The sequence below is a fragment of the Clytia hemisphaerica genome, unplaced genomic scaffold (genome assembly GCF_902728285.1).
Source record: "Clytia hemisphaerica strain Z4C2 unplaced genomic scaffold, Clytia hemisphaerica genome assembly, whole genome shotgun sequence".
Classification (NCBI taxonomy): Eukaryota; Metazoa; Cnidaria; class Hydrozoa; order Leptothecata; family Clytiidae; genus Clytia; species Clytia hemisphaerica.
The window spans coordinates 2,064,331-2,183,311 of record NW_027104338.1 but is presented as its reverse complement, the minus strand read 5'-3'; the positions used below and the strand labels follow the sequence as shown (position 1 = coordinate 2,183,311).

The 118,981-nt window shown below is 35.0% G+C and overlaps 5 protein-coding genes and 1 long non-coding RNA gene across 6 annotated transcripts; 2 read left to right on the top strand and 4 right to left on the bottom strand.

The window, feature by feature from the left end:
• Nucleotides 1–10,901: 10,901 nt before the first annotated feature.
• Nucleotides 10,902–12,399, bottom strand: LOC136817827 (uncharacterized). Its single transcript, XR_010848161.1, has 3 exons — nucleotides 12,179–12,399; nucleotides 11,723–11,807; nucleotides 10,902–11,007 (listed from the first exon to the last, which is right to left on the bottom strand). It is a non-coding gene; the product is annotated as an uncharacterized lncRNA (long non-coding RNA).
• Nucleotides 12,400–20,122: 7,723 nt separating this feature from the next.
• Nucleotides 20,123–39,349, top strand: LOC136817835 (uncharacterized). Its single transcript, XM_067074169.1, has 4 exons — nucleotides 20,123–20,226; nucleotides 35,064–35,232; nucleotides 35,912–36,040; nucleotides 38,716–39,349. Exons 1-4 carry the CDS (start codon nucleotides 20,207–20,209, stop codon nucleotides 38,827–38,829), a joined length of 432 nt encoding a protein of 143 aa, XP_066930270.1. The 5' UTR covers nucleotides 20,123–20,206; the 3' UTR covers nucleotides 38,830–39,349.
• Nucleotides 39,350–48,383: 9,034 nt separating this feature from the next.
• Nucleotides 48,384–71,450, bottom strand: LOC136817839 (RNA polymerase II elongation factor ELL-like). The gene is made up of 12 exons (XM_067074173.1): nucleotides 71,150–71,450; nucleotides 65,945–65,992; nucleotides 59,910–60,142; nucleotides 59,345–59,379; nucleotides 58,637–58,995; nucleotides 58,259–58,318; nucleotides 53,942–53,991; nucleotides 53,312–53,435; nucleotides 52,471–52,721; nucleotides 52,070–52,241; nucleotides 51,358–51,399; nucleotides 48,384–50,836 (listed from the first exon to the last, which is right to left on the bottom strand). Exons 1-12 carry the CDS (start codon nucleotides 71,279–71,281, stop codon nucleotides 50,723–50,725), a joined length of 1,620 nt encoding a protein of 539 aa, XP_066930274.1. The 5' UTR covers nucleotides 71,282–71,450; the 3' UTR covers nucleotides 48,384–50,722.
• Nucleotides 71,451–71,569: 119 nt separating this feature from the next.
• Nucleotides 71,570–77,570, top strand: LOC136817840 (small ribosomal subunit protein uS11-like). The gene is made up of 7 exons (XM_067074174.1): nucleotides 71,570–71,669; nucleotides 74,478–74,630; nucleotides 74,864–75,006; nucleotides 75,317–75,342; nucleotides 75,516–75,590; nucleotides 76,284–76,349; nucleotides 77,157–77,570. Exons 2-7 carry the CDS (start codon nucleotides 74,500–74,502, stop codon nucleotides 77,262–77,264), a joined length of 549 nt encoding a protein of 182 aa, XP_066930275.1. The 5' UTR covers nucleotides 71,570–71,669; nucleotides 74,478–74,499; the 3' UTR covers nucleotides 77,265–77,570.
• A 405-nt stretch (nucleotides 77,571–77,975) lies between these two features.
• On the bottom strand, nucleotides 77,976–82,649 carry LOC136817909 (uncharacterized). The gene is made up of 3 exons (XM_067074248.1): nucleotides 82,634–82,649; nucleotides 81,507–81,837; nucleotides 77,976–78,346 (listed from the first exon to the last, which is right to left on the bottom strand). Exons 2-3 carry the CDS (start codon nucleotides 81,819–81,821, stop codon nucleotides 78,083–78,085), a joined length of 579 nt encoding a protein of 192 aa, XP_066930349.1. The 5' UTR covers nucleotides 81,822–81,837; nucleotides 82,634–82,649; the 3' UTR covers nucleotides 77,976–78,082.
• Nucleotides 82,650–83,881: 1,232 nt separating this feature from the next.
• LOC136817933 (treslin-like) lies at nucleotides 83,882–114,419 on the bottom strand. The gene is made up of 19 exons (XM_067074276.1): nucleotides 113,778–114,419; nucleotides 113,133–113,352; nucleotides 112,295–112,465; nucleotides 112,126–112,184; nucleotides 111,311–111,452; nucleotides 110,268–110,448; nucleotides 109,814–110,055; nucleotides 109,390–109,533; nucleotides 108,963–109,027; nucleotides 107,853–107,936; nucleotides 104,264–104,361; nucleotides 90,774–90,870; nucleotides 89,811–89,893; nucleotides 88,984–89,196; nucleotides 87,686–87,843; nucleotides 86,962–87,033; nucleotides 86,249–86,327; nucleotides 85,615–85,679; nucleotides 83,882–84,745 (listed from the first exon to the last, which is right to left on the bottom strand). The coding sequence occupies exons 1-19, from the start codon at nucleotides 114,399–114,401 to the stop codon at nucleotides 83,937–83,939; spliced, it is 3,606 nt and encodes a 1,201-aa protein (XP_066930377.1). The 5' UTR covers nucleotides 114,402–114,419; the 3' UTR covers nucleotides 83,882–83,936.
• Between the last annotated feature and the right edge of the window lie 4,562 nt (nucleotides 114,420–118,981).

Here is a 118,981-nt window from a genome sequence, read left to right as displayed (position 1 = left end):
TTATTACTATGCTTCCGAAAATTGTTTCACTATTTTCCCTAGAAATGCAAAGATTCATATGATAAATATATGGAGCTTTTCTCAAAACTTATTTAACGAGAGAGCTGGATTGGAATAAATTGTTCTGGTAGTAAAAAAGAAAAGGGGCATACTAAGTGGGCAGAGAAGCCCTGCGATAGCGTAATTAATATAAGGGTTAGGATAAATATCCCTTGACGCGTTCAGTTACAGAAGAATTTATTAAGGGGAACTATTTTTAATTTCAGAGAGTGCGAAGATTTGAGACTTTACGAGTTAATTTTTACCTCTGGTATAAATATCTCATCATAAGTTTCACAACATCAGTTATTTTGTCTGGTATGCTTATACATAGGAATGTGGTCAAAATATTTCCAGTTATTACGAGTCATCTATCCGTATCTCAAGTGTTTGACAGTGACTGATACTATGCTAACACTGTACCAATCACGAAAGTTCAAAGTCTAACAAAAATCTAAGTTGATATTTTCCCTTATTGACTCAAAAGCTTTGAGATATGTACACTTGTATGTTTAAGAGTATAAGTGTGAATCAGGAGCTAACATTTATCGGGTTGATAAGAATTATTAAGTCAATATCATTATGTTAACCCCTAATGAGAGGCTTGAACTTTGCCCCCAACTCGTGACTAAATTCACCCGCTGGCGTTTCAAATTTCATTGGGTTAGTAAAAATAAGTGACTAATTCGGTGCATAAGTTCGGGTGGGAGGGGGCACTAGATCTCAAAATACCGTATGTGCGGGCCAAAGATTAGGCCTTTAAAGTTTGTGCTGTGCGAAGAAAGCTTAGACAAATATGAGTAGATTAGGGCGAAAAATCGAACCTTACGGTGGATTTTGACATTTTGACAACATTTGATCTATTTTAAGGCAAAACCCCTCCTCCCGACTTTCGATTTATAATCATATTGGATTTCCGTAACTAGATTTACCTAAAGAATTCTCCATAAAAAATCCTCGGGCTTTGACGATGTAAAGAGACTTGATAGAAGGAAAGAAAGGATTTTACCGCGTTCAAATATTGTTTAAGAGATGTCATCTTCCTTTGTAACTAAGTTCTAAAGTTTGTCATGTTTTTATGGCGAAGTTTGTGAAAGTGTCCCGTTTATTTTTCTCTAACGGTCCTCTTTTCCTGTTATTCAGTTTTCGGCTTAGTTTATTGTCCTTTGTATTCGTTAATCGTAATTTCTTCTATGCTTTATAACACCCCTTTCTCACAGCCCCACTGGGAACTCTTTTTATTGGAAAAATTGGCCAAGATATCGTCCCTAGTGGAAAAAAATACTCTTATATTTGTTCCCGCTGAAAATAATCAGGTAAGCAAATCCTCACTGCAAATTATTGTGCTATTTTTTCCATCCCCACTGTATTTTCTTGCTCAAAAATAATGGAATTCGAATACTCAGTCATGAGTAAAATGGGAATATCAATCTCCAATTGAGGCCCGCTATTTTTACCCCTACTGGCTGAAAAAATCTCACCGGGTCTGTGAGAAGGGGGTGCTTTATAAGAATTTTCCATTTCATCATGGATATTCTTAAACTTTTTTAGAAAAATCTTAAAATATGCTTACGGTATTATTAGGTTAGGATCCAAACCCAGTCAAAATCTCGCATGCAATAGATCCCTAATGTAAAAAGTTGGCATTTCTATGAAACTCCACTAACAGATGTGTCTTCCTTATACTACCTGGGGTTTTGTAGAAGTCTGCGCTTCAGAATACATTGCTGGGGAAACAATTGCCAATTTACAGGTAGAATGCTCTAAAGATGACATTCTTTGATGGCTTCAGGGGCTTCAGTTGCCAAATTCCATGATGGTTCTATTATTTTTAGCATATTCTAATTTTTTTGGCCCAATTCATCATGAATATTCTTATAAAGTATATTCTTATAAGTGAAAAAGCGTGTATTCATTCAAAAATCTCGTGACCCTCATAACCTTAGAATAAAGAATGGATAAAAAAGTCCTCAAAGAATCTTACCTAATCAACATTTTTCCACGTACGAAAAAGACAATATCCGTTTGATTGGTTCCCAGAAAGACAATGCTGACTATATTAGTCATGGTTTTGTCCTTTGGATTCTTAGAAAATCTTTTCATTGGTTATCAACTCACCATTAGAAGTATCATTACTTTCCATGGCAACAAATTTGTTTTATTTTCATAATAGGACCTCCTACACCTTCTAAAAGATACACCCGTGTCTCACAGCCCCGGTGGAACTTTTTTTCTCAGTCAGGATAAAAATTTCTATTGAAATCCCAATGGGGATAGAAATTCCTTTGTCCGGAGGTCAAAAAATACGGTGGCAATGGTTTGAAAGTGCAATTTTTAAACATTGAATTTCAAATGGGGATGAAATCTAAGGTATTTTCCCACCGGGGACGAAATTTTTGTCAATCTTTCCAGTATGGGGCTGGGCTCCCAGCGGGTCTATGACACAGGGGTATGAAAATACACATGAAAATCAAAAAACCTTTTGTCAAACTTTTTGAAAAGGGGGGGACAAAATTTTGGGAAAAATTGTCGAAAGTTGTTCATCTTTTTTCTGAACACCTTAAAATTACCTAGTACATACAACATAGTTTTTAAGGTTCGTGACTTAAGAAAGAACTTAGTCTGTAAAAAAAAACGGAACCCATCATGAGTCTCCAGAGTTTTATTTTTTCTGGTGCCTTTAATCTTTAGATAAGTTCTGATTCTGTGACCAATCCTTGTTCTTGACCATGAACTTGACTCTGTTTAATACACGTAGAAATTTCACAATTTTTTAGATTGCAAGTCAAAAAAACTTTTAAACTTTAATGTGTTTCATGTTCCCATGGTACTGGAGCATAAAGGTCATAGTGTGAAATAATATTCCTGAAGTTTTTTTAGTGCTTTCCTAAATAATCGAACAACCGCTCCCAAAAAGAAGTTTTTTCGTACCATTGAAGTACTTCGTAAACAGATTGATTTTCAGGCCAAAAAAGAGCTTGAAGCTCTAAGATTTCTCATGCTTTTCTTACAATGAATAGCAACATTGGTACGCCTATGTGTCACAGACCCCAGCCCCTCTGAAGAATTAGCAAAAAAAATTTCTCCCGGCGGAGAAATACCCTACAATTTCAATTTGACTTTGAATTCATCTCCACTTAGAATTCATTCGAAAAAATTGCACTCCAAAACGATCCCAGGAACAATATAATCTATCCCCATTGGGATTTCGACAAAAATTTTCATCTCTGCTGAGAGAAAAACTTCCAGCTAGGACAGGGGTGTATTGATCTATCTATCTATTGATGATGTATTGTGTGTCACGACTTTGGAAGAATAAGGGAAACTAACAATCAGTTTCAGGATTCAGTGAAATAATTTTAATGAGTGGGTATGCTTGCTTATATTAATTTGAATTAATTTTAGAGTCAGCCTTTGAAATCCAATAGGGATGAAATTCGAGGTACTTTTTCCCTTGGACGACTTTTTGGTTCGATGTAATTAGTTAGGAGGTGACACCATAAGATTCTTGGATTCATTCTCTGCAACCACTAACTGACAATCGTCTGGTATTTAATCGATAACATATATCAAAATCAATGTCAAATATTAATCTTAGGGCAGAAATGATACCCTTATCTTTGAAAAGGTTAAATCAATTCTAAATACACATTGCAAGTTTAGTGATGTAACCTATTGCATAGAAACCACACATTAAAAAATGGAAAGGATCGAGTACGAATTACTTGAAAAATAGTTTTGAAATTCGATATTGGAGATGGGTATGTTGCCAAAAGTACTTACAACAAAAACTGATACTTTGAGTACCAAGTTTAGTATATTCTTTGTAAGAACCAGAAAAGTTTTCTTCTCTTTTTGGTGCGTTAAGCCTTAAATTGTTCTTATCGTGTTCTTATTTTTAGTGGAAATCGTAAAATTTCTACATGGAAACTTGACTTTCTTTCGTATCCCGTACTCAGACTCAGTATTTTCCTTAAAATTGTTCTTTTTATTTTATGATGTTGAGCCTCATCATTCTTCTTATAAAACTAATTGTTCTAATACAAGAAAAGAGTGTACTGCAGATTTCAAGAAAATATGTTTACATTATTTTAGATTCGATATTTTCATTGGCAGATCTCTCATATTAATCATCAATGATCAATCGGTTCATACCCTAAAATGACGTGCAGTGAAAAAAACTAAAACCCAACCTCCCAACGAATAGTATTTTTTATCTTCAACATTCTAGTCTCATTAATTGAATTCTGAATTTGAGGACTTTTTATGAAGCTTTTACCCGGGGGGGGGGCACTCAAGGTAAATGACCTACCAGACGTTCGGCCCTTAAGGGTAGGTTTTTCATAGTTCAGCTAGTGCACTGTAAGGGTATGAAATTACAAGACTGCACTGAACTGCACTGTAAGGGTAGGAAATTTTGGTAAAAGGCCAATTTTTTGGTAAAATTATCACAAAATTGGTCAATTTTGGAGGAAAAATTCCACATTTTCTGTGCACTGTAAGGGTATGATTTTTCATGGAAATTCACTGCACTGTAAGGGTCCGATTTTAGAAGCCAAATTTTGGGCCGAACGTATGGTCGATTTCAGATCGAGTGCCCCCCCCGGGAGCTTTTATTGAAAAGATGGCAAAAGGGTAGTTCTTCCACATTTGTCGATTAAGTGGTTCTATTTAACAGACCCGGTGACAAACCCTAAAGATTTGTAGAAAATTCTTCCCCCAGTGAGAAGATTTTCTGAATCTCATCCCCATTGGAAAAAAACTTTATCAAACTCCTATTCCAACTGGAAAAGGTGCTATAATTATGAATATCTTGGATGGATTTTCGAGCTGTGTAAACAGATTTTCATCCAATTGAACTCTCGTATTGTCTTTTTCAATAGTGGTCGAAAATTCTGATAATCTTAAAACACCCCTGTGTCATGTATATGGTTTATTCAGTTTGGTGGATACTCCAAAGTTTTAAAGGTCTCAAATAATTGACATAATCCTTTTTTATTTTAAATTGCTTTATAATTTCTTTTGAACATTATTTTGACTTTTTGACAGCAAAAAAATATTTTATACAAAACACAAATAAATGTCCTATAATTTAAAGAAGGGGCTAATAACTTTGAAACTATTTATATAAAAATAAATGGTATTTAAAATAAAAATAATACTGTAACTAAACTAAAAGTTTTCGGTTTTGTAAAAAAATGAAAGTAACGAAAAAATTTTAACATAAAATACATTTAGGTTTTAATATTTTTTTAAAAGAAGAAAATAAAAACAATAAATAACAAAAACAATTATTTGTACACAAAAAGTTTTTTGTACAAATTGTATGTATATAAGAAATAAGCTGACTCTGCAAAATATTGACAATAATGTTGTGACGGAAGATTAAGAATTTTCACAAGCGGAAATAAACTTAGTAGTGCGCTAAAATTAGAAGGAAAGTATGTTTTAATTTTTTAGGTAAGTTCAAAGTCTAAGTTTGAATTTCCCATTGTTTGGGAAATATATTCTAGAGTGAGTGACAAAGAAAGAAAATTTGAAATCTTTTTTATAACTGTGTTTCACAGTATATCATATCTCAAATCTGATTTGTCATATTTTTGTCGTTAAATTCCTATCTGTTATTTTCATCAATGCGCTGTTACTGTTTGCCAAAAGACATGTCTGAATGTTTGTATAAGAATTTAAAAAGCATTAAAATATAATATTATGACCTATACTATAATTACAAAAAAAGCTATCTATATTAGAGGAAAAATGTCTTTTTTATGATTTTTATTTCAATCTGTTTAAGTTACTTATACTCATGGTTTTGAAACTTAAATTTCCAGCCCATACTCCGCCAAGTGAAATTCCTTTACGTTTTCGTTTTTTCTTGTCCGTGGTTTCAGACAATGGATCATCGTTCAATAAAAGCAAGTCTGACATTGATTGATGTCGTTTGTGTGTTTTAAAGGTTGAAGATTTCATCTTGTGATTTCGTTTTAATGGTGCGCTATTACTTCCTAAATTTGAATCCACTGAAAGGTCAGTCCTGATATTTACATCCAGTGAACTGGAAGACATCTTTTTGGATGCGTGTAATTCGGCGAATGTCTTTCGAATAGGGACAACACTCCGAGTCGGGTTTAACGGGTCTGTCATGACCGATAAGTTCGTTAGTTCTAAACAACTGATCGAAAAAGGTCGTAACTGCTCAAGCGAATCGATTTGATTTCTTCGATTAAACTCAACTTCTCCTAACGAATGCGTTTTACCAGATTTGCGTCGTAAGTTATGTCGGAGTCCTTTGTCGGTGTATTTTCCAGCTAACGCCGTCAAAATTGCCGTCAACCATTCGTTACGTTCGTCAGCCATGAAACAAAACAGATTCAAAGAACGTCGTAATTCAGTCGACGTCATACGTAAATAAAATCGTTTACGTAATCCACGTTTTTCCTCGTCTATTGTTACGGCAAGCCCGCTTAACGGGATAACGTCATTTGGTATCGAATCTAGATCGCCGCGCCTTTTGTAGCAATATAAATGTTCATTGGTGAGTATAAAATATTTAGCTTTCATCGCCCACGGCTTCCATACCGATGAACTTTGCACAAACATATATCCTTCTCGTATATTCGTTTGATTTTCATCCGTATCCATATTTTTATTCCGATTTTTCATATTTTGTAATTTTTATGTGTATGGTGTAACCCTGTAGATAGGTTTCGTATTCAGATCGTATATACAGAACTCTATTTCACGGTTTCTGCTATTTATATTTGTGTCATCCCTGTTATCAATTCAATGCTATGAGAAAACAATAAAAACAATAAGATGTGTAATCAGACCAATTGTATTACGTCACAGTCATAACATTAAAACAATAGGGGAGCACAAATCAGAGAAAAAATCAAAACGAAATTTTTTGTTTTCTTTCAAAACTTATCTTATTTAATAAAACCCCCACTTACTTAAAATCTCTCATTTTAGAAAAAGCACGTGGTTCAATCAATCCCTGAGAAATTATTGTTTTTGTGAAATTCTTACTTTTCTCTCGAGATGTTGACAAATAGATTGTTGATTTTGTTAAGTATCTAATATAAATTTCCCATAGAGTTTTTCTATGGATAACAATGAAGGGGGGTTGTCATAACTAGCTCGCGCGCTCTGTTGGTAACGGACGCGTACTGTCACATGTGCTCGCGGTCTTTTTATATAACAATACCTCATTTTTCTGGCCCTTTGAATAACACTCAGCGGAATTCTTTACAATGTGACACCCATATATTAATTTCGAAATCGGACTTTGACTCCCAGGACTGCACGTGTTTTTAACGGCTGGGGTTTTTATGTTGTACAGTAATCAATTTTTTCGTTCATTTTTTTCTTCACAATGATTTTCTCAGCGCCACATTCCTTCCTTTTTCGTTTTGAACTTTGAATATTTTTGTTACCAGCTGTGATGACGTAATCACAGAAAAAATCAAGAAAATTGACGGTGACATTATGGTTGAATTCACGAGGAAGTAACAATCTTTTAGACGATAAAAAGTCTTGAAAACTTGTAAATTTTCATCTCATATCCAAAGTATAACGTTATTTTATCATGAATTTTTCCTGTGAGGATCCCAAACCCGGAGAAAGCTCTTTCCATTGTAAAAGAATAGCTACGCAAAGAGGACTATTTTGAACTTCGGTTACCTCTCTCTAATTCGATATTAAATGGATTAAGACTTTTCTTCGAATAAGAGAAAACATTTTACACAAATTTCCAGCTGAGGGGACCAATGTTTTAGTTCGAATTATAGAAAGATTCGAATAAGAGAGAGTTGACTATATGACGTAATCTTTTTTATCGGAAATACCAAGAAAACAAAAAATACTACTACTTCTGGGTGTCATGGGTTTGACGATTAGTTGGAGTTACTAAGGTCCGATCATTTTTTGAATACTTCAGCTAAAAACATTGCATCATAATTGTTACCACGGAAGCACTTTGAAGAGTAATTTTTTGTTGAATCAGCAATAAAAGTACATTCCAGAAACACCCAAAATCTTCTGTTTTCATTAACGTTTCTATAGCAATAGACAATTTGTTACTTGCACCACAATTTTATTTTACCGATGGATGTGAGCGGACTTTATTTTCAAAAGAATGCCTGTTTGAGGAAACTGATATTTTCCCGCAATAGGTCAAAGCAAAATGCTGAACATATCGTTAGGTCATTATATAAACTGTGTACTTGTACACGAAAGTTTGTCAATCGAATTTTTATCATTATCTCATTGAAAAATGTTTCGTTGGGCTAACAGCTTAATGACAAACAAAATAACCAGAAGCATTTGTTTTTTATTAAAAACTATATATTCGACCTCACTCACAAGAGGTATTATCATTATCTCATTATTTCGAAGCTATTGAAATTCATGCTTAACATTGTTGACCCTTTCCTTGTATCAGGTGATTGTGTACTTTGCCCGTACTTTGATCACAAATTTTTTGAAAGTTTCATATTTATTCTTTCTTTCGAGAATATTTGCAGCTTTCGATTCATTCCGAAATCCAAATAGCAGACAAAAATATGATAGTCTTTCGTAATGAGAAAAAATCCGCTCTTTAGCTTTGTAAAGTATATCGTATTTTGTCGAAAGAGGTTCTCATTGCAACTAAGTCCGTAATCCGTAAGTAAGTAAGTAAGTCTGCGACCGCAATTGTAGTCGATCTGGAGGCTGCTCTTTCGATGGCTATCTTACCCGTCGAACGTAGCCCTCCCCTGCTCTTTCTCCCTGACCTTACCTTACCCCCTTACGATGATTCTGATGGACACGTTGACGTGAGATGTAAACCCTAAAGGTGTACGGAGTACGTGAAAGTTTTCCAATCGAACCAACCTTCCGAAATCCAAATAGCAGATAAAAAGGTGACGCACTTTAAATAGTATGAACAATTAGTAAAAATTGAGTTTAAGTTACCAACTGAGAAAAATTTGCCGATGTTAGCTATAATAATGTTACTTTTTGCTCATAACATTTACCGACTTTCGTGACAACCGTATTCCCAACTTGAACAAAAAACGCTACTTCAACGTTCTTCATCTGGCATCATTCTGATGTTTCGAACACATGAGATGGACGCTTAGAAGGGATTGGTTTCCATGCGGTCTCGTGAAATTGTGAAAGCTCGGCATGACATATTACTATACTCAAGTATTTTCTTGTCTATGACCTGGATTAGTAATACCTCTTTTGGTTGCTGTCGGCTTATCTTCTTATCTTCTAATCGCTTTACCACGGTTGTCGGTTTCAAAGATAAAGTAATGCTTTCTATCTTAACAAATTTTATTTTTGATGATGTCATATATTTTTATAGTATTAAAAATCCTTTTTAACGTACGTACAGTTATGCGGAAGAATACAAATGAGTTTATCACACTAGTTTCGTTTTATGACCACAGCGTGAAAAGGTCGAATATCCGTGTACTTTAAAGCTTCGGATACGCAAGGATATTGGGAAATATCCTTGCGTATCCTTGAGTAACGCATACTAATATCCTATGCCGAGGATACTGGATTTTGGGAAAAATACAGATTAGGATACTACAGAATACGAATACATACGTATACAGACAGATGCATACCCGTATGCACGTTTTGTATTCGTATGCATACGATATCAATATCCGTGTAGTAAATCCCGAGGATTCCTATATGAAGGGTCGGATTCTTACGAATATTGAGAAAAATATCCGTCAATATTCACAACTACACACCAATTTAACGAGTATTTGACAGTACATATTGGAGGATATTTAGGGGAAATTCTGAAAGGAAAAATAGAAAATATCCGAACTTGTCTACTCGAGAATCCAAAATATCTTTTAATTTGACACTAGTTGTTTTTTCTCATAATTGTGGAAAGACTGGTCGAAAGAAATGCTTCTAAAATTTCTTAGGCTTTTTGTCGTTTGAAAGTAAAAAGAGAACAAAATGCATATTCATAGTTATGTTATTTTTAAGAATAAATGTGTACTACAAAATTTCAACTTATGCTTGGGAAAAAATAAAAACAAAAATTTAGAAAAATAACATTGGAAAAAAATTGAAACAATAAATATGATAAAAATCCGATGTTTTTATGACAAAAATATTTCCAAAAATAAAAGTGGACAAAACTCTTTACAAAAAAATACTCTTTATAATTCTTTACAGACTTTCAAGATAAAAATTAGAAAAGTTATTTAAAGGTTTAAAATTCTGCTCAAACATTTAAAACAATATAAATCGCTTGATTCTCAGTTGGAATCTGGTAATACTTGTACGGCAAATAAAATCCAAACTCATCTCTATCTTGATCAAAAGCGGTAGTCCTTGTGACTTCATTACAGACTTTAAGATATTCCATGAAAAAAGTTCCTTTCCTCTAACTGGTATACTTTTTGTCTGATGCCGTTGACATAACTAGTTTTGTTGATCATATAAATCTGATTGTATGTTCGGGCAAACGTTTCATTTCATTGACCAGATTCTCTTGGCACTTATGTTCCATCCTTCTGTTGGTCATTACAATGCTAAAAATTACAGAAAATCAATTTGACTTGCAATCTTGGAACTAGTTCCTTTTAAATCTTTAAGAGTGACATAATGGAAAAACTTGGAACTGCTGGAGAAGTAGGCCAAGCATAAATTATTCATATGAAAAGGCCATTGGAAAAGTAGGGAAGTATCCTCTGGAAGGAAAAGAAGGACACACCAGATTCTTGACAACCTCTATGCCCGAAAACTGAATGTTTGAAAGATAACATAGTCTGACAGGTTCACCAGGATCAATGCAACAATGTTTAAATGAAAACATAAGAATAAAACAAATATAACATACAAACCCATGTCATGTTGCATGTATGGAATTTCATTTGATGGGTGAAGTTTTTCTAGACGATTCGGTTAACTTTGTTTGTGATGTCTACTCTGTCCTCGGTCCTGCTGCACCTGAAAATGTGCGAAGTTTGTTATAATTTTCTGATTATGTACCATCAGAACTGGTAACTTACAGTGGAGGGAAACTCTGAAGTGCCTGGCCTGACTAAAGCAGCAAAATTTCAAAACCAAATGTAAGAAAAATATGTTTGACGTGCCAGGACGTGCGATCGTTTTTGGCAAGTTACTTGTCAACCGGTGAATTGCCGATAAGTGTCATTGGATAGTAAAAACTCTTGCAAAATCATGATATTTCAAGAAAACCAAATGTAAGGATACTTTTCACATGCGATCATTTTTGGCAAGTTACTTGTCAAACGGTGAATCGCCAGTAAATAAATAGTGTCATTGGATAGTAAAAAATCTTGCAAAATCATGATATTTCAAGAAAACCAAATGTAAGATTTAAGAATACTTTCACATGCGATCATTTTTGGCAAGTTACTTGTCAAACGGTGAATCGCCAGTAAATAAATAGTGTCATTGGATAGTAAAAAATCTTGCAAAATCATGATTTCAAGAAAACCAAAGGTAAGAATATGTTTCACATGCGATCATTTTTTGGAAGTTACTTGTCAAACGGTGAATCGCCGGTAAATACATGGTGTCATTGGATAGTAAAAAATCATGCAAAATCATAATTTCAAGATGGTGGAAGTTTAGATCTTTGTCAAACTTAGACTTTTTAAAAGCTGTAATCAAAACTTTATTGGAAAATTCAACGTACCATGTGTGTCCAGGTGGGTGTCTTGGTGTCTTTGGCTTTATTGCTTCTTCTCCAATCTTGAAATCAATTACATACTTGTGATCTCCTAAAAAGAAGGTAGATTTAAGATTGAAAGGCACCCAATCTCTTAAATAAAAAATACATCCAATGGCAATATTATAATTTTACAGTCACACTGAAACCAAGTCAGAAGATGAAAATGAGAATTGTATCTATCGCCGATCACAGCCTGCTTCACAAAATAAAAATGTACAATCCACTTCACACTATGTCAGGAGACACTAATGTCAATTTTGCAGACAGAGTATTATAAATCTGAAAATACAAAGATTTCTACAAAATAAGCCTAAAAAATATCTCAACTTTGAGATTGCCATCAACTGATCGAGTGGATTTCGTCTAAAAGTATATAAAAGCTAACGAGCATACGTCTGTAGCCCTTCAAGTTCAACTCACCTATTTAGTTTGAGTGAAAGTGTAACACAAATTCCACACCAACATCCGAAAATATCTTTGTGATCAACACAGTAAATTTCTTGAAATCACTTCTAATGATAATTGAAGTCATTAGGATTCATCTCAAATAATTATTCACCACTAATTGTGCGAAAATTATATGAATTTCTTCGAAAGTCGAGCACTGATGTTGTAAAGTTTCAGCCGACAGTGTTTTGAAGTCTGACATATTGATTTCAACTTTTTACCTCGATAACCCCAATCATACAAAGAAATTGCCTCCAAACGCCAAACAACTTCGTTTGAATTATCAAGACGCCAACCGGTTGCGGTCCTTGACGCTCAGTGGCCTTTGACGCCAGAAAGACTAGGGCCCCCACCGCCGCGAAGAATTATAAAAAAGCAAAGTAAGGGGCTGTGTGCGAGTTTGAACTTTCTTCCTCTGAAGCAATCTTTTTCGTACAATTACAAAATGGAAAATGCTATATTTTTTGAAAACTAGGCCTCTGATACTCAGGATGAAAGTCACTGGGATCTTGGATGATATACGGGGTTAAGTCTCAAAAACCGAAGGGGTTTAATACATTAAAAACCTAAAAGGCTGTACTGGAAGCTTATTTAATGGGTTTACTTGCATTAGTCCTATACCTCGTAGATCACTCCAAGGTCCTCCAATGCAAAAGGCTCGACTGGTTTAAGTCGGTTGAAGAGGGGCAGGAACATTGAGTTTCAAGCCCGAAGGGCTAGAGGTCAATCTCTAACCTTTCTCAGGCAAGAAAAATTGAAGCCTTAAGGTGGTAGTCTACTGAGAAATGGAAAATCATCGAAAAAATTGTCGAATTTTGGTTTTTGGGTGTTTTGAGATCCTTAGGTCTTTCTGAACATCTCCTGGAAATTTCAGAGAGATATCTTTATTTTTCAGGTCGCAGTGAGCATTTTTGTCCTGCTGGGTGCTTGAAAAATCCCCCTAGCAACAGAAAAATCCCGTTGCTAAGGACTATTTCTTCAATCTCGGCCGAAACATAGCAATGTGATACGCCAAAAGAAAGCTCTTTTTACGCCCTCTTCGAGCGTCAAAATATTATTTTCCGTGGCATTACGTCATCCTTAAAATTAAAGATGGTAGCTTCAGTAGTGTAACAGATTTCGCTATATGCACAGACCGCGCAAAGCAATTTTTTTCCCCGATAATTTTTCCTATCCATCATTCCGTGATTCAGGGGGTATTGGGTCAGGGTCAGGGTTGCTAGTAACGGCTTGTCACTGTGCCGGGTGCATACTCGGCGCCTTGGGCCCCGCAGGGTTGCTAGTAACGGCTCGAATTTCAGTCAGGTTTAAAAAAGGGGTACTTTTACCCATATTATAATAACATTACCCCCGTCTTTTGCCAGTTCGGTATAATGTGTTATGAATTGCATGGTTTTGCTGTGCGGCGATGGCTCAATGGATAGAGCGCTGGTTTCCGAATCTGAAGGTCCTTCTTTGGTGGTGGTTTACTCTGTACCAGAGTGTATCTCACGATTATCGTAGCGTAGTTCACTCTGTGCGCATTGTCTGTTTCATAAAAGTTTTCCCGTACGGAGACCTCTGCGATGAAGTATAATTTTGAAATAAAATGGCCGCCAAAGTACGACAATTGTAAACAAAGGGATGGGGTCCATTGAGGGTCACTTTCTAAGCATGTTTTGGCTGCTTTTTTATGTTTTTGAGCCAAACTAAAAGCTGAAAAGTAACGAAGACATATTCAAAATTATCTAACAGAAAGTTTTTTCCAATTACCCTATTTATCCATGTAGTCCGCCAAAGAAAAATACAAACATTTTAATTACAAAAGTTATGCCAACAAAACAAACTATAGCCACTCTACATAGATCGAATGCTGTAAAAGTAATACTGAATTTGAACATAAAAACATGCAGAGATACTCTGAGTATATTCTTTTGCAAAGAACTGAAGTTAAAACCACTTTAAAAACAAGATTGTAATCAAACAACTTCTCTCTCATGTTCGTGAACTCAAAGATCCAAAATGTAAACAAAAAACATTCGATTTGTGCAAAAAGAGTTATTTTGCAATAGAATGTCTTCATTTAGAGCTCTCTTTTATTCCAATTATTAAAAAATAAAGAAGTCAGTTTTGTTATCAAGTGTTATGAAAACACTTCTTTTCGACAAACTTCTATACTTTCTGACAACTCTGACGGCCATTTTGTCTTATCGCCTCCGATTTCTCGCCAAACTCCAACAGCACTCCATCGTAGCGGTTGGTTTGAAAAATCTCAAACCAGAAAAGACAATGACAACAGACCCTCTACGGCAATGAATTTTGAAATTAGCCGTAGATATTGGGTTTGTGTACAGACAAGTGGTGGTTCGAATCCCACTCGGTGCGAAAATTAGATTGGTCGAAATTGATGGAAAAATGATTGACAGGTATGAAAACTCAGTCAGAAATGAGAAACTAAGTCTCAGAAAGTAGAATAAACAGGTAAGGTGAAAGATAGGAAAGGGAAAATGGGCCGGCGCGCTCTGAGCATTTAGCGAAATGTAGTGTAACACATCAAAACAAGCTGAAAAGCAAGCTGTAAGCATGATTCTGCAGATTTCTTGGCAAGTTTTAGATCAAAACTTAATTTCTTTGATGGAAATGATTTGTTTAAATGAAGAATAGACTCTAAAGAAGCCATAAAGTTGCTGTACATTGGTTATGTTGCTGGATTTCTACGAAAAACATTTAAGTTGCCGCCATTTTGTCTTGAGCAGGCAGTGTGCTTTTGGTAACCTGAGATCAGATTGTAGTTGTTTTCTGCCCACCACGCTGAAGCTCTAAAGGGATGGGTGAAAACAAACAATCTGACGAATATGCAATCTCGAAATCGTAAGGACCGCGTTCGTCTAAAAGGACTGGGAATGACAACAAAGTTGCGCGATTATGTTTATGAATAGAGCGCCGTATTAGTTTTTATTTTTCCGGCGCACAACAAGATTCTTGTTGTAGAATTTTCCGCGGGAGGACTATTTTCCTCAGATGTATAATTTTCAAGTGCCTTTAGAGGTTTACCGTGCGCGTAAGAAAATTATGAACATCTGTTATCAGGTTAGCTTTTGGTGGCTCACATAATGTTTTGTAGTGGATTTAAATGTAACTGAGATATTTCCAAGCACAACATGATGTAACAGAGATAGAAATGTGCATTATAATGAACTGGACCTAACTTCTGGAGACGCACATTCTCATCTGACACCCGCCACTCATAACAGCCTTCTTTCGACGGTCAAGCCAGCTCATTGCTCATTGTCATCTAGTCTATGTGAATAAAAATATGCACACAAAAAGTTTACATGCCTACAGAGAGTCATGCTGGACTTTCAATGAACATTTTGACACACTTACATGGCTTTTTTCACCCAAATTTGATGTTATCGCAAGATTACCGCAAACTTTGCTATGTATGTATATGACTTTAGCGCAACATGTTTTTGTTGATTTTTGGATATCTTATCAATTTTTGTGAAATGTTTTACTTTAACTTTTGAAACCTGACTGGTTGGATGAGTATTCAGTGAAGAAATTTTTTGAAAAGAGCTTTCCAGCTTAAAATAATACCCATTTTTGCAGACTTTTGTCTTTTTCTTTGATTTTCTCAAAACGTGTTTCCGGGGGTTCGCTAACGCCTATGCAGGTTTTTCTCGGGATTGAAAAGTTTTTTTTTCATATTTTGCATGGTTAATAGTTTTACTACCATTGTGGAAAGTTTCATTGAGATATCTTAAATATTTCAAAAGTTATTACAAAAAAAGTAAAAAAATGACTTTTTCCATTTCTCAGTAGACTACCACCTTAAAATATGCGCCGTATTTTTGATGACGGATTGAATCTAGCAATTCCTTTGTTTTCGAGTGACATATTTTTCGAAATTAAGCGGTAAATTTTAGTTTCAATCTGTCATTTGTGTAAAAACCAGGCGGGTCGCTCAAGGCCGCGCAACTTTGGTAGGATTTGTTGGCTTCAAATCCTACCAAAGAGATTGACCTCTAGCCCTTCGGGCTTGAAACTCAATGGGCAGGAAGCGAGAAATTTTCAAGGTTTTTAGCTGACAATGCTTTTTCATATGATATTGATATACATCACTCAAATGCAACCACTATATAGTTGTTGAGTGTTGGGTCTTTGCAAAATTATATGCAGTGATCATGCATACAATGAAAATTTAAGCCGAATTAGGCGTTTTTAGAATAGCTAAAGCGTGAATCTACGTTGCTGGCCAAAACTAGCGTTTAAATTTTCGCCGTGAATTTTGAATTTCCCCCGTACCATTTACTAATTTGATCTTGAAAAGTACGGGCGTATTTTGAAAATCACTGGCAACATTATATTGCAGCGTTTCACGGTGTAGAATAGCAAGAAAGTTGAGAATAGGTGATCTCACCCGGTAACGTCACTGCAACATTTTTCAAATTAATTTTTAACCTGGTAAGAACTATCCCATTATTTCAAATAACTAAAAGCTCCGAAACAGCAGACCAGACCTTATTATTCGTTTTCTCCGTAAGTACGTCATAAAATTTTCCATGAAAACTATCAGTGCTTTTCCCCTTTTATGAAATGATCCGTGAAAACAATCCGTGAATTTCCACGCTCTACAAAAAAGGGTGTAAAATGCCATTTTTCCATTTCATCACCGCGAATTCACCAAAAAGTCTTTTCCTTTCCATCGGAGGATGTGCGCGAACATGGTTTTGCACCGACGAGAGAAAAAATTTCGATTTTGACTTTTTAACAATGGCTAAAAACGCTTGTTTTGTTCTACATAGATTCTGTATGTGCGCTATTTTTAGCAAGGAAATTTCGATCCACGAAATTCTTTTTAAAAAGTAAGGACTTGCCTCATAATATTAGACACTGTTGACACTGTCGATCATGCTGTCAATTAGTGATGATTATTATAAACAACGTCGATATAAGACTCAATTTGAGATTAACAAAAATCAGGCAGATGGGGCTAAAAAATATCGGGTTTTGGGTGAGTATGAAAAATCGGGCAAATATTTTAAGACAGAGGATTAAAAAGTCGGATGAAATTTCTACGGGGCGTTGAAAGTCGGCTGACAATTTTTCGGAAAGTTTTAGTCACTAGACCAAATTATTTGCTACTTACACCCTTTTTCCTATGATGCATTTTCAACAAAATAAGATGTGCTGCAATACGGGAAAGTTTGTCGAATCTTCAAACATTCCAAGCGGTTTTTAAAGTTCCGTTTGATATTATTATCGGAATTAATATATGCGATAAATTATAGAATTTTTTCTCTAGTAAACATCCTTTAGAAGCAACTTTATCCAGAAACAACAGTCTGGATTTTAGAAACAAAATACTCCCGAGTCAACGTCCCTCGCGATGCACATTCTCCCAAGGCAAAATTCTTTATCCAGAAGCAGTATTCTCAATACACGTTTTTTGTTTTATAAGGAACCGTAAACTTTGCTCTGAGCCTGGAGTTCCTAATTTTCCAGAGAATTTCAGCCTCAAAGTTCCTTATCGAGTTCCTTATTACATAGGAAATTTTGAACTTTTTGCCCCTTGAAAGATCAAAATTTGGTCAAATTAGTCCCAATAAGGTACATTATTTCAAATCCACTTATTCTCAGCCTGAGCAGTTCCTTAACAATTCCTTATTTTTGAACCATTCTCAGCCTCGAGTTCCTTATAAACGTGTTCCTTATAAAAAAAAAAACGTGTAAACAACAACATTCTTTCGAGCCAACCTCAAGGCTCTTTCCGAAAAAACTTTTTACATGGGGTATTGACGAACTTTTTTCACTAACCCCCTGGAAATTATGAATAACAAATTATCCCTGGAAATCAGGGGCAGACCCCTCTGGAAAGTGAAGTTCTTGAAAAGGGGGCTAGTAAATAATATTGATGTCAGCTAATGAAGCTAATCTGAAAAGAAATGAAATTCCCTTGGAAAATCAAGGTTTAAAAATGGAATAGCGCAATTTTCTCTCAAGACAAAAATATCCTCCAGAACCAAGACCTCCAATGCAACTTTCTCCATTAACAATAACATTCTCCACCGAAGTATTTTTCCAAAAGCAATATTCTCCAGAAAAATGTCTCCTCGAGGCAACTTTCTCCAGAGCAACATTCTCCCGAAGCAAAGGTTCTCCCGAGCCAGTTTCTCCGAAGCAACATTCTCCCGAAGCAAGGTTCTCCCGAAGCAAGGTTCTCCGAGGCAACTTTCTCCAGAAGCAACATTCTCCCGAAGCAAGGTTCTCCCGAGGCAACTTTCTCCAGAAGCAACATTCTCCCGAAGCAAGGTTTTATCGCGAATATGCATGTAAATGTGAATTGGATATTCTTCTTAAACTGTATCCAAGGTATTCTGACGGATATTCATAAAGTATACATAAGTATCCTCGATGTAAAACAATATACATTCTAAAGATTCTAATACATACTAGTATCCGTGCGTATACTCAGGTAAATATATTAATTGGTTAAGTATCCGTACGCATCTACTGTAACGGATACTTATTAATGGATATTTTTACGGATATTCATGCATACGCAAAAATATCCATATTTAAATACTACAGGATATTCGACCTTTTCACGCTGTGGACTGTGTACATCTCTCGTCTATCTTTGACGCACTTTATCTCTCTGTACTCTGCATTACTAATCTTTTATTTTATAACTGACTGGCTGAGTAAGGCTTTAAAAACAAAATGTAATCTCATTAATAAATAACTCACTTTCGGGAGGGCGACTTATACCGTAGGTGCGACCCTTCACTCTTTCCCGACTGTGGGACTAGTAGGACCACTGAGCGAGTGGCCCATAATAGTAACCATCCGTAGCGTGGTGGCCAGCGGGGCCAGCGGCAGATCTTTTTTTTGGGAGGCGCCGGGAGAAAAGGGAAGCAAAAAGCCGTCTCCTCTCATTACTAATTTCAGCGCCCCTTTGCTTTTTTACACCTTACTTAGAATAAGCAATTTTAAGCAAAAAAAATAGATTTTCGTGCTCGCTTCACTTTTTACAACAAACATACTTCACTTATAATAGGGGGCGCCAAAAGCCCAACTTGCAAATATCAGTTTAGCCCAATTAATTTTGGTCGAGTCAACACGCTACGTCTTACCCTGAGTATCAGAGGTCAAGTTTTTACTCACGGTAACTACGTCTACTACTGGTGACCATTCGTTTGAACAAAGATATCTTCAGAGAGAACTAAGCCTTCTCAAGAGCTCGTTCACCGTTACAATTAACAGGAAATTTTGAGCAACATAGGTCTATCCCGTGCGTCCCTTTTTTTTTTCTATACTACCCGGGGGGGGTACTAGGGTTGCGAGCTGACGGGGGGGGGGTAACGCCCGACTTTCGAACGTTGGACCCTTACTTACCGGGACTAAAAAGAAGAAAACAAAGGAAAACAAAGGAATTTTACGACCCTTAGCGGGACTAATTTGACCAATTTTGACCAAATTTCGATCTTTCAGGGGGTAAAAAGTTGAAATTTTCCTATTTTTCCGACCCTTAGTGGGACTGAAATTTGATTTTCTGATTTTTCCGAACCTTAGCGGGACTTTGGAAGTTCAAAAAAGGTACCCTTACCTTAAGGGCGGCACATACCGTACCCTCCATTTGCCTAAGTACCTCCCCCCCCCCTCCGGGCTATACTACAAAGATTTTGCCATGTGAGAACATTTTGGCGGGCGTCGCTCAAGCTCTATAAAACCGCCCAACCGTTTACCGCCATTTATTTATCAATTTGTCTCGTTTAATCAAGGTCAATAACATTTTCTTCCTGAAGAAATAGCCTTGTAAGCGAGTCAATAATAAACTTTTCAAAATGGTAGCTTCGATTTCGCCAACACAGATTTTTTACAGACAGACGAGACAGACACAGACAGACAGACTGACAGAGAATGGAGAAGAGCACAAATCAAACTGATTGAACCAAAGATCAAACATTAATTTTACATTTAAGGACGCAAAACCACTTACTAGGCCATAAATCAATCATGGTCAGCAACAAAGTAAAGTAAGTTACTCTGAATTGACATTATATCAAATTTTTCACTCAAACTTTTTAATCGTTGCGATGAATACTTTTTCGGTTGAATTGTTTGATTGATCAGGCAGTTAGTCACACTAGGAAATCAAGCTTTCAGAAAAATAACGTCAGTCATCTACAGGATGTATTTGAAATAACAAGGATGAGAGTTACCTTCAGGAATAAAGTTCAAGTTCCCAAGCCAAGACAATTAATTACGTAAAATTTGAAAACTTAAAATGAGACAAAAAATGAGCGATTGCAAATAAGGTGCCTGCAAATAATGGGCCATCCCAGAAAATTTTTCTTACCCCCGTTGGACGACGTGCATTTTTTAATTTTTTATAGTCTCAGAAATAATTTTTCTTTTCCAGTGCTAGCGACTCCAGAAGTCACGCAACTTTCGTTGACGTCAAACCAAATGTTTCATTTTTCTGTGAACTTTGAACCCTTCGAACTTCTTTTCTATGTATGCTAAAGCGTTCCGGTTTTTACTAAATGAAAGCCCGTGATCTTAGCTTTCCAGCGGTATATAACACTGTGGACACGGGCTAGACGGCAAAGTAAAATGCCGAACGTTTTGCAACATTTTGAAAATTGTTTGCCGACGGGAGAAAAACATTTTGCAACTTTCGATGAATAAATGTGTCTGGAAACGGAGGAAAATGTGTTTGAAGGCTGAAACTTTGTATGTTTATCAGAAAAAGGGTGAGGAATTCAAAAATCACAATCGCTAATTCTAATTCTTTCATTTTCATGTAGTTTTTTTCACTTTTTTGCTTCTTTTGCATGGGAATGTCCCAAAAAAAAGTTTTTATTTCTGCCGAAATGGATTTTCTTTTCATTTGGGGTTTCTCCTTTCAGAAAAACTTATTCTTTATTCATAAGTTTTTGTTCCTCCATTTCCAGAAGCCCCTTGAAAATGGGTCCTACCACCTTTTTTGACTCATTTCAACCTTTTCCAAGCTAATTTTCTTCAAAAACAAAAATAAAAATGCAATGTCTTCTTTTTTCAAAAAAGATATATCTTTCATTATTTTGATAAATATACTAAATATTTTACAAATATTTTTATATAATAATATTCTAACACCATCAAAGAATTCTCCCTCCAAATTTCAGGTCTCTAGCTACACTAGAAAAAGAGATATGCAAAATTGAAGAAGCATGACTGGAAAATTTCTTCTTTTTTTTTTTTGACACATTTTTCGAATTTTTCCAAGCTATTTTCCTAACCTTTTTTTGACATTTTTAGTCAAATTTTTGACATTAAAATTTGAATATCTTTACAACCACTTATCCTCTAGAGGCCTATGACCCCTCATTTTCTTTCTTTTTCAAAGCTCTACAAGATAGGATAGGTTTTGAGAAAAAAAATTTGAAAAATCTTCTGGAGTTGCTGCCAGTGCAGTGGTAGGGTGCGCACTCGTTGGGATTGTTTGCGCGGACCGAGGATAAAATTACAAAAATGAACTTCAATGTATTAATTAGTACTTACCTTTAAATCATCCAAATCTATTCATTCTTTTTTTTAAATCAATCAGGAATTATCAGGGAAACAAGTAAAAAAAAACTGCATCCAGCTATCTATTTTCTTTCCAAAGATATTCATGTTTTTCAACCTCAAGGTGAAAACGCGATTTAGCGGTGACCACGGCACCGGAAAATTCTCGACCCACATTGAAACAAATGGCTGTCGCTATTGAGCTGGTTCATCTTTTCAATCGCGATTTTTTTAGTAAACCCAGGGTAAGATTAGGCTACAATCTATCACAAAGTGCTTTATTTGAAAATCTACAGGCCGTACCTGGAATTTCGAAAAATAAGAAGAAATTACGATATTTTAACAAGATTGCGGATTTTTTCATTTATGCACCATACACCATCTGAAAGCTGAGGGTTTCAGCTTTCTAGTGGTGAAATTTGTTTTTAGCTATCATTTCCAGCTCATTAGCAATAAGCTAAAGTTTAACAGTCATCGGGCCGGTTTTCAGAACGCACCAGAAAAACTCCCCACACCCCGCCACACGGAAGACTAGATTTCATCCGCCATTTTTGGTGCGATTTTGGTGCTTCCGAAAATTATTTCTTGCTGGCGTGGTGTAAGGAGGCGATTCTTTGAAAAGGTGATTTTTTTGTGTTTTGAAAATGGAATAACTTTGGGAATACTTAACCCAAGGCTGCAAATAAGCGTTGGTCATCGGTCAATGTCCAACTGAAAAAGCCATTTGACCGACTGAAAATCTTTTGTGTCGGTCATGATGTCCGAATGAAAAAAGGAATAAACCATTAACTTGAGAGTTGAAAATAGATCTCTTACACCCCTGTCTCTTACTTAGCCTATTCTTTTAATACTAGCTTCTTTTGTGGCTTTCAGGGTGTTTCTAAGTTTTTTACTTTTATCGACTTGCTTTCTTCCAGTTTCTTCATTACTTTCTTTGTTTCTAAGATCACTTTTATCAACCCGCCGCCGCTTTCTTTGTAACTTTTGAGGGTGTTTCTAAAACTACTTTTGTCAACTTGCTTTCTTCATAACCTTCTTTGTTTCTAAGATCACTTTTATCAATTTGCTTTCTTTGTAACTTTCAAGGGTGTTTCAATGTTAACTTTTATCGACTCGCTTTCTTTATAACTTTCAAGAGTGTTTCTAAGATCACTTTTATCAATTCGCTTTCTTCGTAACTTTCAAGGGTGTTTCTAAGATCACTCTTATCAATTCGCTTTCTTTGTAACTTTCAAGGGTGTTTCAAAGTTAACTTTCATCGACTCGCTTTCTTCATAACTTTCAAGAGTGTTTCTAAGATCACTTTTATCAATTCGCTTTCTTCGTAACTTTCAAGGGTGTTTCTAAGATCACTTTTATCAATTCAATTTCTCTGTTACTGTATATACAGTAACAAACTGTTCCAAGGTAACTTTTATTTTACCTACTCGCTTTCTCCGTAACTTTCAAGACTGCATAATTAAACAAATATATAAACTGAATGACCGGCAGGATTTTGAGTTTGACCGACAGGATTTCATTTCTGTCGGACATGATGTCCGATTGACTAAAAATATTTATTTGCAGCCCTGTTAACCAATTCTAATAAATGACCTCTCTTTTTTCTGACAAAGGTAAGGACTTTCAAATAAAATTAGTTTGGTTTCTAAAAATTGAGGGGAAAATTTTGGCCTGTCCACCCTACCAGTGGTGGTCGGAAATTCCGATGAAAATCCATGTACTTTTGGCAAAATGCATCAGAAATTCCACCCTTTTTTGCCTTTTTTAATTCAATTGCCTTGGAAATTAATACATTTTTTTCTCTCACCTTGGAAATTTTGGATTTTTGTGAAAACTTTTGCCCACGGAAATCCTGTGTCGTCCGCCCCCTCCCCTGTTACAGACAAATTCTGGAATGGCCTGATGTGCAGTAGCCAGAATATCAACCAACCAAATTTTATCATTCAATTCCCGAGGCAGTCTTTCAATTTTTAAGGCCTTGTTTATACACTAAAGTAAAAATAATTCCGCGCATGTAAATGGGTCAGTGTTTGAAGTCCGGCAAAGTTTCCAGGAAGTAGCCTATCTGGCGTGCGCGGATCTAGGTGGGTTCTGTCTCCCCCGTAGATCTTTTTCTTGGAAAGTTGATCTTCAAATTAATTTTCAAGGTTGGCTTGGCTTGGCTCAAATTTTTTCATTTATGGCTCAAATTTTAGGCAATTTCTCATAGTTTTTGAAAATGTTAATTTCATTAAAAAGTACCGGGTTATTTTTTGATAAATCCCTTTAGAAGTTTTGCGGCGTATTTTTTGCTTGCGAGTCAAGTAAACAATATAGCGCTTTCGTAGCATTAATCTTTGATACACATTTTGGTGGGACGCTAGTGTAACTAACTGTCAGGTCTGGACGGTATAAGCTAACCGTATCTTTGTGTAATGTTGTTTACATACCTTGTCTAGTTCCATCATAGAAACTACCGTGAGATCGGGCAACTTGAATCAGTGGAGGCTAACACACATAGGCCTCAAATGAATGACCTGGCTGATCATTAAAATACAAAGTTCAATCAAAACAAAAATGGTAGAGAAGAGAGCTGCGAGCAGAGTAGTTCATTTGTTTTTAAATTTTGCTGCTTTTATTGGTCAGTACTTCGATTTGTGAAGCGCCTTTATGACACCTTAGCCAAATTTGTGTGTTTTGTTTTGATATAAATAATAAGCTCTCATGTTCTTTATTTTAACGCCGAAAACCAGAATATGATTATTCAATGGAAATCAAAACTATAAAGTGCACTTACAAACATCAATATGTTTGTAAGTGCACAACACTGTAATCATTGACAATAAAAGAAAGGATTTATTGTCAAGAGCCTTGTAAACATTCCAACAACTTCCATCGAAATGAGCTATCGCAGCTAAGTCTACCATTTTTAGCACAGTTCGAGATTGAAATCATTTTCTCAAGCAAAGAGTATGCGAAGCGATTCTAGCTTTACGATAGTGCCGCGGATCATCAGTAGATAGTATTCAATTATCATTATACCTTTATTTTCATTCCTAATGTGGCGTTTTTTTTGCAAACTTCGAAAAACTGATTTTTTTTCCGCTTTTGCGGGACTTTAGCTTAAGTGCTTTTGTGCAGCATAGGGCACAAAGTCCAAATATGCGTTTCCCTGTAAATTTTGTATGAAGAGTTAGGTCTATACTGATTAGGCTAGGCTAGACTTACCTCTTATTTCTTTCCTATTTCAACAATAGAATGCTTACATAGTTGACACTTAATACACCAAACAGAAGTATTCCCCATGAAATGTTTATATTAAAATCTGCATTTAAATGGAAGTGGTCTCTTCTTCTATCTCAGTCATCAGCTTCCATTTCAAGAAATAATGTGCGAGTCCTCAACAAAAGAAACCAATAAAAAATCAAATTGGAAAAATGATTGTTTGCCAATCTTTAATCCTATGGTATATATCATCAGTGTAGTTGGAACTTCGATATTCCTTGGTTAGAAAAACCTATACCTGTTTTCTTTTCTCTTTGCAGAATCAACAAGCCATCCAAACTCAACAATTTCCACATATTATTTCCTCATAAAGAACATTTTAAATTATCTGCCATTATGACTTTCTTGAAGCCGTTCTGAAATTAACCAATGAGGGTTGTGTATCAGAATTTCTATGGGAGTTATTTTCCAAGATTTGTAGAATACTTTTCCCAGGGGTTTGAGGAAAAAACAGAACTGTCATCGTTTGCTTTTTATTTACCCATATTTAGATTTGCACTAAAAAATACTTAAACTGTTAAATAAATGAATTCATAATGTTCAATATATGTACTAGGTATATATTTTGTATCTCTAAGAAAATAAACAATTACAAAATAAGTAGCGCCATCAGTGCAAGATTGCTGCCTCATCTTTATTTGCCCACACAAGAATGGGCGCTACCTTATCGGAACTAATTTTCGTGAAAACTAATATTTGCAATTGAACAAAATTTGGAAAAATTGCATTTTGCGTGTTTAACTTTTGCAGTTCTGTCTTATTTGGACAATTTCTTTTCATTTTCCTAGGGATTTTTCTAAATTTTTCGATAAGATTGGAAAAAATTGTATTTTACAGGCTCAAATTTTGGGGGTTTTGCCAAAAAACCGCAAAAAAGCGCTAAAATTAATTCCCGTGAAAATTAGTTCAAATAAGGTAATAGTTTTTTTCTTGTGTGCTCAAGGGAAAAACTGGGGAAAACCAAAGTGATCGATATTCTTTGAAAGAAGAACATCAGAAAAACACCCATTGACCAAAAGATGTATTTTGTGGTTGAGAATCGATCCTTTGAAGATGAAAAATTCTGCGATACGTTTTTTTCGGAACTTAGAAAAACTCTAATTTGATCTTTCTTAAGGTAAAGAGGTTGCAAGTTTTGGGTTAGTTCACTAAAAAGCTGGTAAAATTGCAATCCTGGAATATCGAAGTTCCACCTACATGTAATGAAGACTAAAACTTGTGAAAGCACCAAATATTTTGTTATTGCGATATCAATTGTTTAATTTTGTCCAATCATAAAATTGCTGTGTGATTGTTTAAAAAGAAGTAATCAAATAAAATGAAGGTAAAGCTCTTTCATCCAATGAGAAAGGATTCTTTGAAAAAATACTTCTCAGCACATCATATTCCTGCTTTCGTTTGAGGATTAAAAAATCAACCCTTAGAATCAACGATTGAAAAAAATAAAGTCATGTGACTGCTCGTCATCCAAGGCACTGAAAAGCCATTAGCGATAGTTTTAAGCCATAACTTTATTTTGAAGTTTGCTTTTCAACACAAAGACCTTGATGTGTGCAAGATTCTTTCATTTCTTTCTTAAAAATTATGGATATATGGAGTAAAATATTTGTACTAAAAATCATTTGGCAGTGTTATTACTGCCTATAGCTGAATTAGAATCTATTATTTGAACTCAGAACTCCTTGCACCTGAGTCTGAAGGGGATTTTGAGTTGACTACTGCCTTTAACTTAGTTTGAAAGTTTAAGAACTTATTGGTAGAAATTTTGCACTCGAAAAATATTTATCAGCAATGAATATTTTTTGGAAAACATTTTTGTCGCTTTTTTCTGACAACTAGTTTTTATCAACGAAATATTTAACAAACTTTAGTCAACTTTTTAAAGGCATTATTAAGGCTGGAAAATCAATATTTAAAGATTTATCTAGGAAAAGACTTTTGCTGTCAAAAAATAATCCAAAAAGGTTATGTTCTGCCTTCCTTTGTCAAAAATATTTCTCGGTAGATAATTAATAGTCACCAAGCAATATTTGTCACTATTTTCTGACAGATTTTTCACCGATAAGGTAAGTACTTTTATTTATTTGGATTCATGAAAGGTTCAAGGTTTTTGGTTTTTGTTTCAATGATTACTAAAGAGTGTATTAAAGTAGACGAGATTAAAGAATGAAACTAGAGTGGAATGAAACAGAAAATCTTAAGGCAGGGTTCAGACAGACCCTGGAAAACCTGGAAAACCTGGAAATATGATAAATTTTCAGAAAAATCAGGGAAACTCAGGGAAACCCAGGGAAAAAATTTTTTTTTCCCAGTCTGCTCAGGGAAACTCAGGGAATTTTATTTTTTGAAGAATGAATGGAAAAAACAGATTTAAAAGTTTTTTTAGTTTTAAAGTGTTTATTCATATGCAGTATTTGTAGCTTTAATTTTTACCTTAGGTTTACCATTTGATTTGTGTGCCTTTTGTTTAAAGATACATCTCTTTTGACTCTGCTTAGTTTTTATGGTTTGCTTGATACTCAGGGAAAAAATAGGGGAAAAATAGCTAAAATGAGGAATTTCTCAGGGAAAAAACCTTTGAAAATTGATTAAAATTCAGGGAAACTCAGGGAATTTTATTTTCGAAGGTCTGTCTGAACCCTGTAAGGTGTAGTGGAAACGAGCTTGAAATTTCCTAGAGTCTAGAAACCTAAAAAGAAAATTGCATAAGAAAATGGCATAGTAAAGTACCAGCTTAGTTATTCAGCTAAGGCTTGGTCCAAGTAAAAACTTTTAGCTTATTTAGAAAAAAATTTGTACTCTTCAATAGTTTTCTGTTTTTCTGGAAGGTCTTCAAATAATTTTGCCTGTGCTTGAAAGGTTTTTGCTACACCAGGAGCAACAAATGGTTCTTGTTTCTCAGATCGAACACTTTTTGGAGAGTGAAATTTAATTTTGAGATAGTCAGGGTGCTTTGGATCAAATTTAGACTGAACCAGTTTAGCGGTATTCCATTGAAAAAGCTCTTTCACTGGGAGCCATTCTAGTTCAACGACTCCTTTGGTAGTTGCGTAACGTGACAATACTTACGCTGCAGTAATATTTTGCACCTTTTGGAGACGTTGAACCATGTATTTAGGAATTTGAGCAAAAACTGCACTACCATGATTTAATTTTGACAGAGTAAGAGCCTCTGCAAGTGACTTTCTAACATGGTATGGCATGAACCTACCAAAGTCCACGTAACATACCGTGAGATGATTTTATCAATCTGTTTATTTGATTGTTGCAAGATAGATATTTTTCACCTTTCAAAGTCTAAGGGTCGCAAAAATCAGAAAAATTTAAATTTGGTCCCTCTAGGGGTCAGAAAATTCACGATTTTTAGAGTAAGAAAATTGTAAGAAAATCATAAGAAATTGTAAAGAATTTTTCCAAAAAGTCTCTCACCTTTTCACCTTTTCAGCAAAAATCAGTCTCTCTAACAATCTAAGGGTCGGTTTTTCAAGGTCCCATCCGCACATACCCCTCATCCGTCAATCCTATACCGTATACCCTCCAGATACCAAGCAATTTCACATTTCGTTTCTGAATCGATTGATTTTCCAGAACTTTTTATGAGGTAGCTGCGATCTTAGCCAAGCTTCTTGGATAGTCGACTAGAAACAAAGATAATGAATTGAAGCTTATCACTATTAGATAGTTGTTAAATGTTCTCAGCATAGACTTGGTCCTTGAATTTTGATTTTTATTCTCCTGGATTTGGTAATTTTTAGACTAGATATCCAAACTGTAATATTGTTTGTAATTATTATTTTAATGTTTCTGCTATTTACAGCTTGTTCTACGTAGATGTTTGTAAATCCAGGGGTAGCAATCTTTAGCTTTGCCCCATATTTTAATTGACAAGGTATGCGGGTGCTGCCTTCTGATATTGGAATGCAAAATTCCTTTCAGAAGATCAGCCGGTAAACTAGAAACATTATAAAAAATATCTCGATATCCAGGCTATGAAATTTTGGGGTTCTTTGTAATACACATTATTTTTAGTCCAGGGATATAGCAGATGGTATAATTGTGTTTTTCTATTTTTTTGTATTTTTTAACATATAGTAAAAGTGTATTTTAAATTATTCTAAAAGTCTGTAGATTTCAAATTAGTCAAGATTAGCTCATTTTAAAACTGAAATCAAATTCTTAAAATTATCAGAAATGTAATATGACTTGATTCACGAATGACAGGTTATTCCCAAGTGCAATATAATATGTAACAAATCTTATTTCAGCTTCTTTGTTTTTATCTAAACAGTTACAACTACAATTTTCCTTTTAATTGACATGCTAAATTTTTCAATAATATTATGACCTGCAAGGATTGCTGCATCCTAGTCAAAGGTTTCACAAAAATCTCTTGTCAAGTGACTTGAATACAGATAGTATCATATTATATGGGACTTGATAGGAAATTGATACTTCTAAGACCAATGATATGCAATATTTGTATTTTATATTTACCTACTGTAGTCTGTTAGAAATAAAGACACAGATAAGTTTCGGTCCACTGTTATGTAATCCAGGACTTTTAGTATTGTCACGATTTCATTCACTGAAATTAAAACTAAAATATCTTGTCTAAAGTATGCCGATTGTTTTCTTTTTTCTCGTCGGCCTGGAAAATTTTTTTTTCAATTCATAACTAGGTCAAATATAAAATAGATATCCCCTCTCTTTTAGATTTTAGAAGATTCTAACATTTTTCAAACATTGGATGAAAATTAAGAGCCATTTTTTTTAAGAGTCTTCAGGGTGTGATACCTCATCCTCTTGGATTTTGATGAAATTTTAACCAAATGATCCATCACACAAGAAAATAAGACCCTGAAAATTTCACCTTGATATCTCAAGTAGTTTTGAAGATACAGCGTCTCAAAGATAGGCTACTAAGCGAAATTTACCCCTAAAAATCATGAACTCTGGTGGGGAGCAGATTTTGAAAGCCAATGAATTTTTATTCAAGTACATTAGAAAGCTGATTTACAGTGGATTTCAAGAACTTTTTGTAGGGAATCAGAAAAAATCAAATTGAGTCTCCAAAATTTTCCCCAAAAATCTCTAGCACCTCCTGTAGAGGGCTTCAAACTTTGTGTAATCTGGGTTTGGAAGCACTTTTAGCTGTCTGCTGATGGTCCTTGAGACTTTTTTGAAGCAAACTTTTGACCTGGAGTGGTTTACTGGTGGGTTTTGGCCACAAAAATAACATTTTCAGGATTTCTATTTTTGCGTAACCGTCAAAAATGGCCGAAAAAATTGCTATTTTGGCTGATCTGGAGCAAAATTCAAGATGGCGTATCTTTTTGAACCCCCTACAAATTTTTTTGAAACTTTCAGTAATGCTTCCTTAGTAGGTCTAGTTTATAACCTCAAAAAATCTCAGTGGGGCCTTGAAGTCTCTTAAAGATATGATCGATTGAAAATTTGCTTAACTTCGTTGTTTTTTCCCTCCTAAAATGCTAAATCAGGCCCACCTAAGGGCTCTAAAGGTAAATTCTTGTCAAAATATTGGTTGATCTTCTCTAGCCAACTAATCATTGGCATTAAGGGAACAACTGTAAAAAAATTCAGGTCATTTCCATTAACAGATGACATTTTATGACTGTTTCTTTATTTTTAAATATAGAATATGTAAAAAAATGGGACTGACATCTGGCCTTTCCTACCATTCCAGGGCCTATATTTTCAGGAAAAGCCTCAACCTTTCACAGTTTGGTAAATATTATTCCTAAATATAAGCAGGTTACTTCAACTAAATGGGTTTAACAGTACTTAATTCCTATTCAAAAACTTTTTAGACTCATTCAGAAATCCTACTTTGACAATAATTTGCGCTTTACTGCAAAATTTCTAAGTCTAAGTGTCGTGATTAACTTTAGAATGTCCAATATTTGTTGTCCAGAAGATTTAAACATCATTGTTTGCAGTATCTCATAAAATATCACCCTAGTAATGTTGCTTAGTTATTTAAGAATCAACAAGTAAGGCTGTCAGTGTACACAAATATAGAGATATTGGACATTCTAAAGTTAATCACGACACTTTTGGAATTTTGCGGTAAAGCGCAAATTATTGTCAAAGTAGGATTTCTGAATGAGTCTAAAAAGTTTTTGAATAGGAATTAAGTACTGTTAAACCCATTTAGTTGAAGTAACCTGCTTATATTTAAGAATAATATTCACCAAACTGTGAAAGGTTGAGGCTTTTCCTGAAAATATAGGCCCTGGAATGGTAGGAAAGGCCAGATGTCAGTCTCATTTTTTTACATATTCTATACTTAAAAATAAAGAAACAGTCATAAAATGTCATCTGTTAATGGAAATGACCTGAATTTTTTTACAGTTGTTCCCTTAATGCCAATGATTAGTTGGCTAGAGAAGATCAACCAATATTTTGACAAGAATTTACCTTTAGAGCCCTTAAGTGGGCCTGATTTAGCATTTTAGGAGGGAAAAAACACGAAGTTAAGCAAATTTTCAATCGATCATATCTTTAAGAGACTTCAAGGCCCCACTGAGATTTTTTGAGGTTATAAACTAGACCTACTAAGGAAGCATTACTGAAAGTTTCAAAAAAATTTGTAGGGGGTTCAAAAAGATACGCCATCTTGAATTTTGCTCCAGATCAGCCAAAATAGCAATTTTTTCGGCCATTTTTGACGGTTACGCAAAAATAGAAATCCTGAAAATGTTATTTTTGTGGCCAAAACCCACCAGTAAACCACTCCAGGTCAAAAGTTTGCTTCAAAAATGTCTCAAGGACCATCAGCAGACAGCTAAAAGTGCTTCCAAACCCAGATTACACAAAGTTTGAAGCCCTCTACAGGAGGTGATAGAGATTTTTGGGGAAAATTTTGGAGACTCAATTTGATTTTTTCTGATTCCCTACAAAAAGTTCTTGAAATCCACTGTAAATCAGCTTTCTAATGTACTTGAATAAAAATTCATTGGCTTTCAAAATCTGCTCCCCACCAGAGTTCATGATTTTTAGGGGTCAATTTTCGCTTAGTAGCCTATCTTTGAGACGCTGTATCTTCAAAACTACTTGAGATATCAAGGTGAAATTTTCATGGTCTTATTTTCTTGTGTGATGGATCATTTGGTCAAAATTTCATCAAAATCTAAGAGGGTGAGGTATCACACTTTCTTTATTCTGAAGATTTTTAAAAAAAATGGCTCTTAAAATTTGAGATATGTGATTGCTCATTTAAGTAATCAGCTGTATAGCAGATCGAATATAGGGCTAATACCTTTCTGGTTAAGTCGTACTTGTTTATTTTGATCTGTCTGATTTTGAAAAAGTTTATTTTCATTTTTTTTAAGTAAAGTTTTTTTTGACGTTTTGATGTCAATTTTGTAACCAACTCTAATTCCACTATGTATAATAAAAATGGTCATAGCTTATCAAATATGGTGTGTTTATTGATGAAATTTTGAGTAAAGGTTCATATTAGGTTGGAAAACATTTAGTAGAAAATCCGTTTTTATATATTTAAGCGATTTGAAGATATAAACCAAAAAATATATGTTGCGTTTTTTTTTGGTCCACCCGGTATACAGCCCAATCCCGAAAATCTTTTACTTTGCATCGTATAAGTAAATTATTATCGAATCTTAAGAAAGTAGGCCACCTTTTTAATTCATGCACTAATCCAAGGAAAGAAGCCCATTTACTGATTCACACAAAATACTTGTACAGGGTATAAATAGTGAAGGTGTTGCTGATTTATTTTTTCAACAGCAATAGTACCAATATTATCTTGAACCACTCGATCCCCTGTCTTTTTATGCTTCTTTCTCTATAGCCTCTGAGTTTGGGGAAAATACTGGAAAAAAGATAACCTAAATTCAGATTTGGAATTTGTTTAGACCCTTGATCAAGCTCGAAGAAGGACGCAAATTTATATTATCTGCTCCTAACAGCAACAATTAGCGATTCCATTTTATATCCATACAGTGAAAGGTTATTTTAAAAATTTTACAAGGTAAAAGACTGATTTTAGTTCGTCCACCCTCATTTTTAAGGTATAAGAAATTTTTTACAAGGGTTCTTTTTCAAACTTGCCATTTTCCAGGGGGGGGGGGAGCCCAATAACATATTCTTTTTGAAAAAGAAATCTTAAAGTTACATTTAAACGAGATGGTATTTCATGTTGCATAAAATATTCATTTTTTGATTAAGTGGAGACTATTTAAAGTTTTGTATTTACCAACACTTTAGAAGGTGTAAAACATTGTAAACAGTGCTGGGAAAATCTCAAAAAGTGTTGTAAAGTTATACCCTTACACGCCCTCGCATAACACTTTATCTTGTCTGTAATGCGATAACAAACTGGTAAGAAATAAAGATTTTATTTCTAGATTGGCTACTTATGCAGATGATTATACCAAGGTCAGATACAAACAGCAATGCAGGTTCTGCAGAAAAAAACGTCAATATTTTGTTAATTTCACATAAAAAGGAGCATTGCAACCTTCGAATCATTTAAATATGCTGAGAAGACCTTATCATTTATTTTCCTGGTGCGTTTAAATGATTTTAGAGGCTTTTTCATATTTTGCTAAGCTATGTAATTTCCACCATTATGGAGGCAAACATTCGAATCTGTAAAGGTGACCTCTTATACGAATCGGATATTTGCTTCCATAATGGCACAACACTTGGGACTAGCGAACGTAAACCCATATAGTGATAACTGTATGGTCTTCCTACCCAAAAATACACCCTCATGTATATTATAAGATATTTTTGAGAGGGAGGACGCGGATTAGGCCCGGAAAACTTTTTTATGGGCAAAAATTGGAAATAACCCCTCCAAAAATCATATCTTATAATAATATACTGTTCTTTTGGATGGACTGAAATGTGAAAAAGATGTCACGGAACTCCAGACTCCCCTACTTTGTAAAAAGATTCCTTTTCATCAATTTTCGACGATTACGTCATTGTTATTGATACATTTTGTCTGAGAATTTTTCAACATTTGACCTCTTTTTTGATGACAATGCATTCGTTTGGATCTTTCTCATATAATTCTTTGGCGTTTGATACGTTTGTACGAGTGACATCATTGACACTTCATAATTTGACCTTAACGTGGTTTTAGTCTCGTCCTTTCTACACTTTCTAGAATCATCTGGTATCATTTTTTATTATTCCGGGAAGTAAAATCCTAATCCAAATCCTGAAGTTCAATTCAAGGAAAAGGTCAAAATATTTTTCGATGATTTATTCCTAAGGAAGACAACTTTAAGGCCAGTTTCCAATGAAAATCCACTTTTCTAAGACTTTAAATTTGTATACAGTATATGAATAAAGATAAGTTTTTCACAAAAAAGGCTCCACACTTATTCATGTAGCGAGAATGGGCCTTCGGGTCTGATGCTACTTAAATAGAAGTCGTTTACAAAATTCTCTTAGCTTGCAATCAGATGCGCAATAATTTTAAAATTTCACTGAAGATTGCCATCCTGGATGGCATGAAACTTTGAGTATGAAATTAAACTAAATCGTTTTCTTTACTCAAACTAGTCAAACTAAAATTTTACGTGCTCTCCATCTTCTATTCTTTGAATAGGAATGTGAATAGTAATTCCTTAGTGTCCGTCTCCACAGGTCAAAATTTTACATTACTTTCCACTGGACCTAGTTAGAACCCTACCCGTAAATTAACATTTAAAAAACATTTTCAGTTGTCAAAAACTCTAAAGAGCCTGATTGATATTTATCATGTTGGAGGTTACTGAGAAGCCCACCCGTTTCAGTGCTGAAAGTTCTTCCTTCTCAGACGGATTTCCGTCTCAACAAAGTATATAATGTGCCTTTTCCATATCAAAATTTTGCATAATTCACCGAGGTTTCAGAAATATCTGCTAATTTGCTCTGTAAAATCCATTTTCCGTCTCAAACAAAATCCTTGGTTTGACGACTGCCGTTTATAAAGAAAGAGTGAAGTGAGTAAGTGTTTTTTAACTTTGCATCTTTCATTTAAACGTATCTTACAAAATTGTGTTTCTCTTTTCTTCAGGTTTTCAGTTGTACTGGTCGTCATCTTCTTGTTATTGTTATTCTCCAAAGGATTTTCATATTCCATCCCACAAAATGTGGTATCCTTGGTCAACCATCCTAAAAACAATTCCACATGCAAAATGATTGTTTCGGCCAAGGAATGCCGACCATGCACTAGTCATGAACAGGTACTTCTTGATTGCTTTTCTTTTTGAAACACTTTTTTGACTAAGTAACTGACGAAGTCTACAACCGCTGCCGGGGCAACCAGAAGGCTTCTCTTTCGATAGCTTTCCACCCGAAGGTAAGGGAGGGCGCCACTCTTTCTCCCTGGATTTCTCCACTTACCCTTATTCCTTCTCTTTCATTGCTCAGAGTCAAGCAGAGAGGCATCAAGTACTATTTCTGTACTGTTCTCAATACTATATTATGGCGCTGTTAAAGATCTCCACTCGTATAAAACAAGATGCTCAGAATCCAATTTTAATAAAACGAATTTATGATTATACAAGTGTTAAAAAGGATAATCAGATGGCTTGAGATCTTTTGCCTGTAGATTTCTTTAAAAAATGGTTCTGAGCGAAACGTCATAAACTTTTTGCTTAATTTTTTTTTAAAGTACAGAAATGACGATTTGAAATTATTAAAAAAGGGTTCTTACATAGTCCTTACGTCAAATTCCATTGTTTTCTTGCTAAAAGTCAACAACTTACCACTTGGTTATTTTTACTTTGGAAAAAAGTTGAAGCAAAATGATGTGGAGGTTTTGCTTAGAACCATTGAAGGATGCAAAATATCATGCAAAATATCTCGAACCATTTGATTACCGATCTGTGACTCACAACCCCTATTTTCTTGATTTTTTAGAAATTTTTAAAAATTTGCAAAGAAACAGGCAACGTTGAGGAGATTATTTGTGGAAACCCTAAATCCAAAATGACGGAGAGTTGCCCTTTCGCTTTCAAAGCTGAAATGAACAAGTTCATCATCTTCGAGGTACGATAATATTAAGATTTTGTCATTAAAAGACGCCACCAGCGGTAACTCTGATCATGATACCACGCCAATTTTTGTCTTCAATCACGGCAATCACGGAAAAATATTTCAAAATCACGTAATCACGCTACATAACAAGAAAGTCCCTATCACGTCATCGCTCAAACCGCTTGGGGGCCTCTTAAATTAAAAAGATAAAAATATTATTTTGATTGTTAACTTTTTGTGTGTATGGATACAGTAGTAAAAAAGAAAAACATTCTCAGAGTAGAATTTTACAAAATATGATTTCCAGATCTCTCGCTTATTAGACCCCTTTTTTAATGCGGTCTTGTATTTGTACGGTCAGTATTTATTTATGCGTTTTTAGCCAATCAAATTATTCATACTTTTCAAAGGACAAAAATGTTTGGATTTAATCCAATTCAAATAAACCAGCCGAGGCTGGAAGGTCAGCCAATAGAGCTTAGCTAGATAGCTTTAATAAGTGGGTTAACAGATGTACTGAAACAGAGTAGACTAAAAATGTTGAATAATGTACAAAATGTGAAACATTTGATAACTTGATTTAAAATTATTTAAAACAAGCCTGAGAGCTCCTTCAACCCCCCCCCCCCCACGAGAAGATCACAGTATACTTCTCTTTAGCATTGTAGTACTGTTTCTATGACATCAAACAATTAAGCTGTAGTTCATTACTATAAAATGAAAGAGAAACATAGTGTAATTAAACTTTTTGTTAATTTCATTCCAGTCAGTTATGATATATACATTTTTTCTGTTGGATGTAGACAATATCCATATCTTATCTAGAAATAATAAATAAGAAAATTGTCAAAACGTCAGAACCAAAATAATGACTCGAATTTTTTGTTTTACTTGATAAAACTCCAATAACAAGCTACAAACTTTAAGTCACAAAGCGCAAACTCCAGAAAAACACAATTTGCATCAAAAACTTTTCAAAACGTAGTTCATATTTATAACATTTCAACAGGAACTGTATTTTGGTAGAGTTGGTCAAATTACAAAAACCATTTGTCAGTTGTCTGCAAGGCCAATGAGGTACGTAAAAACTGACTGCTATTCAGTCAAAGCCAAAATTTGGCAAGGCCAGAAAAACATAATTTGAATCCAGTCTGCGTATAAATTTTGTAGTTTTGTACCGTCAAGTTACACAACATGCACACAACCATCTTGAAGACTTTGCTGGTGGCAAATGATAATCGAAAGCAAAACTTAAAATTCATAACTATGCAGGGAAGCTCATTTTTCCCCAATTTTGCTTTAAACTCCCTTTTGATTGGTCTATGAATTTGGGCGATCGCTTTACCGCCTTGGTGAAATAAACACACAACCATAATAAATAAATTCAACAGGGCAGCGGAGTAGCAATTAATTATCGCGGTTCATTCCATTCCATTTTTCAGTCAAAACGTGCGCCAAGGTTAGAAAAGGTTAGAAAAACACAATCTGCGTCCGGAACTGCGTGAAAAATAGTTTGATCAATTTCAACAAGAACTGTGTATATTAATATTAATATAATTGATCAAATTCCAAAGACCATTTGTCATAATTTTGCAAGTCCAATAATAGGAGATGTGATGTCATCATTTGGTTCCCGTCATCTGACCGACCCTGATTTACGGTCAGCAGGTAGAGTTGGAGAGTCGGAAAGCTTTTCCGCTTCTTTGCTAGATTTCCACTGTCAACCTCTGCACGCTCTGTGTTAACAAGTTTTCAAATCGAAGTAGCGAGCCGCATGCTAATGGAGAGTAAACCGAAAACCAGTTTATCCACGGTTTCTCAATTTCTTAATTCGGATCAGTCCACACGGATTCCCTTTCAACAAGATGTAGCTGCTTCTTAAAAGAAAAATATTTTCGACCGACCGACCGAATGACCCCCACTTTTTAAAGTAGAAATGACGGGAACCAAACAATTTTTTGCGATTCGCCTTATCCTTATCACGTCCCAAACCAACAAGTCCAAAAAAGCACGATTGCATCCAGTCTTTATTAAATTTAGACAGTAGCTGTACTTTTGTAAACTTTATCAAATTCCAATAACATTATAACACCATCAATCCCACCTAGAGACAAACAAGAAAAATATGTTTTTATTGCAAAAACTAATAAAAAGCAGCAATAAAAAGTATCAGAAAATTTAACATAAACAAAAACTTGAGCAAACGGCTTTAAACCTTCAAAAGATGTAGCAAAAGAATCCCCTTGATGAAAATCATGTCTTTGATTTGCCGAGTTAAAAAAATAAATGACAGAAATTGAAGCTTGCAACAGATTTACACTGGAAATACTTTGGTACAACACTGATTTATCGCATCTGACTTATCGCTTGAGCCGCCATCTTGAAACACCACTGATCTGTAAAAACAACGCACGCTAAAAGTACGCAAAAAGTTCACCCGATCGGAAGAAAGTTTAGAAATCATCATAGTAAGATCGGAAAATCGGATTTTTTTTTGTCGTCTTATGGAACTGGAAAATTTTACCTATTTGAATGCTCAGCTTCGGCTGACCAAAAAGTATTTGTTTCTCTAAGCCATTTCTCGTGTGAAAATTTTCATTTTTAAGATTCCATGATCATTACAATTAACACATTTATAACCAATAACATTATTTTTATCTTTCCCATCCCACTCTTCTCCAAATCAGGTATGTTGTGGTGTCTTGGCCATCGTTTCAAACGCTGTTGTATGGTGGCGGAGAAAAGCTCTGGATCAAGTCAAATATCAACGGCTGAAACGACAAATCTCTGATGTCTTTTGATAGAATCGGTGGAAAATATTTGTCGTTTGGTGGCGTGGAAAATCTCTGGGTTCACTCTAATATCAACGGTCAAAACGACAAAGCTCTGATGTCTTTTGATAAAAAATGGCGCTCAACGAGAGGGAAAATTTTAGACATTTGTTTCTTCAAACTGGTGCCTTTCATTCATCTGCACTGCAATTTTGGAAATGATTTTGTCTGATGGGTTTGAAATGAGGAAGAAAAATGACGAAGAAGAAGAAGCTGTTTTAAGAATAAAATGTTGTCACGCAATTTTTTATATACACTAATTAGTGGTGTCTAAAACAATGTCAAAATTGCAGCAGAGCAATGTAAATTCGTTGGAGTTTTTGGTGACGATTGTTATGTTTCAATTCATTCAGTCGGAAACAAGTCAAATGACGAATTATGCTGTTTTTCAAATGACATTCAGTACATCATGAATATATACTTGAATAATTGTGTAAGACTATTCATTTCTTATAGTTCTAAAAGACATGATTAGATCTTCTAAAAGGGATTCTAAATGTATGACACTTTGATTAGATCCCCGTATTTGCATCAGTGTAAGTAATTACATTCAGTATTGAGCCTTGTCAAAGAAACTAACAAACGAAAAATCTTTGCTTTCTATGGACTTTAGAATCCACAGTAGTAGTAGATGAAAATATGGACATTTTCCTTATTTGTTAAAATTGCCTATATTTTTTTATAAATATTTCACACTCTGACATGCTGGGATAATCGGAAATGTTCTTGGATCTTTGCTGTCTTTTATACTATCTAAGAATTTCGGAAATTTTTAAAATCTGCTACCCTTTTCTCAAGTTGTCACGTCCATTCATCGTTCAGCTAACGTCCATGTAACATTAGATGAACGTTGAAATAACTTTCCGTGTCATCTTTGCTAATACATTTGTGGGAATAAACTTAAGTCTACGCTCTCCTCAATCCATACAGTCACATTACTTAACTTCGTAATTCCTCGAGAAAAAAAAACATGATCAGCAGGCATTAGAGGACTGTAAGTAAACTCAAAGTTGTCTCGTAAAAAAAGTGTAAACGTGTTTGCAGTTCTGGGATTTTCTAGGCCTAGCCACTTATCGATTAACTCTTACCTGTAATGTTACACAGCCTCCACTGATGCAATAGACGATATCGGCTTAACCGAATTCTCCCCAAACGATTACCCATGATGCATTGCGCAAAAAAATTCACGGACGATATTGACTTTCCGCGCAATGCATCATTGGGAATCATTCGGGGAGAATTCGGAAAGCCGATATCGTCTATTGCATCAGTGGAGGCTGCGTAACATGCATTCATTACAAAATTGTCCATTTTTATTCAAATGGTAGGTATGCCTGCAGCATGATATCATGATGAGAAAATAATTTAAAAATAACCTTATGACTTATATGGTGCACTCTTAAGAACAATTCACTGCAAAAAATCATGAGAACTCCACTTAAGTGGCGAGGAAATCATCAACAGCGTGTGTCGTTATATAAACAACGATTTCTTCACCTGCTCAAAATTATTCAAGCCTTAGTCCTGTCCTGTAATTTCTGTCTGGTTTACCAGGTTTGACTTTAACAGGGTTTTGTAACTGTCCAATTTCGTAACAAAGTCAAGGAGAGGATTGTATTGAAAAATAAATCAATCGAACTTTTGAAATTTCCGACTTTTTGTCATTCTTGAGTGCTTTACTTCTAGATTCTCATGACTAAAAGTGCATTGTTTCTGAAAAAAAGACTCAACAGTGGAGCGTTTAAGACAATAAATAGAAGGCATTGTTAGGATGGTTAGACGCTCCTCCAAGGTGTAGAGCAGGAATGCGTTCCCATGGATGTGTTAAGTGCGTGACGTCACTTGTGGTTTTCGGTGTTTCCAAACAACCAACCATCATCAATAAAATACACGCTTTTTCTACAAGAACCTTCAAGATTTTTGAAGCCTTGTTGTTCCTAACTTTTTGAGTTTTAAGCCTAATAATGTTCTTAACATGTTCTTATTTTCACCATTTTTTGAGTATTCTTGTCCGTTTTCCTAAGAGATTGGGTGTTCTCGATTCTGCAAAGCCTTAAAATGTTCTTAACTTGTTCTTAATATTTTGGCCATTGAAACCTTATGTTCTTATATAGTTTATTCTTATAAAAAACATGTTGTCGTTTTGCAATCCCGTTATGTTTGTTTTGAGTCTGAAGGGAAAAGGAACAAATAATGCTTGTATGTTTTCAAACCAATTTGAAAGCTAAAAGCCCCTTGTTTAATCTGTTACTACCCTTTAAATTCGATTCGGCTGTCATTTTTATTGACTTTCCCAAGCGACAACTGCTGCAGAGAAAATTTTTACGCCTTCAACTGTTCTACACTTCTATGGGAGCGCAGAACAAAGTGCTTAGACAGACGACAATTGAGGGGTGAATGAAACCAAAAATCACTTACACCCTTTTGATAAGAAAATAATAAAAAAAAATTAATTTGACGCTCTTTAATTCGATTTTCAAGGGGAATTCGATTTTCATCGAATAGGAGAGCGTATCGAATAGTAGAGCGTCGCTTTTGAGAGAGTTTTTTGTTGACAGTGACTTAAAATTTTGATTGTGGTATAAAATTTTGGGTAAATGTTTTGGTCGGGGATAAAAAAATCGGGTACAAGTTTTGGTCGGGTATTAAAATGTCGGGGAAATATTTCGTCATCCCCTCAAAATTTTCGTCATTTTCCCCCGACACTTTTTCCCCCGTTTTAAGGTAATACAGTAGATTGTACATAAGATTGTAAAACGTCGAATTAGAGAGTGTCTCAACTGTACATACAATTTCACCGAAGAAATAAAGGAAACCTGTGAGCAAGTGATTTACTTAACCTTAACCACAATATTTTGTTTTTCCTGGATAAAACCTTATAAATGCATTGCAAAATATCGAGTTGCTTTACTAAGCACTTGTTAAAATTTCTTGATGATCTTTCCTATTATCCCACATACTCCTCATAAAATGACGTCATTGTAATGTAATAAGGGAAGAAATGTTGTCGATTTTAGAATCCACCCTTGCACAATGATTTTACAGCGTTTTTGTTGGATGATTTTTTTATTTTTATATCTTATGCATTGTCATCTAAACGTTAATTTGATGAACAACGTTTGAAAGTACAATATTCAAGTACAAGTTCTTTGAGTTTCATTTAATGGACTCTTAAATCACTCTTTCTCGGCCCTTCGCATAACCATCGGAAAAAACTATACTCTTAGCTTCCAAATAAACGGGGGGGGGGGGGGTTGGAAATTTTACTTCTGAAAACTCAAAAATAAGGTAAATCATGGGTAAATATAGGCTAAAATTGGGCTATTTAGAGCAAAATAAGGTGCCTTGTCTTTGACAGCTGAATATACTCTTAAAAATTAATAAATAGGAGGGGGGGGTCCTAATAAGGTCGGGGGGGGGGTTGGAAAATTTTTTGGAACCTAAGATTATTTCAGATGTTTTATTTTTTCATAATCGCTAATTATTGAATGAGCTAATTTATTGAATGAGTTAATTAGCAAAATTAGATAAATTGAAGTAATCATTCAAATAATAACTTTACTTAAATTTGTGTTTCACACTTTTTTTTTATAAGAACAATTTAAGAATAATCCTAACTATTGGCTGGCTGTTGAGGTTATGAATCGTAAAATTATTAACGAGAATCTTACCGATCTAAACTTTAGTGGATTGAACTTTACATGGACCTTTTTTTGCAATTGAGAAACTAAATGTCTTGTGTATCAAAGCGGTTAAGCCTCTTTTTCACCTCATTTCTATAGACCTTTTCCTAAGTTACGCCACGACATGAACGCTCGTTTTCAAAATATTGCTATGGTAATTGATTCCTAGAGGATTCATAAGAAGTTTGCTCTATTTATAAAAATAACGCTTGATGACTCAAGGACTATGCACAGGAAAAAATCTTTAAATCCCAGGCCTGGGAAATGGCCATTTTCGGGGTGACTTTTTTTTAGCCCTGAGATTTTTTAACGATTACATATTTCGATTAAATTTCGAAAATAGCCATTTCCTAGGCCTGGGATTTTATGGTTTTCTCCTGTGATGATCGCCTTGGTGCTGTTTTTCACTAATTTATGAAAATACCTATAAACTGAAAGTAATTCAAGCGTCATCATTTCATATCGAATTGACCAACAACGAATTCGAAATTTCTCATCAAATTGAAATACCTTTTGGTAGTTCGTAAAATTTCTAAGACGCCCATTGACATCTAGCCCTCTTCATTTCTTCTCCATGAGTCAAAAATTTCTCGATAAATCAATGAGATAGGGATGCAAGTAAATAGTCCAGGAAAAAATGGCCAAAATCCCACCTTGAATGGGACTTTGTGAGCCATGGTTTTTTAGCTTCCTATATACCTCTAGTTTATATTTTTTGATGGTTTTCAGGCTGAATATGTGATAAAAGGTTCGTACCAGGCTTTTAACGGGGGGGTCTCTATCAATTTTGTACAAAAGATTTGCTAGTGGGGTAGGACTAGGACACTTTAAGGGCTGATATCAGCAGAAATACTTGCATTATGATTATGAAACTTTACACACATCAAGCAAATATGTTCAAAAAAATTATTTGAAAGTTTCAATAAAAACTAACCATCGATGTGTATTTTATAGACCAGAATGTCGAAAAATTGCCCAAAAATCAAACTCAAAAGTTTCTCTAAAAGTACTCTAATACCTTGTTTTAAAGCTATTTTACATCATTACAAGTTAGATAGGATCTAATGAAAGACATTAGAAAGATTACATACTCAACAAAATTTTCTTCAATGAAAAATATCAAAAATATTAAAAACGTCAATTTTACAGACCAAGGGGAATTTCAGATTCTGGGTGGAGTAAGACTGAGCTGGTGATAAACAGATTCCAAAAATTAAGATATGTTTGCCTTTAAATGAAATTGCAAGGAAAAACTTCTTAAAACTCTTCGGAAAAGCTGGACATAAAAGTGGAGTATAGTTTCAAATGAACCGCGCCACAAAACACGAAAAAGTTTGATTAACAACTCATGATATTCGTGGCGTACTGTTTTATGCGCAAACAGTAGTGGTAATAAATTTTAAACAGTTTTTCTCTGGCTCAAATTGGGCGATTCAAGCAAAAATCGGGGTGTTTCCGTAGAATATCATGAAAATAAGAATTGCATATGTGAGAACGAGTAAGGAGTACAAATTTGTTAAAACCTATAAACCTTTCGTCATACCCATCAGATAATCATACCCATTGAGTTTAAAGTCCGAAGCGCTAGAGTAGAATCTCTTACCAAGGACAAGTGAAGCCACTCATTTGAGTGAATGTGCCGCAATCATGACGACGAATTGTGTCTAGCGGTTCCTTTGTTTTTGAGGACTGCATTTTTTGAAATCTAGCAATAGACTTTTAATCTGGCGTTTGTGTTAAAACCACGCGCAAGTGTTCTGGATTGGAAATAAGTGGCTTCATTTCGGGAGTTTCTAAACATCGACCAGAAATGGCGACCACGACCAGCGACCACGACCAACGACCACGACCAGATAAATTTGGGTTATCGAGTTTTTCCTCTTTCTCCACCGTAGAGTCTCTTATGATCATTTATTGCTCCCGAAGGGAGCCTATGTTGCTTCACGAGGCCGTGCTGGGGATCGAGCTGGCGAAAAATTGTTCAAGAAAACGGGACGATGTAGCCTAGTGACCGCATCTAAAAGATTGCCGTGTGGTGAGCTTTTAAGCTAGCTCGACCGCGCGAACAGATATTTTGCGTTTTTGGCGCTCCAAAGTCATAGCTTGGAATACAACAAAAAGCAACGAAGCAACTTGGGACCAGTTGGTTTCAGAAAGTAGAAGCTGTAGACTGTTCTGCAACTTTGATAGTAAGTATAAATACTATTTTATCAAAAGTAATGTTTCAGATAAGATGTATGATTGAAAATTATTTCAAAGAATTTCTTTTTGCTTTGTATCCTTTGTTACTTTTGGGTAATTATTATCAGAAATTGGAAAAAACTTTGCATACCACCATTAACGAACCCTCTGTTTATCTCCAGGCGATGTCAATTGAATTCAATTGATCCAAATTTTCGTAATTGAACTTTCAAATTTTATCAAACACAATCAAACTATAGGTGTTTGGTTACTGAACCTGATCGAAAAGACGACCCTGTCGAACGAAAGAAATATTTCTATCCCTAGACAAACAAATTGCGCTGCCAGATAAGTGAACCACGCGGCTGGATAAGTGAACGTGTTGTCACGAGTTAACGCATGGTCAACTAAGTTCGCATGAAAGCGGGCAGAATAGGTTATGGTGAAATTAACGCCCATGTGTGATCACCCAATTGTTTAAGTACGTCTCGCAGACCACGCGTTCAGTCCGGGGTAAGTTTCAAATAAAAAGTAATGTTAAAATCCTCGGACACGCTACAAGAAAATCGCTGGAGTCCGGGGAATCGGCAGGGTCATTCGAACATAATTCAACTTTACCAGAATCTTTTAGTTTCGTGACTGTTCGATTTGGTTGCGGTAATCTGACACCTATCGTTTGATAATGTTAAATTAGATTGGTACCCGTGAAAAAGGGTTATTTGCTTCATTTGAGGGAAACTTTACATTGCCTCCAAACTGCAGACCTTTCTTGGTGTGCACTTTGTCTATGCTAAAATGTAAATTAAATGTTTTTGACTTTTGAATTTTTACAATTTTATTACCAGAAAGCTCTACTATTTGGAGGCGATACCAGTTTCCCTCCAGTGATTACCCTTTATCACGGTAATCAAACAGTCTGATTGACATCACCTGGATATTTATTACAAATTATCTATTGACAGTTTCTTCTTCTCTATTCCTATTTCAGCTTTATGGTTTTGCCTTCCAGCCTTCGTTCATTCACCATGACAAATACCATATTAACCATTAAAGTAGTTTTACACGTTGGATGTGTACCGCTTCAAATACGCTGAGTTTGCACAAAGATAGCAGTTGCTAAACCAATCATCAAACTTCATTTTAACATAACATTTTAATGACAAGAGAGTTTTGACTTCAAAATGTTGAACAAGAATTGGAATGAATTGTCTGCGTTTCTAATGGAGCTGTGCAATGTTTGTGCAATGGGACACCAAAACAGCAACCATTTTAACCGAACCTCCACAGAATCATCTTTTTTGTACTGCCCAAGAAACATGGATCTGTTTGTTGTTGAAGAGGATGTGACGATAGAGAGAAAAAGCTGACCAGAAAGCAGTATGTCCCATGTTATCTCAAGTAATCCCATTTTAGAGCAGTTGACGGTACACAAACTTGACATTAACACTCCTTTTGTTGGAGAAATTCCTGAAGGATATTTCATGTTATGTTCCTGTTGTTTGGTTCTCGGGGTACCTAAGGCACTCCCCAATGGTCGCACGAGGTTCCGCCCCTTAACGTAAATGTTTTTTAGGTTTTTTCGAAGCATTTTGATATAGAAAATGGGATGGGGCATGGTCAGATGGTCCCACTTGCTGAAAAATTGAAAATTTTTGAGAAAAACGTAATTTTTTAGCCAATTTTCATGATTTTGATGACGTCACAGAAATAAGAATTTGAATAACTTCTAGTAGGAGAAAGCTTTTGACTTCAAATTTTTACCAAATGTGTAAATCAATAAAAGGAAGCGATTGAAGAAAAAAAAATTAAGATATTTTGCTGACGTCAGCATATTTCAGCAAAAACGGTTTTTTTGCAAATTTTGCTGACGTCAGGAAAAATTGAAAATTTTTTTTTCGTAGATCGCTCCCTTTTATCGATTTACATCACTTGTGAAAATTTGAAATCAAAAGATTTTTCCAACTTAAAGTTATTCAAGATTTTCTTTTTATGACGTCATCAAAATGGGGCAAAAATGAGGTTTTCTCGAAATTTTTCAATTATGGAGCAAGTGGGACCATCTGACCATGCCCCATCTCATTTTCTATATCAAAATACTTCGAAAAAAACTAAAAAACATTTACGTTAAGGGGCGGAACCTCATGCGACCATTGGGGAGTGCCTTAGGTACCCCGAGTTGTATTTTGAATCATTTTGGTTTTGGAATGCTTCTGTATCCACTGTATTCTTTACAAAACAATATTACATTACGATATAGACAACAACTTTGCTGAAAATTATATCATTGTCAAAATATAGTCTTGGAAATTATAAATTCATGTTTTGATATGTTTGTTATTTTTATTTTTGTTATTGTTGTTTCAAAGAAAATGCTTTTGAGAAGAAAGTCATTCTAATTATTTCCTGAAGATTATTCAAAGACCCTGCCATAAAACATGAAAAACCTTATAATTCAAGCTTTATAAGGTATCTATTAAAGGGGGCATGTTTAGTGCAAGCTATGGCTGAGAAAAATTGAATACTTTGCAATATCACTATTTCTGACAAAAATAAAAACGGCATTTCGCTTTTTGAATTTCAATCAATCACTGTAAAATGTCTGTCATCGGGAGCATCATAGCGAAAGCTACTTGCTAGTTTATCGAATTGAAGAGTAAAGCTCACCCCTGTCTCACCTACAGTGATTATAAAGCCACGTGCAAAACGTGTAGAGTACTCTCGGGTAGGGTACCTAATAGCCGGGGGGGGGGGGGGGTTGGAATAAGGGGGGGGGGGGGTTGGAAAAAATCTCAAAACTTAATAAGCGGGGGGCGGGTTGGAATAAAAATGTCCTGGGTGGAAAATTGTTGAAAAGGAGGCTAATACAGCTGAATTAGGACAAAAGAGGGAACTTTCAAGAACACTTTCCCAAAAATTAATAAGCAGGGGGGGGGGTTGGAATAAGAATGTCCTGGGTGGAAAATTTTCGAAAAATTAATTTGCGGGGGGGGGGCGGCTATTAGGTACACGAGAGTAGCCATTTCAACGCTCTTGGAACTTGAATAGAGTGTCAATTTCCATCCTTTTGTATTTTCGGCATCAAATTAATTAGTGGCAAAATTTGTGCTGGAATTTATTTAGAAAGCTTTATATTTCATCATCAGATCATTATTTTGTCACAATAAGTCATTTTGACAATGTAAGGACAATAGAATAATTGATGAGATCTCTAAAACTAGCCTTCCCAGCTTTTTCCTACTGACAATTTCTATCTATTCATACTAAAGGCATCTCATTCGGTACAATTAAAATATTTGGTGTAATAAAGTTTACAGGCATCATACTTAATTGCCCTGTCAATATTTTTGTCAAAAAGTGTCACTTTGTCTAGAAAATGACTGGTAACGTCAAAAGTCACTTTTATTATTCTCTAGCTAGAGTAATTCTCAGCCACGTGCTCAGTGGTTCATTTGAAAGCCACATAAAGACTCGATTTGGATGTTCTCTACGGTGGAGAGAGCAGGTAAACTCAATAACCCAAATTTATCTGGTCGCCGGTCGTGCTCGTCATTTCTAGTCGATGTTTAGAAACTCCCCTTCATTTCCCATCCAGGAGTCTCGAGTTTAGCCCTTCGGGCTTGGAAGTCAATGGTTAAATACCTAACATCAATACAATACAGATTTTCATTTCAAATATTTTATTTCTGTTTTTTCATAATTTTTTACATTTTCTGATTTTTTCTTTTACATTTTTATATATAAGCGGTAGTAATAATGGGTTCTTCAAAAAATCAAATATAAAGAAGAAACTATCTACAACTTATAGGAACCTAAATGGACAAAGAATGTTAATATTTTTGGAGGCTCATCCCGTCAATACATCAATAGACGATATCGGCTTTTAAGCCGAAAATATTTCACCGCGAACTTTTTTCCGCGCAAAGGATTATGGGGAATTCTCGGGGATCAAATCTGAGTTTTCATGTTAAGCCGATATCGTCTATTGAAGCTTCAGCCTACCTATACATTAAAGTGAACACTTCGTGAAAACCTTACCTATTCTTCTATAAGCGATGAAATAGGGCAATTTACGTCAAAGCTCTTAAGTGAATTATTGAAACCTGGACTTGTCAAAAATTTTTAAACCCGTTAAAGCTTTTCTCCTTATTTAATGTCAGCATTACAAACATAACTAAGTTGCATATCAAGAATGTTACGTTAGATGAACGTTGTAGCAACGTTCAGTACCTAGTAAGATGCTATCCATTTTACTAAAACAACAAAGAAACAAACAACTACAAATAACTCATTACTTCTAAAAAATTGTATTATCAAGCAAATTATGGTCCAGGATTTTTGAAAATTTCACTTTAGCATAGCAAAAAAGTATTAGCGATCACAAGTTGCTTGATAATTCCTATATTTTTAAAGTTCTAAACAACCAACATGACAAAATAAAATTCAAAAAAAATAGTCACTATTATTGTTTTGAACGTTCTTTTTTCCGACAAAAAACCTCAAGAGGAAAAGCCTTGTTTTTGGGTTTAACAGTATCCCCCGAATAAAGCGGTCAGTGACTCATTATTATAGAGATTTTACAGTTGTAGGCGGGCCTCTAAACCGGTATCTTTATAATATTTCATTTTCAGTAACGTGTTTGTTACAGATCTTCTTTAACCTTTCAATGCCGCTAACTTTTTTGAAAAATGCCAAAAAATTCATCATTTTTTTCTGGAAATTTATTCTTTCAAAGGCAATTTCTCGACCAGGACAAACGATTCAGGTATCAACTTTGGTATCGTTGGAAAGCCCTCTCAGCTACAAAAAATAGCAGATTTTTTTTCTCTGAATCTCAAGTGGTCAGGAGTTATGACCAAAAGACTGTGTATCGGTAAAATGGCCTTTTCAAAACGTATATATACGTTTTCTGGCTTCTAAGGGTTAAGATCTTCATAACTGAAGCCTGTACTAGCCCGAGCACCTCGTTCATTTTCTGACTATTCGCAATATCTTGCCGACTCATGTGTAATGTTTAAGTTTTAATAATTGAGCATTCTGATAGCTTTATTCAGGGCATAAAATCAACTCTCGCTAATTCGAACTCAAACAGTAAATCTAATTTGTTCGAATTAGAGAGATTCAGCAGGAATTTTTGTCCGATTCCTCAAGACGTCTGGAAAGTCTTTCCCTTTGTAAAATCAACTCAAACCGCTTATTTAATCCAAAATGATAAAAATACATGTTCCTTCACAATAAATGAAGGAATCAAAAAAATAAAATAAAGAAGGACGCCAAAAAAAATCAAGGCCCCTAAATTTTACCCCTAAAATCTTATCATTAATAATATATAAAAATGAGAGCGCATTACAATAACAATATAGAAATTCTTAGGCTAAAAAAATTCTCTCTCACTTCATACTGTATAATGACTGACTGAATTCATTTCTGACGAAATAAAAATAGGTTTGATTTTCAAAGACAATGTCAACGGAACCGAGAACTCAGAAAGTGTGAATAATATTCAGTAACTTGCATGTGGCATCTGTATTACTTCGAATCAACGCCCCGGGCTTTTATTAATTTTTTTTCGAGGGGGCGACTAAAAGAAGGAGGCTTTCATTCGAAGTAATACTTGGAAGTAGTTCTTGGATTTCGTTAGTGTTCCCACCTCCAAGTCAGAGGCAGAACTAGAGGGCGAACCTAGTTTCAAATCATTTTTAGGTAAAATTTATAGAACCGAAAAGATTATCACACCCTGAGTGAGTCCCACGTAACAGCTAGCTAACAATGAACTCCTTGCTTGTAAAAAATATAGCTTTTTTTCTCAACCCATGACATTACATCATAGACCCAATAGCTGATTGGTTGTAAGTGACGTAAAATTAGTTAATACGTCACTTTCAACCAAGCAGCTGTTGGGTCCGTGATGTAATGTTGGCATCAATCAGTACACAATCACCGTACTCTTAAAAACTTTCTCCAGAAAAATATTTTATACATCCATTCATTTGATTATTCAATCATTCATTCATCATAGACTGGTCATATTCAACGACTAGTTTTTTTATGTACCGTAATTTCTGTTCTAGTTCTTCGTATTTGCGCCTCTGCTCGTGATAATTATCATCGTCTCTCTGAACAAAGAGAACAGAAGAATTAAAAGCAGGAATTTCACACAACGTTAGACTGAATAGACTTTTTCATAAATTACGTCACGAACATCGCTTGCCTCGTATTCAAACAATTTTAAATATGTCCCTTGAGACATTAAATGATTTTTTTTATGAATAAAAAGTTGTTTTGATAAAATCCGCTGGGAGTTAATCACCATGCCAATAATTTCAAAGCGATGCAAGTGATGTTCGTGACGTAATTTATGAAAATATCTATTGACTCTTTCTTAAAAACCTAAATGTCCTGGCTGTAAAGTAATTTTTATTTGGATGTTTCTGGTTTATCGACTGGCCTTCTTAAATCGATTTCCAAAATCAAGCAATTCAATGATTGCGCAACGCTATGAATTTGCTGATCCTGGATTTCCAAACATCAAGCTAGATCCATGTGGTAATACAACAGAAATATAAAAAAAGAAAAGAAAAGGTTTACACTTTCCTAATAATAGTCGGAGGTCTGGTATAAGCAAGCTAAAATTTACCTCAAGTTTTTCATAAGCTTCGATGATTTTCTTTTCGCAATACTAAAATTGAAATGAAATAATGAAAATGAGTAATCTAGCAAATTCTTGGTTTTGCTGTGAGTCTCTTCTCCTCTAGCATTTGAATAATATGTGCAGCTCAGAAGGAGAAAAGACTCTACTACGTACATATTTTTGGGACGAGCTGGAGTTTTTACATGATACTTCACTAATTGGTCATTTGAAGTGATAGAGATGACGCGTTCTTTAGAAAAAGTAACAAAATTGTTTTATTACTGGTTAACGACCAACCAAATCAAATAAGAGCTTGTAAAAACTCCAGCTTGTCCCATATTTTTACCATGTCTTGTGCGAGACAATCTTCAGGCAAAAAAAGCCTGATAATAGATGTGTGGTAGAGATTGATAGTTTCGTTAAGCTAACCCAGCTGGCACAGAACGTTGTTTCGACGTTTATCTAACGTTATATGGACGTTGTGAATGTTAGAAAAACGTTGAAACAACGTTGTGTGCCGGCTGGGAAATGAGTATACCGTACTTACCCATAACAATCCAAACACACAACCCTTAACAACCAAAAGCGCCAAAATTGCAAAAATGTGGCTATACCAAAGCAAAAGTTTTTGCGATTTTGGCGCTTTGGATTGTTAGGTAGACGTTTGGATTGTTATAGGTAAGTACGGTATGCAGCCAGCCACTAATGGTTTATGTACCTGGTGTTCAGGAGTGCCCGGATTGTATCCGTTATATTCCTCTTGTAACTCTTTGAACTTGATTTTGACGGCGTCGACTTTTTCTTTCAGTCTCAAGTACACTGGATATTCTGTTTCAAAGTCCGTTTTGTATTGGCGTCGCTGTTCTTTCCATCGAATCGGTTTGTATTGTCTAAAAGAAGATTAGAATATTTCATAGTTTAAAATTGGAGCAAAACCTAAAAAACAGTCAGCAGAGGGGGTGATACCCGGGGTCATCAAAATTCTCAGAATTGATAATCTCGATGAAATCTTATTAGTAACAGAATATAATTAGTCGAATCAACGATATTTCAGTGTGAAAATTCTGCCCTTCAAAAAAAACTCTAAATGTCCAAATGAAAGATGAGATTTTATCTTACTTGAGATATTCGGGCGTTTTAGAGGTTGACGCCACAGTGGGCGGTGATTCTTCACCCGTACTCGTTGCCGTGCTTTCAGCATTTGATTTTGTGGGCGAAGGGGCGTGTTTTTTAGGTGAGGGCGCACTATCTTCGGAAGTTGTTTTGTTGTTAGATGAAGAGACGGTTGATGTTGGCTCTTCATAGTTCGTTTTTTGCCGTTTGTTGTTGTGAGCCGATTGATCTTTGTCCGTATGTGATCGCTTGTGAGCCTAGAAGATAAAATAAGAAAGAATCAAGTCTATATATTATGAAAGCGGATAAACACGGCTAGGTAGATTGATGCGTTGCACTTCAACTGTTTTTATCAAATTCCTTGCAAGGCTTCAGTGACGTGAAATCCCACAACAGTTTTGGGTACAAGCCTGCCAGAGAAACCAGTCAATTCGAATGTAACCATATGATCAATTTAGGTAATAAAAACACTACGCTGCACGATGTCAAGGAGATGGCTAAGAAATAGGCTGGAGATCCATGGTATGATTTCTTCTTTTACATATTGGTGGCGAAATGAATAGCATGGTTGGGTTGAGAGTTTGAATTTCCCAGATCCAAATAACGGTTGAAAACACAGCTAATAAAATTTTGTTATTCTTTCACTGGTCACACTTTATTAGAGAAAACGCAAGTTCCGAGATTTGGTTTTAATTTTAGTAAGTGAGGACAACGCTAAATTCAAATATCCCACTGTAAATTTTTTGATGTAGAAATCTGCCTCAGAGCCAGAGAAAGAACCCATCCTGTATACATCAGATTATAAAAATACAGGACGAGTCTCTTATCTAGCTGAGAAAAACCTTACCTTTTCAGGTTTTTCATCGCTACTTGGTTTCACTGTTTGTTTTTCTTCAGCCGGTGATTTGGAAGTAGACGAGACTTGTTGAGGAGAAGACGTTTGTTGTTGTTTTCTGTGCGTCGCTATATTTCTGAAAAGAGAAAAAATTTGGTTTTAAATATGTGTATTATGGTTAAGGCACCTTTTCGAGCTTTTCAGAACTCCGTAAATGTATGAAAAGAAGCGATTTTATCGAGAATCCTGCCTCTAATGCTGCTAAAGAAGGTGAGAGTCAGCGAAATGTGTGTGTGAATGTATCAAAAATCACTAAACTCCTATGATTCAATCCCGAGAAAAGTTGGTAACAGACTAACGGGCGAACGGACGAACACAGGTTCATTTTTAGGACCTACAGGTAGGTCCAAAAAGGAAAAACCTGTTTTAAAGTCTGAAATAGCACACATTTGGGGGAATAAATAGACCAACTTAAATTTGGAAGATGACGGAAAAAATTAAATTTGACCAAATCCGCCAAATTTTCTTCCCGCCAAAATTTCTTCCTTTAATGTAATAGCGCCAGATATTCTTTGGCGTCCATCAGTTAATGTTAATAAAGCCTGGGATACACGGGGACGGGATTGGTTAAAAGCAACTTACTTTTTGACGATGGTTCTTTCGTTTTCATTATAAAATGGCCACGTGTCAACCTAAAAGATGGGAAAATGAAAAGGTATATTGAAGAACAACCATTGGCTCATTGAAAGAAAAGTAAGAAGTATGAAATATTTTAGTTGTCATTCAATTATGGCTATAACTAATATTCGCGCAAACAATTATATAATAAGGCACAAATACTATTTAAGATATGCGTTTTTAACACCCTCAAAAGCTGGATAGTTTGATTCCTGTCACCAAGAATCTTGATGTCAGCGATAATATCAGAAGTCTTTCCATATTTTGTTTATCCGGATTTTACAGTAATGTTTCATATTTTTATACTTCAAAAGATCAATGGTGTGTCTTAATTTACCACAAGTAGGGTTGAGTTAAAGTCACAGATATCTTATGTAACAAATCCTTCATGTTGAGGCACCCAGAAAATACCAGGTTTTCAGTGGCAAATGAAACGTCATGAATAACGCATTAAAGGGACATAACAGTACTTGCAAAATTTGTAAACAAACTGTATGCAGCGGATACAAAATCAAAACTAGATGCTGAATGGACCTACCTGATGATGAAAGTTGGATAGCAATGCGAGGAGAAAAAAATCAGTCAAAAAATATAGCGTTTAGCGAAAATGCATAACGCAATTAATTCATCATTGATTGTTGATGGGGGGAGAGGGAAGGGTTGTAGGGGAAAAATAAATAGAAAGTTCTGGTCGCAAAAATCAGTTTTATTGACAATTGAATCATGCTTGATGGTTATCAATAATGTTTTTGTGTGAAAAACATAAAATACAAGGAACAAATCTAATGAAAATCTTCAAAAACTGCGATTCCCAGCATTTTCAACCGAAAAAAAAATTTCTAAAAAATCGAACTCAGCCATGTTTTGAGCATTGCGAATACGCATCTTTCTGCAAAAAATCAGAAAAAACTTTTGATGAAAATTCGAGAAAATGTAAAAAAGCCTGTTTTTCAGGCATATTTCCGGCATATTCGGCCGGAAAAAAATGTTTTTCTAAAATTGGGCTCCGTCACATTTTAGGTATTGTCATATTGCATCAGTGTGCAAAATTTCATAAAAAATATAAAGTACAGCTCGAGAAATTCAAGAAATACTGTTTTTCCGGCAAAAATAGGCTGTTCCGGCGATTTTTAAATAGCTCTGGCTTCAAAAATCAATTTTATTGAAAATTGAAACATGCTTGATGGTGGGCATTGCTATTAATAATGTTTTGTAAGGAAAAAGTCCAATGAAAATCCAGAAAAACGGCGATTTACGGCATATTTACGGCATTTTCGGCCGGAAAAAAAATTTCCTCAAAAATCAAACTCGGCCATGTTTTGAACAATATTAATACGCATCTTTGAGCAAAAAATCAGAAAAAACTAATGATAAAATCTCGAGAAAATGTCAAAAAACCAGTTTTTCCGGCACATTTCCGGCATTTTCGGCCGGAGAAAAATGTTTTTCGAAAATAGGGCTCCGTCACTTTTTAGGTATTGTCATTTTACATCAGTGTGCAAAATTTCATAAAAAAATATAAAGTACAGCTCGAGAAATTCAAGAAATACTGTTTTTCCGGCGAAAATCGGCTGTTCCGGCGATTTTAAGAAAGTTCCGGCTTCAAAAATCAGTTTTATTGACAATTGAACCATGCTTGATCGTGGACATTGCTATTAACAATGTTTTTGTGTGAAAAAACAACCAATTATAAGGAAAAAGTCCGATGAAATCTGCCAAAAAACGGCGATTCCGGCATATTTCCGGCATTTTCAGCCGGAAAAGAATTTTTCTCAAAAATCGGACTCTGCCATGTTTTGGGCATTGCTAATACGGATCTTTGTGCAAAAAGTCTGAAAAAACTAATGATGAAATCTCGAGAAAATGCCAAAAAACCGGTTTTTCCGGCATATTTCCGGCATTTTCGGCCGGAAATAATTTTTTTTCGAAAATCGGCCTCCGTCACATTTTGGGCATTACCATTTTGCATCATTGTGCCAAAAATCAGAAAAAACTAATGAGCCAATCTCGAGAAAAGCTGGTAACAGACGGACGAACGGACGAACGAACAGACGAACGGACGGACACCGGTTAATTTATAGGACCTCCAAGGTAGGTCCAATAAATGTCACATGTCAATATAAACAAGCAACATGCTGAATGGACCTACCTGATGATGAAAGCTAGATAATAGGGCAATAAGGAGAAAAATTAAAAGAATCAGTCAAACGATATAGCGTTTTGCGAAAATGAATAAAACATTAAATCATTGATTGTTGATGGGGGAAGAGGGAAGGGGAGTAAAATCAATTTTATTGAAAATTGAAACATGCTTGATGGTGGGCGTTGCTATTTGTAATGTTTTTGAATGAAAAAACAACCAATTGTAAGGAAAAAGTCCAATGAAAATCTAGAAAAACGGCGATTTCCAGCATATTTCAGGCATTTTTCGCCGGAAAAAATTTTTTCTCAAAAATCGGACTCGGCCATGTTTTGAGCATTGTTAATACGCATCTTAGAGCAAAAAATCAGAAAAAACTAATGATGAAATCTTGAGAAAATGCCAAAAAAACAGTGTTTCCGGCATATTTCCGGCATTTTCGGCCGGAAATGAATTTTTTTCAAAAATCGGGTTCCGTCACAATTTAGGTATTGACATTTTGCATCAGTGTGCAAAATTTCATGAAAAAAATATAAAGTACAGCTCAAGAAATTCAAGAAATACTGTTTTTCCGGCGCGAAAATCGGCTGTTCCGGCGATTTTTAGAAAGTTCCGGCTTCAAAAATCAATTTTATTGAAAATTGAAACATGCTTGATGGTGGGCATTGCTATTAATAATGTTTTTGAATGAAAAAACAACAAATTATATGGAAAAAGTCCAATGAAAATCCAGAAAAACGGCGATTTCCAGCATAAAAAATTTTTTCTCAAAAAACGGACTAGGCCATTATTTGGGCATTGTTAATACGCATCTTTGAGCAAAAAATCAGAAAAAACTAATGATGAAATCTCGAGAAAATGCCGAAAAACCAGTTTTTCCGGTATATTTCCGCCATTTTCGGCCGGAAAAATTTTTTTTTCGAAAATCGGGCTCCGTCACATTTTGGGCATTGCCATTTTGCATCATTGTGCAAAAAATTAGAAAAAACTAATGAGCCGATCCCGAGAAAAGCTGGCAACAGACGATCGGACGGACGGACGGACAAGGGTTAATTTAAAGGACTACCTTAGGGTAGGTCCAAAAATCAAACCAAATATGGTTAATTTTGATTGTTCAATTGTTTTACAAGTTTGTTTTGGACACATGATTTTAATTGTTCTCTTTAATGACACGTGGTTCGCGCAATGTTTACATTTTACTACTTTAATGGCCCTTTAAAACATAACAAATTTTAACGCAGAGGAACAATATATATATCCCATGATGGCAAAAATACATGACAGAAAACAATTTATTACATCATTAGACTGTCATCAAAAAGTCATTACCAGGAACAATGAAACGCCTCCACAGAGAAACAATTATAAGAGAATCAATATGCTGAAGAGATGGTATCACGTTTAATGACTTGTAATGAGGAACGAGATTGATAGAAATAATTCCACCCGATTTAGTTATTAAAGACTTCCGTCTGATAAGGAAATAACTACTGTATATCTTACGACCGAGTGTATCACGAATCAAGTTTCTTCTTTAAAATAAACGAAAAGGTGGCCCCTCCTTTTTTGACACCCTATCTGAAAACTGTCGCTCCTGAGGGGACAAATCCATGGCCTAAGGTCCCGTTCAAACACACTAAAAATATTTAACACCAACTCTTCGCCTCTTTAACCTATAGATTCTTTAGTTAGTATAAAAAGTCCCGGGGGGTACTAGGGTTGCGAGCTGACGGGGTGGTGCCGCCCGACTTTCGAACTTTGGACCCTTTTACCGGGACTAAAAAGGAGAAAACAGAGGGAAACTTTGGGAGTTTTACGACCTTTAGCGGGACAAATTTGACCAATTCTGACCAAATTTCGATCTTTCAGGGGGTAAAATTTTGCAATTTTTCCGACCCTTAGTGGGACGGAAATTTGATTTTCTGATTTTTCCGACCCTTTTTCCAAAAATATTTAAAAGGTACCCTTAAGGGCAGCACATACCGTACCCTTCATCTGCCTAAGTACCCCCCCCCCGGGAAAAAGTGTAGTGTGTTAGATTTCTTTTAAAAAGTTTCGGAAATTCAAAGGAAGATTTAAAACAGGAGAAGAAACTAAAGATCAAAGGTTGTATGGAAATTGAAGAGGATTGCGAAACTTACATTGATATCGTTATATAGGTGGGCGTGTAATTTATGCTGGTTATCTTGTATCGATGAAACCTGAAAAATGAAAAACACAAAATTGCTGAAAAGCCTTTATAATAATGAAATAATTTGTATTAATCAAAAGATTTTCTTTTCTGGAAAACTGCAAGAGTCAATCCAGAGATTTAGGGGCTAAACAAATAAAAATGCCATCGTATAATTTTAGTAAATCAAGAAAACCTTATCAAATTTCCATACGTTACGATCGGCATTTAAGTACTCTTAGGTTCCAAATAAACGGGCCCCCCCGCTTGTTAATTTTTCGAAAATTTTCCATGGGATAACCTTTTGCAGATGGGGGTGGGGGTGGGAGAGGTGTTGCCCAGTATGTACCTGTTGTATGACCATGGCAAGATTATTTCGATCCTTCTGACTCATTGCTTCCCTGGTCAAACGTTGTATTAGCTCCGGTTTCTTGTGCGGCCGCAACGCCAAAATATGGACGACGCGTTCGCGACACGTGAAGCTTTTACCCGCTGCTTGAGCGGTCGCCAGTGCAGCATTGTTCCGATTAGGCATGGCAGGCGAGCTGCGTGACGTTGAAGATACTGACTGTGACGGCGAAGAATGATTAGGCGTTGGAGCAGGTAATTTCTTCTTGAATGAAGAACTGCTCGAACTGTTTGACGATGAGTTATGAATGTGTTTATGTGAGTCGGGGGTGATTATTTTCGTTTTTGTCTGTTGCTTCCCTTTGAAATAAAAGGAAATTACCGATTTTTGAGCAAGCTGGGTTAACTCAAAAGGTTTTAAGGATTTAAAGAACTTTGCGTCAACTTAAAGGTCATTAGCGATATCTTTTTTGCTAGCTAGCTACCCAAAGGTACGGAAGGATTTCACTCTTTCTCCTTGGATTTCTATTCACTAAGCAGAGGGGAGACAGTATTTGGCAACAGGAGCCAGCTCTATCTAAAGACTCAGCCTCTTTAAATAAGGCAGACTCGGTTTTCCCTTCAATTTAAATTTAATCTCTCAACTTCGACACTTCAATTAGGATTCGCTAGATTTCTGAAATGTATTATCGATGCACACCGTACTTACTTTTCTTCATGTTTCCAAAGTCTATTTCTTTCGTCCTGAAAAGAGATGGAAATAAAAATACATTTCTACATAAATAGGCCAAGAAAACGATCCAAATAGGTCTATAAAATGTTGGAGGAAACTAAACAAAAAGCTTAAATTCTCAAATATTACGTCATCAATTACGTCACTTATCTGATATGTCGCTTCTCCAGTCAGACTTTTTTGGCGTTTCCCACAAACACTTTAATAATTACAATCGATCCCAGAATCCTCCAAAATGAGGAATATCGTTTATAAATCTATTGCGAGGCCAGACGAAATTCTGCAATCAAAACCTTCCCAAATGTTAACATTTTCCCCGACCTTTAAAGCTTTAGGTGTCGGAAGGAAATCTCTATATATCGGGTGCCAGAAAAGGCGTTATACAGAGTGTTTTCATGTTTTGTCGAATTACGTAGCTCTCACCATTATGGAAGCTAACGTTAAATTCGCGCATAAGGGATCGTCTCTACATATTCGAACGTCTGCTTCCAGAATGGCGGAAATTACGTAACTTTTCAATAAAACATGAAAAATCTCTTACCTGACGTCTTTACGCTCCTGGTCCACTTGGGCCATCCGTTTGGCCGTATTCTCGTAAACATCTTCCGTGGCATTAATGGAGATTTTGGAGACTAAGGATCCATATGAAATGAGTTGATTGGATTTACGGTCAGGGTGTTTAATACATTCGATTGCACCTTGACCACTGGTTAATGCCGAAACACCGAAATGAAATTTTTTCTCTGACGATGACTTGCCAGGTATGGAAATGGTCTAGAGAAAAAAAAAGGCGAGAAGTTAATTAGTATCGAACTTATCAATAATGTTTACATTATTTAGAATTTAGAAAAGGAAACTAATGTTGCTCACACTGGACCCACTGAAAAAAAAATTGTGCAAAAAATCTTTTTCTATCGAAGAATTACAGCCAACTTAGTCAGGCAGCTGGGGTCACAAAAAAGTCCTTTAGTTACAGAGTTTGTGAACAAACTTCTGTTGGTTGTTTTGAATAAATATGACCATTGTGATCTCAAAATCATCAACCGGACACTTTGATATTATTTACCGGGGTGTCCGGGAACATTCATACTCTCTGTAATTCGAATCTTTCTCTAATTTGGCTAAAAATTTTGGCTCCTTGAAGATCGAATTAGAGAGAGAGTCAACTGCAGTCGCAAAGGAAGAGTACGTTAAAACTCTCATTTCGCAGTTGCGAAAAAAATAAAAATGTAGAGGCTATGGTCATTATGATATGCCCATACAATTTTTAATAACGAAATTTATAAAGAAAACAATTTGAAACTTTGAAATTTATAGCTGTGAGTAGTTAGATGCACACTAGTTTTTTTAGCTCTTTCACTCTTACGTAAATGACGTATGATTTCACCGTCGATTCATCGAGATAGGGGTGTATGAGAAAGTTTTTGAATATGATTATATGTAGGCTGAACTTCTCTTGTTGTAGGTGTCTTGTAGGTAAAAACTTATTTTTTGCACCGGTTATAAGAAGTACACCTCATTTTTGCGTTTTTGCCAATGATTATCATTAAAGTCTGGAGAAATCGTGTGACATCGCTGATTCGCGAAATTTTTCAAATTTGATTCGCGTAATTAAATCCGTGATTTTGACCCGATTTAAGCATCCATTCTGTGAAATTTATGAGCAAGTCAGAGGAAATCCCACTTTCTCTTTATAATGAATAAACAAAAACCAGCCTTTTGGTTTACACTTTCAAAGAATTTTCGGAGAGAAAATACCATAAAGAAATCCAAAATATGCGTAGACCATGGAGACTCTAGATCTGACATGGAAACACAAGGTTTTGTATTTCCTAAAAACGAAAAAGAAAAAGAAATACTAGGGTGATTTTCTTTCTACGGTATTTCTTAGAAATTGTCATCGTCCATACTTCTATCTTTTGATGTGTCCACTTATTTCAAAGATTGTTCTTAAATTGTTTTAATATACTTTATTCACTGATAAGCCTGGAAAGAGGATAAACTCAGTATTTTCTAAGTTATTTCTGAAACCTAAAGCTTGAACTGTAGTTAATTTGTTCTTAGGGTCTTGATCACAATAGAGCTTCGTATTTTCAAATAAAGGCGCATGTTTAAATTAACGACAAAACTGCAGCTCTTAGTTAACTCTACATATCAAGAAAGACATCTAGAAACGTTGGACGACAGAGACAATCTTCCTATTGTGTCCCTTTCTTCATTGAGCCCCCCCCCCCTCCCAGCGGTAACTCTGATCACGATATCACGCAACTTTTTATCTTCAATCACGATCACGAAAATCAGCAGAAGACTTGGATAATGACTCATCCCTTTGAAACAGTCCAAATCACGTATCACGGCTCAAAAATCTTTCAAATCACGATCACGTTTTGACTTCTCATCACGCATCACGAAGAGAAAAATTTCCTAATCACGTAATCACGCTGCAAAAAAGTCCCAATCACGTCATCACGAAAACCGCTTTGGGAGCCTCTTAATTAAAACTCCCAAAAACATTGTTAAGGACCTCGACAGGGAGATGAACTTAAAATTCCCGCATTTCCAACAAATAGACAAAAAGAACGACAAATTCCACTATTTACCGCCCAAATCCGGATGGTTTGTCGGCCCCGATGTTCTGAATACTCATCGTTTAGTGCGGAGATTAACCACATATGTATGGTTAAAGAACACCAAGTCATGGATGAATGTTATTAATGCTGGATTTTTTACAGGAACAAAATGTCGGTGAGGGAGGTACACTTTTTTGTATAAGATCAATTTTATAAGAACAATGAGGCTCAAAATCGCCAAATAGATAAAAACAATTTAAGAAAAATACTGAGCCTGAAATTACTCGAATTCAAGCAATTTAGGGGTTAAAGTAGTAAAAGTTTGGTATAACTCCTAAAATACCTCAATTACATCCTATAAATTAGAACAGGATAAGAACAATTTGAGGCTCAATCAAGGTGCCAAAAAATGAGAAGAATTTTGGGAAGCAGCATTAAAAGGAGATTAACATAGTTATTATAATTACGTAATACAGCGTCATTATAATATCCGACTAATTTACGACAGCATCACTGTGCTGTGAATCAAACAAAGAAAAAATTGAAAGAGATGAGAAAGAGATGAAAATCGTACCACTTCTATACTCTCGGTATTTTACTAGAATTCATAATAAAAACGTCAAGGCTAGAAATTGATATTGTTGTAATTTGAAACAAAACGAAAGTATGATAAAGGCTTTTTATAAGAACAATTTGTATAAACACATAAGGCTTCGAAGGCCAAATATTCTAAGAACAAATTAAGAACATTTTAAGGCTTCACAGACTCTAAAAGACATGATTTCTTAGGAGAATGGACAAAATTACTCACCAGATGGTGAAAACATAATACTAAGAATCGGTCAGCGCCAAATGAAAAGTTAAAGATAATTTTTCTCAGCAATAATGAAATTTATAGTTCTCATAAAAAAGTGTGCGCTTGATTATATTGTATACAACAAATACTGCAGCTGATAATTGGCTGATGAATTCACTCAATGTATTTTTATAAGAATTCAGAATTTTCCATATTTTATCATATGCATAATCAATCGGGTTCTATATGTATTTCAATACGGACTTTTTCAATGCAAAAGTAGGAGGAACATGGCATATCAAGGGTTCAGCCTATTTGCCAGATGTCGATATATTCCGACATGAGCGACCACAGAGTTTACCATTACATTTTAGCTTTATTTTTTGAAAAATATCAGAAATATAAGTGATATGTGTTCACTTTGAAATATATTTTAACTATTCAACTGTGCAATTTAACGAAATCTAATTCAAAATCAAACACCTTCAATAAACTTAAAAAAAAAACCTCTCGAGATCTCTCTTGTTGGCAAATGCTAATACCGACAAAGAAATCGATATGCCGGCCGACAGCGGCACGGAAAGGGTTACAACCATTATTTTGAGTAACATTATAAAGCAATGATGGAAACTGACACAATAACTGTGTCTTTCTTATATGAAAAATAAAAAGGTTTTAATTACTTCCATTTTCGATCAGGTTAAAAAATTCCTGTTTGTATTCGAGCGAGAAAATAGATGATTAAAAATAGTGTGACCGTGAACAGAACGTAGAATCAATCATGAGAATGCACATTTTTTTATAAGAACAAAAGAGTTCGATGGCCAAAATGTGACGAACAAGTTAAGAGCATTTTAAGGCTTTGCAGACTCTTAAATGGCCAATTTCTTAAGAAAATAGACAAAAATACTCATAAAATGGTGAAAATAAGAACATGTTGAGGACATTTTTAGGCTTAAAACTCAAAAAGTTAAGAACATCCAAAAATTTTAAAGCCTTACAATGTTCTTAACTTTTTTTCAGTCAAGTTGTTTCATACTGTTAAAACAATATTTTACACGTTTTTTCTTACCTAAGAACAAAGTATATAAAAAGCACGAGGCTAAAAATTTAAGAACATTCTAAGAACATTTCAGGGCTTTGCATAGAATGTAAAACATGTAACTTCTAAGGAAAACTTAGAGCAAAATACTGACGAAACGCCGAAAACAACTAAAAAACATTTTTTGACTTAAAACCCAAAAGTTAAGGAGTATCTGAAGCCTTTTGACGTTCTTATCAAAACAATACTTTAAATCTAGTGATCAATTTTACGAAAACATTCATCATGAAGCAATTTACAGGTCTAATGCAAATTAGACAAGTAAAGCAGACCAAAGAGTAGTGTCAAAGGACTCCTCCCTCGGGGTATATTTTTGGTGTTACTGTATTTTTGTTGTTTGTTAAGACATCCATAATGCATTGTAAAGGTCGAAAATAGAGATTCCATCTGTAAAGATGGAACTGAATTCATTCTTCTCCTCCCATCCTCTTTATTGATCAAAATGTGTGTCCCTTGATATACTTTTTGGTTTTACCGAAATAATGAATGAACCGGGGATCGAACAGTCGACACATTAGATCTTATTACATTGGTAATTCCTTTCCACTATCGTTTAAAACAACACAAAAAAAAGCGTATTTAGATGTGGAAAATGGGAAAATTAAACTGAATCAAGACTTTCCCTTTCATCCATTTAAAAACATTGAAAAATATAGTGGAAAATGTGGTGGAAGAGATCGTGGGAATTATAAAGTGAGTAGAGATTGCATTTTCTAGTGGGTTCTTGGAAAAGGTTTAAAATACCTTTATAAGAAGATGAGTTTCTTATAAAAAAATTGATTTGACAACACAAAGAAAACTCATTAAATTTGTCTCTCTTTTTTTACAATGAAATCAAAGACAAAAGACGTAGCATCAATTCATTATAAAAAGACAACAGTAACGAACTGTATATTTATTTTTGTTTCGACATTTTCTGTTGTTGTCAATGTTGAAAAAAAATCTTAATTGGCTGGTGAAAGTGTCAGGGAATCACCGTACATTTTTATAATGATAAGAATGTTTTCATCATCTGAGTTGACAGACAAGCAAATAAACGTCAATAAGAATCAAAGACATTTTTAAAGGTTTCTTTTCTCTCCCTGTGTGTTTAGATATAGGTTTTTTTAAAGCGGAAAAAAAACTGTTTTGATAACCAAAAATATTTTTTTTTAATGTTTTGATTTTATACTATATCCCTACTTGGAAAATACATTCAAAAAGAAAACTATATCCCTAAATCAAGATTCATTGTATTCAAAAGAGAACCCCTACGCGGGACCTCTTGCAAGGGTCTTCCAGAAATTGGTACTTTAAATAAAAAAAACTCGCAGCATGAGTTAAGTCTATAGCCTCTACATTTTTAATTCTATAAACTTTTTTATACTTAAAAATTAAAGGATCAATACAACCCCAGGAATAACGGGTACAGTAGACCTTGATTAAAGAATTGTTCGAAAGCATGCAAGTAGCTTCCTCAACGACCGCACGTTTTCATAACAAAAAGCTTCTTATTCATGATTTGTAAATGAGATGCTCATTTCTTAAAGCTTTATCAGACTAATCAAAAAGTACTTTGTCGGTAATCGCTATTCAAATTGGTTTATCGGATTCTCATGTTTTAAATCCACATGCAACAAGAAAGTAGAGATAAAATCGCAAATCATTAATTTATCAAAGGACTTTTTCAGTAATTCTACACCATTTTGATGGTAAAGACATAATAAGTTAAAATCATTCACGATCATTCGCATTAGCCAGTCACTTAATTTCTTATTCAAATAAAGTAGCTTATACCTACCGTTCAGAAATCGATAATGTTAAGAGCCTATAACTGTTTCAACTGAGAAGATTAAGCCTATTCATAAGTGACTGCTAAAACAAGTCTAATACCGTATATTTGATTTTAATCATAGTAGCAAAAGGTGTTTGACTGCTCACTTTAAAGGCTTATTTTCTTATTTTGAGTATGTTATGATTTTAAAGCCATAATTATTTAGCTATGATACTAAACAGGATAATGTCGAGATTTTGTCGCATAACCATCTCAGTTTAAGATATTTAAACACTTTAAAATGTATTAAAATTAGGGGGTTCAGAGAAAGGATGATTTAAATTTGATTATTTACCCCATTTTGACCATCGAATTTGATTCTTGGCTGACTGCGTGATGTATTCTGAAAAAAGAAATAGATAAGACGTGCGATTACTCACATTACTCACATAAGCATGAACCATACAAACAAAACAAAGAAAAAAACAACAAAATAGAAAAACAAAAATGGGAACAATAACATCAAAAGCAAAATATAAATCTTCCCTGAAAATAAAAAGATTTTTTCACACTTTTATCCAAGATATTATAGGTTTGACTATAGATAAGAAATTCTTTATTAAATATTAAGTCCATATGTATCAATAAAAAAAGAAGAATAAAGAAAAAAGGGGAAGAACTTAAAACACGAAATAATGATCTTAGGAAACAAGTGTCTCCTACAACATCTTTATCAAAACGAAATCTCTTAACTTTGCGAATCCCATATAAAAATGTGTAAAAATAGTTGAAGGACTTTAGATAATAGTATAGTATCCAAATACTAAAACTGATGTTTATATATTTTTAAGGTCTTTTGAGATTCTAAGCATGAGTCAAAATTTTAAAAGTATTTTCAATAACTCATTAATTTCAAGATGCTTTAACAAAGATAAAAAGTTGTAAATTATTTGGCCTTTAATTCACACTTTGAAACAGATATTGTCCTAATAAAGTAATTCATGGTTTTTCAATGCCAATATAGCTTTTAATTAAAATCAGATACACAATATTTCCTATGTGGTTAAAGTAATTTTCCGATCATGCCCAATTAGGCTCATTAATTAAAAAGTGAGTTTTTTTCAAGAACAATTTGGCTCTTCTCAAACACAAATCTTTTTACAAGAACTTTTTTATAAGAAAAATGAGTCTCAAAATCTACAAAAAAGTGAGAACATTATCAGAACAAAGCTGAGCTTGGAATCCTGAATGTCAAGCATTAAAGAAATCATAGAAGTAACAAAGTCTAAAAAACTTTTGAACTAAATGTAAGAACCAGAATATGTTTTGATGCTCAAAATGCCAAAATAATAAAAACAGGCGAGTCTCAGCTCAAAATAATTTTTTTTTTTTTTAAAGTGGTATTTTATTAGAGTATTCCATTATTCTCTGATTAATAAAAAACAAAAATAGCATCCAGGAAAAATTCTAGAAAGTCAAGGCAGTATCCACAAGAGACGAGCTAGTTCAACAGGACTTGTTCTGCTGTTTTTTTCATGAAAAAGGCTGTTTAAGAAATCAATTTTCATAAGACAGACAACGTCAGGTGACAAGATGCTAAAGAAACCTGTCAATGTTCTAGCCTATTAGTGATCAATATAATTTATCTTTGAAAATGATCTAGTTTGATAGGTTTAATGATGTTATCAGGGATTTTACTAACACAAGAAAATAAGTTATTTTTAAGATTCAATTTAATAGGCAGCCAGTCTATGATTGTTTATTTATCTTTTGAGAATCATTGCATGTTTCCAAATTTACTATCAAGTAGAATTGACCTAAAATGCAAAGTGCAAATCGACATCACAGTACTATGCTCATGTTACTGGTTTTTAAAGGATTACCTTTTTGTTTTGAAATATAAGCTCATCATTTCAACACTTTTGATTTTGAAGAGGTTTCTTTTCTCTATAACTTTTATTTTGTTTATTGGAACATATTTCATTTATTAACATATCCTGTTTTTAAAGTGTAGGGAAGCTCATTTTTACTAATTTTGTCAAGATTTATTGGCTTATTCCTTCTCTTTTTTAAAAAGAATGTGTAGGCTGGTTTAAAGATTTTTAAAGATAGACCTAAATTTATTTTTCAAATACTAAAATTAGGCCAGCTGAAAAGCTTTTTTGAAATTTCTTCGTATAAAAAGTTATCCAAAAATAAACTTTTTACGTATTTTAAAAATAAATAAAGTTACAGGGAACTGAAGATTTTGCATGCTTATTTTCTTTTGTGAGTTTGCTTTAGAATTAGAATAAATAATAGCTTAATAAATAGCTCATCCAAATAAAGATTCAAACCACACACACAGATAGCATAATACAGTATAATTATAATCATTTTACAAAATTCAGATTTTAAAAACCAAATGCAACTTCATAGATTTGCAGGATTCTTCTTTTATAATAAAACAGGTTTGTACACTTTTTTATTAGAACAATTTCATAAGAACAATGAGGCTCAAAATTGCCAGAAAATTGAGTCAATTAAAGGGGCAAAGTAGTAAAAATTGGGTATAAAGCCTAAATTATCGAAGTGCCAAAAAAAAGGAAGAGGTGACCCTCATAAAAAATTTGAAAAAGAAAATTCCCAAAGGTATCCATCACATCATGATTCTATATGAAGAGCAAAGGATAAATTCAAATTCAAAAACTTCCCATGATGCTCCTGGCCTTGTCTTTTTAACAATATCGATTAGGCGAGGCCAATTTAATTTGTTGTTTCACGGGCCAAGCTACCCAAAAAAGAGGGTCAGTCAGTCAAAAAATAAAAGTAGAATTTTACAAAAATCTCCTAAAAAGGCAGCAAAAACTACTTTCTCTTGACAAAAGTGCAAAATAGAAAATAAAAAGACACAAACAGCTCGAATTCATGGATAAATTGAAAAATTGAACATAAAATTCTTGAAACCTTGAAAAACTGCAAAAAATTTGAAAATTTGTCAATCTGTAAAGCAATGAAAATAAAAATGTACTGCCAAAATGAATTTTTATTTCGATTTTTGGAATTTCAGGGTCAGTCGGGCCCGTAAAACAACTAATCGAATTGGTCTGGCCTTATTGCAAAAAAAAAGCAGCACCAAAACAAATGAATTTGTTGGAACAACTTGTATCAAAGTTTTAGGGAGATTAAATAATTTCATCATAATCCTGATTATATAGTTAAATTAAACTCTAACAAAATCTACAGGAAACGCATATTTGGACTTCATACACAATGCTGCACGCAACCACTTAAGCTAAAAGCGGGTAGAAAAATCAGTTTCTTGAAGTTTGCAGAAAAAGCCATATAGGACATCTTTCAAATTCAGTACAGTATGTGAATAGAGCAGTAAAAATACAACTATTATATTTTTCATTTCTTTGCAAATGTTCAAAAAATGAAAATAAAGGGATTATGCTAATTTAATATTACTTTAAAAAATGGGATAAATCTTTGTGGGGGACTAAATTTTCCGGTTGAGCTCATCTGCAAAATTTTAAGATTTCGAGTGGACTTAATTTCGTAGAATGCACTATCGGGAGATAAAATTTTCACGATTTCCTGCCTTTTACTGCCAAATCATACATGTTTGTTGCTGAAATATGCATTATTGCTGCTTCCAGTAACCATTTAAAAAGTAGTTTAGTTGACATTTTTTTAAAGTTTTGTTTAAAAAGATTTTGTGAATAAAGCCATTATTGTAATTCCCAAAGAAGAATCATATTCTGGCTTTCATGGTATTAGATGATCTTTCAGAGCATTATTAAAGCTATGCTGTCAGGTTTCATGCCACTTGTTAATTTTGAAAAATCATTATGTAATTTTTTTCCGGCCATTTTCATACCCTTTTAACATTCAGGTACCCGGCACTATATCTCCTTAAAATCACTAAAATTTGGGTAAAAACATAAAAAAGTGTTTTGGTGTTTTGCTGTCTTTATTTTCTAGGATATGCACAGCCAGGTTTGTACCGCTAATTTTTGGAGTCAAAATGGTAAATAGTAGTTTGCAAGCGTACGGCGGACAACTGCCTATTGCACTTCATGATTTGATAGCTTTCTCTGTTAACCCGGGGCTGTCTGTTCTGCAAATTACAAAAGTTTTTTGTTTTCTTTACTTTTAAAATCGTGGACGCCTGCTATTTATCTTTCCGGGATAAGTTTGTCATTGTTTTTGCTATGTTAAATTATGAAAATTCATTTCAACTTTCAAGAAAAGTTTCAAGCAGAAGTTGGATAGGTTTCGAGGAAAACAGACATTGTCCAGAATTAGGGAAGGAATATCCAGAATAACAGTCAGGGAAATCCCTCAATTGCGGTAGTAATTTTTTACTGCAATTGCGGTATAAACGTCACTTTTACATTTTTTATATAAATTCAAGAAACAGAATTCAAGATTCAAGGAGAAAACAGGCAATTTTTGTACATAATTGATCATATCTTTTTAACGCCCAGACAAAATAATTTTTCCGTAGATAAAATTCTTTTAATAAAGAAAAGCTTTCTTCTCGTACAATTTTTTACAGTCGATGTTTGTTTATCTTTGTCGACCAGCACTGTATGTAGCCGTTATAAGCCTTTGTAGCCTAACCACGAATGAAAACTACTGCAATTGCAGTATACTGCAATTGAGGGATTTCCCTGACTGAATAAGAAATGCTTGGGGGCATATTCTAGTTTTTTTTTATTTCTCTTGCAAATGGAATATTCAAAATTTTTGTTTGAAAAGGTAGGGGAAAGGTTGAATTTTGTACTGTTTTGAACACTTGTGTTTGTAATTTGATTGAAAACCGTCCAGGATTAGGCAAGCGTACGCTACAAATACAGGTACTCACTCAGGCAAAACAGGGGAAAAACTGCTCCAGATTTTTGAAGGTCACTTTTTCCTTGTCAGGCTTGTAAAATGACTGACAGGGTTGCAAAATCAATAATTTTGAAAAGGTTTGGCTGAAAGAATATTCAGATTTTTAAATTTCCTAATCTGACAGGATCAGAAGCATTTTGTTTTGTTAATATTTCATCATTAGGCTGGACTGCAGTTAGCCAACTCTGGATTTCAGTTCACATTTGGATACTGTAATTCTGAAATGAAAATGGAAGCTACGAAGGGAATTCACAATTCTTAAGCTGAAGATGGAGAGACAGAAAAGTAGAGGTTCTGATTTGAAGAAATAAGAAAGGGTTGGTTGGGTGACGTCAAACGAATTTTTTTTAAGTCCAGACTTAATGCCAACGTCTATTTATTCTTCTTAGGCTAAATTAAATTGATACTGACAGACAGCCGCAGCCCTCACAAGCGAAACTGTCCCAGCCACCTGCATGGTTAGTAACCCATGAAGATCTTTTAAATCCATGTGGTATTAGTTTTGAAATTGAGGGGTGACAGGATACTGTAGCACCTTACAAATGGTCATACATTATACTCTAAATTTACTTTTGTCTGTTCAATTATTAAAACAGTTTAAAGGATTAGATCAATTGAAAATTATAAAAACATGAAGACTGATTGACTCAAAAATCTTTTTAGAAAGTGAAAAACTAACCTTATGAATAATATATTGTTCGATAGCTTTTAGACAAGAATCTGTGAGTTTAACTGAGTAAAAACATTTTCCATCAACATTTTCATCTCCAGTTAAGTGGTAAGCACGGTCTTCTACTAATGTCTGAGCCATAGCCCAAGCATTGGCAGAAATCTTCTAGTTCATTTTCAATGGAGAAAATAAACGAGAAGATCAATGAATAATCAATGAAAAAGAAGGATTTCTTCGAGTTTGTGTCTGGTGTCTACGATTCACTTCTCTTCTTTCTGGGGTTTCCTTCGTCTCAGTCTCACACGATATCACCGCCGAGGAATCTCCTTGAATGAAGATTCCCTGAAAGGGCGTTTTACGCCTGAACCGCAATTTTGTCACCGCCACCGAATTTCCGCGCCAAAATCTTCCCCGGAAACGGTTTTAGATTCCCCGAACGGAATAATTTCGGATGCTGATTGTTCTACGTTTACGGACCTATCGGAGCCACCTTGATGTCTTCTGCCTGCTCACTCCCAGTAGGTACTTGGTAAGATTTTTCGTATTTTTTAAATCTAAAATGCTACTGTTGCAAAGGGTCTTTACGGGGTGTAACATTCCATTTGATTATTTTTTCCCTTACTACCATAAGCACAACTTTGGTAGGCAGTTTTCAACGATGAAATGTTTGCTGAATCAGCAAAATGTGTTGTCCTTTTAAGGGCAAAGATATCAGACGTGTTTGAAAATAGTAAAATTACATCGAGAAGAAGGCTTTTCGGATTTTTTAAAGTGATTTTTTCATTGGGCGGCTAGCTATCTAAAATATGTTCCGTTCGCGTCGCCCGACCGACTCACCTTCAAAACATAAATCCCGAGTCGGACAAGTCGGAAAAATGTCAGAAAAAGGTTTTGATAGCTAAGCACTTCTTTGAATCATCATTTGCTACGAGTTTTTATTTACTTAACCCACATTGAGTCCCGTTTGAGTTTTTTCATGTACCCTTATTGAAATTTTCAAGTCGAAATTCGGCGACGCGGTAGGGCCAATACCCCCGAGAGCCGAAAATAAGGTCCGCTTTTAAGGTTCACACATGCGCGCGCACATTTAATTTGGCAAATCAAAGATGGCGGCAAGAGATTTCGTTGATTGCCGACTTGATTCTTCGGGATTTCCTAGATTTAAAAAACCCGACAAAATTTACTACCGACCGACCGACCGACTGGATTTGAAGATGTTTTATGACGCGAACAGAACATATTTTAGATTGTCGCCTTGTTCCATAACATGAAAAGTTCTAAAATAATATGTTAAAAGATCCTGCATCGATGCCGAAACACAGCCAGAAAGAGATAACAAAACCCCCATTGTAAATTTGTTTACATATGACTCGATTTTGCTATCTGCATTTCCAACAAAAACGTATATACAAAAACCAGTTGAAAACAAAACTAGGGCCCTGCCGACGCACCGGACTTAACAAACACCGGACACGCGAATGTAAAATGAGAATTTTTTTACCACCGGTCAATCCCTACACCGGACTTAAGGAAGTCGGATGTCCGGTGTTGGAGAAGGATATTTTTTTCCACCGGACATGACCAGTCCGTTGCGTCCAGTGTTTCTTAATTTTTTGTTTCGTAAATGTCCGGCGTTCAAAATTCCCTGTATGTAACACCGCACTTATTGCGTCCGGTGTAGCGAAAGGATACTTTTTGCCACCGGACAAATACACCAGACAGTCTGGTGCGTCGGCAGGGTCCTACAAAACTAAACAAGGCACAGTGGGCCTACTTATCTCGAGGGTGTCAAATATTGCATGTCCAATAATAAAATTAACTTTTATTTCTAAAAACGGCAATTTTCATTTATTTACTTTTTTATTTTTCTGCTGATTCAGCATTTCATCGTTGAAAAAAGTGCCGTTTTTGGCAATAATTGTCGAAAAGAGCAATAATTGCAGTTTATATCTTAAACACCCAACTGGTAGGGGCAATTTCAATGACAAAAAAACAACATTCCTTTCTTTTTAATAACGTTTATGGCTTTTTCGTAAAAGCGAAAGACACAAATATAATTTTTGGGTCCAGTATACAGAAATAGTGTCAAGGCCTGCAGGCAACCTAGTAGGGTTGGATATGGGTGTAGTTTAAGTGTGGTTATGATATGTATCAGATTGGCCCAGACATAATTAATCAAACAGTTCGATTACAGAACTAATTGAACTTTGTCGAACTTAATCGAAGGACAAAAGTTCGATTAAATTCTTTAATCCAACTTTTCAAAAGTCGCTAAAATTGTGAGTATTCGATTAAGTTCGACAAAACATATTAAGTTCGACAAAGTTTGACAACGAGAAATGTCGACAAATTCGACAAAAAACTCCTGGGGGTCCCGGCAGAAGTCCCGGGGTTGGATTGGTGCCCACTGGTCAGGAGGGTGTAAGGGTACACATCTGCACCGTTTGGGGTCCTTCAAAGTTCCTCAAAGTGTTGTCAAAAGCCAGGAAAAATTGCAAAAAATGACCAGCTCTGGTGGGACCAATCGAGGCCTCTACAGCCCCCCACAGCCTACCACAACCCTTCGGACCCCTTCGGATACCCTCTGCCTTGCTTTCCCTCAAAGCCAGTACCCTCCATCAGTCATCCGAAGCCTTTAAAAGGCTTGAAAAGGCGGAAAGGCTTGAAAATTGGTCAAAGTTGGAAAAGAATTACCTCCTTTGGGTACCACCGTGGACGGCCCCTGGAGGTCCCGGCCGGGGTTCCGGGGAGTTCGATCGGTGCCCACTGGTCAGGGGGGATGTGAGGGTACACGCCTGCACCGTTGGGGGTCCTTCAAAGTTCCTAAAAGTGCCGTCAAAAGCCGGCAAAAATTGCCAAAAATGACCTCAATTGAGGCTGCTGCTACACCCCTTTGTCACCAGTAAAAATTGGTGAGACCAACTGAGGCCACTACAGCCCTCAACAGCCCCCCCCCCATAGCCCTTCGGGGTCCCTAAATGTCCACTGTTCAAATTGTGCTTCGCTGAAATCTTCACTCTGCCTTAGTGAAAAGTAGAAATCGTCAAATTCAACCAACCCAAGAAACTAACTGTTTTAAATTCAAGGAATGAACTGATTTTGAAATGTTGGCATGTGAATAGGTTCACCCTCAAACTCCACGACACCAAAGACTGAAATGACGTCAATTATGACGAAGACTTAACAGTGCACAGTATATTTTTGTAAACTTGAAACGAATTTTTAGTATAGAATTTTTGACTGAAGATCGTAACGAAAGCTGGCTCTTATGTAAAAAGAGTATGTACTGTATTTTAAGTTTAACTTTATAAATTTACACAGTCCCATTCACTTTTAGAAAGTAAAGTTCAACAAACAGAATGACAACACTTTTTCGGAATTTCTGGAGGATAGTTCAATCACCATTATATCAAAGACAAAACAATCTTCTTTTACCAAAGAACTGTCTCTTTACCACGCCATCTTCCCTTGGAGTCAGATTACCACCAAAGTAAGGATAAAGTTTTTATTTGTACTCCTATGGGGAACTTGGTTTAAAAACAATTAAATTATGGTCATTTTGATGGGTCATAAGTTCTTGCTTCTTCTTGCTGAATTTTATCCTGCTTTTTGATAAATTTTTATAAAAGATTTTACTATTTCATTCTCTTGTAGTGTAAGTAAGTCTGTTGAAGATCGAATTAAAGAGAGAAAGGTATCTATTATTTCATTCTGTTGTTTCAGAGATGCTGACAAAAAGAAGAAGAAGAATCCGTTGGTTGTTGCCGAATTAAAGAATGATACAAATACAGAATTTCATGAACTACCCATAGTCCTCATCAAGGCTACTTTTAACAATACCTTAGTCTACTTGACTGACCATAAAGGTAAGTAAAAAATGTGCTTCACCTTAATTTTGTTATTTTTAAGTTTTTGTAAGGGAAGCTAAAGCTACCAAAGAATTGTAAATTTTGTCAGAAAAAAATTAAATTCCTGCCAAATTTAATTCATTCATTTTAGAAGAAAGTCTTACCATTAACAGGTGGACTGCATTTTGAAAATTAGTTTTTTTGTGTAAGATTCGACCTATCTTCTAATTCGTCTTTTGACACTTTAGTTTCACCTTTCCTCTACTTTTATCCTAAATATTCGGTCGCTAGTTATTCATGATATTTATTCTCATATGGTTTATCTTAGGAACTATGGCAACGTGGACATCAGCTGTAAGTAGCCATCTCCTGAATCAAATACTTAAATGAAATGACTGTGATATTTGATGTTAGTTCTGCCCGGTTTCCGTACGCTTTAAAGGATTGCTAGATGTTTTATCCATTCCATTTGGTGACCCTTATCTATGTGAGAGAAATTAATGGAAGTTATATTTTCTTGTATTCAGGGTATAGAAGGATTTAAGAACGCCAAACGTGGAACCAATTATGCTGGTAAAGTTGCTGGTGAAAGCATGGCCAAGGTAAAACTTGCTTTCTCAATTCAAACTTTATTGTTTCAGCATGACTCAAAAAAAATGTCCGATCAAGCTGTTTTTTTGGAATGAAAATTTTGATTTTTGGGACTGATAAGTAGCAATTATTTGTTTCGAGCCTTTCTTTAGTCTTCATTACTAATCTTCATTTTAAACAAAAGATAATTATCGGGTAACAATTATCGTGCTATCATATACACCCATATTTCTGTATTACATGAATTATGAACGACCCTAGTCTACACAATAGACAGCTCCAGGCTTTTAGGCCTTACTCTTGGTCTATAAGCACTGCTATAGGCGGCCACTAGTAGCCCCCACCGGGAATTGCTTATTAATATGTTTAACCATAATAGACAAATTTCACAAAAGATGTTTATCAATAGAGATTTCAAATAAAAGAATGTTTAAAACACAGCTGATTGGCTTAGGTTTCGAAACTCTCTATTGTATCATTAAAACCTCAGTGCGAAGGGGATTTATCCGGAAAATTTCAATATTCAAAACGAGAGCAGTGCTCATATCCCGTAGGAGTTTTACGTAGGAGTTTTACGCTCGAAACGAAGTAAGATATGACGTAGCCTAGAACGACCCCAGCCAGTCTACCTGAGTTATTGCCTGGTTTGAATTCTTCGAAATAAGCTTTTATATCAATAATTAAATCTTATCTCTGTTTTTTAGAGAGCGACAAATTTAGGTGTGAATCGAATCCGTTTGAAGTTGAAAGGCATGGGACCAGGTCGACAGGTAAGAGACAATTTTAAGCTTTTTACTGTGTGTGTGTCCGGTCGAGTGGAACAAAATCTGAAATGGGAATTCTTTGCTCACTCAATAAATCTAGCAAGCACTAGTTGACCCCTTGGACCACCAAAACAGCAAAATTACCCCCCCCAAATAGAGCAGGGTTACCCCCGGATAAGGCAAATTTTGTCGATTTTTCACTACACCCCTGACACTATAGCCTCCAAACCCCCCCCCATGTACGAACATTTCCTGGAAGAGCCCCAAGAGACAATTCAACAGGTGTTTAAAAACATCAAGCAATTGCTCATAGAGTTGCAAGCCTTTTTCTTTCTGTAAATTCTGCTCCGCTACTTCACAGACGCACGCTTTTTCTATATTCAGTTTCACTACAGACCTTTTTTATAAGAACCAGTAAATTATTTCTGGGGCTCAACTGGCCTTTTCTTTTGAGTTTCTTGAACCTCGTATTTTCTTATTCTGTTCTTATTTTTAAGTTCAAAATAGCGGTTTTCAGGCTTTTCATTTTCAAAATTGTTGTTATTTTTTATAAGCACAACTTATTTTTTATAAGCACAACTTATTTTTAGCCTCGTTATTTATATGAAATTGTTCTTGTAAAAAAAAAGAGTGCATATACTTTAGATCATCGTTTTTATCATCCTATGTCTAAAACAGAAATCTGAACTCTTGACCTTTATCCTCTTTACATGCCACAAGCAAGCATATTTAACGATTAAAGTAAATCATAAATCAAGTCAAAAATTCTCATGAACACATCTTTTATTGTGCTTTATTATCCTTCCCCAATAGGATGCAGTCAAAGGCCTGATAGCGTCTGGTATGGACATCGTTTCGATCACTGACGTTACACCGACCCCTCATAACGGCCCTAAACCTAAGAAACAAAGACGACTGTGATGCCGACAGACCATACCGAAGAGAAAAGTTCTACAATGCAGACTATTCGATGGATTAAGTTGCTACTATTGTAAACAATAATCGAGAGCATTTTGACCTGATCCTATTGACTTAATATGCTTGATATGTGACTTTTGAGAAAAATATTCCATTTAATCGTTAGCAGTTGACAGAACATATGATGTACGCTTTGACGATGCTTGTAAAATTTAGATTTATGGTCGGTTTAACATAATATCAAAACAATAGAAATTTCATTTTAGTTTTCAGATGTTGAAAAAACTCTTAGGATAGTTTTCCACTTCATTCAGTATATCAATATTTTCGTTTGGTGTTAAAGGACATTTTCTTTGAGCGGCCCAACCAAATTATAGATCGAAAGCTTGATGTTTGCCCATTCTAACGATCACTAAATGGAAAGAAAAAGAACTTTCTTATCAGTTGTCATATTTTTATATAGATATTATATATTGTGTACATATTATTACCCTAGGAATTACAAAATTCATTTTTTACAAGAAAATGGCTAAGGAACAAAACTAATGATTCATATTCAATCAATTGATAATTTGACTTCCAACTTTTTCAAACCTCTTATCTGAGGCACTTGCTATTAATTGCTATTGCCTTTGAAGTGATGAAATAAGTACATTTTCTTTTCTGACGATTGTTTTCTATCTCAAATAGTATACCATTCTAAAAGTTTTAGAAAAATTTCAACAGCAGTTTATCCGGTCATTCTGTGACGGTGGCATTTTGTTTAGAGTGTATAAAGTTTAATGTTTCAGTTAACCCTTTTCTAATTAGATGGCGCACTATCAAGGCATTGATTTCGATCTTGGATGGAACATAAACGGGCTCGTATCTTCTTCATTATAACGATGGCGGTGATGCGAACTATGATGTAATCGTACGCCCTTTGTACGCCCTTTCACTTTGTAAATCAGTTCTTTACTAAACGCCCATTTGTGATTTGGATTGGAGAGAAGGTATTTTCTTTCAAGGTAACGCCCATACAGTACTGACGCCCACAATGACAACAAACCAAGAACGATGACACCTAATAGAAGCCAACCGCCCAGCTAAAAATGAAAAGCAGATATCTGATTATAAAGTTTTATAAGATACCAGAATGTATCTCGCGTACAAGGTAGAGTAGAACAATATAGGCTTCTGCTCATCCTCTAGCGAAAAAAAGTTATATCTATGGAGGTCTGCGATTCAGACCAAACAGACTAAGAATAACAGTACGTTGTACTACGGAAATAAATTGACGCAGATATGTTCATTCAGCCCAACTGAAAAGACAATAAAGCCTTATGTTTTACATGCTGGTTGACTCTATAAAGTAGTAAAAACGACAAAAAACAGCCTTTTGTCAATCAACCAATAACAAACTTTGTTTGATGTCTTTTGATTGAATGAATATTTTTGAATTTTTTTTTCACAGTAATTATGATCTAAGATTGAAGAATCACTCCTGTGAAAGTGGTAGTTATACCACATTTCTACAAGGGGGGGGGGGGCGTACGGGTTTGTCGGTGTGTCGGTATTGACCCTTTTTTGCGTCGGTGTTTCGGTGTTTTAAGGGAAAAGTGTCGGTATTTCGGTGTTGGACATGCCTTGCGGTGACGGTAAAATGAATTTTTTGGGTCGATATTTCGGTAATTCGATAAATACTGTCGGTGAATCTGCATATTTCAAAGGATCTCAAAAAATGTTTTTGAATCTGCATTTCTGCATTTCAGCTATTGAATATCTTATCTCTACAAGAATTGAAGTATTATAGCTATTTTTAGTAGCTACCCTGTCTCATCCTCTTTTTCTTAAAATTGTGTGAATAATGGTGTTTTTTTAACCTCTTGTTTACCGGAAATGTGCACTTTTTGAAAAAAAATCATAATACTCTACCCAGTGGGTAACAGATAAAGAAAGCATTTGCAGCGTGTGGCAAGCTTTCTCGAGATCTCAAATGCAGCACTCATCAAAATCAACAATCATTAATTCTTTCATTTTAACGGAATAATCCATTAACTCATAATTTAGATGCGTTTCTCAGCATTTTGGGCACTTTAAATTACAAAATTTTGCCTCCTCGGGCCAAACCTGTTCAATATAAAATACTTCCTGTGGTCCTCCCCTTGCAGTGCTCCCTTTGCAGACTGTCAATACCAAGTTAGTTTCAGCCTAAATCAAACGAGCTATTTATCTGAATGGCATAAAATGACTAGCTTTAACCAATTTGTGAAAAAGAGAACTTTTTAGCCAAATGAGATTTCCAGAAATGTAGAATTTTTCCTGTCGGCGCAAACCATGCTTGTGCCTTCTTTTACCCGGGTGGTTTTGTTGCAATCGTTTTGCGACCCTTTTCGAGAATGTTTCAATTTGATTGGGGTTTGTATAATTTAGTCTGGTTAAAGCGTTTAAAAGACATTTTAATGAGAAATATGCTAAGGCTTCAGGGGTTTCGGCCCGTGAATGATTAGAAAATCTATTGCTTGGGATTGGGAGGGGTTCTCCGAATCTGTATCCGTAAGTTATCATGCCATGTCGTGAATAAAACACCTTACAGTACTCTTCTGCGGTCAGGTAAGCATGCAAAACTTGCTACACATTTTCTTTATAAGCAACTCCAATTTTCGGCTCAGGCCTTGGGCTGCTTAGAATTCTGGCTCAATTTCTGAAAAATTTACTTTGACCGCCCCTGATATTATACCATATTTATTTATGTTTATTGGATCAAGGGATATCGTTTGCCATAGCTAGATTATCTAAAAAGCTTTCACTTTACGAGATAGCGAAAAAAACCTGCTAATATGAGACCTTGAGATTTAGCAACATGATTGCTTATAAAAAATATGTACTAAAATGTATTTTACACAGTTTCACGGCCCGTCCTAGTAGAAAAATCTCGAGGGCGTCTTTGCCTAATCTGAAAACTGGAGAAAGGGTTAAAAACGTGTAGTTTCATCTATTCTGAAATCAAGAGTCTTCGTATCCAAAATTTTCCGATCATTGTTGTGCCCCTTAGTCACTCATAACTGTAGAATCTTCCAAATTCCAGTGAATTTCACTTAAAATAACTCTGCAATCCTGAGTTTGAAGTTAGAAATCCTTTTAATTTTTTAACGAATTTTATTTACCGTAGATTCATAATATTTTGTACGACGTGTCAGGCATTAAAGCTTCCTTCCATCATCCTAACAAGAGATCTTTTGTGACGAACTTTTCTGACGGTGCTTTTGGCTGAGGTAGATTTAGGCCTAATGACGTTCAAAAAGAGCTCTTTTAGCCAAACGAGAAGACAAAATTGGGAAAATTTTCTCCGTCGGCGCAAACCATGCTTGCGCCTCCTCCTCCTTCGTTACTTTATACATTAGCCTATTTCATAGGATTCGTGTATCTGCTACATGCTCTTTTCTATTCAATTTACAGGGGAAAAATGCACAAATCTGTGCAGATTTCCCTTCAATAAAAATGTTGAGAAAAACTAAATTTTGTAATCATCCTAAATGACTTGGGAATTTAAGAACTGTTTTCTATTGTCGATGTTTTTGTTAAATTCATATTACAATTCACAAAAGAGTGATTTACAATAAAAATTTGATTACTGTAGTGACGTAGAAAAAAATCATGTACTGAAAACACGAATCCTATGAAATAGGCTAATTCAGATATCCCTTTTCCCTCGTTTTTTGCACAACAAATAAACACTCAAGTAAAAAGTAGCATTCAAAGTGTTCCCTATATACTTTTTTGTCCACTAGCCGTTGAAAAACTGAGCTTTAAAGATTTAAAACCCTTGAATTGGCGATAGTTTACTCCAAGAAAAACTGAACTAGTGCACCACTACGCTCATGAGATTGAGCATTCGTACTAAGAATAGAAAAATCTTAAGCTTGCTCTAAAAGACGTCGGTGTCGGTGTTTTCGGGAAATTGTGTCGGTATTGCGGTGATTTAAGAAAAATCTGTCGGTATTTCGGTGTTGGCAACCCTCGTACGCCCCCCACTACAAGAAGCTGATTTTTTTCTTCTTCATTTTTCATTTTCATTTTTTTCAATTTCTTTTTTGCTTGATAATATTCCACAACTGGCACAATTATCTTTTCAACGAGCACAAAATCGCAACTTGATTCAAATTCTATCAAAAGTTACAGCCATTTTTGTCTCAGCTGCAAATTATTTTGAGATAGACTTTAGTTTGTTCTTAAACAACGTGTATCAGGAAAAACCACACTCACCACTTTATAAAAGTAGATCATCCTTCGAATGTAAAGATTACAACTTGCTCTTCCATTACCACACAATGGGCTCGTCTCGTTATGTCCTTGTTGTATGACATCACCAGGTTTGTAAAACATCATTTCATTGGCTGATGAGTTTGCACGTGACCAAAATCGAGAATTCTGATTGGATGTCGAGTTGACATGTGATTGAGATGAAGGATTTTGATTGGTTGTAGAGTTTTTCGTGTGTAAACGAAAATGAGGTACTTCTTCGCTGAAACGATAACTGGCCATTAAGGTGAATAGGAAAATCCAACCATTGAAACTCATTTTCGTTGTGATATAACTAGAAAATAAATATCAAACAATTCGTTGTGTAATCGAAAAATTCGCTGTTGCTCATCCAAAGATTATATATTTCTCAAAATTGAAATACCTGCCCAATTCGCTATGCAATGATACTGAATTTAACGTGTGAATTGGTGTAAAATTGATTCATATAGATACTCCACTGATCATTATAAACTCTGGACACAGTTTCCTGGTCAAGCAAAATCTTTGATCGGAGTTTTTGAAAGTTGTACTCTAATGATAGCACTACTATCCCCTATACCCTATGTGGGCCAGAACTTTTTCAAACAGAATTTTCATTGAATCAGTACTCTTAGGTTCCAAATAAACGCCCCCCCCCTCGCTTGTTAATTTTTCGAAAATTTTCCAACTCCCTCGGACCTTATTAGGACCCCCCCCCCGTTTATTAATGTCTAAGAATATTTTCAGCTGTCAAAGAGAAGGCCCCTTATTTTGCTCTAAATAGCCTGATTTTAGCCTATTTTTACCTTATTTTTGGGTTTCAGAAGTACAATTTCCAACCCCCCCGGCAATTAGGTCCCCCTCGTTTATTAAAATCTAGAAAATCTTCCAACACCACCCCCCCCCCCCCCTTTTATTCGAGCGCCCCGTTTATTTGGAACCTAAGAGTACTACCATTAGACAGACCCGGTAGGATTTTTTTCAGTCAGTTGGGATAAAAATAACGGACTGGTGTCATTAGGGTACAAGTTTTCTAAAAGCACCGATCAAAGATGGCCTTCATACTTTAGTCCAGGGTTTATAAAAGTCAGTGAGATACACCTACATACCTATCCAAACATGTTTGAGACCTGAAGCCCTAAAAAGATACTAGAATATTTACAAAAAAGAACATATTGATACACAACAAAAAATCTTGCTGTGTCGGGTTTTAATCATAATTAGAAAAATGCACCACAAACTAAATTATGAAATTCTTTGGGATGTCCAGTTTATTGTAATGATATGTAAAAATATTCTTTCAAGCTGGGTTTTTTTGAATACAAAGGATTCTGAGTATAAAGATTTCAAGAGAGAATTTTTAAATAAAATTTCATTGAAGAACCCTCAAAGATATATTGAAGTAAAACAAGTCTTATATGGTACTCTTAGCGAAACAAAAAGAAAACCTCTCAGACGAATTAAAAAATACAGTTGACGTTCTCTAATTCGACGTTTTACTATCCACGCGCTTCATTATTCAATAATATTGAAAGTCACTGTCCACAAGAAACTCTCATAAACGACGCTTGACAATTCGATACGCGCCTATATTCGATGAAAATCCAATTCCTCATGAACTCTAGCTACAGAGAACGTTAGCTGTAAACAAGTCCTAAACTTTTTTAACGAAGAAATACCTGGACATTATAACCTATTTTCCAGCAAATTTTAAGACCCCGATTCATCAACGAAATCAAAGTAATTAAAACTTTTGCTAAAATATGATCAAGAATATTTCCAAGCGAGACAAGTTTTTAAAATTCAACTATTAACAAAATTTATATTGCTCAAAAATTAAAATTATCATTACAGGCGATTTAAAGGGCCACAATATTTTGTGGTGGTCAAAGACTGTCAAAATTAAAACCTACTTTTACCCCGAATTTGCGAATTTTTTTCGAGGAAACGTGTTTCGCGTGTATTAAATTTCGCGATTCACTAAATTGGGCATTTTCAAAAAGTGGGAATAAAGCAAGAAAATGACTGATTTCGCTTGAAACACAACGTATTTGGTGTAAACATACCGAAAATAGTGGCAAAAATAGAAACTAGTGTGACAAATAAGTATTTTAAATTTCGGCCTATTTTTAACATTTTTCACGTATATTTAATTTCGCCATTTTGTATTTTTGAAAAATTTAAACGGTATTAAATTTCGCGAAATTTTGTAATTCGCGAAAATTAATACCAATAAGGTAGGCTAATTTTTAATCGATTATCTATCTTATTTTGGGGTATTCAAGCTTATAATTTCGAGCCCCTCGCAACAACAACCCATTTTTCTAGCCCTCCCTTTTAGGCACCACCACCATTACAACATTAGTAAAAAAATTATTCGTTCAGAAATTTAAATCATCAAAATTGCACACATCAATCCATTGTTAAAGTCCTTCGATTTTTGGATTTCTTTCTTTTTGAAACAGGCGATAAAATAGGAGCACTTTCAAGCATTTCAATACTGGATACTGAAAGTAGCGGCGAGACGGTGATTTTCTCATTGCCCGCGCGGACGATTGTTGGCGACTGTTTGACCGTTTCGTTCATAGCACCGAATGGCTTTTTGAGAAAGCTCGGAGAAGTATTAGAGTCAGGTGTTTGTTTGTTTAGTTCTTCGAAAGCTTCCCGGAAACTCAAATTCAGAGATGGTGTTGTTACATCTTCCGTATTATTTTGATTGTTCCCGTTTTGCTCAATTTCGGACAGCCAGTCCATGGTATTATCGGACAAGGGTAGCTTTGTTTGGCTACTCGTTGTGTTATCATCGCTGATGGAGAGTCGAAGTCTTTTACATGCTCTCTCCCGCGGAGGTGAGAAACAAGTCACGTCTGTTGATTCGAAAGACAGCGTATCTGCGCCGCTAGCTTCAGAAAGACTACGTGAACTAAAAATATTACGGCGAGTTTTTTGTGAGCGTTTTAACTCATGTTTAGTAGTGTCGTTGTCAGTTTTTTCTTCAGGTGGAAAAACTGATTTCGAAGTTGGCGATTGAAAATTCGAGAATAGAATACTCTTTATGTTTTGTCTTGGTTTTTCGGGGCACTCCTCCTTAGAGTCTCTTTCACTTTCTTTCGTTTGCGAAGAGGTTAATCTACGAACGGCGTAAAATTTCCGTGGAGAAGAGCGAGTCGCCATACTGAACGAATTGGAACGTAGAAGTGATGTTGGGATCTTGACAGGAGCTGAAATAAGGAAAAACATAACAAATCAAATCCGAGAAAACACGAGATTCCCAGAGTAAATAAAGAGCATTTATAGCTATATCATAGTAAGTAAGTATATTCATCTGGTGGCTGTCGGAGCCGGGAGTGAGGGAGTCTATCCCCTTTTCTATTTGCGCTAGACCTGGGAGATCGAATGTTGAGGTGGAGCGCCACACCTACTCTCAGCTCCCAGTAAATACCGCCTAGATCAGATTACCCAATCTAAGCTACTCATCCGCTGAGTTGGCGGTGACCGGGGATCGAACCCACAACCCTTAGATTGTAAGGTGAATGCTCTACCGACTGAGCTACCCGGTCAGCTATATCATGAAGGTTGAAAATATGGAGGATTAACGCTGGTGATTGCGCAACCTCCACCACTGTGTCTTATCAGCTTTTCTATGTTTTTCTATATCTATTCATGAGTCTGTTTTTGAAGCAGCGATTCAGACCTCGGAAAAAAAATGTCAATCTGACTTTAATGGTAGCGCCAGATAATACCTTCTGGCGTCCACCAGTAACGTAAATTAAGCCTGGAATTTACGGATACGAGGCTGATGATGACGAACCCCGAATGAGTTCGGCGTTGACCGGCTAAGTGCGTACGTAAACTTGAGATGTGTTTTCCTTTAATTTAAAATCCTAATTTTAAGGTTTCATTCATCTTTATGAACCAAGTTTGCAATGCACAGTTAAAAAGGGTGTGAAAAGATAGTCATGTGCGAAGAACCTATTTGAAGGTCTCAATTTGACTTCAGTTGAAAATGATCGAACCCTAAGACGCGTAATCGTGGGAGCACATGGGATTGCGAAAGTTAGTACACGGTCTGATATAATCTATAACTCACAAGTCAAATCCTTCAAGGGCGATTCTTCAATTGGTTTCATCCGTATGTCAACTTTAGATACTCGCCTGTGAAAAAAGATAACAAATACAGTGGAATCTCTATAACTCGAACACGCGCGTTGGGCCACAAATTTGTTATGGAAATTTCGAGTTATGGAGTAGGCTTTATGAGGCACTGTTAACTGAAGGGACGAGAAAACTTGTTTGAGTTGAGATGACATTTACTTATAGAGGTTTGATTTAAAAAGATCTTATTATGAGTGATATTGAGAAAATCAACAAAATGAAGCCCCTTGGCTATCAATCTATTCACCATTAAACTGCAAGCTCAGTACCTCTTTTTACCCCTTTTTTAACAAAAGTTTTTATGGTACATGGTAAATGGTAGCCCATGTTTTTTTGTTAACCTTAAGTTTATGCGAGACGAGACACTAACGGTGTAAAAATGAGAACACGAAAGCTTTTGAGCAAAATGTTGGTAAATCCTGGTAAATCCTACCGTATTTGTCATCACATAGACAAAATGAGATTCAAAGAATGGGTGGAAACTACAAGGGTCCAATTTTGCGACCCTGATTTTCACGGACTATAAATGCATGGCTATTGATGCCAAACAATGATGATTACGAGCAAACCTGTTTAGTTCTTGTTTCTTCCATATCAAATCATTTCGTTGTCTTCCCTCCGGTGTTTCAGGAACTCGTTGGCGGTGAACTGAAAGTGAGGTCAAAAATACAGTTTAGCCTCAGTTTTTTTTACCCGTTTGAAACTAAGATTTTTGTACACTTAAAATACCAGTGGCTTCGCGTCTGACGGACATGACGTTTGTTTTGTGACCCGAGTTGCAGAGTTGAACACCAAGAAGTGAATAATTACTTTCAGGTCCCTAATAAATGGTCCCACTTGATAATTTTACGATATTTCTAAAAGCCTAATTTAAAATATTAAACGATAAAAAATTTCGTTTGTTACTTTTTAATATTTGGAAATATTTTCAGCGGTCAAAAGAAAAGTACCACGTTATTTTTATTATCTGACCTTAAAGCCATCGACCTTTTACATAGTTATAATGTATGTTGATTCAGCAGATTGAAATAAATAGAATCTTTTGTAATGAATAAAGAAAAACGTGGAGCAAGATTTTTTTCTTCCTTTTATTTACAAATTTGAAAGGACTCTTTTATTAAAATTTTGCTGACATCAGTTTCAGACGAGTCGGGTGTATATAACACCGTATAATTCTTTTAACCTTGGCTTACCCTAATTTAGCCTTTTTAGAAGTACAATTCCAAGTACACCTACCCTGTGATTAGGTCACCCAATTCATTAAAGTATAAAAGAGACTTACGTATTTCAGAATGTCGTCTTTTTAACGTTGGAGTTTTCGGTGCAGCTGGTTGAGCTGATGTTGATTTATTCACTAAAAGAGGATAATTAGAAAGAATCTTATTGGTAAGCATTGATGTACCAAAACCATACTGAAAGGGATAATAAGATGGTTTGATATCTTTTTATCCTGTACATTCCTTCCATAGTCCTGAGCGAAACCTCCAAATCTTCGAAGTCGAGATATGAAATCTCTGAAAAATGGGTTCTTAGACGGGAAAGTATAATTACAAGGTCTCAAAAGAAGGTTGTCTATTGCTCATTCCGACATTTTAAATTTTCCGGGGGTTTTGTTGTTTGGAATTGATTAGGTAACAGATAGGTAGGGTCAGGGTTGCTAGTAACGGCTTGTCACTGTGCCGGGTGCATACTCGGCGCCTTGGGCCCCGCAGGGTTGCTAGTAACGGCTCGAATTTCAGTCAGGTTAATAGTCGATGTCGGAATGAGCAGTAGACAACCTTCTTTTGAGACCTTGTAATTATCGTCTCCCTTCTTAGACGGTTGTCACTTCAAAATTACGTCAAAACCACGTATCTTTGATATCTTATCTTGCTTTTGGTAAAGAGCTAGACAAAAAGATTTTTAGGCTTTGCTCAGAGCCTTTGAAGTTTACAAACTGAAAAGTTGCAGAACTGTTAAATTTTATAAAAATCCGAGAAATTCTTCTTAATTTTAAAGACGCTTACATTGTTTCGAAGAGGTGGACCGTCTTGATAATTTTCGATTCGAAGAGCTTCTCGTTAAACTTCGTGAGGTTGACGGGATGACGGAAATCATTTTCTTGTGTTGCGAATTATCACTTATCGCACTGGATGGAATACGCCGTAAAGTGTTACGTCGATCACTGTAAACACAAGCAAGTAGATTTTTAAAGTTTTATAAGTTCTGAGATTTCCCTGAAAGAGAGCTAAAATCTTCTTACAGGCTATAATCAGCGGCAAAATATATTGTCAATTTTGAGTGTTTTAACGTTATTCCGAATCTAAAGCTCCGGTGAGAATTGAAATTTCTAGTAAACATGATGTAATTATCACTTATCGCAGGAGATGGTATACGCCGTAAAGTGCTACATCGGTCACAGTAAATACAATAGTCTTCTACGTTTTAAGTTTATCTAAATAGCTTTGAGATTTCCCTAAATGAGAGCTAAAATTATAGAAGCAGAGTTTTTCGTGTGAGACGGAAAATGGAATTTACACAGCAAAATTTGCAAATATTTTTGAAACTTTGGTGCAGAATTTTGAGACGGAAAGACCTTTTTATATACTTCGCTGAGACAGAAGTCCGTCTGAGATGGACAGAAAAGCATTTAACACTTCTCTTATACGTTCCAAGTTTATTAAAAGTTTTGAGATTTCTCTGAATGAGAACTAAGATCTTCTTACAGGCTAGGGAAACGATGCTGAAAACTAAAAGTACCATAGTATGTCTAAACTTTCTCATTCCCCGGAAATTTTTCCCTCTTCTATAATAGGGGCAGATATTGCCCCCTTATTCAGACATTATCTCCTCATTCTAATAATCTCATTAGCCTCATTCTTTTTGTAGCTATAAGAATTCTCTCGTTTCAGAAACTTACCCACCCGTTTTTGACGTTCCTGGGTTAAGACTTAAAGGGATAATCAGATGGTTCCAGATATTTGGCATGTGGATTCCTTCTATTGTCCTGAGTAATACCTCAAAATCTTTTGGCTTAACTATTTTCGAGTACAGCTTAGTCGAGATATTCAAGTTTTTGATTTTTAGTAAGAAAACAGTAGAATTTCATTGTAAGAGCCCATTTTTAGTAATATGCCGGAAAATTTTAGAAAATTGTTAGACAAAAAACTTACTAAAGACCATAGAAGATTTCTACAGGCCAAATATCTCAAACCATTTGATTGAACATTTAACATTTTTGAAGGAAATGAAAATGTACCTCCTCCTTGTGAAGGCATTACCAACCTCTATAAAAATGGTACACATCGGGTTCTAGACAACTTACCTTTGCTGGGAGCAAACAGAAGATGTCTCTGATGTCAACGAGCTCGGTAATAAAATAGACCTCGGTGAAGGAGAGCGTTCATCCTCTTCGTCAGTTTCTCCACCGTTGAGCATTTTATCTCTCTCCTTTTGAAAATCTTCCAAAGATGGCGGGATTTCGAACATCATTTCTTCGTAAATGTCCAATAAAAGTTCTTTGTTGCGTTCGACGAAACTGAAAGAAAGTCGTGAAATGTATTAGAACACGCGAAAACGAAAACTGAGAAATTCTTTTCACAATTTAATGCTCAGAGTTATCTCGTAAGAAGTTATTTGTGCCAAAATGTGCCATCTTGCTTGGTGACAAAATCTTTGCCGACGAATTTTTTTTATCAAATGATTTTTGGTTACTTTCAAACCTTTATTAAGAAATTTTGCATTTTTTTCCGACGAATCTTCTACCGATATGGTATCTTAAATAAGACGAGGAATTTTCGGACTCAGTTTGAATATTTTCCCAGCCGATTCTGATTGGCTGGAGTTAAAAAAACACGCTAGGTAATCCATCCCATCGTTGAAACTCAGCCGTTTTCCTTTTCGCTTCGTTTCCGGGCAAAGGGCAACCAAGCTGTGAGTTTGGAGTAGAGGGGCTCTCTTAGCTAAAAGTTTTTAAAATGTTAGATATAAAATTAGTGCACGAAAACTCAGAGCTTCAGAAAATATCCTTTATGCCAAGCTTCTACACTATAAAAAATAAAGAGATTTTTTGGCGAAGAATTTTCACATACACTTCAAATTTCCACATTAAAAACTTAATGAGGAAGTAACAACCCCCGACAGTCTACTTACTAAGGGAAAAAGTTCCTCTTAAGATGGTTCCGAACAAATTCGATACTTTCTTCGAAAATCAATGCGCGTAGAAAGGTAACGATCTAGAACGAAAATATTACATGAAAATGTTTTGTTTACAAGCAATCTCCGTTTTGAGTGCACCTCATACGACAAAGATTTGCCGGATGTCGGGGACTATATTTTAGAGGCGGAGACAGAGAGTTTTCAAGCCGTTACAAATATTTCAACTAGACCAGACGATTTTACACAGCGCAATTTTTCAAAGATGTCTCATAGAAAAGCAGAAAGATTCGAATCATTAAGTCACTTTTTCAGTCTTTTATGCTGAAGGAAACTTGTATTAGACTATGTTCACAACGCATTACGTGTTCACACCGTTCCGATACGGAATGATTCTGAAACCGTCAAAAAAGAAGACGCTACATTTTAGAAAAACAGACGGAAATGGTTTCGTTCCACTATTTTTCACGTCTCCGACCGTCCCGAGAAGAATTTGGAACACTCCCTATTTGTAACAAAAACCATACTGTAGCGGTACTAAACCATAACATAAGAACATGGTCTGAAACACCCCGAGGGGGGAGGAGGTACTCAAGGTAAATGATCACAATACGTGCAGCCCTTAAGGGTGCACTGTAAGGGTCGAAATCAGTAAAGATGAAAAACTGGGTGTAAAAAGTCGAAAATCTGACCATATTTTGCCTGTTAATGGTAAAAAAAATTTTCTACTCTGTAAGGGTCCGATTTCAATGGCCTAATTTTGGGTCGCACGTATGGTCGTTTTTGAATCAAGTGCCCCGGGGAAACACCGTGTGAAAACCAAAAGTCAGAGACGTCAAAAAAGAAGTAGCCTATACTAGACGTCATGGCCTTTTTCTACGCAGTAAAGTCTATTCCACTTTGCGACTTTTTCGAATGTTTTGAGCCAGGGTTTCCTGCAATGGAAATAAACTTTCAAACCTGGTCACAAGTGTTGTCATCTTCGTCATTGGCAACTACTGGATGGCCTTGCATTGCTGTCCCACATTCCATTAGTAAGTGAACTTGCAGAAGACACCTGGAGAAATTGATAGGAGTTATTTAAAATGGCAATGACAAATATTCTTAAAGCAATTTTCACCATCACAATTGCCACCTGTTATTTATTATGTGTCCCAAATTTTCTTTTTTGGCCTAAATTAGCCCTACATTTTTAGGTATATCTCAGGATTGATCAAGGTTAGACGAATCGATGAGTAACCAGAGCCATATAATTATCAAGAAAAGAACAACATAAATTCATAAGTGCTCGACCAATTTCGGTAAAAGACCAGGAGCCAGTTAATCAAGGTTAGACGAATCGATGATGTCAGAGCGCTCGATGGGTAACCAGAGGTATCTCGGAATTGAAATCTGGACCAGTGTTAGGTATTGATGATAGAAGCTTTGTATCAAAATTTCAGATTGGACCTGTAGTTATGCAGAAGGTGAGCATTTTAAAATACTGACCAGTCTCATGACTGGAACCCCCCTTTCATGAGCCCCGTGGGGGGGGGGGTCCATGCCCCCCACTTTTTGGTAGACCATGTCATACGTTTTTAAGAGTTACTATTTTAAGCTGGTTTGAGACCAAATCAAACCACGAAAACTATTATTCTCCCCAAATAGATATCGTTTTAAGGTGTTTTGAGGGTGTAAAAAGTGAAAAACTTTCTTCGTCGCCCAACCATGGTGGGTGATATTTTTTTCCAAAATGTTAGGGTCATTAAAATTAAAGCTTCAGTAGTTCCTGAATTCCGGAAAAGGGTGTGTGTATTTTACAGACTGTAAAATACCAACTATCACCCAAAAACCATTTTTCGGTACATATTGATTTTCTTTGACAAATGAACTTAATTTCAACATAAGATTCAGAGCCAATCGGCCAATCCATGAATTTCTTTTGGACAAGGCATTAAAAGCAAGAACAAAAAAGCACATTTAGGGATGGAACGATGTCAGTAACAAGACAATGTATACATTGACATGTATAAGCTCAGCTGGCTCTTAATTGAAAAATGTAGATAAAAACACTAGTATCATGAAGAAAATCTACCCAATAATAGCAAGATAAACTATTTTTCTTGGCATCAAATAAAACGGCTTCTAATAGCAAGATTATGTAGCAAAGATAGCATCCAAACCTCTCCAAGACCTGAGCAATAAGTATACAACAAGACTACCACCCCGACCCTTTCAGTTGCAACCTTGCGCAAGTAGTTAGTGATGTAAGGGCTAATACCATGTTCAGACGTTACGGTTTCGTATCGCTCCGGTATGGTTTTCGTTACAGATCGAGAGTGTTCATATTCGTTTCGGCATGGTTTCTGCCCCCCCCCCCCTTAGGGGAGCAAAAAAATTGCCTTTTAAAAAAGGAGGGATTTTTGTAATTTTTTTAAAATAAGGGGGGATTCTTTATCAAAGGGCTGCAAAAATCTTTCAAAACAAGAAAAAAGGGGGGACTAAAATTTGAAAATTGTTGGTTGATTTTCAGATGTTATATCTTAAGTTTTATTGATAATAATTTTCTTTATCTGATAATATCTTCTTTCCCGTTTTCGTGCTCACAATCTCATGCCCACTATTTTGCAGACCGCTATATTGAAACTTATGTACATTAGAACAACCTTTAACAGACCTAAACTATTATTCTCCCCAATTAGATAAAGTTTTAAGGGTTTTGAGGGTCTAAAAAGTTAAAAAATGGCGGGCGACATTTTTTCCCTAAATCTTGCCCCCCCCCACGCAAATGGCTCGCCGGGGCCCATGAATCTGCATCCTCTCTTCCCTCTCTCTCTATTGTAAAAATTGTTTGCTGAAGGGTACAAAATTTTCTTGAAATAGTTGACGGACATCAATGATCTTTGACATTAATGATCTTTGACATTTGCAGCAGAGACTTATTTTTACAAGTTACCAGATACTGCATATTTTGTTTGGTTTTACTTGTATCATTTGTTTATAGGATCCAGTTTATTTCCAATGATTTCTTTTTATTGAACTTTATTTAGTTGGATATCATTATGTACCCAATATAATGTTGATGGCATTGATATCAAACCAATCGTTGTACTTTGTTATTGTCAAACTCTAAAAATTAAAATCTGAGGGGGGACTCCTCTCTTTTTTCATTTTAAGGGGGACATTTTAACAAGGGGGGAGTTTTCTTGAAGGGCAAAATTGCATTTTAAGGGGGGACTGAAAAAGTAGGCAGAAACCATGTTTCGGAGCAAGAAAACGGAACAGTTCCGTTCCAATGAAAGAAATGGAGCGAAACCGTTTCGAATTTTTGACGTTCACACTTGTTTCGGAATCGTTTCGTTTCGGAACGGTACGAAACCATGACGTCTGAATATGGTCTAAGATCGCAAAAGTATGGTGTGAGCAATGCTGTAAAAGCGTCCTTTATCGATTGATAATGTAGCCTAGATATCCAAGCTCAAAATTAAAAAAACAAACAAAAAACATACAAAGTTCTTTCTAAAATTATAGAGCATGGTCCCTCTAGAGAATGAAATTGCAAAACAATGTTTCCAAAACTTTCCTAGCCGACCCAGGGCAGCCAAACAAAAATTAATGAAAATCAACCTGACAAGATCTAAAACCATTCAAAACATGCAATAATTAAAACAAAGTCCATTCACATGTTTGCATACATCACTATGACCAACCATGTTTTTTGGAAAATGAACTTGCCTCTGTTTTCTTCTTTTTCATGTTTTCATGTAACAAAAAGCTGAATTTTGTTTCAGAATTGCTCCACGCCATGTAGATCGACCCTTACGGCTTTAGCGAAGTGAGCACAAGCAAGCGGACTGCATTCTGGTTTGAGAATGTAAATCGCTCTAGGAAGACCAGGCTGTAAACCAGAACATAAAATATAAAAAAATAGAAAAATTCAATCTCTTCGCCAGTCCTGTGTCTTTAGCATTCTTTTAATTACATTTTAAATCAATATAAAAATTTTACTATATTTAATAATTTAATAATTTATATCTTTTGCATTTTCATTTTTATAATTCTTAGTTTAGACGGAAGAACAATTTTGTAAAAATTGACGTCGAATAAATGTTAAATAAAAAAATAAATAAAATAAATAATAGACTGTATAGTTTACGGCCTGGATATCCGGGAAATAGATAATGTTAAGTTTTTGAGAGAGTGTCATTTGCTTGTTTGTTTTTTTAAGCCAACGATTAGCGCAACATTTTGAATTATTGAAAAAATAGACGATACAACAGGCGTATAGTTGAATGTATGATTGGTTCTGACTGATTCCTTGGTCTTTCAGGATCGGGGGGGGGGGGTACTTAGGCAAAAATAGGTGCTGGGTATGTGCGGACGGTAAGGGTCGGGTTTTTCACCTTTCAAAGTCTCTCTAAGGGTTACAAAAATCAGGAAATTTCAAAGTAGTCTCTCTAAGGATGGGAAAAATCACGATTTTAGAAAAATAATTTGATTTTGAGAGAAAAAATTACAAAAAAGTCTCACTAAGGGTAGGAAATTTTTGAAAATCAGAGAAAATTTTTCGATAAAGTCTCTCTAAGGGTCACTTTTTCACTAAAATTTGGTCTCTCTAAGGGTCGGTTTTCGGAGGTCCCGTCCGCACATACCCCTCATTCACCACCAACCCTAGTACCCACCCCGGGTTCAGGATCTGGCTAAGACTGGCGTTTTGATGCAGAAATAACACACACCTCATTGTCTTAGGAAAGTTGATGATTTTCAGGTTGTAAAAAAAAAATCCTTGTTTTTTTTCAGTTCATTTAAAGATTATATTTCTCAGAAGAATGAAAAGTTCACATGTCTAATAGTTCCATGCTCCAAGGAAGTAAAAAGAGAGGGAAAGGATGTATACTCATTGAGATTAGTTAAGATTAAGTAAAATCATCCGAAAATTGATTCCATGGTTAACAATAAATTACCAATCCACGCACGTAAATGTTGATATTTTTTTCTGTCCCAGGTTAGATCACATTTAGATAATATTAAAACAAGATCCATTTAGTGAAAAATCAATTTGATACTAATTCACATCCTGTACAAACCCCTACATCACGAATAATTTTCGTTCAACTTTTGTGTTCAATTTTCTCGTGGAAGGGTACATGCTAGGGAAGGTTAACATGGTTTCATTAAAAGAGAATTTGATACACCTGCTAGATATATTACATATATTATATCCTTTCAAGCTGAAAACAGAATCAATTTCATTTCCCTTTTAACACAAGAATAGGGTATGAAAAAGGCTAAAAATCAAATCACAAATCACAATCTAATCAAATCTTTTTTCTTCTCCTAATTAAATCTTTAAATAATCTAAATAAGTTTGCGTTTATCAACCCAGTGATATTCATATTAGAAGTTTATCGTGGATTGGATAACGAGATTTACGTTTGGCTACGTTACGAGAAATTCTTCTCCCATCATCGGGCAATGTGGAGGCGATGATGATTTGTATGCTTAACGATGGCCTTTAGGCAATGTGGAGGATGTTTTCTCCACTATTTTGTACTACCCATAATTATCAAGTGTAATTTTTTTCCTTACAAGGTGTAAATCCCCATGTTACCATAGCTGTATGGTAAATTATCTCTTGAATTTACAAGATTACTCATTACTCTGATTTCAATTTCGCCTCTCTGTCTGGATGTTAGGAATCCAGATATTGGGTAGAATGTATGAAATGCTGTTAATGTGATTCTCATCCTTTAAGGAATGAATCGTCTCTTTTATCTTTCTGTCCTTGATATAAGCCTCAGTATCTATCACTTTCCTTTCGTCCCAAATCATTTCATGGTCATTCTCCCAGCAATGATCAGCTATTTCGTTTTTATCTGCACCACTATTTCGAACAGCTCTATTATGTTCTTTGTATCTGACACCGAAAGATCTCTTAGACTCACCGATATATGTAACATTAGTCTTTATAAGGGATTTTGTATACGACATTGTTCGTTTTGTCCATAGGAACTGTGTCTTTAGGTTCTGATAATTGTCTTCTCAATGTATCAGTGGAATAGAAAGATCATTTCAATTGTTCCTGCAATATAAGGTAACTTGAATCTAGTCGGCTCGTTTTCTTCTGGGTTGGTCTAAAAAGCAGGGTAGCCAATGGGGTAGCCAATTGGGCTAAGTTATGGGGTACCTCTTTTTGCCTAAACTTTTGAAATCTGAAACCTGTTTTCATGTGGAAATAACTATTACAACATCTTGTTAATGATTCCATGTAATAAAATTTAAGATTCCTTTCGAACTTCAGCCACAATAGCCTTTTTTCCAAAGGTACTGAACTTTGTTACTTCTCAAGAGACCTGGCGCCATTTTGTCTTCTTTCTTGGCTTCGTTTGAAAATTTACAGACCCGAATAAAAAATATATACAAAACAGTTTTTAATATTTTCGATTTAGATTTTATTTATGTTTTTAATTGTCATTTCCGTGAAGCTGTAATTCTATGATAATAGCTTTGGAATCGCCTTTGGGCCATATGATCTCTAATCTTGTCATATCTTAACAATCCTTTGTTATTGAATCTATTATTTAATTTAAATCATGTTTAGATGTTTCAAACAATTAATTCCTTTCAAAATTTTTAAATATGGCAGCTTATAATAGGTACAAAAGGTCTTTTGAAATAGCTCTATTATAATGAAGCTCTATTTCTTACTCCTCGTGCATTAATAACACCTGGTAATTTATATCTTTGTTTATCTTTGGAATCATACATGATCAATCTAAGTATCAATCAGATTCATGCTCCCTGGTCAGTAAAATGTGGTTCTATGCATTCATTTTCGGTATTTCTATTCTGGTCTGTAAAATATTTAGGTACCCCACAACCTAGCCCAATTGGCTAGCCCAATTGGCTACCCTGCTTTTTAGACCAACCCTTTTCTTCTGCAGTATTTTCTCTATTTTGTTTACCTCTTTCTACTTTCTTTTTAACCCTCAATATTGTTCTTTTATCGTAATCATTTTCCATCAATATATTGACAATTCGCTCATTTTGCTCTATTAAATCTTTCTCGTCACTCACTATATCTTTTGCTCTTCGGAATAGAGATGATATAACCGCATCTTTAGTTTGAGAGGGGTGATTTGAATTGTAATTCAAGTATTGATCTGTGTGTGTGGGTTTTCTGTACACTTTGACGGATATCGAACCATCTTCAATTCTTTTCTTTAATCGTTTTTTATTTGTTTTTTTTATTTATTTATCAATATCTCTTTTATCACCAATGATGGTAGATTTTATATATATATTAAAAATAAAATAAAATAAAATAATCTATATATAATTATATATAATTATATCTTATAAGATGTTTTCGTTTTTGATTTACGAATAAAATATACTATATAGCTTTAGGCCCTACCTAGACATAGGCTACCAACATTAAAGACTGAAGAAGGGCTAAAGGGAGATTCCATGTGCAGCTCCCCTTTTGTAGGTGAGGCTACGGAGAGACTAGGAGATGGTAGAAAAAAGTCGAAAATTGGTATATGTTTATGTGTTGGGATCAAGACTTGGCTCTCGGTGTGTCGGCGAAAAATAGAATAAAAAGTAGAGCTAATCTAAAAACAATATTTAAATACTTTCTGAAATATTATTAGATTTAAATTAGATTTCATCATCATCGTCATCTTTCGACGTCGGAAAATTTGCGTAGCCTTCCTTCCACAATACCCGATCTTGCATGACTGTCTTTATTTCCTCAATCTCGAGACCTGTTTCCCTCTTCAGAGTATCCAGGAAGGTTAACTTCCTTAATCTTACTAGACCCGTTGGTGACCAGAAAAGAAGTCTGGATATTATTTCTTCTTTTGCTCGAAAACAGTGGCCTGCAAACTGAAGTCTTCTATTGGTGAGTATGTCTGTCACCAATAGTTCTCTCCTGAGAGTTTGGAGCTATTGGGTCATTGGTTCCCTGGGAAACAAGATTTGAGAAAGGAACGAGACGAGCAGGGGCTTTAACCCTGGTGCTGTTTTAGGAAGACATTTCAAATTTTCTTTCGATTAGATTTAGATAACGCCGATTAGATTTTTATACACGCACATCACAGTATTGGAAATATTAAAGAATTGCTAAACACTCTTATTGCCACATTACAATGGAAAAGACTAAAAGTAACTGAGTTAGACTTGTTAGTTCGTAGCAAAAAATAATATTTCCGATATCTCCGGAAAAATCTGCAGAAAGATCCCGGAAATGTGCAAGCAATGTTTCCCCGGGAATGACAAAGATTAGCCTTTGTACGATACAATACTCTAGCGTTTGTCTTTAATTACGCAAACACTAATTTACTCCAAGCCGGCATGTATTTTGCATAGGAGCGAAGGCTTGTGATTAGGGGTTTTATTAGACTGCCAGTTTCCCGGATTTGTTTTGTTATAGATAGGGACACAAATCAGCCTCAAAAACCATTGGGCTTTTCCAGAAAAAAAACCATACACCCCCTGTTGAGGAGGTCCGTCCCTCTGTGGTTGTAAATGCTGCAGCCCCATGGAATTCCAGGCAATTTCAGGTTTAAACCCCTCTGGAATTCTGAATTTTAGTAGGATTTAAAAAGCTACCCCCCACGGAATTCCAGTTATTTTAGGCAGATTTTTGCATCTCCCTATGGAATTCCGCAACATATCAAACCTTACCACCTTGGAACGGAAATGGACCTCCTCAACAGGGGGTATACGGTTTTTTTCTTGAAAAGCCCATTCCCACTTAGCAATTTTATTCCAAACAAGCTTTTGAGCTGGGGATCGTCAACTGTAATAGCGAGGTTAAGCAAGAAGCTTTCTATTACGTACAGAATCTATTACTTGAGTTTTTCGCGGGCTAGAGCCCAAATCTCAAGGCTAACTCTGTCCCGTGAAATTTGACCTGTACGTCGTATCTTGGGGAGTGGATCTATTGCGCGAAATTCTCCAATCTCACGTAATAGATATCGATTAGGATATAAGCATGATTCACGGGAAATTTACCTTACGGAGACTGGGCTGAATCGTTTATGATCAAAAATCACCCGAAAAAATGTAAACAGAAAAGAAACTTTGGTAATTTTTTTTTGATTTCTGACAAGTTTGAGCTGAATGAGAAAACTAACAGAAGAAATGTTTTGAATCTCATCTGTGGAAACTATGATGCATACAAACAAAGTGAAAGGATTTATTGCACAAAAGAAGGTCAAGATGCAAGTGTAATAAAATAATCTTTGCTGACTCTTTTATCAAACCAAAACAAGTTTCTTTCTGGTTCTTTTGTTTTTCTTCTCTCTTTTATCTTGCTTTTTATATGCTTTCAAAGTCCAAATACATCCAAAGTAACCATTACAATGAACAGCATGTAACCATATTTCTTTTTCATGTTTTTCAGTGTTTCTTTGGTGCCACCATTAAATGCAAAGAAGCCAAAGTTATAATGTCACCCACCCAAAGCAACAAACACGAAAAAGACTGCTCTGCCAGAGCTCAAATAAATTTATCCTTCCACCCGAAGCATAACAGAAGAAATCTTTATTTATTTTTCCAATTTCAACTGCTACAACTAAGTAAGCAACGAGATTCAATTTCTGCTCTTCATCATCGACTATATATTGTACTTACAAATCAGCCTGCTAAGAACCTGATGTCACACAACGGCTGAACTTCAAACCGTTCCCAAAAATTATATAAAGCTCTATCTTCTGGACAACCGCTACTGCTTTAAGTTCACAATCCTTTACTGAAAAGTTTTAATTGACTGGTCATACTTCAACTTCTTCGACATTATAACGTTCCAGAAAGTTTGGTTTGATTCCAAAGAGACATCTCCCTTCCTAAAAAGGTGATATCGGTACCTTGGAATGCAAAGAAGCAGAAGAAGGAACTCCTACCAGATATGAAACACGATACCGGGTTTGCACACTTTTTTATAGTAGTGTTTTTATTGCCCCGCAGGGGCTTTTGTTGCTTCACGTAGCGGACTTGCTCGCAAGAAAAATATTCCATGTTCAGATTCAGATTCATGATGTTGTTTCTTTCGATTCTGAGCCGGTGTCACAGTAAAATATTACTCCCCAAAATTTATACTCTCCAGTCATTATTTACTGCGAAATAATTACTCCCCAGTAATCTTTTCCCAGGAAATTATTACTTCCGGGAGTATAAATTTACGCGAAAATAATGACTCCCTTCGGGAAATTTTTACTCCCCTGATAGTATACCAAAAAACTGGCATAGATCACCATCGACATTCGGTTTCCTAATCTTTTTTTTTCTGTTTATCATGAACAAAAACAATATGGAAACTTTTACTGTTATTTTGACATTTAAATTGAATTTAAACTTTTTTCTTGAGTGCGATTTGCTTGGGTTAGAAAATTGAGAGATATTTTAAAAACCTGGCTACATCTTGACACTGCAACACTGTTTTCTTTATTTTGAAATAATTCTTGAAATTTAATTCAAAAAATTCTTGTTCGTAGAGCTTTTTCTTGGCCCAATAGAAATGCTAATAAAAAGGCATCTTTCTTGACTATACTGATTTCGAACCCCCTCCCCCTTTTATATTTGGACCCCTCTATTATTCGGGTCCTTAGAGTAGATTATTTCAAAAGGAAAATGAAGATAAAAAATCGCTACAGTGGGAATAGCATTCTTTGATTTTTCCCCGAACGGATGAAAATATTCTTGGCGTCACCAGGGGTACAGTTCAACGGGACGGGTCACTTTAACTTGTAGATGATTTTATGGCTAGGTTTTCTTTTACAGCAACCACAACAATAAAGTTTATGGATTACAGTATGCATACATTTTTAAAACGTCTCTACTTAGCAAGTGACTTCATTGATTGGAATGTTCAAATCGAATGTTTAATTCGAATATGCAATAGCCGGAATTCACCAGGGAGTCATAATTTACTGGGAAAATAACACCCCCCCCCTAATTAGAGCAAATAAATTTGCAATTTGAAGGGGAGTAATTTTTTCCACGAGGGAGTAATAATTTCTCAGGTAATTATTACTCCGTGGGTCATTTATTCCCGGGAAATTATAACTGAGGGAGGGATTTTTTCCGGGGAGTAAAGATTTACCGTTACAGGCCGCCGCGATTCTAAAATGTTCGCGCGCACCTAATATTATATCTCTTTTGTTGCTACTTGGTACTTTATAAGAATCAAATCAATAACTCTTGATTGAAGGCCATATATACCTTTCGGTAATTAGTTCTTAGAAAGTAAACAAAGGATGGCGAAAAATTGAGCATATTTATTTTTATTATAAGCATCTACTTTATAAGAATCAAATCAATATCTCTTGATTGATTGCAATATGCCTTTCGGTAATTAGTTCTTACAAAGTAAACAAAGTATGGCGAAAAAGATGAGCATATATATTTTTATTTTAAGCATTTTCTTTATAAGAATCAAATCAATAACTCTTGATTGAAGGTCATATATACCTTTCGGTAATTAGTTCTTAGAAAGTAAACAAAGGATGGCGAAAAATTGAGCATGTTTATTTTTATTATAAGCATCTACTTTATAAAAATCAAATCAATATCTCTTGATTGATTGCAATATGCCTTTCGGTAATTAGTTCTTACAAAGTAAACAAAGTATGGCGAAAAAGATGAGCATATATATTTTTATTTTAAGCATTTTCTTTATAAGAATCAAATCAATAACTCTTGATAAAAGGCAATATATCTTTCGGTAATTAGTTATTAGAAAGTAAACAAAGGATGGCGAAAAAGATGAGCATATATATTTTTATTTTAAGCATTTTCTTTATAAGAATCAAATTAAGAACTCTTGATTGAAGGTCATATATACCTTTCGGTAATTAGTTCTTACAAAGTAAACAAAGTATGGCGAAAAAGATGAGCATATATATTTTTATTTTAAGCATTTTCTTTATAAGAATCAAATCAATAACTCTTGATTAAAGGCAATATATCTTTCGGTAATTAGTTATTAGAAAGTAAACAAAGGATGGCGAAAAAGATGAGCATATATATTTTTATTTTAAGCATTTTCTTTATAAGAATCAAATCAATAACTCTTGATTAAAGGCAATATATCTTTCGGTAATTAGTTCTTACAAAGTAAACAAAGTATGGCGAAAAAGATGAGCATATTTATTTTTATTATAAGTGTCTACTTTATAAGAATCAAATCAATTTCAGAATATTTGGCGTTTCCACTGTGATAACATGTGAGCGATAACTTCTCTTTTTGAGAAGTTTCTATCGCATGTCATCTCAAAAGTAAAGTTGAAACAAGCTTTCTTCCTCCGACTTAAATTTTATCGATAAAACGAATTTAAAATCTACACATGCGTTATTTTGTTTACTTAGGGATATTTGGAAAGGAAGCTCTGCGGGGGATTCTTAGCGACAGCTACATGCTAGTTGGTAATGCTAATGGTGAAGCATTCATATAGAAATTCAGCTAAATAAGGATGACATACTGTACACTATGCTCTTACAGATTATTTTTTTGTTAATAAATAAAGCAGTAATTTTGATTGGTAAACTGTAAACTAGGAATGAAATTATGAAATTATATATTTTTATTGCAATGTTAAGAATTCATTGAAGTATAGACATATTTTTTGTTTATAAAAATGTTAAATAAAAATAGTAAACGTCCAGTTTTAATTTTTTTTAAAACATTTGTCTTGGGAAAAAACTAAGTAGATTAAGATTGAAAGTAAGGGGATTTTATAGACCAAACCACCAACAAGAAAGCTGAAAAAGAAAGAAAGAAAAAGATAATTTTAGAAGTTGGGGCCGAAAGTGAGATACAGAAAAATAAACATTACGTCATACGTCATAGATCGCCTTTTTGCTTAACCACTTTTTTCTCTATGCCTTGAAGCTTTAGGAATCAGGCTAAAACGCCTCGGATCCAGTCTAAAAACTCACGTAATAGAATCTGTACGTAATAGATAGCTTCTTGCTTAACCTCGCTAATTAAAATGTTAAATTTTCTATTACAGATAAGAACGTGTGGAAGGTTAAAGAATGAACTTGAAATGTATTTATTTTCTTCTTTATTTTCACCATATAAAAAACATCACAGTCAACAACAGTACATCTCAGACCTCAGACACTCAATTTAACGTGATCGATACCCTCATCAAAAGTCTAATCTATCTGTTATCAACAATGACAAATGTTGGTTTAATCGTTGGATTGAAAAAGACAAAAAAAAATCTAACCCTTCCTCAAAAATTATACATATATCTATCAATAACTGATGCTGCAACTGGCCTATTTATGCCTTATTCTATCATCTTTGGTAATAGCTCAGCTGGCACTTGCACGACAAATAGCTTAGGGATGGTAATCTCAATCTATACTTTTGGTCTGGGTCTTGGCACCTTTTCGCTGATATCTTTCCTACGAAACTTAGCCATTCGAAAACCATTCTACACGGTTTCAACGAGGAAAATCTATTCTATCTTAATTGGTTGGAATGCTTTTGTAACTTTAACATGCATATACGTTTTTTTCACATATGAGCCAACATATACTTCCCCGTACCTTTACTCTACTCATTGGATATTCAAAGGTTTTGTAGTAGGCGCAATGGTTATTTTAACAATCGTGTTAAACCTATGGTCTAAGAGAACATTGGCAAAACAATCACGTCTTTCCACAATGGAGATGGAATGTGAATTACGAATGAGAAAACGTAACACAACAGCCGTTTCAATTCTAAATATAATATCGTTGATATATGCTGTGTGTATTTTACCGCTCTGTTGTTACTATATTGTTATTGGTGTATTGATGTCAATGTATAAGGGAAATGAAGATTTATTGTTGACAATCTTGAAGGTATCGGTTTTCGTGCATCTACCGTTGTTTCCATGTTCTGGGTTGAATGCTTTGGCGTATATGTTGAAAGATAAACATATCAAGAGATATTTCAAACGTAAATTCTGTTGTAAAAAGGTAACAGAAAGATCGGGGAGTATGGTTGCTGGAGCGGGTTGTAGTAATTTCAAATTGACTAATTTACATGACAATTGCTCTTCTACCACCATTAAAAATGTCTAGTTCTCTTTACAATAAACCACAATTCAAAATGGAGATTCATCTCAAACTTGTCCCCATTCTGTCCTTGAGAGTACATCGACGCTCTGTAATTTTGGGATAAGAGCTATCAGCGAAATCACATTTATTGGAAATTAAATTGTTTATTAATTTATTGGTAATAGTAGTTGAACATGAGGAACTCTTGTTAAAAAACAGGTCAAAACCTCTAATTGATTCACTAGATTTTGCGCCTGGGGGTACTGCGTTTGCAATTTCCCTACCAAATTTCGGGTAGAAACATTTCTAAGAAATTATGTGGCTAGCAGCCGTCTAGCCCGTCTGGTTTTAATGGTTGTTAAACATTCGGAAACAATGGTCTTAATAAGAATAATATAAAATAATCTTACTTTCTAGTTTTGATCTCTTGTTCCTTATCTTCGCATTCTTGGCGTATTTCTTTCAGTTTCTTGATAAATAAACCCTTCAGTAAATTGATACTTACTTCCTAAGAGAAAACAAAGATGAAAGCTGGTTAGACTGGGGGAATTTGCTTTGAAGATTTTATAAGGGTTTTAAGACATTTATTTTTCATTTTTAGTAGGTAATCTTCTCCTGAATGAAGTCTCCTAAGTAAATATAGTTGGACCGAAATTCTTATTTATTCACATAATGTTGAACGGTGAAAAAGAATTCGGCTTGTAAAATTTGATTTCCCCCGACATGTTTTTAATGTTCTCATATATTCTTTTATCAGCTACAAACAAATTATACATGAAGCACTAAATTACTAGCCCGAGGAACCATTTTCATTAAAACAAAACAAGAAGCCCGTTGGGCGTGAAGGCCCAGCGAAAAGTAACGTGTTGAAAAGTGTTGAAAACGAGCGTGCAAAACAGCAAATAGCCATAAGCAAAAAGCTCGTACCCATGTCTATTTTTAGCAGTTAAAGCATAATAATTTGAGTTGAGTTCTTTTTCAGGACATGAAACTTGGATATTCAAAGTCTTCTTAAAAGTCCGCTTCTACTGATATATACATGATAGGGTTATTTTCAAGTTAATATTCCGGTTTTTTTGGATTTCGGCCTAAAAATGACCCATTTTTGGCCAAAAAAGTGATGAAACGCTAAAAATCATAAATGAGAAATATGTAATTATTTTCCTGAATTTGTAAGAAATATTATAATTTTAATGTAAAGTTGTCAGAAACACATACTAGAATGAGAAAAATAAACTTAGAAAGTTAAAACATGAGCTAATTCCTAAAAAAAAACCGGGTTTTTCCAAAATTAGCCTGCGAAACATTTTGATCAAAAATGAGAAAATCCACCTTGCAGGACCTCTATTGTAATTCTGCATTTTTGACTCCATTTTTTGCATATTCTGATATACTCTACCTATCTGAAGAATTTTCAAGCAAAGAAATCTCAATTCAAGTACAATTGACGAAAAGATAGGGGAATTTTGACATAGGCCCAAATTTTCCGTCACGGCGTGACAAAAACTAAAAAGGGCTACAGAAAATCTTGTGGGTTGATTTTTGAATTTCTATTTTAGGTTTCTGATTAACACTATATGGTTGATGTTTCATGGAGAAAATTAAGACCTGATTCCACTCTCATAGATTTTTAAAGGCTATTGAAAATTTTCCGTCACGGCGTGACAAAAACTCTGACCTAGTACTAGTCAGTGAAAAACTGGATTTGAAAGCCTCAAATCATAGATTAACCAGTCCAAGTCCTATAGAAAGTTGACTCAGCTTGCAAGAGGCCTTTTGGTTAGTTTTTTAAATCTATACCTGAAAAAAAACCCTGTAATAAAAACATCATTCCAAAGGTAGATTTCAAAAATGGTTAATAGTAGGGGTTAAAAATGAAGTCAATGAGAAGAAAATGCAAAACTTGATGATTTTTTCTCCTATTTTTGGCCTGCGATTTACAAAAACCTAAAATATGCTATAAAAAATTTCTAAAGCGAGGTTAAGCTCTATTTTTTTTTGCTTTTTGCTACAAAATACCATAGCTTCCCATAAAAATAGGTTTTAGAGAGATTTGAAGACCTTCATTTTTTGACATTTTTAAAATTTTTGGGTACAAGCTTTTTGCTTATAGCTAAATGTATGACCCTGTTGACATGGATCAAAGTGAAGACAGGAAAAATCTTTTCAAAATCACCGCGGTACGTCTCATTAGTTAGACACTTGAAATTTTATTGATGGTCTCCTAACCAACCGGGTCTACAGGCGCAGGTTCACCTGGTTGAATACTCTCGGGTACCTAATAGCTGGGGGGTTTGGAATAGGCGGGGGAGGTTGGAAAAAATCCCAAAACTTAATAAGCAAGGGGGGGAATAAAAATGTCCTAGGTGGAAAATGTCCATAAATTATGCGCGCCCACAGAAAAATATAAAAAAATCCCGCGAATATATAGTGAGTGGGCGCCAATTAACGAATTAGGTGCACTCACATACAGACATAATGCAGGGAGAAATATCCCTGCAGGCATGTTAGTTAGGATCAGACCGTAAACTAAAAAAATAATCTTTAAAAAATAGACGGTGAAATAGTTTACGGTCTGCATATCCAGGCTAATAAAATTCATGTAGTAATGTGAGTTAACAGTTAATGTGACAGATCCAGAAATGACCATTTTCACTGTTCATATGCGTTGCAACCATGAAAAATGTTTCAATCTAGTTCAAATTTTACCCATGAGCTGCATTTTAGTGTCCATTAACAGATTCCAGAATCAGTTTATACTTTAAATAATTATGTGAGTCGAGTTACAAAAAATCAAGCCACCGACCGTTTATTGCGACATCCAGAAATGACCATTTCATTTATTATGTGTAGAATCATGAAAAAAGTCCCAATTTTGTTCAAATTTACACATGAGCTGTATTTTAGTCTCCGTTAACATAATTCCATAATCAGCTTACTTGAAATAATTCTGTGTCGAGTTTGAAAAATCAAGCCACCAATCCTCAAACGAGACAGATCCAGAAACAACCATTTTCACGCGTAGCATCATGGAAAAAGTTCCAATCTTGTTCCAATTTACACATGAGCTCCATTTTAGTGTCCATTACCAAATTCCAGAATCAGTTTACTTGAAATAATTATGTGTTGAGTTTGAAAATCATACCGTGATGGGTAACTTGCATCAGTGTAGGCAAACATGCATAGCCCTCAAATGAATGACCAATAAAAGCAGCAAAATTTCAAAACAAATGAACTACGCAGCTCCACTCGCAGCTCTATTCTACCATTTTTATTTTTATTTAACTTCATTTGAGGGCTATGCATGTTTGCCTCCACTGATGCAATGCAAGTTACCCGACTTCACGGTACCACGTCCCACCACTGACCGTTGTTTTGTTAACAGCGACAGATCCAGAAGTGACTATTTTCTTGTGTAGCATCAAGAAAGAAGTTCCAAACTTATTCAATTTTACACATCAGCTGCATTTCAGTTTATTTATTTCTATATCAGAAGCCATTATTTCTTAAAAATAAAGTCTTTTTGAAATTTTGAAAACAAGAAACTAAAAATGAAAGTGATTTAAGGTAGAATTTCCACTCATAAAACTTTATGAAAACTTGAGCAAAGACTATAAGATATGGCAGAATGTTGAAAAAGGTTTATAAAGAAAAATCATTAAAAAATTTCTTTGGTTTGAAAGTCTCTTGACCACTAAAGCAAAGAAAATGTGCAAGATAATATATATAAAAATCAACCTCCTCGCTTCGACCGCCATCTTTCTTTGTTTTGAAAATTGTTTTGAAGAAGCGCGGAATCAGAAAATATATCTTTTATAGCCAGTACCCAACTTTAGCAAGGTTTTCCCTCTCCAGACGGCAAAATTAAAAAGTGTGTTACTGGTTTTAAGCGCCGTTTCTACCAAAACGGACGGACAGACACACGTACACACGAACAGAACGTTGCAAATGAAAGGCCCACTCGCTTAGCGCTGGGCCAAAAATTCAAAGCGACGATACCTGGCATGAATTTTCATCAATCGAAGAAAAGAACTGAATGGGAGTCATCACAAAACGTTCTACGAGTCGATGCTTCAAAAACTCCTGCAAAATAAGATAAAAAACCATTTATATGCAGGGCCTGCAAAATATGTCTTCTGTTGTATCTTTCGCTTTTTTCCTACCATGTGGAAACCATCTCAGCATAATTAGAGTAACTCCCTTGAGAGTGGTTTCTACATCGTAACCAAAAAAGTTCAGGGAAAATACAATCAGTGAGAAAATACTTGGCACAAAAGGGAAATCCACCGGGAAGTTTTGAAACCACAATCGATTTGTAAGTGCTCTAAAGTAGGTTCGAAGGGTAGAGTTTTAACTCTGAGTCTTAGGACCTTAGGACTGAGGATCCAAAAGTTCAAAAATGGTCCAGTAGGGCTTGAAATATAGCCTAGAACCCAATGAATCCCTCCCAGATCGAAATAATCGATGAAATTAAGTTGAAGGCCTGAAATTTACAATCTCGCTCGAACTTCAATTTTGGAAAAATGGTAAATTAGCCAAAAGTACCAATATGTTATGGCACTGTTTGTAGATACGTATTACTTCGAATAAAACCCCTTTTTTTTAAACGCCCCCCTCGAATAAACATCCATCCTTTGAAGAAATTTTTTGAAGAAAGTACTCCTTAAAAATGCCCCCTTCAAATAAACGCCTCCCTTCTAGGAGGGGCGTTTATCAGAAACAAGTAGCTGTAAGTATAATATAAAAGAAAACTTAGATATATGATAATGATTGTATTGTTTTAGTATTTGAACTGATTACGGCCCGTTTCTACATCGTAAATTGACATATTTGTACTCAAATAATAATGAACAAGCAAAATAAGGTTTCAATTCGCATTATTAAAGTGACCTCGGCTGTAAATTATTCAATAAACGCCACCTTCTTTTAGACCCCCTTCTCCTCGAATAAAACGCCCTCCTAAAGATTTAATAAACGCCCAAGTAATACAGTACCTCTAAACTTTACCAACTATAACCATCGAACGAAGAGCTTGATCAGTTTGAAGATTAAATAGTACAATAAATCTAGTCGAAAAGGCAGAAAATAAAATTTATTAATCATTCTTACAGCTGCCTCCAAACTCTCCCATTCCAATTGTAAATATCTTTTCATTTCCTCTTGCGATTTGAATTCTGAAATAAAATTTAAAACTTAAAATTCATCAATATCAGAAATGGATGCATCTTTTGTTTATGTCGGATCACATGACATGACTGAGATCTTTAACACGAGCTGTTGTTTTCCTTCTCGAAAAATCTTAAACACTAAAATGACTTTTAAAATAAGATGTCTCTCAAAGGCACAAATATCTAAAATAGTGGTTAACACAACTTCGTATGCTTACTGATAGCGCTAGATAATTCTCTGGCGCCAATCAGTAACGCAAATAAAGCCTGGGAAAAACCGGGACGAGGTTGTGGTTAACACACAAAAGAAAACATCTCTTTGAATAGCTGAATAGGAAGAATTTAGAAAGAACCGTTATTGAACATACCTTCAACAGGCAAAGGTGGTGGGAGTTCAATGATTTCTTTAGCTTCCTCTTTCTTTTCTTCTTTGTCTTCAGGATTTTCGCTATGTTGTTTTTCTTTCTGCCTTTGAGTGTATTCCTGTAGTCGCCAACGTACCCATGACATCCCTAGGAAATAAAGTAAAAGGATAGTAAGGAAAATATTCTTCTTTTGTATTTAGAGAAAATTCAGTTCCTGTATTTTTGAAGGAAAATGGAAATTTTTATTATGATAATTATACACGTTTTCTTTTTATAAGAAGCTTGACTTAGCTCAAAGCCTGGATGTTCCTTATTTTTTCAGAGAATTTCAACCTCGAAAGACTTTTTTATGAGCTTTGCACAGGATCAAGGATTCGTATATACCCTGAAGCACATAGAAGATCTAAAAGGGTATTGGCTCATTAACCTTTCAGCCGTCTAGATTTGGTCTTCTTCTTAGATTTTTGTTTTTCGTTTGATTGTTGTTGTGTTTGTTGTGATGACTGGAGATTCGTCTGTTGCTTTTCTTCTTCTTCTTTCTCTTTTTCTTTTTTCAATTTCTCAGCTTCATCTTTTGCTTTTTTCTGCTTCTTTTCTAATATTAGTAATTGTTGTTTGCAATTCTCTTCACGTCTTTCGTTCTGGATGATTTGACCTTTATATAATTTCCTGAACGAAAAGAAAATCAAATTTTTTTATTATTTCAATCAAAAGACAGCAAAAATCTGGGCCCTGTCTTTCACTTTTATAGCCCTTACAAGACACGACGTTATTAAATTCAGGCTTTATTATAATATTATTTTTTTTGCAAAATTAACTAAGCGATCTGACCACAACAGTGTTGAAAAACAAAAGAAAATAAACAAAAGATCCAAAAGTACCTGAAAATGTTCCTTGCTGCATATTTGAATCCCAGATTCGGATTATACATGAACCAGTTATCAATGCAATTGACAAGAGCTGTCCCAAATTCCCAATTAGTGATTTTTGTTTTCAAAACCAATGATAGAGGGTCTTCATTCTCATCTTCAGCTGCACAATCCTCTGAAGAAAGTTGACTTTCTAAGAAAATCAAAAAATGTATGATTAATTCTAAAGTTATTCTGTTATTTTGCAGTGATGGCCAAGTAGTGAAGTTGTCAGCACCTTGAATGGAGGTTTATAATCCCGGCGCTCCTTCCAATGTTCCCTTCAGTTAATAGATAGCCTACCGGTAGGCTGCGGACCCTGTTTAAACAATCAAAACAATGCCTAAAAGTCCAAGAGTAGGGCTTAACCACACAAAGAATTGTCGCTTCTTTTAAAGATTTCCTGTCACAGAGTTTTATTTGAGATAGGAACAGGATGTGGAACAGAGACTCTGTTTTATTCATGATTACATCACTAACCCAATAGCTGATTGGTTGTAAGTGACGTAAAATCAGTCAATACGTCACTTTCAACCAATCAGATGTTGGGTCCGTGGAAGACATTGCAATGGTGCATATCATGAATAGGAACTGTGATCTGTAGCGGTAATACAAAAAACTTCTACAAACAAATTATTTTAATTTTTTCGCTTTTTTCAAACTTGCCTACACAGAGCTCTATTCATTGTAACTTATCCAAAGAAAACATAATATTAAATATTCAAGTCTCACCGTTTCCAGACTCAAGCACTTGAGTTGGTTCTATATAAGAAAATATCAGTGGTTTATTAAACCCATAAAATAATAGTCTATTCATGATATGCACCACTGCAATGACTTCACAAAATTATGCAACTTTTCTGTTCTTGTTCCACTCAATAAGTCACTTTTTCTATTGTTTAAGTGACGTATTGAGTGGAAGATTTTAAAAGTTCTCAGAAGACTCTCCAGTGGTGCATATCATGAATAGATGGGAAAGAGAGAAAAAGAAGAAATTTCTAATATAAAGGATTCACCGGTGATTCCATTTCTCGTTGTTATCTTCTTTTGGTCTGTTGATTCAAATGCCATGGGTAAAATTATACCAAATTTGTGTGTGCATGGTATCAAAACACTATCAATGTCTGCTGCAACATCACTGGGTCTCCAGGTGATTTTCTATAATCAAAAAGTCCACGTATCTAGTTTAAAAGCAGTTAAGATGTTTCAAATTATTTGGGGGGCCTAATGTACTTGGAGGGATGATGATGGATCTGTCCGTTATTTAACGATGGTGCTAATCTTTTGTTCGATTCTTCCCAGTACTTGGAGGGAGCTGAAATCTCATCATTTAACGTGGGGGCTGAATACTTCATCTTAATGGTTGGCTTCAATAATTCAAATTAAAGCTCATGAAGCTGATTTTTTTAACCTTCGAACTGCAACACAATTTAAATTGAATAACCCTTTTGTTTGTGGAACAATAATTTTAAAAGTGTTGGGGTCGGACCTACCAAAAATGTCATGAATTTTTGGGAGGACTTAAAACTCATGGGGACTTAAACCAAGGCTGACGCTATGATTTTATTATTTCGCTTTATGAGTATGACATGTGATTTGCATAATTTTACATTTTGATATCGTTTTGTCTCCTTTAAATCGAAATTTATGTTAATTTCATTAACAAAGCAAGTAGTAAATTATTTAGTTTCACCCTCAGCTATTTTAAATAAATTTGAAATGAAATACAAGTAGCCCGGCTATCAGAATTTTGTCGAAGAAAATTAATTTATATCTCAATAGGATTTCTTGGGCAACATATTTCGTTGACATTAGTAAGAAAATAACAAACCATGACTTGGTTCTGAATGATTGTACTGTTGATCAGAAACGTGAATTTGTCTTCAACATCTAGAACAAATAAAGAGTATTGCAGAGTATTGAAATGATTTTTCAGTGCGCTCAATGCTGTGCTTGCTAATTTTTAACTACACATAAGGAAAATGAAGCATATAGCTCACCTGTCAAACCGAAGGTATAGAAGAACGCCTGGTGAGAAGTAAAACTTCTTGGATCCAATTTGTCTTTGGCAACAACCCCATTGAAGATGATGTTTCTATTTACCTCTTCACATTGTTTGTAAGACAAACTTCGAACAGGACAAAGCAAAATTTTACTTGAGTTTCCATTATCTAGAAAGATTTTGTAACACCATGTTGAATTGGAGATTTAGGTAGACAAGGAATATTCAAGAGGTTCAAAAAAGCAAAATTTACGACAAACTATTAAGAAATGAATCTGCCTTGACTGAACACTTTTAAAGAACAATTGGCTTCATTGATTTTGTATTAGACTTGGAAGGAATAGGCTAAAACCATGCTAAAAATCTCTATGTTTTGGGAAAAGATTTTTTTATGATAAAGAAAATGCTGACAAAGCAAAATAAACAAAAGAATTCATGCAAATTTGTGCTCACGTGGCGGCAAAAGGAGAAGAGTTCTTTTGTTTAAAAATGCTGTGCAAGCAAAAGGGAGGAGATACGTTTTAAATGGGGTTCTTTCACAAAATTGACTAAAGAAGCCAAATAAAGCTGGAATGGAAATCTGTGACAGAAGCAGTCATTAACTTCAATACTGAAGATTATCAATGCAATTTTGTCTAACCAAAGGTTAAAACTCAAAAGATTATAATGTCATGTAAACTTACCGAGGTTAATAGTGAATGTATATTCAGTAAAAATGTTAGAAGGTTCTTGGTAGGGAAAGATTTTTGTTCCTTTAGTCAGACAAGAAGTACTCAGTAAATCAGCAAACTTTTTCTCAAGCAAACTCAAAAGATTATAATGTCATGTAAACTTACCGAGGTTAATAGTGAATGTATATTCAGTAAAAATGTTCGAAGGTTCTTGGTAGGGAAAGGGTTTTGTTCCTTTAGTCAGACAAGAAGTACTCAGTAAATCAGCAAACTTTTTGTCTCCCACATCTTCAGTACGAAGCCACCAGTAAGTTATTGTTCTTAAGGAAAGTAGATTTCCATCGATTGATTCCAAACAGTTTTTCAAAAGTGATGATTCAAATAGCTGAAAATAAGTGTAGGAAGGAAAAATATCATGAAAATAATGATGTAAAAAATAAGATTTCAGTCCATTTAGATCAACTGGATGAAATGCTTACAATTTCAAAGAGTTTTGATTGCATGTTAGACAAGAATCCTACGGCTCGCTCTTTCCGAAAAGACTGACCATTAGGTCAACTGGATAAAATGTTTACAATTTCAAAGAGTTTGGGTTACATATTAAATAACAATGCTACGACACGCTCTTTCGAAAAGACTATTGTTAAAAAAGATAAGGTCAACTCATTAACAAAGCCTTACATACAAAATATAAGTTAATCGAAGGTACATTTTCTAAGGGAGTCTTTCATTATTTATTGTCTTTATTAACATAGAAAGAACTAATATACTAATATGATGAAACGTCAGTTGATAGGAAAATCCTTATACCTTTTCTGTGTGTTTGAATGTTCTCGATTCCACCCAGTTGAGTTTGATTCGAAGCTCCCTTACAAATTTGATATACAAGCTTTTTGGGATAAATTTTTCCAGTAATTGATTTTGATTGCATTTCTTCTTTAATTTGAAATATTGGTCTAATTCACTATCTCTTGGTGCCAATGTAAATAAATACACAAAATTACTAACATCCTCTATGGAGTCTAATGCTTGACCTTTTTTACTTGGGGATAGTAACTCAGGTCTTTCCCAGTGAAAATCTGCCAATAAATCTGTCAAGGTTATTCTTAAATTTTGTCCAAAGTTATTTAAGTCTACTGAACACCCATCGTTATCAGTTTGTATAGAGTATAGTTCTTTCTCGAATACATCAAAATGCTGTGTAGTGAAATCTAGAAATGGGTAACGTTTACATCCATATTTCTGCTCTTGTTTAAGAGAATTAAAGAATTTGTAGCCCCATAAAACACCATTTTTTGGCTCTTGACTTGAAGAATTGTGAGCATAGTAAACCAATATTCGTAGTGCAGCCAAGTGAACATACAACGCATATTTTGGGTCAGTGAATTGGGATCTGTCAATGAGAAATATAATTCTAGGGCAAGATGGTGCCATTATTACAAATAAACTTTATCTGAAGAAAAAAAAAACATCATTAAATAATTATATATAAATGTGTGTTTTGGGTCTTTTCTTTGACTGTGCTATGACTTTTATGATTTTCCTAAAAAAGTTTTAAAAACTTTTTAAACCATTTCCCCTTTCAAGATATTATTATCAAAAACATCTTATAAACAAGCTAAATCCCTACAAGTTAAGAGATAAAAACCCTACCAAAAACATACTCAAGTTATGTATTAGGCTAACCCCAAGTTCAATCATCAAGCCAACATTACCAGAATCAAATCCCTATATTGATCCAGGGGATGCATCTTGCCCTTAACCGTAAGTTGGTCAACATCCCTCATCTAATTCTGACACCCCATTTTAGAGTTGAGAGTTAAAAAAAGGTCTAAATCACTGATATACTTGCTTTAAAATGCTTAGCTGTAGAGAGAAAGAAAATGTTTAATCAGTGATTCTGACCTTCCTTTGCCTTAGGAGAGCCATCCAAACTAAAGTAAAACTTGCAACAAAAAACGTTGATTGGACGCTTTGTTTACAAACCCCAATCCCTTCAATTAACTTGTGCGGAAAAGAAAGTCTTCATTCATTGAGACCCGGATTTTTCATCGCATAATTTCTACGGGAAATCAAAAGTAATTTCATTCGACTTGTGACGTTTGACAGCTTGGGTGTTGGGAGGCTGCAAAAATGAAGGTAAACAAATTAGTCTTTTTCTGAAAGAAGAATTAAGTTTTTGCTAGCCTGGATCCGAGTTCTCAAAACGATTCTCCATAAAAAACATGACCTTACAAAGTTAGACCGCAATGCAATGACTTCAAAATCAAAGAATAAATGAAATCAAAAGTTTTATCTTTGGACTACGTAATCTTTTGTATATGAAAAGCAGACCATGCTAGGGTATTATCTAACACTATCAGTAAGCATTAAAAAGCTGATAAATATGCAACACAGGGAACAATGGATAGTTGAATACAACAGTCTATTAAATAACAAATTACTCCACAAACATTACTTTCCCTTAGCCAGTAAAAACAGGATTAAAGATCTTGTCTTTAGGTAACTGATTTGCTGTAAAAGACAAATCAATAAGATGAAGTAATCATTAAAAAAAATTCTGCATCTGCTGGAGCAATTATCAGACCCTTATCAAACAAATCGAACAATCGAATTAATCGAACTCCATTGAATGATTAAAGTTTGAGTAAAACAATTGTGAGTGTTCCATCAATCTCGATCAGATCAATGGGTTGTGGTTCAATCAGTTTGATAACCCAGTTTTGTTCTACAAGTTCATGTCGCTCTGCCTGCCGCTGTTAATCAGTATATCATAGCTAAATTTGGAATGTAAATCAGGAAATTAATTCCAATAATATATTTCCTGTATCCTTTAAAAGCAAGACAGAGAAGATACGAGGATAATATATCATCAAACTAACCAAACTTTTTACTGACCAAATTAATCGAACTCATATTGCTTCAAAAATTTTTGAGTGTTGGATTAGGTTTGATTAATTTTTTTACTCAAACTTTAATTGCTTCATGGAGTTCGATTAGTTCAATTGTTCGATTGGTTCAACAAGTTCGATTGATTGGGTCTGGTAATTAGTTATTCAAAAGACCGTTGCGTTCTCCCAAACGACTATTGCCACTTCATTGGATTTGTTTTGGATTTATTTGGAAAAAAAGTACAAGATTCTTTTGAGCAAACCACCCCTCTTATGATACATGGATAGCCTTATGACCTCATGCCTAAAATAAACAGCATAGACTTAAACTCATATATCAAGATAACGAGATTTGGAGTTTGGGCAAATTTTACTTTTGTTTTCAGCGGTTTCATTTTTGATTTCAAGCCAACATCTTAGTAATGGGGTGGTTGCCCATAGTTACAGAGGTTTGTATAAAAAACATAACGTAGAAAATTTTCCATGTTTCACTTTTTGGCACCAATTCTTCAAAATGAAAAAATTTGAAAATTTAAGTTCTTCTTTTATTCAATGATTTTTTACAGCACTTTGTTGACGACTCTCGCATTAAATTTCTGCTTTCTTCTGAGAATTTAAGATTAGAAAAATAGTCTACACCTTAGGATCACAGATTGAAACAAATAAAAGAGGTTTTATGAAGAGTGAGATTTTATAACCGCCTGTCTTATTGGTAAAAATCAAATGAATAGTCCACGAAGGACATGCTCATTTGTGTAGGGTAAAATCGCGAAATGTGAAATCAAATTTTGACAAAAATATTTTGAAAAATGACCCTCCTACATATTTGACTGTATCTTTTTATTCCATGAAGCAATTACTTTTAAATAAAACAAGCAACATACTGAATGGACCTACCTGATGATGAAAGATAGCAATGCGAGAAGAAAAATAAAAAAATCAGTGTTTAGCAAAAATGCATAACGCAATAAATTCATTATTGATTGTTGATGGGGGGAGAGGGAAGGGTTGTAGGGAAAAAATAAATGGAAAGTTCTGGTCGCAAAAATCATTTCTTCTTGAGCATTTTTGGTGAGCATTTTTATGAATAATGTTTTTGTGTGAAAAACATAGAAATACAAGGAAAAAATCTAATGAAAATTTGCAAAAACGGCGATTTCCGGCATTTTTAACCGAAAAATTTTTTTTCTCAAAAATCGAACTCGGCCATGTTTTGAGCATTGCAAATACGCATCTTTCTGCAAAAAATCAAGAAACTAAAAGGATGAAAATTCGAAAAAACTAAGAGTGAAAATTAGAGAAAATGTCAAAAAACCGGTTTTTCCGTCATATTATTTCCAGCATTTTCGGCCAGAAAAAATGTTTTTCGAAAATCGGGCTCTGTCACATTTTATGTAAAATTGTCATATTGCATCACTGTGCAAAATTTCATAAAAAAATATAAAGTACAGCTCGAGAAATGCAAGAAATACTGTCTTTCCAGCAAAAATAGGTTGTTCCGGCAATTTTTAAATAGTTCAAGTGGGCATTGCTATTATAATGTTTTTGAATGAAAAAACAACCAATTATAAGGAAAAAGTCCAATGAAAACCCAGAAAACGGCAATTTCCAGCATATTTCCTGCATTTTCGGCCAGAAAAAATTTTTCTCAAAAATCACACTCGGCCATGTTTTCGGCATTGTTAATATGCATTTTTAGCAAAAAAATCAGAAAAAACTAATGAGAAAATCTTGAAAAAATGGCAAAAAAACAGTTTTTCCGGCATATTTCTGGCATTTTCAGCCAAAATAAATTGAGCTCCGTCACTTTTTAGGTTTTGTCATTTTACATCAGTGTGCAAAATTTCATAAAAAAATATAAAGTACAGCTCGAGAAATTCAAGAAATACTGTCTTTCCGGCCAAAATAGGTTGTTCCGGCGATTTTTAAACAGTTCCGGCTTCAAAAATCAATTTTATTGAAAATTAAAACATGCTTGATGGTGGGCATTGCTATTAATAATGTTTCTGGCGGGAAAATTTTTTTTCTCAAAAATCGGTTTTGGCCATGTTTTGGGCATTGTTAATACGCATCTTTGAGCAAAAAATCTGAAAAAACTAAAGATAAAATCTTGAGAAAATGCCAAAAACCCCGTTTTTCCGACATATTTCCGGAATTTTTGGCCGGAAAAATTTTCTTTTTAGGAATCATCATTTTGCATCATTGTACCAAAAAAACAGAAACAAGTGATACTTTTATGGACCTACCTGGTTATGCATTTAACAAATATAATTGATATCTACGTGAGCATGACCATTAAACAATCATTCAGAAAACAAATAGTGACGATCTATTAAAATTAGTCGTTTGTTTATTATAAAAAAAAACGTTTAGAAACCAAAATTCATGCTCTTGAAATAATCTTTCATATTCAAAACATCTATCTCATTAAAAAATTGAGTAGTTTGGCTAATAACATTGATGTATGCTTATTAATAGTGATTCTTATAAATAAAGATGCGTTTTTTGAGCTGAAAAATTCTTTTTTCACAAAAATCTGCTCGAGCCATCTTTTACTTATTTTCATGTAAAAATCAGAAAAAAACAACGATCCAATATTTCACAAAGTCCAAAAAACCCTTTTTTTAGCCGTTTTTTGGCCCAAATTGGCCCAAAAACATTTTTTTTCAAAAATCGGGCTCCGTCACATTTGAGGGTTTAAAGTTATGCATCTTTGTGCAAAAAATCATAAAGAATGAAAGAGCCAATCTCGAGAAAAGCTAATACCTAAGATAATGTGCTTATAAAAAAATATTGAATTTGGCCAGTTTTTCTTTAAAAACACGCTAAGCAACCAAAATTTCATGTCTAAGCACATATACTCTCTAAAAGTAAGCCCTCATGAGCAAAAAAACATCTATCTCATAAAACATTGAGTAATTTGACTAAGAACATTGATGTACGCTTATTAATAGTGATTCTTATAGATAAACATGCGTTTTTTGAGCCAACAAAATTTTTTTGCAAAAATCTGCTTGAGCCATCTTTTACCTATGATGGTACCCTACTTTCATACAAAAAATCAGAAAAAATTAAAGATCCAATTTTTCACAAAGTCTAAACGCGTTTTTTAGCCGTTTTTTG

What these genes read in the sequence shown, in the direction of transcription:
- LOC136817835 (XM_067074169.1), top strand. Translation starts at nt 20,207, where the DNA reads ATGGTCAGCAACAAAGTAAA. An exon ending in ATGGTCAGCAACAAAGTAAA is followed by an intron (nt 20,227 to 35,063) that starts GTAAGTTACTCT and finishes TCTTTTCTTCAG; the next exon opens with GTTTTCAGTTGTACTGGTCG. An exon ending in ACAAGTTCATCATCTTCGAG is followed by an intron (nt 36,041 to 38,715) that starts GTACGATAATAT and finishes TCTCCAAATCAG; the next exon opens with GTATGTTGTGGTGTCTTGGC.
- LOC136817839 (XM_067074173.1), bottom strand. Translation starts at nt 71,281, where the DNA reads ATGGCTCAGACATTAGTAGAAGACCGTGCTTACCACTTAACTGGAGAT. An exon ending in TTGCCATGGTCATACAACAG is followed by an intron (nt 58,319 to 58,636) that starts GTACATACTGGG and finishes TTCATTTTTCAG; the next exon opens with GTTTCATCGATACAAGATAA. An exon ending in GAAAGAACCATCGTCAAAAA is followed by an intron (nt 53,436 to 53,941) that starts GTAAGTTGCTTT and finishes TTCTCTTTTCAG; the next exon opens with AAATATAGCGACGCACAGAA.
- LOC136817840 (XM_067074174.1), top strand. Translation starts at nt 74,500, where the DNA reads ATGACAACACTTTTTCGGAATTTCTGGAGGATAGTTCAATCACCATTA. An exon ending in TGGCAACGTGGACATCAGCT is followed by an intron (nt 75,343 to 75,515) that starts GTAAGTAGCCAT and finishes TCTTGTATTCAG; the next exon opens with GGTATAGAAGGATTTAAGAA. An exon ending in GCATGGGACCAGGTCGACAG is followed by an intron (nt 76,350 to 77,156) that starts GTAAGAGACAAT and finishes CTTCCCCAATAG; the next exon opens with GATGCAGTCAAAGGCCTGAT.
- LOC136817909 (XM_067074248.1), bottom strand. Translation starts at nt 81,821, where the DNA reads ATGAGTTTCAATGGTTGGATTTTCCTATTCACCTTAATGGCCAGTTAT. An exon ending in TGATCTACTTTTATAAAGTG is followed by an intron (nt 78,347 to 81,506) that starts GTGAGTGTGGTT and finishes TTTCATTTTTAG; the next exon opens with CTGGGCGGTTGGCTTCTATT.
- LOC136817933 (XM_067074276.1), bottom strand. Translation starts at nt 114,401, where the DNA reads ATGGCACCATCTTGCCCTAGAATTATATTTCTCATTGACAGATCCCAA. An exon ending in CATTCAAACACACAGAAAAG is followed by an intron (nt 113,353 to 113,777) that starts GTATAAGGATTT and finishes ACTTATTTTCAG; the next exon opens with CTATTTGAATCATCACTTTT. An exon ending in GCAGCAAGGAACATTTTCAG is followed by an intron (nt 110,056 to 110,267) that starts GTACTTTTGGAT and finishes CTTTTCGTTCAG; the next exon opens with GAAATTATATAAAGGTCAAA.